Source organism: Phyllostomus discolor, chromosome 14 (assembly GCF_004126475.2).
Source record: "Phyllostomus discolor isolate MPI-MPIP mPhyDis1 chromosome 14, mPhyDis1.pri.v3, whole genome shotgun sequence".
NCBI lineage: Eukaryota > Metazoa > Chordata > Mammalia > Chiroptera > Phyllostomidae > Phyllostomus > Phyllostomus discolor.
The window spans coordinates 47,054,242-47,172,310 of NC_040916.2; the positions used below are offsets into that span (position 1 = coordinate 47,054,242).

Genomic DNA, 118,069 nt, shown 5'->3' on the forward strand with positions numbered 1-118,069 from the left:
CCGGCCCGAGCGCTGGGAAGGAACAACAAAAACCGTGTGGGGGTGGGGCTCCGAAGACCAAGTGTCCCTCTGAGACGGCTCTTATCTCCTGCCGGGGGGGGGGGGGGGGGGGGGGGGGGGGGAGAGTGTTTTTCTGAAATATGAGATTGTTGAATTGACACAGATACTGGAAACGTGGAAACGCCCAATCTCTCCTGGGTAACAGCTTAATAATTAGGATATTGAGCGTAGTTGTGGTAAATAAAAAGTGAGGATGGTAAAGGAGACACCCCACCCCAGCACTCTGAACAGGGACTGCAAGGAAAAAAGCCCTGGAGCCCTCTGAGTCACCACCAAGTCATCCGTTCCTCAGGCGAGTACTCAGTCTCAGTAGGGCGCCACCAGGCACCGGGGGTGAAGGCACACCAAGGTCTTTTTCCGGAGTTTGTGATGCTCTTCCTAAGAAACGTTACAACTGGGCAAAAATGGCCAGTTTATAAATACAGCAAAGGTAGAAAATTAGAGGAACTACAATATTCAGAGAGAAGAAAAAGATAGCATTGATATTCAAGAGGGTAGCTTTACTTTTGTGAAATAGTGTAAGGAAAAACATTTTAGGTAAATTGGAGGTTTCATCGAAGTGAATTTGGAGCCCAATTCCTGTTTTACATCTCCTCACTTCTGTCCTGAGTTCTCCAAGATTATCCCCAGGACCACTAACAACCCTATTCAAATTGTTATTTCAAAAATCACCTGTTAATCTGTGGCCAGTTCCTAAATGGAGCATCAGGGAAGGCTACAAGAAAATTAGTTAAAGATAAATAATGGAAAAGAGGTGATGTCATTGGCTAAGATTCAAAGGGCCGGAGACAGAAGGTTTTTTGGAAGGATATAAAAAGTGAAGAATGTAATAAATTAACTTTGGAGCTTGCCATTTTGGAAAAGGAGGCAGGGTACACGCGCAAGTCTAGGAAACAACTGGAAATGAAGTTTAAAAGAGACTTTAGGGATAGAGACAGATCTGAGAATCATCCTCATAAATGTGGAAGTTTTATATATATATATATATTTTTTTTAAATTTTAATCATTGTTCAAGTACAGTTTTCTGTCTGACCTGGAAGTTTTCAAAGAGGACCAAAAAACAAACCTTGAGAAATAGGAACAGATGGAAAAAAAAAAGTGATGAAGTATTCTGAGAGATAGGTGGAAAACTCCATGAAAGAGAAGTAGTCCAGTAGAGAAAGATCCTGAAATTTGGTGTTTGGAAGTTAGGGCTGATCTTGCAGGTGTCAGTTTCAGCAGAGTGGTAGCTCCTCTGCTCAGGCTGCAACAACAGGAGAATATCAAGAAAAGAAGAAAAGAAAGCATCCTTTGACTTAAGACAAGGGAAGTTTTATATTTGTTTTGTTTTTAGAAAGGAGAGTCTTGGTTATATTTTGAGAATAAGCCAGAAGAGTGAGCAAGAGTCAAAAAATAAAAGGGAGAGAGAGAACAGTAAAGTCTGGACCAACAGGAAAAGGTAAATCTGTGTTCTAGAACTTAAATTGGAAGACCAGGCTGGAAGGAATGATGACTTGAGGAAGTTGAATCAGATAAGATTGCTGGACCTGCGAGGATAAAAGCGACTCCTAGGGCAGGAGACTTTGTAAACAAGTTTTGGAACTGGGGAATCACCTCCAAGAGGGATGTAAGTGCCCAATGAAAGGCAAAAATGTCCTGGCTGGTGTAGCTCAGTGGATTGAGCACAGGCTGTGAACCAAAGTGTCGCAGGTTCGATTCCCAGTCAGGGTACATGCCTGGGTTGCAGGCCATGACCCCCAGCAACCACACATTGATGTTTCTCTCTCTATCTCCCTCCCTTCCCTCTCTAAAATTAATAAATATTTAAAAAAAAAAAAAAAAGAAAGGCAAAAATGAAAATGCTGCTGGAAAGTCTCCCTTTCAGCTGGAATAGGGTGATATCTAATCTGGGCCTTGAAAAAAACATGTAGTTGAAAGCAAAAGAAGAATGAAGTCAAGAAAACATGCAGAGGTTCTTGGGACGAGGTCTGTTGTGGGAACTAGAAGGAGCGCTTACAAGCTGAGCAAAAGGACAGAGGAGTAATGGAAAGTAAGTCTGGAAAGGTAGACTCTGGGATAGATTACATAAGGCCTTGAATGTCAGGATAAGAAATGTGGGCTTCATTGGGAGGTAATGGAGAGCCATTGAAGGTTTTTGAGCAAGAAGGTGGCAGTACTTCAAAAGGTTAATCTAGGTTAATATGATAAATACAATGACGAGGTGTTGGCAAAGGGAGGGAAACGAAAGGGACCATCCACCCTGATGTCCTTAGCATATCACTCATCATTGCTTTCTCAAGCTTTGTTTATAGATACCTTACTCTTCAACAGCAATAATATGTAATTATACTATCAATTGAGGCTTTTCTTTGTTGACTAAAATTTCTACTATGGGTGTTGTTAGGGAAGATAATAAGAAATACTCACTTTATATTCTCATTTGACATACTTTGTATACGCACTTGATTCTGGGTTCAGAATCTCCAAGAGTCCCCAAAAGATATTTTATTTTTTTTGACCGTCATCCTCCACTCTTTCCTCAGTCTGACTAGGGAGGTAGAGTCACAGAGATTCCTTGAGTGCAAGCCACTGATGTGGAACACTGAGTTGGGGGTAAGAGACATTCTAATTTTATTTTTGGGAAAGCTGCAATTCTAACCAAGTTTCCTAAAATCTCTGGGATTCAGTTTTTTTCTTGAGAAATTAAGAAGTTGGTCCCAGATTTCATAATTATATTGTTTCCTTTGGACTTCTGGGGCGGAGGGGAGACAGTCATGTTCTGTCTTCCTTTTTAGCATTAGCTGGGAACATGAATAAGTATAACCAAATGTGATACACAACTGGTGGCTGGGACAAAGAATTCCAGGCAACCTTTTTAGCCTAATGAGTCACTTTCTGATAAGGAAAGGACTCATCCCCAAGCTCCTCAAGTCTCCACACAGCCTCTAACTCCTTTACCATCTCAGCTGCCCCACCTCTAATGCTGTGAGGAACTAAATTCCAGTATGTTCAGAGTCTGCAGTATACATTGCAAAATGGGAGTATCCTTTAAAAGAAAACGGGGAAAAAAAAAAGAGCAAGAAGGCTACATATTTCCAATTCCAATGGAAACCAAAAGGAACAGATTCTTTCCACGTACTTTTTCCCTGTGAGTTGTTAAAATGCCGCACTGAGGAGAGAGCCAGCCTTCCTCTATACACCCAAACAACAGCTGATTCCACCTCGCCTCTTACTTTCCTTTCCTCATCAGTGAAGGAGACAGAAGCTTGGCAGCTTAAGCTTAAACACACATTCCCAAAGCCCCACATTCTCCCACAGGCCACTGTGACAAAGTGTTTCAGCAGACTCCCACTAATTGCCTGATTTCCTCAGCTTCTTTATCTGAATTTTTTTCAAAGTAATGTCTCAAATACAGAAGCAAAATGATATATGGACATAGTACTGGACTTGAAGACAAAATACCTGATACGGCAGCCACGGAGATGTGCAGCTCAGATCTCCTTTAAGAAAGAATCTGCCATTCAACTGCCAAAGTGCAGTTAGCGATCAGTCTCCAGCTATATCACTCTGGGATCCATTACAGTGTCAGAGTTAAGACCTCACCCTACCTGAGTGGCCCTTAGCCTGTGATTAGGCACAGGATGGGTTTTAGGGCTGGGCCATTTCTGCCCTCTGTTGGACTCCTTTACAGAATACTCTGCTCTGGAGCTTTCTATTAGGTTGACCGCAACTTGGAAGGATGGGCTTCATGGCTTGAGGTTTTCCTTGTCCAATTCAGCTACTTACATCCTTTCCTTTCACAGGTATCAAATCTGCATCACTATCTGAAGGCTTTCTCTACCCAGTCCTCCTCCTTTCCCCTTTATCTTTCACAGGCACTACCACCCCATGAACTGCTTGCACTCCTAATTTCTTGTCAGCACCTGCTTCCCAGACCACCTGAATGGACTCAGGAGTGGTCTGAAAAAGCAGGCAGTAAGTTGAGGTTTGGAATATGCATTACTCCCTACCTGGCTTGTAATAAGAACCTCTCCTGTGTAAGAATGTGGGCCACAGATAGTCTCTGGGACAAAATGGGGACCCACTTGCTAAAACTTTCACTGATGGTGAAGTGGGACAATGTTCCTATGGTGCAGTACTTCAAGCATATTAGGTAGGCAGAGAGGGAGCAGTGAATATAGGGACAACAGAATTGGTTGGCTGTTATTAAGTTGTCTTGAACACTGCCAAGAGATAATGAAAAAGCGAGAGCAGTTACCAAACATTAAGAATTAACTGTGAAGGCCAGAGAGCCTTTTATGGATTACAAAGAGGCATTTATCTATAGCAGTGGGAGAACAAAAATGTCTGGAGGTCAAATTTAGGATTTAAGAGAGTTCCAGGAGGCAGATCTGTAACCAAGATCAAGGCTTCAGGTTTGGAAAACTCAAGACCCTGCTATATGGAATGGAGATCTAGGTGGAACCCCCAAAGATTTTGGCTCCCTACATTCCTCTGTACCCTCAGACCTTAAGAGGAGGCCCATCCCTCCCTATTAAGAGCTAGCACTCCCTCCATGTGGAAAGACACTGCAGGAGTCTCTTCCCCTCAGAGTTTGCCTCTGCCTCCTGTCCTGACTGCCAGGATCTTAATTCGGATCAAGTTACAACATAGTCCAGAGAAAATATGCTGGTCCTGATGAGGGGCCCAAAGTACCTGCAAGAACTAACCAACATGTACCGGTAAGGGCTGGGGAATGCCTGTGGATTGGATTTTGATGGTGCTTAATCAAGGGGCTGAAATACAAGACTGAATAAGGGAGAGTTTATTGACTGGGGCTCACTCTCTTGGAATAGGATTTAACTTCCTGGTAAGGACCTGCCCCAATGGCTCCTAGAAATATGGAGGAAATGATAACCTTTACTGAGTGAAGTTCAACAGCCTGAATTGCCACAGCAATTGGGGGAAGGATTAAATGGCTCAGTGACATGGGCAAACTAAAGTAATTATAAGAGGCCAGAGGCCCTACCAAAGGCTGTGCTACAGGTGCAGGAACCACACTTACCAAGGTCATCAGGAATGGGCTAGTTAGAGGAGTGCCAACCTCACTGAGCAGCTTTTTCCTGCAAGCCAGAGATAACAAGAGGAGATGCTGCCATAGTTTGGTTCTTTTACAGCAACAGGGAAAATGGGGGCCCAAAGCAATAAAGGCCGAGTGTCAGCACTTAACTGCCAGAAGCCTGGGGGTGACAATTATAATAACTGGCAAGGTCAGAGGGGCAGCTCTGAGAGCTTGCCGCAAAGAATTATATAGATGGTTAATGCAACATGGAATCCCTTAGGGCAAAATAGATGTGTAGTCAAAACAAGTGTATTGCTAAAACAATAGAAATTAATAAACCAAACAACAACAAAGAACAGGGTATTGCTGAATATATGTGATTGAAAGAAAGCATAGATATATGGGTGGGAACCTAGTAAAAAATGATCCCTTGTCATGAGTCAGTCCCTCAACCTAAGTCAGTTTTTATACCCAAACTTCATTGGTTAAAGAGGTGGCCAGGCCTTGTCTGGTGTGGCTCAGTTGATTGGGCAGCGTCCTGCAAAGCAAAAGGTCCCCAATTTGATTCTTGGTCAGTGTACATGGCTAGGTTACCTACAAGAGGCAACCAATAGATATGTCTCTCTCATTGCTGCTTCTCTCCCACACTGATGTTTCTCTCCCTCTCTCTTTACCTCTTTTCCCCTCTCTAAAAATAGATTTTAAAAAAGAGGTGACCTGATGTCCAAAACTGGCAATACCATGGTAAGTATACACTGTAATGATCCCCCAGTTCTTCCAGAAAGGGACTTATATTTACTCAGGTAAACATCAATAGATGAGGAGAACACACGGGCATTGATTTAGTGTAGTGTTTGTTTGTTTGTTTGTTTGTTTGTTTTGGTAATCACATGACTTTTTTTCTTAAAGATTTTATTTATTTTTAATAAATAAATAAGGAGGGAGGGAAAAGGAGGGAGAAAGAGAGGGAAAGAAACATCAATGTGTGGTTGCCTCTAGTGCGCCCCCAACTAAGGACCTGGCCTGCAATCTAGGCATGTACCCTGACTGGGAAATGAAGTGGGGACCCTTTGGTTCGCAGGCTGGTACTCAATCCACTGAGCTACACCAGCCAGGGCCAAATGACCTTTCATTGAAATATTTTCCTTTGTAATTCTCAACTAGCTGAGCATTCTACTATACCACTGTTTATTTTTATTTATTTATTTATTTATTTAATTTTATTTTATTTATTTATTTTTTTTACCCTCACCTAAGGACATGTTCATTCATTTTAGAGAGGGGGGAAGAGTGGGAGGGAGGGAGAGAGAGAGAGAGAAACACTAATGTGAGAGAGAAACATTAATTTATTTTATTTTATTTTATTATTATTTTTTTTACCCTCACCTAAGGACATGTTCATTCATTTTAGAGAGGGGGAAAGAGTGGGAGGGAGGGAGAGAGAGAGAGAGAAACACTAATGTGAGAGAGAAACATTAATTTATTTTATTTTATTTTATTATTATTTTTTTTACCCTCACCTAAGGACATGTTCATTCATTTTAGAGAGGGGGGAAGGGTGGGAGGGAGGGAGAGAGAGAGAGAGAAACACTGATGTGAGAGAGAAAGGCAACATCAGTTGCCTTTCACAGTACCCCAACTGCAGACCAAACCTGCAACCCAGGCATGTGCCCTGACCAGGAATTAAAACTGTGTCCTTTCAGTTTAAGGGACAATGCCCCAACCAGCTGAGCCACATCGGCCAGGGCTGCATCACTGCTGATGTCATCTATGATGTCATGAGAGTGGTGGTCATCATCATTGCAGCCCACAGACTGAGCAGTCCCCAGGATCTCTTTGATGGTTCCAGAGAGTTCTCTAGCTAAAGACTGGTGCCACATCTGTTGGGCAATTTTGGCAATCTAATCAAAAGTGATAATTCCACTGTGCTTAATGGTTTTTGTTTCTTTTTGCTTCTTTCTGTCTTGTGGCTGTTCTTTGAGGGCTTTGACGATCAGGCCGGAGGCAGAAAGCACTACCTTAGTCGGGGCCTGTCTATTCTGAATCGTCAGCATCACTGGCCCTTCCAATGACCATTTTATTTGGCCATGTCATCACCAAGCTTTTTTGGAGAGAGGCCCAAAGAGCCCATCTTGGGCATCAGGGCAGATGTGGCACCAACTGCAACTCAGATATATGATGTTGATCTTATTGGGGTCGAAGTTTGGCCTCATGGTGGAGGCAGCTGGTGTCTAATAAACTAGGATCAGGATGACCAAAGGAAGTTGCACCTATGCCACCTTTGAACCAAAAGCCAAAAGAACACCTAGGCATTTTGAGGGCTGCTAAACACAGGATCAGAGTTGACACTGATACCTACAGACTCAAAGCATCATCATCATACCCTTGTTGGAGTGGGACCTAATGTGGGCAAGTAATAAATAGAGTGTTAGTCAAAGTCCAGTTTACAGTGGGTCCACTTCATCTAGTCAAAAGCAGTCTGGTCTGTTTGGACATCCTGCAGAACATCCCTTTGATCCATTACATTGATGACATCATGCTGATCAGTCAGGATGAGCAAGAGTAGTTAGCATGTAAGAAGCCTTGGTAAGACACATGTGCTCCAGAGTGTGGAAGATAAATCCCTACAAATAAAGTTTCAGGGGGCTACCACATCAGTAAAGTGTTTAGGAGTCCAGTGTTTAAGACACATGCCAAAACGTCCCTTCCAAAGCAAAAGACAAGTTGCAGCATCTTCTGTCCTTACCACAGAGAAGGAATCACAGTACCAGGGAGACCTCTCCTGGGTGTGAGGGCAATACTTCCCTCACTAGGAGCACTGCTCTGGCCAATACCCTAAGTGACACAACAGACTGCCAGCTCTGAATGTGGCCTGGAGTGGGAAAGGAGTAGCACCACTGTTTTAGCTCATGCTGCTGTAATTAAACACCACTGACTGTGTAGATTTTAAACAACAAACATTTATTTCTCACCGTGCGAGAGTCTGGGAAGGTCAGGATCATGGTGCCTGCAAAGCTGGTCTTTGGTAAGGGCTTCCTGGTTCGTAGATGGCTGTCTTTTCTCTGTGTCCTCAGGTGGCAGAGGGGAGGGAGGGATCTCTCGAGATTCTTTTACAAGGACACTAATCCCATTCATGAGGACTCCACCCTCATGACCTAATCACCTCAAGGCCCCGCCTCTTACATCATCACCTTGGGCGTTAGGATTTCAACATATGAATTCTGGAGGGACACACTCAGACCATGGCGCCAACATACCAGCATTCTCAACAACCTTCTGGGGGACTCTGTGCTTCCTGTTCCAGCAGCTCTGAGCTCAGTAGGGTTAGAACTTCAAATGCCCAAAGGAGCATACTCTTTCTGCAGGGTCACATTAAATGACATGCCATGACTGCCAACTGGGCACTTTGGACTCCTTCTATATGGGGAACAGCAGGCCCCCCCCAAAAAATGACCATGTCGTCAGGGGTAGTTTACCTTGATCAGAGAAGAAATAGGATTGTTGTTACAGTATTACACGGCTGGGATAGGGAGGAATTTGTGATTCGCCTGGGCACCCCTTGGTACTCCCTTGCCTGGTTGTGACCAAGAATGGACAAGTGCAGCACTCTGTCCTGAGAAAGGGCCTCAGACCCATGAGGACTTAGGGTTTGGGCTGCACCGCCAGGTAAGCCTCAGAGAAGTAGAAGTGATGGCCTGATGGTGAGGTGGATTTAGAGTGGAGGAAGGAAAAATGAGTACCAGTGGCCGTCCTGGGACCAACTGCAGCAATGGGTGCTCTGCTTTTTTCCAATAACCTCCTTCATCCAAGTTTCTCCTCAGAAACAGAGTTCCATGGAACCCTTACCAAGTAGGTAAGAAGTGAATCCACATAACACAAGGGGAAGATTGTAACAGCCATGGAGTTTCCTCATTTGGATTTCCTCAAGAAAGTACCTTCTGTTCAGCTGCCAAGAGTGCAGTGATCTTCCAGCTTCCAGCTACAGCACCTTCAGGATTCACTATTTATTCAAGTTGAGACCACACTCTTCTCAGGCAGCCCGCAGCCAATGACTGAGCATGATTTGGGCACTAGAACTGGCCATTTCTGCCCAACATGATTACCCCTAATTGGCAATCTTTGGATGAGACTTTGTTAGCGCTGATTGTGACTTGAGGCTCTCCTTGTCCAATCCTGCTCTCTCTCTCTCTCTCACAGGCATTAACCCCAATACACTTCTTAATTTTGTCTCAGCACCTGCCTTCCGAAGGACCCAAGCTGATACACCCAGGCAATAACATAATGTTAAACAGAAAAATAAAAGCTACATATAATTATACACACAAATATACACACACTACAATTACAAAGATATTTTAAATGTGAACGTATATAGATGAGACCTGAAAGAAGACATAAGATAATAAAAGTTGTTTATCCATTAGAGTAAAAGGATTGCGAACCAAATTTTTTTCCAGCATGAATACTTTTACATAATCGGGGAAATAAATCATAAATTTTGAAGGTGAATCCGCTGAGAATAGTAAATTTAAAAAAATTTCTATAATCATGTGACTATAGCATTTATATTAAGACACTTATAACTGAAGTTTTTTAAAAAATTTATGCACAAAGAGCTAGCACTGTTTCTGCGGTAAGTCAGATTCTTGAATGACACGTTCATGGAAGTTCACTTAGTCCAACTTAATGAAACTTGTATCCTTTGTGTACTGACGGAAAACTTAGTGGCACAGATTGAGGTCATATTTCCAGATCAGACCATGCGGGTTTGAGCAGATGTGACAAGAATGAGAATATTGGCTGCATTTTCTTGCATGGCTTCAGTAGAGCTGCTGGTGACCCATGTTACTCTCTTGGATGCAAGGAGGCAAAAAGTGAATTAATTTTTTATTTTTTTATTTATTTATATTTATTTATTAAGATTTTATTTATTTATTTTTAGGAAGGGAAGGGGGAGAGAGAGAGAGAGAAGAGAAACATCAATGTGCGGTTGCTGGGGGTTATGGCCTGCAACCTAGGAATGTACCCTGGCTGGGAATCGAACCTGGGACACTTTGGTTCACAGCCCAAGTTCAATCCACTGAGCTATGCCAGCAAGGGGTGAATTAATTTTTTTAAAGATTTTATTTATTTATTTTTAGAGAGGGGGAAGGGAGGAAGAGAGGGAAAGAACCATGCACGTGCAAGAGAAACATCTTGCACATGGGGAGGTTGTCTCTCGCACACCCCCAACTAGGAAAAGTGGCCCACAATCCAGGCACATGCCTGGAAATTCTATTCCCAGACCAACTGGGAATAGAATTGATGACATTTAGGTTCATGAATGATGCCCAACCCACTGAGCCAAACCAGTCAGGGCCAATGTTTTTTAACCCATCCTTTATAGTTGACGTAGCGTTGTTTATATATTACACAAAAGTAAGGAGAAAATAATATTGGTTCTAAAACTAGTTTCTGCCCCTAAAAAGCTGAGGGACTTTGGGCAACTGAGTTTTAGTTTCCTTGTCTACAAAATTTTAATAATTGTGAAAATAAAATGATATTAGGAATATGAGCACATTTCGTTATTGCATAACACTATAAAGTTGTAAAATATTATTGTTATTATCAACTTGGATCCTACATGTAAGAAAGTTGGTCAAGCAACAAATGTCTATTGAGTATCTGTTATGTGCCATGTACCATTTGTATTACTGGGTTGGCAAAAAAACCTGTTTAGTTTTTTCTGTAAAATAAAAGACACATTTTTCATTTTTGCCAATAACTTTGTTGATTTGGATATGTTGAGTATGTCGGCTATCTCCCGCTATTGCCTTTTCATGGGTAGAGGCCAGGGGTGCTGCTAAACATCTTCCAGTGCATAAGACAGCCCCACAGCAAAGAATTATTTGGCCAAAATGTCAAAAGTACCAAGAAACTTTGCAAAGCACTTTTGACACATTTGATCAGTCACAACACCTTCCTCATAAACTGCACAAACAATTTTTTGCATTTCAGTTGGATTTTTACCTTTCTTGAAATACAGTGGTGAACACAGAAGGTAAGATCCTGCACCCGAGGAGAGTCTATTTTGATGCAGGAGGGACAGAAAATAAACAGGTAAATTAATTGATAGGATGTTGATAAGTGTCATTATAAGTGTTTATAATAAAGCATAATATGCTGAAAATGTTGCGTATCTTCTTCCATCTTAAATATTTAAATGGCTGCACAAAAATTTACCAATTTTGAAAAAGTTTTTAAATATGCATGCTGATATGACAGCTGTCATAATACAGTCCAACAAAATTGTTTCAAATGAAGTTAAAGACATCTAAGCACTACTAGAGCCATCATATGGAAAAAAGTAAACGAGCTTTTTGGCCAACCCAATAGTTTTCTATGGCTACTGTAACAAATTACCATATATTTGGTGGCTTAAAACAACACAAATTTATCATCTTACAGTTCTGGAGGTCAGAAATCCTAAAATTAATTTGTCAGTAGGACTATGTTTCTTCTAAAGGTTCTAGGACAAAATCTGCTTCTTGGCCTTTTCCAGCTTCTAGAAGCTGTCTGTATTCCTTGGCTCATGACCCCTCTTCCATCTTTAAAGCCAGCAGCATAGCATTTTCAAACTTCTCTCCCACTTTTTAAAAAATATTTTATTTATTTTTTAGAGAGAGGGGAAGGGAGGGAAAAAGAGAGGGAAAGAAACGTCAATATGTGGTTGCCTATCATGTGCCCCTCACTGGAAAGCTGGCCTACAACCCAGGCATGTGTCCTGACTGGGAATTGAACTGGGGACCCTTTGGTTTGCAGGCTGGCACTCAATCCACTGAGCTACATCAGCCATGGTTCTCTCCCACTTTCTGCCCACTGCTTCTGTTGTCACGTCTCCTTCTCCACTCTGATCCTACTACCTCTCTCTTATGAGGACCCTTGTGATCACCCGTATAATCTAGTATACTCTCCCCATCTTACAATCCTTAATCACATCTGCTAAAAACCTCATGAGGTAACATATTCAGGAGTCCTAAGATTAGGAGGTGGCCATCTTTGGGAAACCATTAATCTGCATTACTGTGGTGATACAGTGGTGAACACAGAAGGTAAGATCCTGCACCCGAGGAGAGTCTATTTTGATGCAGGAGGGACAGAAAATAAACAGGTAAATTAATTGATAGGATGTTGATAAGTGTCATGAAGATAATTTTAAAAAGGCATCACAATGGTGACTAGGTATGAAGAGTGGTCAGCGAAGTCACTCTTAGGAGGCTTTTGAGCCAAGCCTGAAGGCAATTACTGGCACCCTTGGCTCTGTTTCCCTAGAGTCTTTCGGAGATTTTTGGAAAATCTAGGGCCTGTTAGTTCTGGAAGTAGCTGACTGTTACCCTCCCCACTTATGAATGAGCTCTATTAAGCAGACCAGTTCCAACCCACACAGTAAATATTAATTTGTTACCACCATCCTCGGGATTTTAGTCTCTTGTGTTTCTAAATTTTAAGTCAAGGTCAAGAACCAACCTTGTGCATAGTAAGTATCTCATGCTCTTTGTTTCCAACTTGGGTCTGGTGTAACGGATCCCACATAGAAGGGTGGCAAGAAGAAGAAAGACTGTTCTGCCATCAGCAAGGTGACCAGAGAGTACACCATCCACATTCACAAGTGAATTCATGGAGTGGGTTTCAAGAAGTATACCCTCAGGCACTCAGAAAGATCCAGAAATTTGCCACAAAGGAGATGGGAACTCCAGATGTGCGCACTGACAGCAGGCTCAACAAAGCTGTTTGGGCCAAAGCAATAAGCAGTGTCCCATACCATGCCCAAGTGTGGTTGCCCAGAAAATAAAATGAGGATAAAGATTCACCAAACAAGCTCTATATAGTGGTCACCTACATACCTGTCACCACTTTCAAAAATCTATAGACAGCTAATGTGGATGAGAACTAACTGCTGATTGTAAAATTAAGTTGTAAAACTGCCAAAATAAAAAAGAAAGAAAGAACTGACCTTGTTGCTTTAGGATTAAAAACAGCCCCGGCACTGTTTTATGCATATTGTCTAGCATAAGAGCCCTAAAGCTGCAATGCAGTGGCAGAGACCGAACTGGGTATGATTTAAATCCTTTGGAAATAATTTCCAAAACCTTTTTGGAAAAGTTCAAAGTGGACTGGCCTCAGCGAGGGTCTGGTTCATTGCTGAATCCTGGGGCAGAGAAACCAGGCCCTGGATCCACCCATTTGGTGAGCTGGACTGGGTCTCTCAAGTTTTGCAGCACACGAAGACAAAGAACTGGACCTTAGGATCAGCACAGCAACCGGCTTCCCTGGCAGAAAGCCATCTTTTCCTGCAGGCTGTGAAAGGGAGGGGACAGGGAGAGAGTCAGCCAACTAAATAAGGAATTACAAAAAGTTTACAAAAAGAACAAAACACTCTCACCCCAACTAACCAAAGACTAACTCCTCTTCATTCTCCCAGGAGAGGGTGTGGCTAATTTATCCTGGTGTGTGCCTGGGAATACTACAATGATGCTCTCGTATTTTGTCTCCTGAGTTGTCCTTTGTTTTCCCAAAATCATTATTTTATTTCAAAACAACCTTCTCTTTGATTGTAAAGATAAATTAGGCCAATTTATATATGCAAAAGTAAATGTATATAAATTAAATATCCAAAGTATGTGATCATAAATATTTTACATATAAGATCCTTCTTTTCCTTTTTCTTAACAGCTTTACTGAGGTACGTGACATACAGCAAAGTGCACAAATGTAAATGTACAATTTGACAGTTGTGACATACATATATATGTCAGTCAAGATAGTGAACACAGCCATCCACCAGAAATTGGGGTAAGGGTGGGGTTGGATGTGTTCTCCCTGGGTTTTAACCTCTTGTTATCAGCTCACAAATTTGTACTCTGAGTAATGAGACGAGATGAATCATTCATAAAAATTTTTTGCGCAAAAGTGGGAAGAAAGAAAAACAACTTCCCACACACTTGGCAGGTAATCAGTAGTTCATTAACCTAAATCATGTCACTGCACACCCTTTCTTCATTGTGCACAGGACTCAGCTGGAATGTACAGGGCTGGGAAAGGCGCCCAGCTGGAGTCCCAGGCCGCCTCCTGGCTGCCCTGTGTGGGGTAGGGGGGATTCTGGCCCTCAGTTCTCTAATAGGCCTGCCTTCCTACAGTTCGTTCTCACTGGGTACTCAGCGAGAATGGGTACTTCACATGGGTACTTCAGCCCAGGGCCTCAGGCATGAGTCCAGTTTCTTCCCCATCTATAACTTCTCAATCTTCCCTGTGGTCTAAGAGGAGAAGGTGCTTATGTATCCTTCGTTCCAAAGCCAGCCTCTCCTCCTAGTGTCTAGACTTAATACTTCCTACTCTTCTCCACTATTCAGCAATATTTTTTTTATATACCTACCAGGTGACAGGCACTGTTCTAGTTTCCTGGAATATAGCAGAAGTTAAAACAGTAATCCCTGCCTTTGTGAGCTTACATGCTAGCTAAGCAGGGAAACTAAAACCTATACCCTAACTTCCACCAGTCTTTCTTCTCTATAGTTTTCAATAAGTTGCTCTCTGAGTTACTTTCCTTCTGCTCTCAAAGATGCATAGGAGAATATTATCCTCATCTTCTTCCAACTTGTAGCTGCTCTCCTATTCCTTTCCTTTCTATTCACCATTGATTGAATGAAACAGTTTATACCCCATGGTTCAAGTCCTCTTGTCCCTCCTCTGCAGCTGAACTCAGAAACTGAAGACCTTCTCCAGTCCTCCCTCTGCTGAATGTCCCTTGTTCCTCTGCACCCTGGTTTTCCACACTCTTTCTTCCTTGGGTTTCTACACTACTGCTTTGTCTCTGATCTTCTACAGCTCCAGCTCCTCCCTGTCTCCTCCATGGGTACTTCTTCCCCAGTCCTTGACTATGGACAAGGTTCCTTCTGCTGCCCTCTCCTCTTCTTCCTCACTCTCCTGCTTTCTATTGCCACCTCCAAGGCTAGACAACTCTCAGATCTCTATTTAAGCACTGACTTCCCATTGGTGTCCAAGAGCTGGATATCTAACTTTCTTCAGGACTTCTGCACCTGTGCATCTCACCCTTACTTAGGACACATAAAAACCAAGTGTGTTAACTTCCTCAGTCCACCAGCATTCCATCCCAGCTTCCTTGTCTCGACAACAATAGTCCTTAATCCTTCCAATACCAGAATGAACAATTCCTTGCTTAGAATTGTGCTGAGACACTAATTATCAGGAAAACCAGCCAGCTCCCTGAGTAAGGGAAAATTTAGTTAATCGGTCAATTAAGTGTAGGGGATAATCATAACCTTGGGTAAAGAAGGCTAGAGAGCAGCCTTTGGCTTCAAAGGAAGACTCACCATTGCTAGGTTGAATTCCGCACAGCACTAGAGTGGACTAGGGGAAGAGAAGGGTGCCTGGAGCCTCAGAGAAAGCGGATTGGAGGCAGGAGGGAGAGGAAGGGTAAGGGGCTAGAGTCAGCTGTTCGCCTATTCTGTACCCTGGGCACGGCTACTTCAACAGAGTTTTGCTCCCCATTAGTCAGCGAATTGATGTGGGGTGACAATGATAAAAAGCAGGAAACTCTTATTACTAATACATATTAAATGGTACCCTGGAAGGGATCCTGAAACAGAAAAAGGATATGAGACTAAAAACTAAGGAAATCTGAATAACATATGAACTTTAGTTCATAATATTGTATCAATATTGGCTCAACAATTGTGATAATGTACCAATCTAAAGTAAGATGTTAATAACAGGGAAAACTAGGTGTAGGGTATATGAGAGAACCCCTCTGTAGTTACTATCTTTGCAATTTTTCTGTAAATAGGAAACTATTCCTACATCATTCATTAAAAAAATAAAAGGTAAATTCTAATGAATTCTTGATTTTGAAACTTTGGCTCCCTAAGCTCAAGGGGAAGGACCTATCACTGGGAGAAGCCATGCTGAAGGGACTGTCAAGGGCACTATTGTTATTCCCCAAACCTAGAAACACTGGTGTTAGCTTTGATGTCATCCTCTCCCAGGCCCTCTACATCTAAACTGTCAGCAAGTACTGTTGATCGAAATGTAAAATAATGTATCTCTCATCTGTCAATTTCAGTGTACGGCATTAAAAGCTTTGTTTCTGTATAGGGAAAAAATGCTGCAAATAAAATCAAAAGACTTATGAGTCAGGAACAATATTTATAATTCAAATAATAAGCAAAAGGCTGATTAATTTATATGAAGAAATATGAAAGACAAGCAGACTAAAGGGAAAATAAAAAATGAATGGCAATAGGCAATGCACAAAAAGAGAAAAAGAAGAATGACTAACAAACACAAAGAAAAAATGTTCAACTTTACATGTGATCAAATGAATGCAAATTAAAACAACTACATGGGGGGGACCCAAGAAAACCCAGAATTTATTTATTAAAAATTGTGTATTTATTCTCACATGTTTAAACTTCAGTCAGCTTCAAAGTACTTTCCATTTGATGAAATACACCTATGGAGACATTTTTTCCACTGCTCAAAACAGTTTTTGAATTTGTCGATTTTGATGCTTTTTAGTGCTTCTAGCATTTTTTGGTTTCACCTCTTCCATGTCAGCAAAAGTTTTCCCTTTGAGGGCTCTTTTCATCTGGGGAAACCAAAAAAAAAAAAATGCACTCAGGGGCTGAGACTGGGTGAATAGGAAGAGTGGGGCATGGGGGTCTTGCCACTTTTCGGTCAAGGACTGCTGAACACGCAGCACAGTATAGGTGGGTGTGCTCGGAAGTCATCCATCATGAAATGGGCAAAAGAGTTGAGAGTCTTCAAAAAAATTCACGGAAGCCAAATGCAGTCTCTCACAACGCCAGCTGGTACAATGATATCGAGGGGTTCCTAGAACACTCACCTAGAGGGGGGGGCCTGTACTACAAGGGGCCCACACTCCAGAAGTTAATTCCAGGTTTTTTTGGTAACCTCTCATACAAGATGCCATTTTTCTGCTAATCAGATTGGCAAAATTTTTAATGTTTGGAAATTTATGGAGTTGGCAAGCTGTAAAAAAAATAGGCTTTCTCAAATATTCTTGGTAAAAATAAAAATCAATACAAACTTTTTGGAGAGCAACAGGCAATAACAATCATTACTTGAAATACAAATGTCCTTTGACTTAGCAGCAATTCTGCTAGTGCAGTGTATGAATATAATTTCAAGATATGCCAAAGTGTGTGTATGTGTGTGTGTGTATACCTGTATCTACATTACAAGGATGGTCTATTCAGCATAATTTCTAAAAGTAAAATCCAAAGTAATGTCCATAAAAAGACACCCAAGAAATAAATTATAATACATCTATACTATAGATGTTAAAAGGAAGTAGGTTTGAGGCGCTGGCTGGCGTAGCTCAGTGGATTGAGCGCGGGCTGCTAACCAAAGTGTCGCAGGTTTGATTCCCAGTCAGGACACATGCCTGGGTTGCAGGCCATGACCCCCAGCAACCGCACATTGATGTTTCTCTCTCTCTATCTCCCTCCCTTCCCTCTCTAAAAATAAATAAATAAAATCTAAAAAAAAAGGAAGTAGGTTTGTATATGTCAATATGAAAATATCTCTCAAGATAGAATATTGAGTTTTTAAAAAGGAAAATATGAGGAAGGAAGAAAGGAAGGAAGGAAGTTAGGAAGGGCAGAACAATATTTATAATATGACCTCATTTACAAAATTAAAAATACATACACACAAACATAGAGGGCCAGTTACACAATTAGTAACCCAGTAGCACAAGATGAAAATGATGTGGGGGCTCTCGTTCAAAAGTGAAGACTTTCAAGTCACAGCAACAGAGCTTTAAACCAGCCCTTCTGAATGCAGGGCTCCATGCACAGGCCATAGGCCGTGAAGTTGGTCCTCTCCCTCTCCACACAATTCATCCTCGTTATTTACAGGTTTTGTATTTGCCAGTTCTCCTACTTGCTAAGATTTATTTGTAACCCCCAGATCAGTACTGCTCACAACACTTTCATGGTCATCCACAGACATGCAGAGAGCAGCAAACGATTCGAATAACAGGGACAGGCACGTTGGCAGCTGAAGTCAAGCCAAGCGATGCCCTGCCTTTTTGTTCCCGTTTTCATACAGTAAATGAGTATTCTGTTTGTGGTCTAGTTTTTTTGCATTTTTTTGCCAAGATTTTTGCATTTTGTGTGCTTTTTGTTGGTGCTTTTGCTATTTAAAATAGCCCCCAAATGTAGGGCTGCAGTGCTGTTTAGTGTTCCTAAGAAGGCTGTGATGTGCCTTACAGAGAAAATGCATGTTAGATGGGCTTCCTCCAGGAACAAGTCATAGTGCTGTTGATCACGAGTTCCACGATAATGAATCAACAATGTATTAAATAAGGTGTCTTTAGGAAGAAACACACAAAAAACAAGGTTATATGTTGATCCATTGAAAATGTTAGGATCAGAGGCTTACAGGAACCTAACCCTCTATTTCCTCCAGGAGCAATGGTTGAGTATGTGCTAATTCAGTGTTCAAGGCCAGCTTATAGAACAGAACTATCAAGAAAAACAACCAACCATGTGTATGACTTGTCATATATATTATATTTACATATATGTTGTACTTAAAAGTTTACTTGAAAAGCACAAGAAACTTTAAGAGTGGTTACTTTTGTGGAGCCAGACTGGGGCTAGGGAAGAGAAGGGGAGACTCTTGTTTTTCGTTTTTTTTACCTTTATATACTATTCAGTTTTTTAAAACTCTAAGCATATCTTAATTATATTTTTCAGAAAATAAGTTTAAAACCATGTATCTCTCAAATTCCCCTCATCTCGTCCATGTCTAATGCAACGTTAAATTAGGTCCTCACTACCTCAAGCCTAAATTATTGTAATGACCTCCTGCCCTTTCTTCTTCTAATCTTTTCTCTTCTCCAGTCTTTCCAGAAAACCACTGACAGATGGATCTTCCTAAGACACCGCTTTCAATACCACTTATCATTTCCCTCTGAAAAGTCTCAACAATTCTCCACTGCCTATTATAGCAAATCACTTTCAGAGTCTTATGTAGTCAGGTCTCAACTTGACCTCTCCCTGCTCCCCAATTCCAACTCTACTCTGTAGCCATCTCTTCTCACTCTGCACCTCATCTGCCCCCGTGCCATGCCAGTTTCTCCTCCCTACTTTTGCCTGTGATCTCCGGATCTGGGCCACACCTCTATCGAAATCTTGCCTACTATGTAGTTTCACTACCAGTGAAACCTTTCTTCATTTCTTTTTTCTTGTAATTGTTTCCACTTATGATTTTTGGGGGGGCTAAAACACACAATGAGTGCTTCATTTATATGTTATTTATGATGCTCTAATTGTATATTTATTTAAAAACCACTTAAGCACTTACTACATGCCAAACACTATTCCAATTACTTTACAAATATTACCTCATTTAATTTTCATGGCGGCCTTATGAGGTAGGTAGTATTACTACCCCTATTTTAAGTGTGGAAACTGAAGCACAGACTAAATTAATAAGTTGCCCAAGGTCACTCAGCAGAGCTGGAGCGCACACCCCAGTCTGACACTAGAGTCAGGCTCTTAACTATAAAAATTCTGCCAGCTGATTGTTCAAATGAATGAATTATATGACAAGCTTCTTGAAAGAGGGGACTATATCTCTCATTTCTTGTCTTGAGAGCCCAATATCATGCTTAAGAAAGTCTTATCATCTGCTTTCCTGGGCCTCATTTTTATGGGAGGCTCACACTCCTAGCCCTGGGAATGGACTTGAGACTGGGAAAGTAGGCATTAACCTAAGCATGGTCCTCTTGAATTTGTGAGCTGCCTCCCACCTCCTCGAATACCCCATCTTTCTCCCATAGAGGGGTGAGCCAAGCCTTTACTTAGCCACCCACTTCTGGCTTCCTCATCCTACTTCTTCTCCTCGCCAAGAGCTCAGTGAGTCCTGTGGCCACAAGGAGGCCAGATGGTATGATTGTCTAACCACTACACTGTACATCTAAAACTAATACAAAATAATATTGAATATAAACTGTAATTGAAAAAAATAAAAATTTTAAAAAAGAAGGTGAGATGGATGTCAACTCCAATGGGAAGATTCACTGAGTTTCTGGAGAGCTAAGGGTGTGATTTTCCTCATCCAGCCAGCTTCTGGCCTTTCTACCCTGTAGTCTACCCACATTGGGTCCTTCCAGGGTGCAGGGGGAAAAGTCACTGTTTTAGGATTCACGTGAGGCTGGGTCTGAGTCTTGGCTCTACCACTTACTGTTCAACTGCTTTCTGAGCTGCAGTCAGGCCTCTAAATTTAATTATGCTGTTGCTAACACAGTAAAAAAAAGAAGTGAGCACCTGCTATATGCCAAGCACAGTCCTAAGTACTTTACATATATGAACTTGTCCAATCATTAAACTCTATGAGGATGTGCTATTATTGTCTTCATTTTATTTTTTAAAATATGTATGTATGTATGTATGTATGTATATATTTATTTATTTTTTAGGGAGAGGGAGGGAGAAACAGAGGGAAAGAAATATCATTGTGAAAGAGAAACATCAACTAGCTGCCTCTTGTACATGCAGGGACTGAACCCTCAACCTAGGCACATGCCCCAACTGGGAATCAAACCCTGTACCTTTTGGTTTCTGGGACGATGCCCAACCAACTGAGCCACCCCGGCCAAGGCTATTGTCTTCATTTTACAGAGGAGGGAACTCAGGCACACAGAGGTGAAGTTACTTTCCCAATGACACATAGCTAGCAAGGAGCAATCTGGCAACCTTTAGAGCATTACCATGAAGATTTTTTTTAAAAAGGTACTATATATAAAATAGCTGACATATGAAGGCTACATAAAACAGAAAATCTACATAAGACTAATTTAAAGAAATTAAGATTTATTTCTCTCTTATATGGAAGAAGTTCAAAATAGGCAAAACAGGACTGGTAGGGCAGCTCCATCCCATGAGGGACTTGGGCTCCTTCTACATCTCTTCTTTGCTACCCTTAGCTCATGTTTCCATCCTCAAGCTTGCCTCCTGGCAACAGGATTGGTAGCTGCAAATACCACGCCCATATTCTAGGGAGCAGGACTAGAATGAGGCAAAGGTAAAAGGTGATACCTCTCAGCTAAGTGAGCTCCTTTTAAAGAGCTTTCCAAGACTTCTGGCCAAGATGGAGGCATAAGTAGATACACTGTGCCTCCTTGCACAACCAAAAGAAGGACAACAACAATTTAAAAACATGAAACAACCAGAACTGACAGAAAATCAAACTGTATGGAAGTCCAACAACCAAGGAGTTAAAGAAGGCACATCCATCCAGACTGGTAGGAGGGGTGAAGATAGACAGCTGGGCAGAGAGGACTCGAGGCAAGGCAGTGGCTGGAGGACCTGGGTGGGCAAGGTGGTGGCTGGCAGACCCAGGGAGGTGGGCAATTGTGGAGCAGGGAGCGCAAGGCTGCAGCTGGCCAGCAAGGCAGCAGCAGGTGGACTGGCAAGGCGCAGATTGCGGACTGGGTGGTCCCACATTCACATGCAAATAAGCCAGGAGAAACAACTGGGAAGCAGGATAGACTGTGCAACCCAGAGCCCTAGCTCCGGGAAATAAAGCCTCAAACCACTGACTGAAAACACCCATGGGATTTGAGGAGGCAGGAGAAACTCCCAGCTCCATGGGAGAGTTCACTGGAGAGATCCACAGGGTCCTAGAATGTACACAAATCCACCCACATGGGAATCAGCACCAGAAGGGCCCACTTTGCTTGTGGGTAGTGGGGGAAGTGACTGAAATCTGGCAGAGAGCAGAGCAAGTGCCATTGTTCCTACTTGGACCCCCCACACAACATCACAAAGCAGCCAGGTGGGTTACCCTGCCCTGGTGAACACCTGAGGCTCTGCCCCTCGTTATGTAACAGGCGCGTCAAGACAAAAAAAAATGGCCTAAACAAAAGAACAGATCAAAGCTTCAGAAAAAATACAACTAAGTGATGAAGAGATAGCCAACCTATCAGATGCACAGTTCAAAACACTGGTAATCAGGATGCTCACAGAATTGCTTGAATTTGGTCACAAATTAGATGAAAAATGAAGGCTATGCTAAGTGAAATAAAGGAAAATGTACAGGAAACCATTAGTGATGGGAAGGAAACTGGGACTCAAATCAACGGTGTGGACTAGAAGGAAGAAAGAAACATCCAACCAGAAAAGAATGAAGAAATAAGAATTCAGAAAAAATGAGGAGAGGCTTAGGAACATCCAGGGCATCTTTAAACATTCCAACATCCAAATTATAGGGGTACCAGAAGGAGAAGAGGAAGAGCAACAAGTGGAAAAGTTATTTGAACAAATAATAAAGGAGAACTTCCTCAATCTGGCAAAGGAAATAGACTTCCAGGAAGTCCAGGAAGCTCAGAGAGCCCCAAAGAAGTTGGACCCAAGGAGGAACACACCAAGGCACATCATCATTACATTAGCCAAGGTAAAAATGAAGGAGAGAACCCTAGAAGCAGCAAGAGAAAAGGAGGCAGTTACCTACAAAGGAGTTCCCATCAGACTGTCAGCTGATTTCTCAAGAGACCTTACAGGCAAGAAGGGGCTGGAAAGAAATATTCCAAGTCATGAAAGACAAGGACCTACATCCAAGATTGCTCTATCCAGCAAAGCTATCATTTTAGAATGAAAGGGCAGATAAAGTACTTCTCAGATAAGGTCAAGTTAAAGGAGTTCATCATCACCAAGCCCTTATTATATGAAAATGTTAAAGGGACTTATCTAAGAAAAAGAAGATAAAAAATATGAACAGTAAAATGACAGCAAACTCACAATCATTGACAACCACACTGAAAACAAAAACAAAAGCAAACTAAGCAAACAACTAGAACAAGAACAGAAACACAGAAATGGAGATCACAAGGAGGGTTATCGGGGGGAGTGGGAGGAGGAGAGAGGGGGGAAAAGGTACAGAGAATAAGTAGCATAGATGGTAGGTAGAAAATAGATAGGGGGAGGGTAAGAATAGTATAGGAAATGTAGAAGCCAAAGAACTTATATGTATGACCCATGGACATGAACTAAAAGGGGGGAATGTGCAGGTGGGAGGGGAGTGAAAGGGGAAAAATGGGACAACTGTAATAGCATAATCAATAAAATATATAAAAAAAAACAAAAATAAATGAAGAGCTTCCCAAGAAGCCCTGTCTGAATGTTCCCACCCATAGCTCACTGCTTCTTCTACCTGAGGGAGCACATCACTACTATCAAAAACTTAAGGGCTCTGTTAGTAAGGAAGCACAGAGTATTGGATATTGAATAGGCAACTGGAAGTCTCCCTCCCCAGGCCTGGAGATGGCATCTCCAACCCTAGATACCTACGTTTCAGTGTCTTCTCATTTGACAGTCTTTCTGAAGTCTAACTTTAGTTTCTTCTTTTGTTGTCTCAGCTTCTTGTTCTGTTTTTGCTTAAACCCTTTATTTTTAAAAAAATATTTTTAAGGTTTTATTTATTTATTTTTAGAGAGAGATGGAGTGAGGGAGATAGAGAAAAACATCAATGTGTGGTTGCCTCTCATGTGGCTCCCACTGGGGACCTAGCCCACAGCCCAGGCATGTGCCCTGACAGAGAATCGAACTGACGACCCTTAGGTTTGCAGCCCATGCTCAATTCACTGAGCTACACCAGCCTGGGCTAAAACCCTTTATTTTTATACAGGGGACAGACAAGAAGCAGAGTCTTCATCCTCTGGATGGTTCAAACATTGAAAACCATTCATTCATTCACTTGACAGATATTCACCAAATACCAATTATTAACCAGGAATCACACAAGGCTCTTGAGACACATACATTGAAAAAAAAAAGTGTTCAGAGGCCTCATTTGACTTATAGTTAAAGGGGGAAAATATGTGTTTTTTTTAAGAAAGGTAACTGTTCTTTAACCAACAGTTATGATTCTCACAGAGGAAGGGTGCTTCACCAAGCTGAAGAGACGCGGGAGTAGGCCCAGTGAGGACACGCAAATCCAAGGCAAGGTGGCAGAATAGTGCATGCAGTGCCCCGGGAATGGCAAGGAGGTTTGTAATACCAGAGCACAGTCTTACAAAGTGCCCCAGTGTAAGAGAGTGCCCAGTGCTCAGGGGCAGGGGATGAGGCTGAAGAGGTAGGAAAGAATGGAAGGTAAGACCTCATAGAATTTTTATGACAAATGTTTAACTCAAGCCTGTAAGTGATGGGGAACTATTGGAGAGTAACGTGGTGAGATTCACATGTTAGGTGGGGAAGGAGGGGTGTGAGGCTAGAGGTAGGGACCTCTTGTGGGAGGCTATTTTGATAGTTTAAGAAATGATAAATTAGGGCATGGTGGGCAGAATGGAAAGAAAACTTAGAGAGTGAGAGAAATGAGCACTGTAAATAAAGACAACATTTCTCCTTCTCACCTGAGCAGCCAAAACCTTCTGGTTGTAACTAATGCCAGTGGCTGGCAATGGTCTCCAGAATGGATGAGAACAGGAAGATTATATGGCTGGAACATAGCTCAACCTCACCCTGGGGACTTAGTCCTTTCTCTCCCATTTCAAACTTCAGGCTGTGTTTCTGGGTGTGTGAGCTAAGGGTGCCAGAGGCTTCTAGTGCTCAGCAATATCTACATTCTCCCTGTTTTCCTTTTGCATAAGCCAGACCCCACCTCCAGCCTCCACTATAGTTAGACTTGACCATGAGACAAAGTTCTAGCCGAAGGAATATGAAGGGAAGTAATGTGTACCAGTGCTTCTCAAACTATACGTGGCAAAAAGACAAGGTTTTTTCCTTTCTAATCCATTGTAGACCAAAACTTTTGTAAAATACAGTACAAATTAGTTATTAGAAAATTAAATTTAAAAAGATATACCTTAAGTCCTAATTTTTTATTAAATTCAGCAGACAAGTAAAATTACTCTATCAAAATTGCTGTAAGACTGGCCTGGCTGATGTGGCTCAGTGGATTGAGTGTCAGCTTGCAAACCCAAATGTTGCTGGTTTGAGTCCCAGTCAGGCACATGGCTGGGTTGTGGGCCAGGTTCCCAGTTGGGGGGGTGTGAGAGAGAAACATCAGCTTCTCTCTCGCATCTATGTTTCTCTCCCTCTCTATCTCCCTCCCTTCCCCTCTCTCTAAAGATAAATAAAATCTTTTTTAAAAAATTGCAATAAGACTTTCTAAAGACTTTCCATTTCTGTACTTATCATGTCATGCACCATTAACAAATAGTTTGCAAACTGACAAAAGCCTGTGCAGCCCATCTGGGGGGAGGCACCTACTTCTAGGCCCATGAACCCACCGCCCCCCCACGTGTGGTCCTCCGTGCTTTCTGCAGGCAGGCCTCCCTTCATTAACCTGGTTCCTGATGGCCGCATGGAAGAGGGCTGCCCTGCCATCCAAGGAACAAGAAATAAGCTTCTATTGTAGTCGAGCCATTTTCCTAATTTATTATAACCATTAGTCTGTCCTAATACGACATGCTTCTACTATTTCTTTCACAAGAGTAATTCTGTTCAGAAAAAATGCTCGGTAAATGTTGGTAGTGAGAGGTTAAGAACCAGTGTTAGGATGGAATGTGGTCCATGCTCTCTGGATGTTCGTGGAGCAATGGTCAACAGTAGGAAAAATGTTCTAGGTTGTGGAGGTATTTCTGTATTTCTGTAGTTGGTCTCACTCTGCAGGATCACGTTTTAGGATAAAATTCCACTTGGGAGAAAAATCAAAGTTTTTTCTTAGGCTTAAATATGAAAATGGTTTAGTAGAAAGATGTCCATAAGCTGCCTTGGATGTAGCATCTATTGCCGGTTTTCATTTTCAATGCCCAAGCCTTTCTACATAAAAATAATTTTTCTAGGATGAGACTCTCCCTCACCTGTTTTGTGTTGGTGTCTACTCTGCCTTGACAGCAGGAATTATCCTTCTTGAATTATAACTTCCTTTCTACCTTCTATAGTTTCAAGGTCTCTCCTTGCTCACAGCAGGGGAGAAAGAGTGTTGGCCAGAAAGAGAGGTCAGTACAGTACACAGATAGTCATAATCCACTTTCTCAAAAGTAAAAGGGAACAGCCCACATGCCTAGGTGGGCTGTTTCTTCAAGCAAGAAAATGGATCCCCCAAAGAAAGTGTGCAAAGCTAAAGAAACTGCCAGCTCTCGGCACTCCTAAGGTGTATTTCATTAGGAAATTCATTCACTTATTGAACTGCACAGACATTTAATAATTAATTTGTTTCACTGCCCTACTATGAGGAGGTAGTAGCACTCTACCCAAGAGACAGGCTGTGGGCAGACACCTGGGTTCTTCCAACTTGTTTCAAATCACTAGATAATCCTGAGTAAGTAACTGCACCATTTTCTCCTGTTCAAAATGTGGAAGAGGATTATTTGCCTCCCAGAAGAAGATGGCATATAATTTTCTATAGAAGCTCTCTAATCTACAAGAAAAGTTAACCGAAGACTGTTCTGAAACAAAAAGCATCTTAATTTAATCCTGATACAAGGTCAAGTTCTTCCGATTTTTAAATGAAGAATTTGAGCCATTTACTTACCATGGAAGTAAATAACTATAGCACAAAAATTTACACCTATTTAAACTCTCTATTATAATAAATTAGAGCAGGAAGGAGAGAAAGTAAAGAAAAAATAAAAGAAAATGGAAAGAAAGTGGAAGTCATAAGAAGAAATTCAGATGATAAAGACTGATAGAAGATAAGAGGAAGGAGAGGGTGAGAGGCACAGAGGCAGAAACAAGAGAGTGAAAGAGAGAAATGGGAAGAATTAAACTTAGTGAGAAGAGCTCTGTGCCAGGTGCTTTACGTCCATCACTGCACATTTGTTCAATGCACATCCATCATATAAAGTTTCAAGCCGGGGAGTGACATGACTGATGTCCACATTTAAAAGATCATTCTATCCCTTACTGGTGTGGCTCTGTGGATTGAGTGTCAGCCTGCGAACTGAAAGGTCGCTGGTTCGATTCCCGGGAGGGGCACATGCCTGGGTTGTGGGCCAGGTCCCCAGTTGGAAGACCTGCAAGGGACAACTGGTCGATGTCTCTCTTACACATTGATGTTTCTCTTTCTCCCTTCCTTCTTTCTAAAAATAAATAAAATCTACAAAAAAAATTTAAAAAAGATCACTCTAAATGTGGGTAGAGAATTTCAGAGGCTGTTGTGGAAGTCTGGGAAAATGATGCTGGCTTGGATTAGAATGGTGGCAGATATGCAGAGAAGATAAATAGTTACGGAATTTTTTTTAGGAGGAAGAACTATAGGAACTAAGCCCTTTTAATGTGTTTGCATTGTACCTTATACTTCTCTCATCATAGCTTTATTATATTTTATTGAAATTGCCTGTTCACTCGTCTGCCTTTTCTTCTGACCTGGGCTGGTCAGTACGGTAACCACCAACCACATGTGGCTTTGAGTTCCTGAAACAATGGCTAGTGCATTGTGAGATGTGCTCTAAGTGTACAATAAACACCACATTAGAAAAACTTAACTTGAAACAAAGAATGTAAAGTATTTTATTAATAATTTATATTGATTACATATTAAGTGATAATATTTTAGATATATTTGGTGAAAAATTATTAAAATTAATTTTCTTGGTTTCTTTTAAATGTCTTAGTGTATCTACTAGAAAAGTCAAAATTACAGGTGACTCAAATTATATTCCTATTTAACAGCACTATGACAGACTATGAGAACTGAGGTATCTCCAAGGCCTAGCACTTAATAAACATGCTTTGAATGAATAACTCAATTATACTCAGCTGGGCGCAGTCGATCTCTAACCACAGGTGTGTATCAACAACGATAGCTTTTAGCTTTAACGTTGGCTGACAGTGTCAACAATGCTGATATCACCGTTGGCTGGAAAAAGTTGTACTTTCTAAGCCCGCTAGACCCAAACATTGCCCAGAATTTCGCCAAAAATTTTAGAATACTTCTGCAATTCATTACTTGTCTCAAAAATCCCAGGGATATGTAATATGGACACGTGTTATGTTATGGATATAGTTCGCTCCAGAAACTGAGTGGCACAGATATGACTCTGTAATGGAAAACCATCTAAAGGCGTGAGCTCTTAGCAACAACTAAAGCATGAAACGTAACACCTACACATCAAAATTTGTGAAGCTCTCCTAAGGTCGTGACTTAGTTTTAACCAAACAGTTCAGCACCTTGCCAAAGTCTGTGCTTCTACTGAACTCAGGTGCTTGAGGAAAAGGAAATTTGACTTGTCGCAGCCAGTTCCAGTGGAATACTTGCATGTCTTTGAACGCATCAGCATTGCTCTTGTTTTATTCCCCTGCAGCCTTACATGCACTGTGCTCAGCTGTCACATCACATCCATCAGAAAGAACAATTTTATGAGCCAGTAGGGGTCTGGCATGTTGTATCTAAAAATCCTTTTAATTAATTCACTTCAGTCTTTAATCTAAGGAAACAGTTCAGTAAATCCCTTCAACAAGTTTCCACCATTCTGCAGACTGACAGTATTAAAATAAACTAGATCTTCATGTTCTGCTTTAGTCTTTTCCAAACATACTAAAAAGCAAATATGGCTAAGGGCAGAAACACAAAGAAAATTCAGTCTTCATTCCTCAATCAAATCACATGACTTGGAGCTCCCCGCCCACACTCTCCTAACAATGATGTAATGGGAGCTGGGCCCACTAATCGCTTTGGACAAGAATAACTTAAATAATGTGTAGAAACGTTTTTTTCCCCTGATCAGTGCCAAGAGAGCTTAGCTTCTCCATATTTAAACAAACTTTTCAAGTTCCATAGTGACAAGAGGTTAGGCCTTACCAGTTAAATTGAGCACACTTCTTTTTCCCCTGAAACTTTAAGTGTCCACACTCCAAGGTCAAGAGAGCCTGAATCTGGTACAAGGGCTGTAGGAGACACCTCCACACTAAGCTTTTTTGATGAAATGAAGTCATTGTGCCACAGGGTCCCCATCCTGGTATTTTCCCTGTATATAATATGAGATATGGCATGTTCATTCATTCAACCAATATTTACTGAGTGTTTGCCATGTGGAAAGCACTTTGGAGGATATCGAGATAAATGGTACTAATAGCTATCATTTAATGAGTCCCTGTTATATTCTAGAGCCATTAAAATGCACAACACTGCAAGGAGATTAAATCTGTTTCACTGAAGAGTAAAACAGGCCCCTATAGGAATTTACATTTCACAGATTTCTGGTATATAGCATGGTATAGAATGCATGTATATGAAATCCTAAATGCTATTTCCTTTTAAAAAAAATTTATTGATTGATTTATAGAGAGAGACAGAGATGGAGAGAAGCATCTATTTGTGGTTCCACTCATTTATGCATTCACTGGTTGATTCTTGTATGTGCCCTGACCGGGGCTCAAACACGCAACTTTGGTGTATCAGGATGACTTTCTTACCAACTGAACTAACAGGCCAAGCAGGGCCTAAGTGCTGTTTCTAATGAAGTTAACAGGTGTGTCAGATTGTTTAATGTGTAGTACCCAGCGGTATCCTGAACTAAGCTCTTCCCAAATGTTTGTTGACAGTGCCAACCAGGAGAGAGAGAAATAGGCTGCTTTCTCTCTACACTAAGAACAACATGGCAAAAGATACTTACCACGCATGTAGCAATACAGCAAAAATCTCTAAATTTGAATAGGGATAAACTAGGTAGATTACCTACCACTGAGATTTAAAAACATAATCTGAATTAAACCTGGACTGAATTTGGTACATAGAGCCTTACCCCACTCTAAGTAGAAACATGTAGCCCTGGCTGGTGTGGCTCAGTGGATAAAGGGCTGGCTTGCAAGCCAGGGGGTCACTGGTTCGATTCCAGGGTCAGGGGGCATATCTGGGTTGCTGGCCAGGTCGGGTCCCCAGTGGGTGGTGCTGTGTGGGGCAACCACACGTTGATGTTTCTCTTCCTCTTTCTCCCTCCCTTCCCCCCTAAAATATATGAATAAAATCTTTAAAAAGAAAAGTAAAAACATGTATTAGAATAAAGTGACACAGTAACTCAAAGACATCACCGTGGAAATGTTCATTACTTACCAGGGTGATGTTTTGGGGAGTTGACCTCCACTTGGGCAAATTACCATCACACCAAAAGCTTATTCTAAGTGCCAGGTGAGAGCAGAAGACAGAGCCTTGGAGCTTGCTCTTCGGGCCTCTCAAGACGTAATTTACATCTAAATTAATTTCAGAGAGAAAAAGTAGGTAAAATTGTACTTTTTAAAATTGCATTTTAATTTTTTTCTCCAGGCCATCTCATTTTCTGCACTCTTAATATGGCTCCCTTAACAGTCTGAGCCCAAGAGATCATGGTAACAAAAAGAAGTTATCAATGAGACAAGATCACACAAGCCCACTACAGGGTTCACAAGACCTCGGCCCCATCCTACACTCCCCGGCCGCCAGCGCCCCCTCCTGGGTGGCGGGCGCATCACACAGGAGCTCGGGCCGACACTGCTCTCCCTGGACTTCGGCGCTTTTTTCCTGTCCACCCCCTGTCCCGCCCCCGCCGCCCCGCGCCCCTGCACCCACGCGCTGTCCCGCCCAGGGCTACCGTGGTTACCACAGTCCCGGCCAGGACTGCCCACCCACCCGTACGTAAAACGCTCTCTTTTCCCCTGAAAAGTTTCTAGACGGTAGGGACTATTTTCTTCTAATGTAACCTTCCACCAAACTGGAGGGAAAAGTTACCCGAGGCCGGAGGAGGGCCGGGCTCTGGAGGAACCCGGGGGAGCCTGGCTTTTTAAAAGATGTCTTTCTTCTATGAAAATGAGTAATTGGGCTCCCCCCGACCCCAAACAAGAGTTTTTGTTGTTGGGGTAATTGTAAAAGGCTCATGGTGATGCTAAATATTTAAGATGAGCATTTAAAAAAATTAATATATATAAGAGATTCCACTAGACAAATGGCCCTTGTGTTCAGAAATGATTCGTTCTATCGATTCTCGCGTTATCTGACCCTTCCTCCTCGAGCTCCCCAATCCTGTCTCTGCTATCGGAGAACAAGGCCCCCTGGGAATGACTCCTCAAATCCTGGAGACAAAAGTCAAACAGAGAAACCACCTTTTTGGGCAGAATAGGTAAACTAGCCTGCAGAAATATTTAATAATTAGGAAACCCCACTAGACCTGTATTTTTTTCAATTTGCAACTGGAAAAAAATCAGTTTGACAAAGCATTCTAGGGAGAGGGGGAGGAACTCAGGAAAGGGAGTCGGAATAAAAGGCTAGAAAAATATTACATAGTAAAACATTCTTTCGTGAATATTCTCTCTGTGTCATGAGAGAATAACGTGTCTTTGCAAATACCGAGTTAAGATGTGTATTTCTTACTGTAGGTTGCTGTAAAAAAATGTGTAAAAACCACTGCTCTAGACAGTGGGCTTATTTTAGGATGCTTCATTGGAAAGGTTTGAAAGTTATCTAATTTATTCCTCCATACTTACTTAGTATTTCATTTAAAGAATAGTGTAGACTTTAATTGTCTTCCTTGCTTATCATCTTCCCATCTCAACATCGGCAAATAATGATTTGTGAATAATTTATCTCTCTAAAGCTGTTATTTCTATAAAGAAAGCTGTAATAAAGTATGAAGGCAAATCTGCCAAACTCCCCTTTTCTCAATGGCTCCTCTTTTACCCTCTGTCCCTAGAGCCATGGACATATTCCAAATGTGTCCGAAAGAGCGCTGTCTAGTGCATTGGCAGGAAGCCTTGGTTGCTGATATATGTAATCAAGTATTCCTGTGGATCTATTTTATTTATATTTATTATAGTTGACCCTTAATGCCAACTCTAGGCGAGGAACACTGACCCTGTGCAGTGGAAAAGTCATGCATATCTTTTGACTTTCCAGTTGTCCTTCAGTATCCTGAGGGATTGGTTCCAGGACCCCTGTGGATACCCAAATCTGCAGATGCTCAAGTCCCTTTTATAAAATGGCCTAGACGAATGCATCCAGTCATATTCCCAACTAGGAAGATACTGTTTTGGATCCACAGTCAGTTGAATCCACAGATGAGAAACCCTCAAATACTGAGGACCAACTGTACATTTTCTGGAAAAAAAAATCTACTTATAAGTAGAGCTGCGCGGTTCTAACTCATTGTGTTCAAGAGTTAACTATAGCCCTGGCTGGTGTGGCTCAGTGGATTGAGTGCTGACCTGTGAACCACAGGGTTGCTGGTTCAGTTCCCAGTCAGGGGCACATGCCTGGGTTGTGGGCCAGGTCCCCAGTTGGGGGTGCACCAGTGACAACACACATTGATGTTTTCCTCCTTGTTTTCCCTCCCTTCTCCTTTCTCTAAAAATAAATAAATAAAATATTTTTAAAAAGAATCAACTGTAAACTTTTTCTCTTTTTACTTACTGCTTATTTTAAAAATTTTATCTTTCTGAATAGGTAATATGAAAGCCTGAAGTGCTTGGATTTGACTTCATCGCTTCTCAGTCAGGGAAGCTCTCTTTCACGCTAACCAGGGCTGCAGTCTGTGACTGAATTTTCTGTTTTTATTTCTCCCATATCCCCATTGCCTACACTCACTTCATTCTTGTGGTTTTCATTAGTTCAACATCTATATCAGAAGGCCCAAGTGTATGTGTCGGTGAGGGTGCTGATAGTGGAGGAAATATTCTTCATTGTCAGTAGTGGGCCACAGACCCAACAACAATAATATAATTATTATTATTCACAGTTATATTAGTAGATAACATTTACTCAATACTTTTTTTGTACTAGGCATCAAGTCTAATAACTCCATTACATAATTGGAGAAACTGCACTTAGACAAGGTTCAGTAATGTGCCAGTGAAGGCTTGGCGTGACTCCATCAGCTGCCAGGCTCTCCTTTGCTTTTTTTCACTCACTCCCTGAATATTGGGCCTGAGCATGTCCCTCCACAGACCTCCTGCCTAAATGGCAGTTGTGATATCAATGAGATATTTTATGTTGCTTGAAGTCATGCCTTATTAACTGGCATCTGCGGTGTACCAGGCACACTCTACAGATCTCCGCACCAGGCAGGAGGGGTCACTGCAAACGTGGACTGAGGACGGTAAAATGTTCACAAAAGCTGTACACACACCAACCCTGGGAGAGGGCAAAAGCAAACACTGAGAACTTACTTAACTGGTTTTATTTCTTTGGCGTATTCATCATGGGTCAGGGCTGCTATTCAGCTAGTTGTTCCACATATTGAATATCAACCTGGCAATAGATCTTGGAGTTTGACCTATAGGGATCATGGGCAGTTGTTGGAGATCTATGAAGGAGAGGAACGGGGAGAATTTTAATGCAATTAGAAAAGTAATATTTTTGCCGTGGCTGGTGTGGCTCAGTGTACTGAGTGCCAGCCTGCAAACCAGAAAAGTAATATTGTGAAAAATGGCATTCCTTTTTTCCTTTCTGACTTTAACCTTAGTTGGCCTTTGGCTTCCACCTGCCTGAGGGAGATGAGGATTTGATACAGAAGGAGGGTGGTGGTGTTGGGGGATGTGAATCCTGAGACATTTAGCTTCTGCCATTCATAATAGGATTTTACAGCAAGACAAGAACTTTCTAAGCCAGGTTAGTGGCTTGAAAGAATATTTCTTAAATTCCTTTTCAGATTTTAAAAAAATTCTGTAACTCCCTCAAGAGTCCAGCTTGGAGGACTTAACTCAGGGAGTTCTTATTTGGTAAGGCTGCCAGGCCTCAATGCCTGCTGCCACGTGAGAGAAGGACATGGAGTGGAGGAAGGTGGAGAAACCTGTGTTTTCTGGTCCTGGAGGGAATGGGAAGGAAAAGGGGGAGAGAAAAAGGGGGGGAAGGGAGAACAGTCAGACGTGTGTCCTCATTTCTCCTCTCCAGGCTTCTGTGTAGAGATGACGGACGTCAGATAAATGGAGGGAATATCAGGACCTACTCCTGTTAGGGCCCTGTAAGGAGGCACAGGATGCTCTGTATCCACCTCTGGAGTAGCACATCAGGTAAAAACATGAGCAAACTGTAGTCAGGCAGGACACCCTGACATCTGACTTTCTCGGGGTGCTGTCAGAGAGGGCCACAGTGCCTGAATGTCTGGCTGAGGAGCTTGTGGGAGGGGTGACCTTAGTGGAGTGAGGCATCACAGTAGTGAGGACTACAGAGTGAACCATGCCCACCACCTTCCCAGGGTCAATGACAAATAGGTCTCATAGACACACCGTAATGGGATCTGTAGAGCTAGAGAGCTGAGGGGAGTTTGAAGGAGAGCTATGAGGCCTGAGCAACCTAAGGGAGGCCAGCTCATAAGTTATACCCACAAGTTCTCAAACCACAAACTGTAGCTGCAAATACCAGCAGGGCAAGCTATGGCCAGGTAGGTGGAGAAGTACATTGCCCCCAAAGCTAGAGGAATCAAAGAACCATGAACTTGGAGGGCTCTGGACTCTCTCCCTCATCATACAGTTGCATAAGCCATGCTTGTCTCCTGATATACTTGGAGAAAAGCTGGGGGAAAGGAGAAAAGTCTAAGAATGCTGAGAAAACTGGGCATTATTTTCCTAAAAAGAATCAGTGTTACTTGAAGAGATTGTTTACTTTTTTAAAAGATTTTTAAATTTATTTTTAGGGAGAGGGGAGGGGAGGGAAAAAGAGAGGGAGAGAAACATAGATATGAAAGAGAAATATCAGTTTGTTGGCTCTCACACACCCCTAACCAGGGACCTGGCCCACAAGGCATGTGCCTTGACTGGGTATCAAACTGGCGACCTTTCAGTTCACAGGCCAGCACCCAAGCCACTGAGCCACACCAGCCAAGGCAGAGATTGTTTAAATTACTTGATGAGACTTAACTTTTTCTTTTTGCTTTTCTTTACATTATTTTTAAAAATGATTATGAAATATTTAAGAACCACCGAAATAAGAAGCAATATAAGGAACCTATATACCTACCACTCAGTGTAAAAAATAAAACCCTACCAACACAGTTGAAACTTCCAGGGTATCAACCCACAAATGCCACTTTTAGTAGATTGAACAATGTGAAATTGCCAATATTAGAATTTTTTTTACCTACAATCCCTGCCCAGCAATTTTATATGATTTTGAATGTAATATTTCATTTTGATCAGTACCTGGGTCATTCTGTTGCCCACTTGGAGTGCCTTCCTTCCTCTCCCTCATTTATCTACATTCTTCAAGACAAGATCTGGACCATACTCCTTTCAAGAACTTTTCACTGAAGACTTGAGCCTCCATAGAGCTGAGCTTTCTGTTTCCAGAATGTACTGTCTGTCTCACCCGGTTAGCATTGTTTTACATGTCATATTCTTTAATTGTCTGAACCACTTAAATTAGCACTGGGCAATATTATGTTATCTTTTATTTTGTTAATTAATAATTAATATTTCTTCTAATGTGTAGAAGAAATAACATGCTTTTACTAAATATTTGCCTGATTAAAGGTAATAATTTACCTATTTCTGGGAAGTTATTACTTCTAGCACTTTTATAAAAGATGCTTGAACCCAAGACCCACACCGTTTAGAAGAGATATGCTAAGGTGAGCTATCTGGGGAAGAATCAGAATAGGGAGCCTGTCACCCATGAGTACAGTCAAATGTTATCATGTCCCATAAAATACTTCCATTATGGGATGGGATATCTTAAGAACTAATAGTATAAGCCACCATTTATGGCGTGATTAATATGAGCAAGCCACCATTATAGGCACTCAATGTACTCCATCCCTGATACGATAGCCCTGCACTGGAGGCACTATCAAGCTTTATCCAGTTAAGCGTACTGACTCCCATTCTTAGCCATAACAGTGTTCTGTGGTAATTCCTTGTTTTAATCCAATCTTTATACCAATGTATTAGCATAGTTAGGCTGTGCTAAATTAACAAATTAATCCTGGAATTTCAGTGGCCTGGCATAATGAAGTTTTGCTGTTGTTATTCTGGTAAAGTCCATTGTATACTGGGCAGCTCACTAACTAGTTCAGCTCTGCTCTCTGGGGTGACTCGGCCATCTTTGCTGTTCCCATCTTGTGGTTCTACCATCTCCCTAAATGGGAAGTGTGGACGGGAAGTAACCCACTATTGCCACTTGTGTTCCCATTTTCTAGGACTCAGTCTTGAGGCCCTACCTAACACAGCTTCAGGGAAGGCTGGGAAGTGTAGAGTCATGAATATTCAATGAGCCACAGCCAATGAATCAGGTGAAGTAGGACCAGGAATCCCAGGAGGGTCTCTATATTTTCAGGACTCGAATCAGAGATCATCATAAATCCTATGCTATCAATTCAACTAGCTGAGGTAGCCAGGCCATCTGATTGTCCTTCTGGTCTTAGAGGTTTTTGGACTTTCCTAGATATTGAAGAACATCCTGGGCAAAGATAAAGACATAAAATAATAATAGTAGCCCTGGTTGGTGTGGGTCAGTGGATTGAACGCTGGCCTGCAGACCAGAGGGTCACTGGTTTGATTCCCAGTCAGGGTACATGCCTGGGTTGTGGGCCGGGTCCCCCATTGGGGGTGCATGAGAGGCAACCACACATTGATGTTTCTCTCCCTCACTTTCTCCCTCCCTTCTACCTTTTCCAATAATAAATTTTAAAAAATGTTTAAAAACACTTTAAAAATAATAATAGTAATAACAATAGGTACTTTAGTAACAATAATAAGAATAAACAATAGCAATAACAATTACTACTTTAATAATGATGATGATGACGATAATAAGTAACTTGTTAAATTGAGAGGAATCTCTAGGTTTTTTTTAGTATACATGTTTATATGATTACTGTGAGCTGTATCATTTCTCTGGGAAGACAGGGAGTACAGCATCTTATCCAAAGAGCCCGGGGTCCTGAGGCACTTTCTCTCAGGTTCATGCACAGGCACTCGAATGAACTTCAAGCCTGAGTGTGCTGGCAAATTTACTATATGTGTACAAATATTCGTTTTTCTAGGGGAGATAATCCATGGCTTTCATAGAGATTTTCAAGGTGTTCACATGGCAGGAAAGTTTAACATTTACTTTTCTAGGATATGATGAAGGTCTATGCACAGGAGAAGCAGAACTCAGAGGCCGCCAGGAAGCAGGGAACTCAGGAAAAGGAACCCAGTCTCACCTGACTCACGGTGCTCACACACCAATGCGTTTACAGGCAAACCCAGCAGTGCAGATTATTTCCTGGATGAATGAAGGTTAAATTATTTTCCTTGGTGAACCTTGGCACCTTTCATATTTTTGGATTTTATTACCTTTATGTTTCAGGCAACAGTAAAGGCATTAAAAACGAATCTGATTGTCATAGGAGATGGCCTCCTTGCTACCTCTCCCTCCTGCTGTAACAATAAAAACAGACCCAAAGGGATCTTACTACTTACCTACAGCAGAAACCTTTAAACCTTAATTCTGGAGAATACTTCAGTCTCCTCATTGTCAAATGATGATGTTAATCCTCATGTCCTCCAAAAGAATGAACCAGTAACTTAATGTCCACAGTTGTGTTCTGGAGATTATCCATGACTATATTAAAATGGAAACACTGCTAAATTAGAAAAGAATGTATCCTAGAGAGAGAAAAAAAGGAAGTTTTCATCAAATTTTACTTTGCAATCTATTATAATGAACAAGCCACATAAAAAGTATGTCTATAAAGTAATCCAATTCATTTTTCCATGAAGCTTTATGGAATCAATTAAATTATTTTATAATTATACCTGCTCAACTCTGTAGCAACAACACAGATGAGACAAGTATAGCTTTGCTAATGGTGCTTCTTAAATAACATTAATTTAATTCAAAGTTTAACTAAATTATTATCTTCCATGTAATCACACAGCAACTCACAGAGAAGTCCTAATGATTGATGAAGTTGTTGCTCTCGCTTTTCTTGCAAAATATATTTGAAAAACAGAAACTCTCAATTGCTTCTTACTAAAAGCTAATGAGAAACCCTTTTAGATACCAGCCTAAAACTTCCTGTAGATATCTCTTACCTCTTGAGAATTTTCTGAGCCCCTAGAAGAGTCCTCAGCTCCTCTAAACATAAGATGGAAACAAATAATATTCTTTTTTTTTTTTTAAAGATTTTATTTATTTATTTCTAGAGAGACAAGGGAGGGAGGGGGAGAGAGAGAGAGAGAGAAACATCAATGTGCGGTTGCTGGGGGTTATGGCCTGCAACCCAGGAATGTACCCTAGCTGGAAATCGAACCTGGGACACTTTGGTTCCCAGCCCGCGCTCAATCCACTGAGCTACGCCAGCCAGGGCTACAAATAATATTCTTAAATAAAATCTAGCAGCAGCTCCCAGAGTTCCCCATTTTTTTAAATTGAAGATATTGGGGCGTCATTGGGTCACAAAACCATATAGGTTTCAAGTGTACAACTCAACAAAACATCATCTGCATGCGGCATCATGCACCCATCACCCAAAACAAAGTCTTTTTCTGTCCCTATCCATCCCCGCTTTGCCCACCTCCACCCAGCCCCACCTCTCTTCCCCTCTATCACCACACTGTTTCTGTGTTTTATACATACATATATATGATTGCGTTTTATATATATATACACACATAAAATATATTTCTGTGTTATGTATATAATATTTCTGTGTTATATGTTTCATATATGTAATGTTTCTGTGGTATACATAATATATAATTTTTTGCTTAATCCCTTTACCTTCTTTCATTCAGCCCCCAGCCCCCCTCCTCTGACAGCTGTCAGTCAGTCCCATGCCTGCTTCTATTTTGTTCATCAGTTTGTTTTGTTCATTAGATTCCACAAATAAGTGAGATCATATGTTTTTTGTCTTTCTCTGACTGGCTTATTTCCCTTAGCATAATAATCTCCAGATCTGTCCATGCTGTCACAAAAGGTAAAATTACCTTTGTTTTTTTACAGCCAAGTAGTATTCCATTGTGTAAAAGTACCACAGCTTTTCAATCCACTCATCTACTGATGGGCATTTGGGCTGTTTCCAGATTTTGGCTACTGTAAATAAAGCTGCAGTGAACACAGGTGTGTAAATGTTCTCTCGAACCAAGTTCTTCATATTTTATTTGGCATTGGCCAAACAGAGATGTTCGCTTGCCCTTTATTTCACGATGATTTCCCTGCAAGTGAGGCATTTCGGTGTCCTCCTTTCCACTCATTCATGTTGACTGCTACTGACTGCCAGGCTTAGGGCAATCTGCTTTCAATCCTTATAGCTGGGAGGTGCTCAGATGGTGAAGATTTCTCCACTGTTTTTCTAGCTCTTAAATTTTCCCAAATGAGTAGCTCCCTTCGAGCTCCTGGTTTTGACCACCCTGAGTGTGTGCTGTAGGGAGCAGGATGCTGGTTTTTGAGAAAACCTGGCATTGTCTCTCACGAAGCTGCTTTCTGTCTGTCTGACCTCTGCCTCAGCTCTCCACCCCAACTGGACCTACCTGTCAGCCCCACACTGAACCTGAGCAGTCAATGATTGATTGGGTTTGTATATTAGCTAAAGGACAGCAGGGGGCCCTCGTGGCTCACCGCCTTTGAAGACATGTTGAAATCATTTGTCTTTCTGCCTTGACACTCTCCAAGCTACAGGTGGTTCCAATTTTCAACTCGTGGCAGAAACCATAAGCCAAGGAAGCAAATAAGTGTTTCCATGAAATGTAGAAAAGAAACACTCTCCTGCTATCTAACTGCGAAATGCCCAACTTGGTACTTCCATTAACTTTTGACCTTCTTTCTAAGAAACCCATAAGGAGCGGATTCAATTTTTCTAAGTTGGCTGCTGAAGATGGGTATATTTTTAGCAACAGTATGGGATCCAATATCTTCAATATACCAGACTGGATTGGCTTTCAGACCCCTCCCATATGTTATAAAGGCACATATGAATTGATTTCTGAGGACCCCATCCAGGTTATTTATTCTGCTGCTTTGGTTCCCCATCATTATCAAGATGACTCAAATAGAAGAGAGATCACAGCTATCAGTTCTATAACTTCACTCTAGAAACTTGTGTTAGCTGAAGACAGCAAAATGTTCCAACATTATATCCAAATTAGTATTGACATTCCCTCTGTAGCTTGGGGAATACATTTCTGGAAATGGGCACCTTAACTGTATTGTCCTTTATGAGATGCTATTCCAGTTTTGCGAGGTGGTAAAGTTTTCTTCAAATCCTGTGTTATAGAATCTCTCTACCCCTAATTTCTTCTAGCTACCAGTCATTCAACTGTCGATCAATTTTCCCATACTATGGCATAGATAGGACACCTTTCATAATGTCAAAGAGCTTACTCCATTCTGATTGTTTGTTCATCCCTACCCTTGTTTCCTGAACTTTCTTCTAAGATGCCTCCAGTCCCCGTAAAACTCCCATTTTAACATTCATCCCAATATTCTTCCTTTATTTCTTTGGGGGTAAGCATAACACCATTACTCACACACATTTTGCCAGGCGTTGTGGGTGAAAACTGTTTCCCAGGGCACAAACTAAATTGCAGAAAAATAGGTCACAGCAAAGTAAACAACACAAGGCAGAAGGAACTCATTTAACTGAAGTAGCAGCTTCCCAGCTCCTGCCCTGGTCCAGGCCACCATCATCTCTCACTTGGTTTATTGCAATAGTTTCCCAACTCCTCTTCCTGCATCTGTCCTTTCCCCTACCAGTTATTCTCTTCAGGCAGCCAGAGTGTCCCTTCAAAAGTGTCAGCCAGGTCATGTCACTCTGCTCAAAACCCTCCAATGACTTCCTTTTCACTAAGAGCAAAACCTGAATTTGGCCTCACTTCCTTCAGATCTGTGCTCATATGTCACCTTAATGATGAAGCCTCCTCCAACCACCCCACATAAAATAACTTCCTCACCCCACTCTGCACCAAACTCTCAATTCTCCTGTCCTGCTCTTTTCCCCATCCATATCACCAAACACCAAAACACACATATTCTTTATTTAAGGTGCGGCAGTTCATAATTTCCAAGATGGCTGTAAGATTTCCCATTCCACGTACTTTTCTTACAAAGTGGTCTTTCTAGTACTCCCTTTGAGAGATGTTCTTCTGCTCCCTGAATTGAGGTGGGTCTGTAATTGTGGTGGAAGTGATGTTATGTGACCTCTGAAACTAGGTCATAAAGGGCCATTTAACCTTTACCTGGTCCTCTTGGAGCAGGCAATCTTGGAACTGGGCCAGTATGATATGAGGAAGCCCAGGCCACAATGACAAGTCAGTAGCCAGCTGTTCTGGACAACAGCCCCAGCCGCTGTCCAAGCCAACAGTCATCATCAACTTTTAGACTGTTAAGGAAGCTTTTGAGATGACTTAGCCTCTGCCAACCCATGATATTCAAAGTGAGAGTGGTTTAGTCTAGCCTGCCTAATCACCGTCCAGAACCATGAGATATAATAAAATTGTTGTTCTAAGTCGCTAAATTTTGGAGCCAATTGTTACTTAAAAATAGATATAAGAGCCCTGGCTGGTGTGGCTCAGTGGTTGTGCTGGCCTGCAAATCAAAGGGTCGGTGCTTCAATTCCCAATCTAGGGCACATGCCTGGGTTGTGGGCCAGGTTCCCTGTAGGGGGCACGTGAGAAGCAACCACACATTGATATTTCTCTCCCTCTCTTTCTCTCACCCTTCTCTTCTCTAAAAAATAAATAAAATCTTTAAAAAATAGATATTAGAAAAATTTATGTATGTATTGTGTATGTTTCTCCCCGCTAGTGGATGTTACATGATTTTAGGGATTGTTTTCTTTGTTGTATTCCCAGCATCTAGAACAGTGCTTGATATATAGCAAGTACTCAATAGATATTTTTTGAATGAAAGGATGCAGGATGCATTTTCAGTATGGTATGCTAATGGTTATTGGTCAACAGTATGTAGTACAGTCTGTTGGTATAGACCTCATTGGCAGAGAGCATAAGTTGGCACTTCAGCATGGCAAAATATATGTTCAATAAGAATATTTCAGAAGCAAATGACATTATAAAAATTACAATAATTATTGCAGGAAAGCATAAGACAGGATTAGAGCTTCATGTAGAATTTGTCTTTTGCTGATTGATTCCATTATTTCACCATAGGATTTTCCAGTTCAATCTGGAAAGACTTCAGAAGTATTTTCGAAGGGATTAGTGATTTTTCTCAATTCAAATAATGAAGTTCTTTTAAGAATGAGTACTTGAAATCACTCATGTTTTTGGTATAAAATGGGATGAAGTGGAATGAAAATGGGTGGCCTTGTGTCACCCATGTATAAGAAAGAGTAAACAATTTGGATTGCATACTTCCACTGCCTATTTTCATAGTCTACTCTTTGAAGGGAATGTGTATATAAAGAGAAGAAATGTGATTCTGGATCTCACCAATTTTGAACCAAGTACTTTGATTTACCATTTGGAATGGAGCAAATATATTTTTTAAAGAAAATAACTTTGTTTATTAATGTCACATGTAAAAGTTAAGTTGTTGTTTTTAGAGAAACACCACCCAAAGGGGATTAGCTCAGGCCATCCCTTCCTCAGTCATCTGCTTGCCACCACCCTCCAAATACTATCTCTAAACATTTTGGAGTCAGGACTAGTGGGGAGGCAATTAATTAAAGTCGGAGGGTATGATGATCTCCTCCGGATTACATTGTGTAGCCACACTCATCTTGTAAGTACCAGGCTGGGAGGGTTGTAACTGGGGAGTTAGGGCTTGAGATGGGTAACAGAGGGAGCTGGTCACCAGGCTATGGCTGAGAGTCCACCCTTGTTGGGGAATCAGCAACTAGCTCCGTGGAAGCCAAGGAGGAAGGTGGGTTGGGCAGGGTACACAATATCTTCTTTCCAGTCTTCCCATGTGCTGCCCTTTGCCCCTTACACGTAGCTCAGAAATGGCCTCTTGAGACGAGTCTCACCGTGCATATGAGAAACTCCCTTGGCTCCAGAGCAAATATTATTTGTGTATTGCTTAAAGAGCAACAACATCATTAAATATCTAAGGAAAATATTAACATTTTAAGGTAATAAAGGACAAAATATCTTAGCTTCCTGGAAAAGAAGTTGTTAGTTTTTGTTTGGGGAAAATAACGTGGAAGGTTTTGAATGGACTAATCGTTAGTTTTGAGCAATCCCTCTCAGCCATGATTGAAGCAAAAAACACAGATGTGGAGTCTACAGTTTCTTAGAATTGAGTATTCTACTCACAATGATTTCAAAAGTTTTCATACACTAACCACCCTAATAAGCAATTATGTGTGCACACATAAGCAATTATGTGTGATTCTTGAATCCAGAAAGGTTTCAGGGTAAAATGGCTTTTAAAAGTTCTTCACTTAAAACTGCCATAAAGCTACTTGGCTGAATGTCTCTTGAGAAAGAGTGTCATTTTGCTGCCTTTGTCCCAATGACAGTTGTTGGTGCCATTGGGCCTCACCATCTGGCCTGTGGCATGATGTTCCCCTCTTGATGAGGTACAAGCTTTGAGTGGAAAGTGGGGAGAGTCCCAAAATCTCCCTCAAAAGTCCAGGCAAGTGAATTGGAGAATATTTTCTTTGGAAATCCCATTTTCCTCACCCATCAAAGTTTAGATATTGTTTCTGAATATAATTATTCTTAATTTTTAAAAAATGTTTTTATTTATTTATTTATTTGCAAGCCCAGACAAACTTGACTAGAAAAGCAGCCCGGGCAAGTATTAGGCTGAGCTTCTGACGTACCACGCACCCCAACCAATTGAAAGGCCAAGAAAGGGGGAGGGCGGAAGTGACGAGCTGTATCCCTCCGCGGAGGGAGAGGGTCGGTGGGGGGAGTCGGTGCCTCTCTCCCCCGCGCCAGCTCCCGTACACGGAGCCGCATTCCTTGGCCCTCCCACCCCCCCTCCCTCGGGGCCCCCCCGCCCCCCTCGAGAAAAAAAAAAATCCATCCCAAATCACTCGAACCCGAGGGAGGTTTCCTTGCACCCTCAGGGAGACGAGCTTTCAACAGTTCCCATTTCTCCGTCTCCCCCCAGCCCCCGTCCCCTCCCCTGCTCCCACCCCCTACTCCCAGCGCCGAGTGCAGGTCCCTTTAAGGCGACGGCGCCTTCCTCGGGTCAGACTAACGGCGGCGACGACCACGGGAGGTGAGTGAGCGAGCGAACCTTCTCTCTCCCCACCCCCTTCTCCCAGGGTTTCCGTTATCTTTTCGCTCCGCGAGGCGTTCGGAGGCTAGACAATGAGAGGGGGATGGGGCGGGTACCCGAGGGGTGGGGGCGGGGGCCCGGTGGTAGGGCGCGCCCCCGCCCCCCGCGAGTGGCGGCGCGGCCCGCGGCGGCGGCTGGCGTGGGGTGCGGTGCGCGAGCGCGCATGTGAGTGCGTGCGAGCCGCGGGAGTTGCGCGGCGGGCCGGGCCGGGAGGCCCCTGCCTACCCGCCTGCCGGCGCCCCCGCCCCCCGGCAGCAGCCGCTGCGCGCGCGCGCACTCGCGCCCTACGGACCCGCACACACCCGACGGCCACACGCACGCCCGGCGCCAGGCGTCTCAGAGGAGTGGGCGGGTGCAGGCGCGGGCGGCGGCCCACTGGGGAAGGGGCGGGGGCGCGGGCGGCTGCTAGACGGCGGGGCGCGGCGGGAGGGGCGGGCGAGGGGGCAAGGCTGCGCTGGGAGGTGGACTGGAGGAGCGGCGGGGTGACGTCCCACTGGGTGGGGGGAGTCCTCGGCCCTCCTGTCTTCCCTCACCCCACGGAAAGAGTGGGGCACTCGTATTTGAGCGCGAGGAGGAAAATGAGTGATAGCTTAGTCTCTCCCCTGTGTTATGTAATTCCCACTTGGTGCAACAGTACATCCCAAGTCTTAGTGCTCTGCATTTAGTTTACCAAGTCTCCTCCCTTAGCCCTAAATTTTCTTTGGGTTGGCGCTGTGATTTATAAAATGGGATGAAGCCAAAAATCTTTATTTTCTGGTGATTATATCCCGCCGCGGTGGTTGCCATGTTTATCCCAGGGACTATTTTTTTCTGTCTTACTACTTACTCTGAAAAGAAGTGATGTCGTTGATCCACCTGCTTTCCCTCCTTTCTGCGAGTTGTCCTGATTTCCTACCCCCTTTAGATACAGGATTCCCTCATACTGTTAATAATGTTGAACGTTTCTCTGCTCACTAGTTCTGGACATTTTTGGATCAAAAAATAAAGTTGAGCCGTGGCTGGGTAGCTCAGATGATTAGAGCATCATCCCAATAGCTCCCTGGTTAGGGCACATTTAAGAAACAACCAATGGCCCTGGCTGGTGTGGCTCTGGAATGAGTGGGAACCTGGGAACCGAAGGATCGCCAGTTCAATTTCCAGTCAGGCAAGGGCCCATGCCTGTGCTGTAGGCCAGGTCCCTAGTAGGGGCTGTAGTGTTTTTCCCCCTTTTTCTCCTCTTTCTATCTCTCTAAAAATAAGTAAATAAAAATTTAAAAAAAATAATCAACGGATGCATAAATAAGTTCAATAACAAATTGATTATTTATCTCAAAAGTAAAATTCTTTAACATTTTAAGAATGGTGGAGTTGAACCTTGAAAATCATTGAGCTCAATCTCATTTTTGAGTTGGAAATTGAGGTACAGTTGTACTATCTCAGAACAGCCTCTGCACTCTTATTTAGACGCTTCCCACCACAGCTCAAGCCCCACATAGGCTATTTTGGAGATATGTCTCAAACTAACAATGAGAAAGGAAGGGCTGCTTCCTTGGTAAAGAACATTGAATTTGAGACCCCCATTACTCTTGGAACTGGGGGTTGGACTCTAAAGTCAGCCACTTAGCACAATCGTGTTTAACTTTGGAGTGCATAAAAAGTACCTTGGAGGTTGCTGAAAGTGCACTTGGGCGGGGCGGGGGGGGGGCCCAATCCCTAAGTCTGTTCGGTGGAATGGCAAGGGAGGTGTCATTTCTACATTTTTAACCTGCTGTCCTTTAGTTGAGACTGATTGAAGTAACTACCACATTGACAATTACTGATTGTGGCATGAAGGTGCTCAATATAGAATCTTAAACAGTTATTAAAATTGCAACCTAATGTCCTTGGTTGCCTGGTCCTTTCCTATGTAGGTGGTATGTCCCAAACTAAATGAACTAACAAATGACGACTCTTGAGAAGAACAGGGTATTGTTAGTGTTTCCACCCCCACCTTGAACCAGTGGTATAATCTAGGGAAGTAGATCTCAAAGTGTGACCCACTGACACCTGGGGATCTCCTCAGACAGTTGAGGAGAGCCAGGAAGTTATAATTGTTTCTAGAATGACACTAAGATGCTATTTATCTTCTCCACTGACATTTGTACTAATGCTCCAAAAGCAAGAACGGGTAAAACTACTGGTAGTTTCTTAGCACAAAGCAAAAGCAAAGATACTGAGTGAAACTGTACTTACTTGAGGATGTCCTTGATGAAGCAGAAAATGATTACTTTTATTAAATCTCAAATCTTGACTACATGTCTTTTTAATTTTTAAGTATCTATGACCAAATGGGAAGTGTTATAAACCACCCTTATGATTGCTGTCATAATGAAAAGTACTTGTGAGATTGAGTTGTGGAATAGCATTGTTTGTTTCATGAAACAGCATTTTTACTTGAAAGAATGATGGACAGACTATAGTTTTTTACACTTAAGTGTTTGGTGGGTATGTCCCTAACTGAAGTGAGCTTGTCACTTCCAGGAAAACATGACAGTATCTGTTACCAATGATAAGAAACTGTGAATGAAATTAGAATTGTTAAAAAGTTGACATCTTAGGTTTGACTTTTCTAGAATTTAAAAGACTTTTCTTATATCAGTGTTAATGACTAATTTTTTAATATTGTATAAAGAACTGTGTCAGTGTTTGGAAGATGGGCATAAGTAAGTATGTGTGTATTTTCCAAATGACCAATGCATGATGTTTCAAAATCAGCATGGGTAAAAATTCTCTCAAAATGCAAGATATACCACTGAATTATAATATAGCCAAATACAGTAAGTTCACTAATTGGATTTCAGATTCCATGATACAATTATCCTTTAAGAAACTACCATTTTTGAGTTTTAGTATTGTAACAGTATACACAACTGTCTGTAAAGGTTTTTGGAATATTTCTTTTTCCTACCAACTTTGTGAGGCCACATCTTCATTATATATTTAACCAAAACAACATATAGCAGCAGACTGAATGGAGAAGCAGGCATGAGAATCTATCTGCTTTCTATTAAACTAGATATAAAAGGTTTGCAAAAATGCTAAACAGTGTTATTCTCCTCACCATTTTGGGAAAAAATAACAATTTTAGTAGAAAATATTATGTTAACATATAATGGTTTCTTTTTTAAATGCACTGACAGGTTTTTAATTTTTTGTTTAATTTCTGATATGGTAAATATCAAAAGATACAATCCACGTTAATAAGAACTCTTTAGGGTTCTCGATAATTTGAAGAGTATGAAGGGGTCCTGAGACCAAAAATATGAGAATCACTGTCTGTCCTGTGCTTCTGCTCCTGAGATCATCCAAATCTGCCTCTATTTAGGAATATCTGGAGATACTACAAATGTTAGTTGCAGTTAATAATAGAAGAGGCAGTGACTTGGGGAAGAATTCTAGAGCCAACCTTGGTTTGAATCCCGGTTGGGATATTTACTAACTGTAACTTTGGGCAAGTTACTTAATCTCTCTGAACCTCGGATTTGACCTCATCTGTAAAATGTAGTACTTAGGACAAAAAATTGGGAAAATTCATTGAAATAATGAATGCAAAGTGCATAATAATGCCTGGCTCTATCACAATAAAGTAAAATATATTTCCAGATAATGTTTGAGCCTTTTTCCTCCATGTATGTTGTTTTGTTGATGGTGCAGATCTCTGATTTAAACTACAAACCTTAGAGCTGGTTGGTGCCTTTATAATATTAATATGGTAAAACTTTGATAGATTCTTTGGCATTCTGGTTTGTGATATTATGCCATAGCCACAAAAACATTTTCATATGTAACTGGGGAGGAGAAGAGAAGGAAAATACAGAGTAATATATTGCTAGTATTTAGCAGAGTTAAATGCAGCCGAGGGAGTAGAAATGGAATTTAGACCACATACAACTGTCAATGAAGAATTTAAATTATGGGAGAGTGACTCCTGATGAATATTAAACCATTTATTTATTTATTTATTTATTTTAAGCTCCTTAAAAACAGGGAACTCATTTACTTACTTTAGTTGTTTCAGTAAATAGCACATAACTAATACTTGGGTGCTGCTTGATAGAAAATTTGTTGCCACAAAACTGGAAAGCATTTTGTGTTTGGAAATATTGGACAGATTATTAAGACTATTTAAGAACTCATTGTGGATACTATATATAACATCCTGTGAAGGACAATATTGGGTAGACAACAGATTGTATAAATAATGCTTGTTACAGGTTTAACAATAATTTGTTTTATACCCATATTAAGGATTTAATCCCATAGGTTTTCTAGAATTAATTCTTATTGAAGCGAAAAATTGAAGTAACGTGAAAACAAATGCCAATTCTTTTGAGCATTATTGTTTATTTCTCACTGCAAGAGAGGAATATATATTTTTTAAAGATTTTTATTTATTTATTTTTAGACAGAGGGGAAATGAGGGAGAAAGAGGAGGAGGGAAACATCAATGTGTGGTTGCCTCTCACATGCCCCCAACTGGGGGACCTGGCTTGCAACCCAGGCATGTGCCCTGACTGGGAATTGAACCAGCTACCATTTGGTTCTCAGGCCCGCACTCAATTCACTGAGCTACACCAGCCAGGGCGACGGGTATTCTTACAATTTTTTAAAAAAGATTTTAGTCCTGGCTGGTGTGGCTCGATGGACTGAGTGCTGGCCTGTGAACCAAAGGATCCCCGGGCCATTTCCCAGTCAGGGCACATATCTGAGTTGCAGGCCAGGTCCCCAGTAGGGGGTACGTGAGAAGCAACCACACATGGATCAGAGGCAACTGATCAATGTTTCTCTCCCTCTCTTTCTCCCTTCCTTCCCCCCTCTCTAAAAATAAATAAAATCCTTTAAAAAAAGATCAAGAAAAAAGATATTATTTATTTTTTAGAGAGAGGAGAAGGGAGGGAGAGAGGCAGAGAAACATTGATCAGTTGCCTCTTGCGTGCCCCTAATAGGAGACCTGGCCTGCAACCCAGGCATGTTCCCTGACCAAGAGTCAAACTGTCTACCTTTTGGTTTGTGGGATGTTGCCCAATCCACTGATCTACAGTAATGTGGGCAAAATTTTTGTCTTTAAAACATTTTCCCGGTCTTCCAGAAAAGATGGCAGCATAAGTAAACACAGCTCACCTCCTCATACAACCATATCAAAATTACAACTATATTATATAACAGCCATCACTCAAAGCAAGTTGAATGGAAGTCTGACAACTACGGAATTAAAGAAACCACATCCATTCAGACTGATAGGAGGAACAGAGACTTGGAAAGGGCTGGTACCACATCCACGTGTAGTGGATAAAAACTTGGGAGGGATTTCTTGGGAGTGAGGAGCCTCAGCCTCAGATCAGGTCCCTCAACCCAGGGTTTGAGTGCCAGGAAGATATGTCCCCATAACTTCTGGCTGTAAAAACCAGCAGGGACTGAGTTGGTGGAAGAAACTGTTGTAGTCCCAAGCAGTTCCACTTAAAGAACTCACACACAGACTTACTCAGACTTATTCCCTTTATATTCCAGCACCAGGGTAGGAGCTTGAAATGCAACAGTGGCATACAGGGAGGAACTAAAGTGTCTGGCATCAAAATGAGAGCTGGGGGATAGCTTTCTTCTAGACAGAAGGTGGGCAGAGGCCATTGTCTCTTTTCTGAGCCTTCCCTCTATAAGCCACAGAGCTGGCAGGCTGATTCCATATCTGAGACTCCATTAACCTCGTTAGCACTGTTTGCCCCACCTTCAAGGATCCCCTGAGACACTGTCCCACCCAATTTATGGGCCCACCAAAGCTGTTAACATGAATGACTGGTCTTGGCTCATGCTTCACAACTTTTTTTTAAAAATATATTTTATTGATTATGCTATTACAGTTGTCCCATTTCCCCCTTTACTCCCCTCCACCCTGTACACCCTCTCCCACCCACATCCCCCCCTTCAGTCATATCCATGTGTCATACTTATAAGTTCTTTAGCTTGTACATTTCTCATACTATTCTTACCCTCCCCCTATCTATTTTCAACCTACAATCTATGCTACTTGTTCTCTGTACCTTTTCCCCCTCTCTCCTCCTCCCACTCCCCTGTTGCTAACCCTTCATGTGATCTCCCTTTCTGTGGTTCTGTTCCTGTTCTAGTTGTTTGCTTAGTTTCTTTTGGTTTTGCTTTAGGTGTGGTTGTTAATAATTGTGAGTTTGCTGTCATTTTACTAAACATAGTTTTTTTTATCTTCTTTTCTCAGATAAGTCCCTTTAACATTTCATAAAATAAGGGCTTGGTGATGATGAACTCCTTTAACTTGATCTTATCTGAGAAGTACTTCATCTGCTCTTCCATTCTAAAGGAAAGCTTTGCTGGATAGAGTAATCTGGGATATAGGTCCTTGTCTTTCATGGTTTGGAATAATGCTTTCCAGTCCCTTCTTGCCTGTAAGGTCTCTTTTGAGAAATCAGCTGACAGTCTGATGAGAACTTTTTTGTAGGTTACTGTCCTCTTACCTTTGCTGCTTCTAGGATTCTCTCCTTCATTTTTACATTGGCTAATGTAATTATGATGTGCCTTGGTGTGTTTCTTCTTGGGTCCAACTTCTTTGGGACTTTCTGAGCTTCCTGGATTTCTTGGAAGTCTATTTCCTTTACCAGAATGGGGAAGTTCTCCTTTATTATTTGTTCAAATTTGTGTTCAATCTGTTGCTTTTCCTCTTGCCCTTCTGGTACCCCAATAATTCGGATGTTGGAACGTTTAAAGATGTCCTGGAGGTTCCTAAGCTTCTCCTCATTTTTTTGAATTCTTATTTCTCCATTCTTTCCTGTTTGGTGGTTTTTTTCTTCCTTCTGGTCCACTCTATTGTTTTGAGTCCCAGTTTCCTTCCCATCACTATTGGTTCTCTATGCATTTTCCTTCATCTCTTTTATGGTAACCTGCATTTTTTCATCTAATTTGCACCCCAAATCAACCAATTCTGTGAGCTTCCTGATCGCCAGTGTTTTGAATTGTGCATCTGATAGATTGGCTATCTCTCGGTCGCTTAAAATGATGAGTCCTGGGGCATTGATCTGTTCTTCTGTTTGAGATATGTCTTTCTCTCTCTCTCTCTCTTTTTTTTTTTTTTTTTGGTCTAGTTGCTCCTGTTATGGTGGGGGGCGGAGCCTTAGGTGTTCACCATGGCTGGGCACCGTAGTCGCTAGATTTTGACGTTGTATGTGGGGGCGGGGGTGGGCGGGAACAATGGTGGTAGTTCTGTTCTCCGTGGGACCTCAGTCCCTTCTCTGGGATCCTGGGTTGCGTGCCCTGCCCTGCTCCACAATTGCCGCCTCACTGGGTCTGCCAGCTGCCACTTGCGTACTCAGGGTCCACCCGCTGCGATCTTGTACGTGTCCCGGATGGCTTACATGCTCCCGGTTGCCTTATGCGCCCAATTCTCCCTGTTCTCCACGAGCTTCGACCTGCACCCGGCTGCTCCTCTCCGCCCCTCCTACCGGTCTGGATAAATGGGTCTACTTCAACTTCTTGGCTGTCCTACTTCCATTCAGATAAATTCTCTGTCAGTTCTGGGTGTTATTCTGCCTCTAAATTGTTGTTCTAATCTCGGTTGTGTGTGGAGGTACAGTGTGTCCACCTATGCCTCCATCTTGGCCGGATCTTCACAACTTTCTAAATCCTCTCAAACAAGCAGTAGCCAGCATCAGTGAGACTGCAGCCCCGTGTCTCTAGCCAGGTGGCCCCAGTCCTGGCACTAGCAGCAGCCAGCCTAGATTCACAGCATGGCTTTGCCTGGGAATCTCCAAGCCCAGCATAAGTAACAGCCATTTTAGATTGCTTTATTGCCCAGGCAGGGTGGCCCTGTGAACAGTAACTATGAACAGTAAAATAGCATAAATACATGTCTATCAACAGTTGAATCTAAAAAACAAACTAAGCAAACAAGAAGAACAGAGGTAGCCCTGGCTGGTATAGCTCAGTGGATTGAGCACCTGTGAACCAAAGGGTTGTGGGTTGGATTTCCAGTTAGGACACATGCCTGGGTTGCAGACCAGGTCTCTAGTAGGGGGCACTCGAGAGGCAACCACACATTGATGTTCCTCTCTCTCTCCTTGCTCCTCTGTAGTGTGTGTGTGTGTGTGTGTATTTGTATTTATATTTATATGGATATGTATATATTTTTAAAGAAGAAGAACAGACAGAATCATGATATGGAGAGTGTTTTGATGGTTGCCAAATGGAAAGGGCATGTGGGGGAATGGATGAAGAGGTGAGGGGATTAAGAATTACAAATAGGTAGTTACAGAATAGCCATGGGCATGTAAAGTACAGTATAGGGAATGGAGTAGCCAAAGAACTGCTACATAATGACCCATGAACAATGGTGTATGGATTACTTCAAGGAGTGGGGGTGCTGGGTGGAGTGGGGTAAGAGGGGAACATTGGAACAACTGTAATAGCATAATCAATAAAATATAGTGAAATTTGTTTTTCTGTTCCAAATGTCGTTTTTTAATTGATTTATGAGCTGGAATGTACTAGCAGTAAATTGAAGTGTTAAATTCTGAAGTTTTTATTCCTGGAATTGACTTTATAGTTATGAAAGAACTGGGCATTTAAAGGAATTCAAAAATTCAAGAGCTAAGTCTGTCTGGGGAACTTTGGTAGAAAACGGATGTTTTCCTGATATTATTTGATATGAAGATAGGTAAACATTTGCTGCCCATTCATACCTCAACAGTAGACTGCCTGGTGTATCTGCAGGATTCTTTTTGCCACTTTTAAGTAACAGATTGTTTATAAAGAGGCTCTTTGTATCTTGCCTTTTTCAAAAATAGGCTTTTACTGGTTAGCTGATTATATAGGACTTGAGTATAAAATAGACTATCATATGCCAGCCTTTACGATATAATCTACTCCTACCTGGAAAGGTACATATCTGGTACACCCATATTATGGATGGGAAGGTTAATGACAAATACTTAAGAGGCTGTGGGAATTGCTAATAGTTCTTTGTGAGGTACAGTGTTGAGTAAAGCCTACTGAGTGCACAAAAATAATGTTACTAGTATAATTATTGCTATAAAATACAAAAATCGTATAGGTTACTGGTTATCAAGATGTCGAACGATGGATTGAATTAATGGAAGATGGCAATATTCATCTCATTTTACAGCACCTCTAACCCCCACTTAGATTAGTTTCTTTTTTCTAATTATTGTGCTACATCTTAAGAAATATGTATTTACAAGCAATATGAAAATTACTCCTAGAACTAAGAACAAGTGAACAGAAAATTCAACCAACAAGGCTACCAGTTTGATTAAGTAGCAAAAAAAAAAAAAAAAAAAAATATTGTAGTATAAAATACCAACCAAAATATGGGTAAGTAATCTTTACCCAAGCTTTTCCCCCCTCAATTTCAGAGGTACAGTTAACATATAAAATATTAAGATATTTGAAATATACATCATGGTGGTTTTATATATGTATACATTGTGAAAAGTTTCCCCCCATCTAGTTAATTAACATATCCATCACCTTACATATTTATCTTTGTGTGTATGTGAACATTTAAATTCTCCCTTAGCAAATTTCAGTTATATAATAGTGTTACCAACTATAGTCACCTTGTTACACATGAGATTCATAGACCTTTTTCATCTGATCCCTCAGCTTTTTATTAATAAAATTTCATGCATGTAAAAGTGAGAAAACACTACCAGGAGTACGTACACCACCTAGATATCAGTTTTTAATATGTTGGCATATTTGATGTCTATAAGAAAATGCCACACCCTGGCTGGTGTGGCTCAGTGGATTGAGCACTGGACTACAAAGCAAAGGGTTGCTGGTTCAATTCCCAGTCAAGGCACATGCCTGTGTTGTGGGCCATGTTCCAAGTAGGGGGCATGTGAGAGGCAACCACATATTGATGTTTCTCTCCCTCTCTTTCTCCCTTTCCCTCTCTCTAAAAATAAATGAATGATATCTTAAAAAAAAGAAAAAGAAAATGCCAAAATATCTGTATATTTGCTGAACCAGTTGAAAGTCAAAACTCATAACACCTCAACTAAATATTTCATGCTATTGAAATAAATACTAAGAATAAATACATTCTGCTACATAATTCTAATACCATTACTTTTCTAAGAAAAGTAATTTGCACATGTCATCTAGCAACTACAGCATGCATACCTTGGAGATACTGCATGTGGGTTTGGTTCCAGCCTATTGTAATAAAGTGAGTCATATGAGATTTTTGGTTTTCTAGTGCATATAAATCTTGGGAACCACCCTGCCTGGTATCAGAAGCTGTAACCCCCTCCAAGGCTAAGGCTGAGGGAACAACCTTGGACCTGTAAGCCAGCAAGGAGACAAAAGCTTATCTCCCTGGCAGGAGTGCCGCTTCTGTTCCTTTTACTTCCCCTTGCCTGGCTCCCAATGCTTTGTCAGTTAGCCAGTGATGGGTAAGATTCCCCAAGGGGGGAACGACTTAAGACAGGCACGATCACATGGGAGGCCCCCAAGGAAGGACTTTGGGGGCTACAGCAAAAGGGGGTGATGGACCCTCGCCCCTTGGCTTTGACATAGCCTGAGTCTTCATTGTCTGTGAGAAAATCTCCTAATCTCTTGGCTGCCTTACTTCCCTTGTTCCACCTAAGCCTGAAACAATGACAGAGGGTGGTGCAGCCCTGTGCTAGGAAGGGCGGGTTCCCCAGGCCATCAGGCCTAAGAAAGAATATGTAAAATCTTGTGAAACCTGCTTTGTTTAGAATGTTCTCAATTAAATGATAAGAGTCCAAGGAAGAAGTAAGTTTGTTCCTTAAAGTTTTTTACAGCTCTTTAGCTATCTGACCCTGATTCAAAATAGGCCCTCAGTGTTCCTTGTTATTTGATCCTTACTTCCTGGCACTAAGTAACAAGCTTTACCTAAATTCCTGTGTAAACAACCCAGTAAAAGCCATTGAGGAAAAGGCTCTTGGTCCTTCTCCTGTGAGAGATCAGCCACCTTTCCTCCCCAAGCAGATCATGTCTTGGTAGACTTATTCTCATCCGTGGCAGATGGGGGCCTCTGCGGGTGGAGCCCCCCCCCACATATAAAAGTTTATGCTATATTGCAGTCTGTTATAAAGTGTACAGTAGCGTTAAGTCTAAAAATACGTGTACCTTAAAAAAACTTTATTGCACTTCCAGCCAAGATGGAGGTGAAGGTAGACACACTGTGCCTCCTTGCACAACCAAAAGAAGGACAACAACAAATTTAAAACCAAAAATCAACCACAACTGACAGAAAATTGAACTGTGTGGAAGTCTGACAACCAAGGAGTTAAAGAAGAAATATTCATCCAAATTGATAGGAGGGACAGAGACAGGCAGCCAGGTAGAGAGAACTCGGGGCAAGGCAGTGGCTGGAGGACCAGATGAGAAGGTGGCTTGCAGGCTGCACTTTTGTGTGCAGATAAACCTGGAGGAACAACTGGGGCGTGAGATAGAATGCACAACCCAGGGTTCCAGTGCAGGGAAATGAAGCCTCAGGGCCTCTGACTGAAAAAACTTGAGGGTTGGGGTGGCTGGAGAAACTCCCAGCCTCACAGGCAAGTTTGTTGGAGAGATCCCAGGGTCCTAGAATGTATACAAACCCACTCACCCAGGAATCAGCACCAGAAGGGCCCAATTTGCTTGTGGGTGGCAGGGGAAGTGACTGGGAACTGGCAAGAGAGTGGAACAAATGGCACTGTTCCCTCCAGGACCCCTCTCACACACACAGCGTCACAAGGCAGCAATGTGAGTTGCTCTGCCCTGGTAAACACCTAAGTCTCCGCCCCTTACTACCTAACAGATGCATGGAGATGAAGAAAAAAATGGTCCAGTTGAAAAAACAGATCAAATCTCTAGAAAAAATACAACTAAGCAACGAAGAGATGGCCAGCCTATCAGATGCACAGTACAAAACACTGGTTATCAGGATGCTCCAGGAACTCACTGGATACTTCAACAGCATAAAAAAGACCCTGGCAACAATGATGGTTGCATCATGTGAAATAAAGAAAAATTTATAGGGAACCAATAGAGATGGAAAGGAAACCAGGACTGAAATCAATGGTTTGGAGCAGAAGGAAGAAAGGAACATTCAACCAGAACAGAATGAAAAACCAAGAATTCAAAAAAATGAGGAGAGGCTTAGGAACCTCCAGGACATCTTTAAACATTCCAATATCCAAATCACAGGGGTGCCAGAAGGAGAAGAGGAAGACCAAGAAATTGAAAACTTGTTTGAACAAATAATGCAGGAGAACTTCCCCAATTTGGCAAAGGAAATAGACTTCCAAGAAGTCCAGGAAGCTCAGAGTCCCAAAGAAGTTGGATCCAAGGAGGAACACACTAAGGCATATCATAATTACATTACTCAAGATTGGAGAGTATCTTAAAAGCAGCAAGAGAAAAGGAGAGCGTTACCTACAAAGGAGTTCCCATTATACTATGGGAACTCCTGATTTCTCAAAAGAGACCTTGCAGGCAAGAAAGGGCTGGCAAGAAGTATTCAAAGTCATGAAAGCCAAGGACCTACATCCAAGATTACTCTGTCCAGCAAAGCTATCACTTAGAATGGAAGGGCAGATAAAGTGCTTCCCAGATAAGGTCAAGTTAAAGGAGTTCATCATCACGAAGCCCTTGTTATATGAAATGTTAAAGGGACTTATCTAAGAAAAAGAAGATAAAAAATATGAACAGTAAAATGACAACAAGCTCACAGCTATTAACAACCGAACCTAAAAAAATAAACTAAGCAAACAACTAGAACAGGAACAGAATCACAGAAATGGAGATCACCTGGAGGGTGATCAGTGAGGGAGTAGGAGGGGGAGAGGGGGAAAAGGTACAGAAAAAAAGTGGCATAAATGGTAGGTAGAAAATAGACAAGGGGAGGTTAACAATAGTGTAGGAAATGTACAAGCCAAAGAACTTAATGTATGACCCATGGACATGAATTAAAGGAGGGGATTTTGGGTGGGAGGGGTTGTGCAAGGCAGAGGGGAGTAAATTTTTCCCCCGAGAAGGGGGAAAATGAGACAACTGTAATAGCACAATCAATAAAATATATTAAAAAATACATTATTGCTGAAAAATGCTAACCATCACCTCAGACCATTGGAAAAATGGCACCAATAGACTTGTTCAACACAGGATTGCCATAAGCCTTCTTTTTGTAGAAAACACAGTATCTGTGAAGCACCATAAAATGAGGCATGCTCATACTCTGTATTGAGGTGTTCCAGTTGTCCTAAAATGTTATTGCTTTTTTATGAACCAGAATCCAATAAAGGTTCACATGTTACATTTTGTTATGTCTCTAGGTGTTTTTCAAACTACTTTGGTCTTGCAACTCTGTGTGACATTGACATTTTTAAGAAGATCATGTTTTATATATAACCTTTCATATTCATTTGATTATTTCCTTATAGAAGGTCTCACCTTTTGGATTTATCTCTTTATTTCCTTGTGGTGCTAGTTATTCCTCTATTACTGTATTTCCTATATACTGGAAGTTAAATTTAAGTGCTTGCTTTGATTTAGGGTAAATATTATTGTCTGTGGCTTTTTTTTTTTAAACGAAAGAGCAAGTCACAGACCAAACAGCTAATGAAAGGTAGAGTTTGGATTGTTGGTTAATATTTTTCTATTTAAATTTATTACTGAAATACCTGTTGGCTTTTGAGATATAGAGCTACTTCTGTAACTTTAAGTTTAAGCATAACAATAAAAGACTTAGAGAAAGAACACAGAAATAGAATTGCAGCACGATTTTGGTTCACTGCCCTCTGAGAAAATGATTCCGAAGCTGAAGAGGCAAGAAGAGTTGATATATTTAACTGAAAACAACCAGTAATTTTGGAAATGGTGATTAGATAAGAGGCCTTTGGGAAATTATTTTCACAAAAATTTTTCACTAGTCAATACTGGTAATAACAAATACAGATAGTAAAAAACTGATAGTAACCGTGATTTTGGAGGGTTAACATAATTGCTTGAGTTTTATGAGAAATTAACTACTTGGGCCACAAGTATAAAGATAAAATCAGGTTTTATAGGTAGATAATTATAGGATCAAATAAGCTAAGTGTATATGAGTTTTATAAGTGTTCTTACTATTTAAGATGTAACCATTTGAATAACTTACAGGAACTTATGATTATCTTTTTTCTGTTGCAGAGAGGATAAATGTAGGATAGTTTTTTTTTAAAAAATTTTCCCTTTTTCTCAGAACATGGATTCAGTTTCATTAGGGTTTCTCAATCTTGGCACTATTGACATTTTGGGCCACATGAGTCCTCAGCTGGCCTTTCTTTGTAGGTGTTGAATAGTGCCCTGGCCACATAAATGCCACTAGCACCCCTCCCCACCTTCACCCCTAGTTATGATTATGTAAAGTGTGTCAGACATTGCCGAATGTCTCCTGGGGGCAAATTATCTGTTTCAGTATCACTGAGTTGGATAAAATCCACTGGCATGCATGAGGCTCCTTCATGACGTCCCTCTGTGCACTTGGTTTCCTGTTATATAACCTGTGTACAGCTGTTAAACCCAGTCCCTTCAGCAGATGTGCTGCACGGCTTGGGCTGTGACTGGTGGAGAACACAGGGAATCTGGTGAAAGTTTTTAGCTCCAGTGGAAATTTTATTAAGGTTAGAAATGAGCTTTTCATTTGTAAGTCAAGGTCTAGGCCTTCTGTTTTTTTATATTTCCCAGCCCCCAGTTTGCTTGGAAAAGAACTCCATTAGCTGTATGTTATGTATAGAGTTTTTATGAGGAGTAGTTGAGAAATTTGTATGGTATTTTTGAGAATATCTGCCTATATGACGAGTCTTTTGGCTTTCAGGAAAAGATAGTTACTTGCTAAAGGACTTCATTAAACTAATTGAGTCCTCTTTAACTAACCTTTGTCCTTAAAAATTGTAAACTATATGTAAATTCTGCCAATCATGAAAATGACCACATCATCCTGTTACAGAAATGGAAAGAGAATACAAACAGTTGGAATAGGGTAAAAGCAGAAGTAATAAGAATGTTTAAATCTAAGTTACAGGACTGAAACATCTCAAGAATTTCAGGAGAAAATATAATTTTGTTTAAAGTTTCTAAGATAAATATTACTTGTGGACATGGAAATTTTTTTTCCCCAAATGACGGGAATGAAATTGAAGATAGCTAACTAATAGTTGGGGGTTGATATGGACATAATTTCATATTTAAAATGAATAGAAAGGCACCTAGAATCTAGATTGTGGCCTTGGAATATCATTCCTCTCCAAAAGGAATTAGGGTTCCCTGGAAAAGTGGCTCACTCTAGGTCTGGGGAATGGATGAAGTGAGCCTGGAGCATCTTTTCTCTCAGCAGGGATTTTTTGGAACACTACAAAGGGTTGTGTCAGGACTTGGGAGCCAACTGATGAAGCTCTCACAGGCCAAAATGGGACACTTTGGGTTATCAGTAAAGATAACTGTAAACCTGTGATGTCATAACAGTAGTTTAAGACCAAGTTTATTGGTCACTTTGGGGAAATGCTAGTGCATTTTGAAAACTGGTAAATAAAGGGAAAGAATCAGGAAAGATTGAAGAATTAAGACTTACTATATGAATTGTATCATTGGGTGACAAAATAGTAGATATACATATATTTTTAATAGAAGCATTCCAGTTAAGAAATGAAGAAGGAATGAGATTTAGAATGACTGCATCCAGACATTGAACATAGCTCCTGATGTAAGAAAACACCACACTTAAGAGTAGACTTGGTGGGGGCTTTGGGGTGTGGTTGAACCTGTATCTATTCATACCATGTGTATGTAATCAACAATATCTAGACTGTTGCCCTGGCTGGTGTGGCTCAGTGGATTGGGTGCAGGAAGGGGGAGTTGCCAGGGCTGATTTCTGGTTGGGGCACATGCCTGGGCTGTGGGTGGTCCTGGTGGAGGACATGCAGGTGGGGGGCTACACATTGATGTATTTCTCCCTCCCTTCCCTTTCTGAAAGTGAATAAAATCTTTAAAAAAACAAACAAAAAAACCAAACCAACCCCCCCCCCCCACACACAACATCCAAACTGTTGAAACTACAGGAGGTGACCTAGTTCTTCAAGAAACAAATTGGGGGGGGGGGGAGGGGGGATGAAGGAATGTCTGTCAATTAATAGACTTAAGAAACTCATCAAATAAAAATAATATATGGACCTTATTTGGTTCCTAATTCAAGTAAACTTTTAAAAGTTGGTATTTGAGAGAATTTGAAATTTGCTGACTAGATATTTGATATTAAGACAATATCAGTTTTTTAGGCATGTAATAGTCCTATGATTTTTTTGGTGCATGATCTGTTCAAATCCTTATTTTTCAGAGCTACATACCAAAATATTTATGAACATGATATTAGGGATTAGCTTCAAAGTAATATGAAGGAGAGGTGGTATTGATGAAACAACAGTGTTGAGTTGATAATTTTTTAAGGATTTTTAAAGTTTTATTTAATCTTCATTGTATTTTTTTACATTACCTTTTAGTCCCCTTATACTCCTTCCCCCCAGCAAACACCACACTGTTGTCCATGAGTTGATAATTTTTAAAGTTGGATGATGGATTCATGTTTGACTATTTTTGTATTTAATTAAAATTTATATTTCCTTTTTAAAATAGAAAAAAGGAATCATTACCATCTTGATTTAGAGACTCATAGCTGTAATATGATGAAAGTTTTCTGTTGGTTAAATTGTGACTCTTAAATTTACTGCTCATCCAAATTTTCCTCTTGGTTCAGCACTGTGTTCCTCATGTACTGGCCTTTAAATTCTGAAATTCACATTTTTACCTAGCAATTTCTTAGAAGAAATGAAAATATCCCTAAATTGAGCAAGGATTGAATTTCAATATAATGTTTTTCAGTACGTGAAGTATTCAAGTCTATGAGTACATTGATTATCCTTTATAGCAAACTAATAAGAAAAAAATGCCAGGGGTGTATGTGTGTGAGAGAGAAAGACAGAGTGTGAGTGAGAGAAAGAGAAGAGAAGGGAGGGAGGGGGAGAGAGAAATTAAGTTAAAAGTTTGGTGTAGAAAGAGATTAAACATGAGTAGAATGGTAGTTTGGGAAGATCTGTACATTTTAGTGCTGCCTGTATATATAGTAATTCCTGTCTTTGGTCAGAAATAGTTGAAAGTGACTACATGCCATGAAACACTCGAAAGACCACAGAGAATGATGGTGTTTCTTGAGCATGTTGGTGGAGATATTAAACATAGCATTTTAATCACATTAATGAGGATTTTTTTGATAATGAAAACTACAAGAAGGATGCTAAATTTGCATTTTTCTTTTTTAAAGTTTGCGATGTATTTAGGTTATTTATTGTGGCATGGTCCATCTTTTCAATGGAGTTAAGTTTTTGGTCTTTGAGATAAAGATGCTGAAATGAGGTGACTTCCGGCAAGATGGAGGAATAGGTGAAGGCACCATACCTCCTCCCACAACCAAGAATAGAATAACAATAATTTACAGGCATAATTTCACTCAGAACTGACAGAGGATTTATCTGAATGGAAGTTGGACGGCCAAGAAGTTGAAGTAGACCCGTACATCCAGACTGGTAGGGGACGACGAGCCAGGCGGGCGCGGGGCTGGCGCGGGTCGGCGGCACGTGGAGGTCAGGGAAAATTTGGCGCAAAATTGGTGCGACAGCCATCCAGGGCGCAAGAACGCAGTGGTGATCCCTGAGTACGCGAGCTGCGGCTGGGGGAACCAGTGGGGCAGCGATTGTGGACTAGAGCAGAGCTCGTGACCCGGGATCCCAAGCAAGGAAGGGTCTGAGCCCAGGAGAACGGAACTGCCGCCATTGTTCCCTCTCGTCCCCACTTCCGCCCCTGCCCCCGCCCCCACGTATAACGTCACAATCTAGCGACCGGGGAGGCTGGGCACCCCACCGTAACAAGAGCGACCAGACCGGAAAAGAAAAAAATAAGTAAATAAATAAAAATAATAATAATAGGAGAGATAGGGAAAGACATAAGACATGTTTCCAGCAGAACAGATCAGTCCCCCAGGACTCATCCTTTTGAGCGACCAAGAAATAGCCAATGTATCAGATGCGCAGTTCAAAACACTGGTGATCAGAAAGCTCATGGAACTGGTTGATTTTGGGCGCAATTTAGATGAAAGGATGCAGGTTACCACAAAAGAGATGCAGGAAGATACGCAGAGGAGAGCCAATAGTGAAAGGAAGGAATCTGAGTCTCAAAACAATACAGTGGACCAGAAGGAAGATAGAATCAACCAAGCAGGAAAGCATGATGAAATAAGAATTCAAAAAATCCAGGAAAAGCTTAAGACCATCGAGGACACCTTTAAACGTTCCAACATCCGAATTATAGGGGTACCAGAAGGGGAGGACCAACAAGTGGAAAAGTTATTTGAACAAATAATAAAGGAGAGCTTCCCCAATCTGGCCAAGGGAACAGTCTTCCAAGAAATCCAAGAAGCTCAGAGAGCCCCAAAGAAGTTGGACCCAAGAAGAAACACACCAAGGCACATCATCATTACATTAGCCAAGGTAAAAACGAAGGAGAGAATCCTAGAAGCAGCAAGAGATAAGGGGACAGTAACCTACAAAGGAGTTCCCATCAGACTGTCAGCTGATTTCTCTAAAGAGACCTTACAGGCAAGAAGGGGCTGGAAAGAAATATTCCAAGTCATGAAAGACAAGGACCTACATCCCAGATTGCTCTATCCAGCAAAGCTCTCACTTAGAATAGAAGGGAAGATAAAGTGCTTTTCAGATAAGGTCAAATTAAAGGAGTTCATCATCACCAAGCCCTTATTCTATGAAATGCTAAAGGGACTTATCTAAGAAAAGAAGATAAAGAAAAGACATGTATAGCAAAAGGACAGCAAACTCACAATTATTAACAACCACACCTAAAGCAAAACCAAAAGAAACTAAGTAAACAACTAGAATAGGAACAGAACCACAGAAATGGAGGGCACGTAGAGGGCTAGCAGTAGGGGGGTGGGAGGAGGAGAGAGGGGAAAAAGGTACAGAGAATAAGTAGCATAGAATGTAGGTTGAAAATAGATAGGGGGAGGGCAAGAATAGTACGGGAAAAGTAGAAGCTAAAGAACTCACAAGTGTGACACATGGACATGAACTAAAGAGGGGGGAACGTGGGTGGGAGAGGGGTACAGGGTGGAGGGGAGTGAAGGGGGAAATGGGACAACTGTAATAGCATAATCAATAAAATATATTTTTAAAAAAAAGATGCTGAAATGAAAGGAATGATCACATTCTGAGGCAAATGTCTAGGTCAGAATTGAGGACCAACTGAGAAACTTGTCTTTCAGAGATGTTTTGGTTGTAAGTCTATAAAATATGCTCAGTCAGCAGAGATATTAGACTTGTTGGTTAATTCCCTCTTATTTGCTGTAAAAAACTTGAAAAATATTGTCTTAGTTGAAGTTTTTTTTTCCATTTTGAACTTTTTAATTTACATTGGTTGCCCTTTCAAAGTCTACCTTTCTACTCTGTTATGGGAGGAATAACATAATTTGACTTTGGTCAGATGGAAGAAAATTTCAATATTTTTATTAAAAATCATTGTTTCATGGAATTAAACATGGACTGAGTCTCTTAAGATATTATAAATACTTGAGAGAAAAGACTAGCCTTTGGATATGCTAAGTTTTTATTGTCCACAGACAGGATGTTGAAAACCACAACTTGTATTCAGATAGCTCTGTTTGATTTTGAAGGAACATTTCTGACAGATTGCTCAGCATATGTATGGAGACTTTGCTTGTAGCTGGTCAGAGCTGTCAGAAGATCCTTGAAAACTGCCTGTAGAGGTCATCACAGTCTGTTCTGCTGGGTAGTTGATATTTATGCGTTAATCATCTGTTGGCTCTCAGGAAGTTACACAGCAAAGAACAATGCCTAAAATTAAGTAGGTAGGGGGAAAAGTCTAAATTGTTATCTTTCTCACTGGACTTAGACTGGAAAATACAAGAGGTCTGTGTTGTGTAGCCCTGGCTAAAAGAATGACTGATATGGATTTGGTTTCTTTTTAATTCAATTTATGACTAGCATTGTCTTTAACATATATAAATTAAATAGGAAACTAAGAAAATTTAGTTTATCCCTTAGATCTTTTTCTTTTCTTGCAATTCCTTCTCCCCTTTGTGGTTTTGGGAAGACAGAAATAATTTAAAAATAATATTAGAGACCACTTAGAATCAGGTTAAGCACTTTACCCATTAAAACCAGGCACTTGGCTGTAGCTAGTTAAATCACTGGGGCATTGCCTGGATTTTTTGTTTTCAAGGGAACAATGCCACCTCTTAGGCGTCTCACAAACTAATGCTATTAAATTGTATAGATGTAATTACTTTGGTTGTTTTGCTTTGTTTTCTTTTTGGCTTGGGGTGTGGTGAAAATTTTATTGAGATACTAAGGGGACCAAGAACCTTTGTACTAAAAGGTTCTTGAACATTGAGCAATAATGCTACTCTCACTCTAAGACAAAGAAATTGACCTTTAGTCAACTAATATTGGAGGGCAGAATAGCAGTAGCTCTTTGTTTACACTGTGAAGATGTGGACTCTGTTTTTAAAAGAAGCATATAGGTGACTCCAAAACCATGGTGGAATGAATACAAGATGGCAGTGCTAAGACTAGAGTTTGACAATTGAGGTTCTCACTTGGGTGCAAAATTTAAGAGGTTGCCAAAAGGCTCAGTAATAAAAAAGATAATATTTTAATGTATCATAATTTTGGACCCTTGGAAATAAGGGGAGGAGAGGTTAAGGGAAATGGTAGAGGGTAGCACAAGGGGGTAGGTTACCAGTGGATTCAACAATCAGATCTGTGTTTTATGTAATACATTTTTTTCCATTCTGGGGTCAATATCTTTTTTTTTTTTTTTTTTTCTCTTGTAGCATGGCGGACACCGACCTATTTATGGAATGTGAGGAGGAGGAGCTGGAGCCATGGCAGAAAATCAGTGATGTCATTGAGGATTCTGTAGTTGAAGATTATAATTCAGTGGATAAAACTACTACAGGTAAAAAAAACTTTTTGATCTTATATTGTTTAAGTTGACTCAGTTGAAGGACATTTTTGTTAAGGAAGTGTGGGGTGAAGAAGGACTTTAAGAATCCAGGGATGCCTCATTGTGGCACTGGTACTACCTTTATTTTCGAGTGTTTTAATTTGTAAGTGCCTCATTTTCCTCATACATAAAGCTAGACACACTATATTTAACATTAAAAACATTGAGAGTTGTATTAACCATACATCTAGCAGTCCTCTTATTAAATGGTGTATGAACGGGAATGCTAAGTGGTGGTGTATGTCAGTGTCCATTTATTCACCCAGCAAAAAACAGCTTCCTATAGTCTTGGGTTTTGTTTTATTTTTTTTGTTTGTTTGTTTATTTTACTTGAACTTGGTTTCATTTGTGAGGTTAGTAGAATTCGCTTTGTGTCTGCCTTCAAGGACAGTTTACAAACTTTAGTGTTGTTAGCTTCTCTTTCAGAAAGGTAGTGTTGTAGGGTCAAGTTTTAGCCCTGAATTCATAAAGTGGGTGGTAGTTCTCCCCCTCCAAATTGTACCTGTTGCTTTCTTTTTATCTTCCTTGCCTTGGGACCTGAAGATAGCATTTATTTGGGTTGAAATAGGATATAGTGTAGAGTCTTGTGGACAGCTTACTCTGTGTGGTTCTGAATACCAGTTGTGGTGATAATAAACCCTTGAGTCCTAGAGGTTTGCTTGAGCTGTATAAGCAATACATTAAAATCTTGGTTCAGTGAACTTGTGATTTAACTTCATTAATGAGGAAATGTGAGACGGAGAAGGTGGCATTGCGTCCAATCGGTGGAGTGAGGGACAAGTAGGAGGAGAAATTGATCAGCAGTTGGATTTACAAATAAAGCAGGAAACTTTTTGGCTATAGAGACTGACAATAAGATGAAAAGGGAAGATTAGAACAGTATCCTTTTAGTGTCATCTGTCCCTGCCTCCAAGTGACTGTGCCTCCCCTTCCCCACAGTTTCTGTGAGCCAGCAGCCAGTCTCGGCTCCAGTGCCCATCGCTGCCCATGCTTCTGTTGCTGGGCACCTCTCTACATCCACCACCGTTAGTAGCAGCGGGGTACAGAACAGCGACAGTACAAAGAAGACTCTTGTCACACTAATTGCCAACAACAATGGTAAGTGGGATTATTGGGAAATTCTTCCTGGGTTAGAGGGGTGAGAGAATAAAAAAGGTCTTAGAAATAGCTGTACCTGTTTAGCTTTAGGTATTGATGTGGTTCTATTAGTTGGAGAGTCAATTTAGTAATCCTTTTCTTATAGGGAAGTGATTCAGTAGGTGGTGCTGGTCCTTCTGAGTTAGTGCTGAGTTGATGCTGGTTTTTCAAGCCAGAGTGTAGCCAGCCCATTCTTGCAGGTGATAATTTCTAGGAGGGAAAATGTAAGTCCCAAATTTGTAATTATTAAAGAGAATTGGGTTGAGTTTTTTGTTTGTTTGATTGTTTTTGCTTTGTTGTTTTAATTAGAAGAGCTCCATTAGTTAAGAATCTTCCCACGGCAGATTTATTTTGTATTTTCTCTGGCAGATTCATTTGGTTATTGGTTCTTGGGTATGGGAAATGGGATACGGTTGTTGTCTACCTGAAGAAAATGGTGAAAGAGTAGTGTTCTTAGTGTATTTATGGACTAGAGAGACTGTTTAGTATTGGTTTTTATTTCATTTCTGATGACTGTTTATACATGCTGAAGATGAGTTATTGGCAAGTTATGGCTCAAGATTCAAATTAGCACCTTCATAGAGTCATTGCCTTGCTGCGAAGGACTTTATTTTTAATTATTTTATTTTCTTTAAAAATAAAATTGCTTTGTTAATGTAAGAAAAATATATGCATTATAGAAAAGTAGGCAGAAAATAAAAAATTTTAAACTTTAATCCTACTTTCTGGATATAACAATTTGTAACTCTTTCTGTACATACATGTACTTCTGTATACTTTTATATGCTATATGTAGTGATTTACTTTTTACAAAAATGGACCTTACAGACTCTGTATTACTCTTCGTCTGCTTTTTTTCCTTCAAAATGTAGTGAGTATCTTCTCATTTTACTAAATATCTGTAACGTTTTTTATGACTATTTTCCCTTTGCTCGTCGGTTAACTAACACTAGGTTGTAAGAGGGTCATATTAGCTCTTTTAAAGAGCTGTTGTGAACATCTCTATCTTTTCTAACATCTTTAGTTACCTCTGAGAAAACATAAACTAAATATCAAATTGTTGGATCAAAAGGCATCACAATTTTAAGGATTTTGGTCAATATTTTTTCTTGGATTGACCATCAGGAAATGTTGGGTCAGTTTATATTTCCATTAGAAGTGCATATTATGTTCTTATGTTTGGATATAGGAGTTGATAGGAGCACATTGATAGTATTTATAGAGGTCTAGTCCTAAACTGGGTGGTGTTTGTTTTATCACTGTACTTTATAGCTTAATTCCCTATTAGTGAATGTTTATTACAGTTCCAATTTTTTGTGATTGCAGACTACTGTAGTGAACATTCTCAGGCATTATACTGCTCACTGTATAAGCATACCTGCATTATAAAATGCTGGGTCAAGCATTTAAAATTTGATAGTGTCAAATTGCCCTAATTGGTTGCCCTAAATAAGTGCCCACCAGTAGCTCTTTCCCCATATTGTTGCCAACTTTCAGTGTTATCAAACTGAAATCTTTGTCATTTCCATAGGTATTTTTTCAGTCTTTGGGTATTGAAAATGTGATTTTAGAGAAAAGATTTTATTTATTTATCTTTAGAGAGAGTAGAAGGGAGGGAGAAAGAGAGGGAGAGAAACATCAATGTGTGGTTGTCTCTTGGTGCCCCCACCAGGGACCTGGCCCACAACCCAGCCATGTGCCCTGACTGGGAATCAAACCATTGACCCTTCAGTTCACAGACGGGTGCTCAATCCATTGAGCCACCAGCCAGGGTGAAAATATGATTTTTTTTATCATGTGGAAAATCCTTAGAATTTTTTTCATTGGGAACCCTCATATATATATGATAACGGCTATCCCGAGAATTCTCTCATTTTTACAGATGTGGAAACTGAAACCTAGAGAGTTTAAATAATTTGCTTAAGGTCAAATAGTTTGTAAGTGACTAAACTAGATTTGAATTGTTTAGACTTCAAAGCTTATGGCCTTTCCACTGTATTTACTGCTTTCCTTGGTTTCTCTTAACATAATCTGTCCAAGTTCTGTTAGCAGTCAGTTTAGCTAAACTTTTCTTTTATCTGAGGGTTCCAAGCCTTGTGATAAGCATCGTATAACCTAGTCTCGACTCCTTGAATGGAGTCGATTCCTGAGCCCACCTAAGGCCTGTGTGCAAAATTTTAAATATACAGTGTATGTAAGTTTATTGTATTTATTTCAGAAACCTCTAGTATTCAAAATAAAATGTTAATCTAGGTTCATAGTTAAAAGAAAGTGGGTATTGACTAGTAACCACAGTTACATACATCTGCGTATTCCTCCAAAAACTGTTCATGCGCAGATAAGTGCACATTAATAGGTCCAGTTTGTCTAGCCTTTTCTCTCTCTTTTTTTTTTTTTGGTATGTACATAAAATTCTGTAACTTTTAAAAAAATGAGATACTCTTGATATGTTAGCATAAGTGTAACATCATGATAGAGTAGATAAAAAACGTTCTTTCTAGGCCCTGGCTGGCGTAGCTCAGTGGATTGAGCGCAGGCTGCGAACCAAAGTGTCGCAGGTTCGATTCCCAGTCAGGGTACATGCCTGGGTTGCCGGCCATGACCCACAGCAACCGCACATTGATGTATCTCTCTCTCTGTCTTTCTCCCTCCCTTCCCTCTCTGAAAATAAATAAATAAAATCTTAAAAAAAAAAAGTTCTTTCTTAACAACCCAGTTCCTCCGTTAACCTTCAGTTTAATTGTACTGGTATATTGTCCACTTATTACATTAATAGTGTAGCAAAAGAGAATAACTTTTAAGCAATTTAATATTGTTTCACTTAGTGTAGCGGGTTCTTTAGAAAGCTAAAAAGTTGTTTGTTTGTCTTCCTGCTCCCACCCTCCTTTTAAACCAGTTTTAAAATCATTCTGGCTCCTGGTTACCAACAGCTACTTTCTTCAGTAATTATATTTTAAAAGACTGTCCCTGTTTTGGTTGACTTTTGGTTGGCTTGGATTGACTTTTATAATTTACCTGTTCCTTTTTTTTATTTATAAATCCTCACCCGAGGATATGTTTTTTATTGATTTTCTTTTTTTTAGAGAAAGAGAAACATGAATTGGTTGCCTCCAGTATGCACCCCAGCGGGGAATTAAACCGGCAGCTTTTTGGTGCATAGATCGGTGCTCCAACCAGTTGAGCCACCTGGCTAGGGCTGTTTCCCTTATTTTTCTTGCTCTCTTGAAAAGCATTTACTTGACTCTTGATTTTAAGAAACATTTGTATATATATGTGAGAGGGAAGCCAGGGGTTGGGGAAGAGTAGGAGCACATTGATAGTATTTATAGTTGTCTAGCCCTAAATTGGGTGGTGTTTATTTTATCATTATACTTGATAACTTAAATTTATGTAACATTTTATATGGATTAAATGTTAAAATATAATTAAGATAAAGATTATTTCAAAAGAATGAATGGGACAGGGCAGGGGCAATGGGACACGATTTTGTCCTCTACTCCAAAATACCCGTTATTCCATGGAGTGTGTAGTTGGTTTAAAAAAAAAAATTGAATTCTTTCCTATATGGTAGGGAAAGAATAGTCTTTCTTTCCTTTTCAATAAAAGATACTGGGACAACTAACTGGATAATTTTCCACACTGAAAAAAAATGAAGTGCCACTCTTACCTTATGTCATATACAAATATTAACTGTAAATGGTAAAAGACCTAAATGTAAGAGCTAAAACTGTAAAACTCTTAGAAGCAAACATAGGGATAAATCTTTATGACCTTGATTTAGGCATTGGTTTCTTAGATGGTGCACCAAAAGCATTAGTACAGAAAAATTAGGTGAATTGGACTTTAGAAAAAATTAAAACCTTTTATTCTTCAAAGAGCACAATCAAGAAAGTGAAAACATACAATCCATAGAATGGGAGAAAAATTTAGTAAATAATGTATCTGATAAGGGACTTGTATCTAGAACATTTAAAGAACTAGTAATAAAAAGAAAAATAATCCAGTTTTTTAAATGGGCAAAGGATCTGAATAGATGTTTCTCCAAAGAAGACATGTAAATTCAAATAAGTACCTGAAAAGATGCTCAACATCATTAGTCATTAAGGGAAGTGCACATCAAAACCACAATGGGGTACCACTTTACACCCACTGGGATGCCTATAATAAAAAAGATGGACATTACAAGTGTTGGTGAGAGTATGGAGAAATTGGAACTTTCATATATAATATATTGCTGGTAACAATGTAAACTGATATGGCCTTTTTGGAAAATAGTTTTCCAGTTTCTCAAAAAGTTAAACATAGAGTTATAATGTAACTCAGCAGTTACATTCCAAGCTACATAGCCAGGAGAATTGACAACATGTTCAACACAAATTCTTGTGCACAAATGTTCATAGCAGTATTATATTTTTATAGCCAAAAAAATGGAAATAATCTAAACTGTTGAGTAGATAAACAGAAGGTGGTATAGATCCATAAAATGGAACATTATTAGGCCATAAAAAGAAATGAAGTCATGATATATGCTACAACATGAATGAACCTTGAAAAACATCATCTAAGTGAAAGAAATTAGACACAAAGGCTCCATATTGTATGAGTTTTTTAAATGGAATGTTCAGATTAGGCACATCTACGGAGACCAAAAGTAGATTAGTGCTTGCCAGGGCTGGGGGAGAGGAGAATGAGTAATAACTACTGGTGGGTGGAGGTTTCTTTTTGGAGTGATGAAATGTTCTAGAATTAGTGAGTGATGATGGTTGCACAAACTTTGTGGATATACTAAAGATCTCTAAATTTTATGTACGGCATGTTAGTTATATTTCAATAAAGCTTTTTTGTTTTTCAAAGACAGTCTCATGAATAAAATTTTGGAACATTTTTACTATTCTTTTTGCTGTTCCACTCAGCATTTGGAAATTATTCCTGTAGATCTCACTGATTGTATATTTGAATTGGAAGTGAAATAAATCACTGCTTAATTTTGACCTGTGACACTTGTAAATTCAATGCTATAAATTTCTTTCTGCATAACTCATGATTTTCAATACCTCTTTAGCTTACTTCAACTCCATTTTAGCCTTTCTTTCCTTTCCTGTCTTTCCTTTCCTTCCTTTCTTTTCTTCCTTTCTATTCTTTCCTTCCTTCTTTTTCTTTCATCTATGGAGGGAGAAAGAGAGGGAGACAAAAGCATCAATGTGTGGTTGCCTCTTGTGTGCCCCCTACTGGGGACCTGGCCCACAACCCAGGCATGTGCCCTAGACTGGAAATTGAACCCGCGACCCTTTGATTTGCAGGCTGGCACTCAGCCACTGAACCACACCAGTCAGGGCTAGCTCTCTTATTTCTGGGTTTTAAGGCTATGTAAGTAAACTTTACAAGAATGAAGGAAAAAAATTAAGACCTTCAGATTTGTAAAACAAACAACATATTTTGAGAAAAGTTGCTGTGAATCTCCTTCCCTTATTTAATCAGTTTATGGCTGTGATACCTAGTTTATATGTTGAGAGCAAACTTAGAGACAGGAGATTGGTTGAATAATTCTTTTCAAGGCTTTGTTTTAAGCCTCAGCATTCTGATTGCCTCCTTCATTCTCTAGAAATTGAACTTTGTATGACTTTTGAATTGTCAGAATTTCTTTGAAAAAAGGACTAATACAAATACAGAAATCATCATTTAAAAATTCATTAGAGTTAGAATTTATTAGAATTCATTAGAATTACTAAAATCTATTCAAATAATTCATGAAAAGTTATTAAAAATAATAAGTATACTTTGTGATTTGCCATATATGGACTTGCTTTCAGTTGAATTGTGAACTTAGTCTGGGCTTAGAAATCCACTTTTTAAGTTTTATTTTTAGAGATGGGGCGGCAGGGAGAAGGAAAGGGAGAGAAACATCCATGTGTGAGAGGAACATCCATCAGTTGCCTCTTGTACACCCCCCAGCTGGGGACCTGGCCAGCAACCCAGGCATGTGCCCTGACTGGGAATTAAACTGGTGACCTTTTGGTTTGCAGGATGACGCCTTACCGATGCCTTACCCTCTGAACCACCAGTCAGGGTGAAATCCGCTTTTGTTTGCACTATATTTTTGGAAAAGTCCTGACAGTCTATCAGATTCAAACATGACCCTAAAATGCTTATGCTGACATTCTGTATAATAGTAGAGTTCGTGCAGATTTTATGGGAACCCTGCCTATCTTTTGAAACTTGCAAATGCTGGTTTATTTCACATAAATGCAAAACATTTCCATCATTTTCTTCCTGTATTTAGTTGGAATGTACAGTTCAGTGATTATCTTAAGAATTTTTGGACTTAAATAACAGATAATTTATTTTATTTTACCCTAGCATTGAAATTAATACATAGAAAATACATGTTTTTGTTTAGCCACTGTTTTACAACCATAAATTGTAAAGGGGTAAAAGAGATAGATGAGGAACCTATAGATTAAAAGAGATATGAATTATTATATATTTAACTTTATTGAGTATAATTGACAAATATAATTGCAACATATAAAATGTACTTGTGGTGATTTGATATACATTGTAAAAGGATTCACACTATCTAGTTAGTACATCTGTCACCTCATATATTTATCTTTTGGTGGAGGGGAGTGAAAACATTTAAGTTTTTGCAAATTTCAGTTATATGAGACAGTGTTATCAACTATAGTCAGAATTATTATTTTTTGGAGTGGTAATGATGTTGATATTTGCTCTTCTTAAGTTGTCTTTTACAGATATATACTGAAATATTTATAGGTGAAATGACATGATTTAGAACTTGTTTCAAAATAGTATGGGCCAGTGCCCATAGGTATATGAACCAAGATTGGCTGGTGGTTGAAACTTGGTGATGGTACATGGGATTCATTATAGCATTTTATATATGTATATATGTGTATACACATATATACATATATAATGTTTACATATGTTTATCTGTGTATACACATATATGTTTAGATGTGTATATATGTATGAATGCATGTGTGTATATATGTATGTATACATACACATTAACTTCTTAATCAAACATTTAAATTTAAAATATACAGTCAGTAAATTGCCAGTACAGTTAGCAGAGACAGAACTTGTTGGAATGATTTGTTTACCTGTCACTCTCCATAATCACTAGTCTGCTGGCCTACTAACTGTCAGGGTCTAGTCCACTGATAGGCTCTCAATTTCTGGGAGAATATGGGACAAGCCACTATTGGCCCATTAATAGCCACCTGTATACCCAGTCTGCTGGTCTTGCTTTGTAACTATAGTGACTGCATTTGTCTAGTAGAATGTAGAGTTCAGAGAAGTCCATCTCATTCTGGTGATTTGAGGTAAAATGTTAAGGCAGAATTTTGCTTTAATCTTTGATGTAGGTGTATTGGCTCCCTGAAATTTTCTATGTGGTTTTGGAATATTTGTAAATTAGGAAATGTAGTATTGAGGACTTTTTAGCCAAACAGTACATAGAGGAAAAACATTTTTTTCTCACAAATGAAAACGAATTTAAAACATTTCAACAACAGTCCACTTTATTGGTATTTATTTACTAATATTTATTCACAAATGAACAATTATCTTCTCAAGTCCTATCATTTTTACCTTATGTTGTTTAGTTTTTGACCATATCTTTTATCAGTCTTGATGACATAAAGAGAAAGAAGATAGCTGTCCATCTCTGTGTTCCCATACCTAAAAGACCGTAGTTGTTGAGAGTGTTTTGCATTTCTGAGATTTGACTTCAGTTTTTATTTATCTATTTATGGAGAGGGCAAGGGAGGGAGAGAAACATCAATGTGTGGTTGCCTCTCACAAACCCCCTACTGGGCACCTGGCCCATAACCAAGGCATGTGCCTTAGACTGGGAATTGAACTGGCAACCCTTTGATTTGCAGGCTGGCACTCAATCCACTGAGCCACGCCAGCCAGGGCTAAGATTTGACTCACTAAGAGAGATGCCATTCTTTAAATTCTGTGTACTTGCTGAATTAATGTTTGTTTATGAATATTCCTTGTATAAAAAAATTAAGGGGGGTTAGCAGCAAATTACGTTCTGACAAAACAGATTTTACCTAGTTAAAATATGTTGTTCTTGTTTGTTAGTTTTAGAAAAACATGTTACTTAGTAAGAAAAAGAAACTTACATGTTACTTTGTTTTGCTGATTTGGTCTGGGAAAATAATGTGTGGTCACTTAAACAATGAGTCAAAGTGAGACGTGTAGAAGTCTTCATGTGTTAAGACATCCCTAGTGAAGATGTGTAGGGGAGATGTTAGTGGACCTTCCCTACCTACCTGTTTTTCTGTTAGTTGTAGATTTGGGTGAAGCTTAAATTTTTGGTGAGTTTGGTGACATTAAACCTGAGGTGAGTGATAGTCTTGGATATTTTGATATCTGGGACATCATTTCTTATCTAAGATCATGTTTCTTATAAAGTGTGCGTTTGTTTTCTATTGCATTCACTTTTCCCCCTCCCTTTTACTCTTCAGCTGGCAATTCTTTGGTCCAACAAGGTGGACAGCCGCTCATCCTAACCCAGAATCCAGCCCCAGGTCTGGGCACAATGGTTAGTCAACCAGTATTGAGGCCTGTCCAGGTCATGCAGAATGCCAATCATGTGACTAGTTCCCCTGTGGCCTCACAACCAATATTCATCACTACACAGGTGAGTAGGACTCTGAATTCTGGGACTAGTGAAGAGGAGATAAAAACTGTGAATCTTTGGGGGCTCTGACTTAGTCTTTAGTATCACTAGATGATTCTAAGTCCCGTCTTTTGACCTCGCTTTCTTATTTGCTATTTTGTAATTTGATGCTGACTCTTGTAGAAAGCTTAACATAGCTTACAGCTGGGTAATTTCCTCTTTATACCCCTTAGAGGGCTGTTAAGTGATTTGAGGTCTGGGCAGAAATTAGTGGGAAAGCTTGGATCCAGAAGCCTTATTAACACTTGGCCCTCAAGGCTTCTTGCTGTTTGCTGTTTTTCTTAAAACTGGGTATGTTGACTTTTGGACATCTGTGTGTGAAATTGGTGAAATATGGGTACATATTTGGAAGGGAAGAAAAGATGACTAACTTGGTCTATAATGTGAATTGGAGTTGAAAGCCTAAATGCTGAATGTGGGATATAAAGGCAAATGCTTTGCCTGTGACTTCCTGAGTTACAAACCCTTTGCTTAGAAGTATGCCAGAGATTTATGGCCTTTGGGAATAATTTCTTACAATTGTTTGTATGTTGAATCACTCTAGTGAATACTGTAATGTCATTTTTCCCCTTATATGCCTTCAGTAGGTTAACGGCCAGTTTTTGGCTGAGTTTTTTAAAGCTGAGATTTTTCTTAAGACAGAAAATAGGTTTCATTTTTGCTTATATGTACCAAAGCTTATTCTTCAGTTTTCATATTTTATCACTCAAAAGTTAGCCAAAATTCCTAAATTTCTCCATGTCAGTCATTTAAAAACTCTTAAGTCTAGAGAGAGGAACCATTAGGTAAGAGTGTGGGAATTTTTTGGATGTAGGCCTTACTGCGGTCTCTACTAGTGTTGGCTGATCTCCATGTTAAAGATCATTTTGCTTTTTAATGCAGGGATTTCCTGTAAGAAATGTCCGGCCTGTACAAAATGCAATGAATCAGGTTGGGATTGTGCTGAACGTACAGCAGGGCCAAACGGTTAGACCAATTACACTAGTCCCAGGTAAGGAAAAATGTCTCTCCATGTGGAATAAACTTGCATCCTGAATATTTGTTTTTATTGTCTCAATAGGTCGTTTAAAAAGAGTATTTAAGGAAAATCTAAAATATAAAAATCATACTGATTTAAGCCCTTTTTTAAAAAAAAACTGTTTCTAACCTTTGGCCGGGTTGGTGGTTTTATTTTCCTTTTTTCCTTTTTACCACCCTTCATCAAGTAGTAAAGTAGGATTTAAATAGTCAGTTTTATGTTTCTCATGTTTTAGTCAGTTATGAAGTTTGTTCTCCTGAAGGATTATTATGAACACAAACTCCCAAATTTTGTATTGCTTATAATTCTACTCATATACATGGTGAAATTATAAACTTAATTTTGATCTAATTTTATAGTATGGGTTTTTGGATATAAATTAAATAAATTACATACCCTTTGAGGATAAATATTGCTGATGACTAGTTAGTTTCTTTTTTTGTTTTTTGTTTTTTTTTTAAGAAACTGAAGTGCAGGATAATTTTAAAAAATCTTGTAGTCCCCCACCCCTGCCCAGTTCTTTATTTAGTGGCTAACTTAACTATAATTCAGGCCAAAAAGGAATATCTTAGTTGAGTTGTTGTTAAGGGTATCTCTGCAGCCTGTTTAAGTTGTTGTTGTCATTCTTGGAGCCCACAGAATGTTTTTGGCCTTTAGTCTGTTGAGCTTATCCTATCTTGTTCTCATATTTCTTGTGGAAATATATGTCAGTGGAATTGTCTATCACTGAGCCAGGAAACTCATCTTTAGGACACCCTGGTAGAGTGGCACAGTCAGTCTTCTATTTGAGTTTATTTGAGAGAATGGAAGACTCCTTTAGTATTCTGAGAAAGATTGCTTTTTTCCAGGACCATGTCTGCCCTCTGGGCCTATATTTACCCATACTGCTTTCCACCCTGTACCCATTCTTTCTCTTCCACGTTTGACCTTTTTCTTTCAAGGTCAAACTCCTCCTTATCATATTTTTAGAATGGAAAAGCAGTGAGTGGGTAAGGTGTTTTAGGAGGAATTGATGGGAATCTTTTTTCTTCAGTTTAATGTTTTATGGGCTAGTTATTTAGGCTAGGTTTTTTTATTAGCTTGCATGCCTATTACTTTCTTAGTTATATGCTATTCTTGGTAACCTGTGATGGTCACCAATCAGTTTGGGGAAATGATCTATCCCTCTTTCAGTATTTTCAGTAAAGATAGGGGTGGTGTATTTATTATAGGTGAGCTTATTGACTAAGATTTGGTACTTTCCTTTATCTTTCTTTTGAAGCCCCAGGTACCCAGTTTGTTAAGCCAACAGTTGGAGTCCCACAGGTGTTCTCTCAGATGACCCCAGTGAGGCCAGGCTCCACAATGCCTGTGCGGCCCACCACCAACACCTTCACCACCGTCATCCCAGCCACTCTCACCATCCGAAGCACCGTCCCACAATCCCAGTCCCAGCAGACCAAGTCCACTCCCAGCACTTCCACTACTCCCACTGCCACACAGCCGACCTCCTTGGGACAACTAGCTGTTCAGCCTCCAGGCCAAGCCAACCAGACCTCAAATCCCAAGCTAGGTGAGACTTGGGAAGAGGAGCTGGCAGAGTTGGGACGGGGTGGTGGGTGGAGAACAGATGATTATCACTTGGCCAACATAGCTCCCTCCTTCCCCTCTCCACCTGCAGTGAGCATTACCAGCTTTGTCACTGTGAAGCGACCTGGGGTTACAGGTGAAAATAGCAATGAAGTGGCCAAACTGGTGAATACCCTTAACACCATCCCTTCCCTGGGCCAGAGTCCCGGGCCAGTGGTGGTATCCAACAACAGCTCTTCCCATGGCTCTCAGAGAACCAGCGGACCTGAGTCTTCAATGAAAGGTACAATAACCTGAAGGACTCTGAGCAGCCAATCATTCAAAAACATTAATAAATATATGTTGTATCAGAATTCTATACTATGAAATAGAGAAATAAAATAGAATACAGTTGCTACAATCTGTTCTCGCAGAAGCTTCAGTATAGCAAAGGGGATAGCCACTTGTGAAAAGTGTAACTGAATCATCAACAAAGAATTTTGTAATGGTACTTTGCAGATTAGTGAGATGGATTAATCAGGTATAGGCGGTATAATCAAAAGATGGCTTCATGGAGGAGATGGATTTCTGAACAAGGTTTTAAAGTGAGGATTTGGTACAGAGGTTTTCACGTAAAGAAGGATATGATCGTGAGGGTTTTCAAGGGTCTAGATCAGAGGTCAGCAATCTTTTTCTGCGAGAGACCAGATAGTAAATATATCAGGCCTAATGCACAATATGGTCTATATTACAACTACTGAACTCTCCCATGGTAGTGCAAAAGCAGCCGCAGACAGTATGTAAATGAATGAGCGTAACTGTGCTCCACCAGAACTATTTATGGACTCTCATTTTTGAATTTCATGTAATTTTCATGTGCCCAAAGATCTTACTCATTTTTTGCTTTTGTTTCAACCATGTAAAAATGTAAAAACCTGCAACAAATGGTGTTGGGAAAAACGAATATCTACGAGCAAAAAAAGAACTTGGACCCTTACCATATATAAAAATTAACTCAATAAATCAAAGACTTAAGCATAGAGCTAAAACTGTAAAACTCTTAGAAGAAAACACAGGGGGAAATCTTCATAATGTTGAATTTGGCAATGATTTCTTGCATATGTGACACCAAAAACACAAGCAACAAAAGAAAAAGTAGATAAGTAAGACTACATCAAAACTAAAGTGTTTAGGGCAACAAAGGATGCTATCAGCACCAAAAAGGCAACCTACTGAATAGGAGAAAATATCTGCAAGTCAAGTATCTGATAAGGGGTTAATATTCAGAATATATAAAGAACTTCTACAACTCAACAACAAAGGAACAAACAACCCAATTTAAAAAATGGACAAAGGTGTTGATTAGACCTTTCTTCAAAGAAGATATACTATGCAGATGGCCATTGAACCCTGAAGCAACACTAAACATCACTAATAATTAGAGAAATATAAATGAAAACCATAATGAGGTACTACTTCATACCCATTAGGATGGCTGTTACTCAAAAAACAAAATTAACAAGTGTTGGTGAAGATGTGGAAAAATTGGAAATCATTGTGCATTGCTGGTGGGAATATAAAATAGCATGGTTTTTACTGTTGATATATTTACTACAAAAAAATAAAACAAAATTACCATATGATCTAGCAGTTCCACTTCTGGGTATATACCTAAAGGAATTGAAAGCATGGACCCAACATTTGTACCTGAATCTTATTATTCATAATAGCCAAGAGGTGGAAGCATCTCAAATGTCCATCAGCCTATGAATGAGTACACAAAGTGTGGTATATACATATAATGGTATATTGTTCAGTTTTTCAAAGGAAGGAAGTTCTGACACATACTACAACATTCATGAACCTTGAGGCCATGATGTTAAGTGAGCCAGTAACAAAAGGAAAAATGCTGTATGATTCTACTCAATGTGAGGTACCTAGAATAGTCAGAGTCACAGAGACAGTAGAGAATGATGTTTGCTAGGGATGAGGACAAATGGGGAATGGAGAGTTGTTCAATGGTATAGAGTTTCATTATTGCAAGATGGAAAGACTTCTGGAGATTGCTTGCACAACATTGTGAATGTACTTGTACACTTAAAATTGGTTAAGAAATAAATTGTATGTTATATATATTTTACCATAACCGAAGACAAAAAATAAAAGCCATTCTTAGCTCATGGGCCAAACAGAAACTGCAGCTGGCTGGGTTTGGTCTATGAGTCATAATTTGCTAACCCTTGGCCTAGAGTAAGAAGAAGAATGGTAAAAGGAATGTCCTTCATAATGATCTCTCATGCCTGCCTACCAGCCTTGATATATCCCTCAGGGAGTGTAACCTTTTTCCAAAAGGCCAGTAGTAATATCCAATATCATCTTATTAATCTTACCAATGCTGTTCACTTCTTTCAGTGACCTCTTCCATTCCCGTGTTTGATCTCCAAGACGGTGGCCGGAAAATATGTCCACGGTGTAACGCTCAATTCCGTGTAACTGAAGCTTTGAGAGGTCATATGTGTGTAAGTGATAACACGTTCTGATGGGGATCCAGTTTAAATAGCTACCACTACATAACTCCTATCATTGGGAGCTTGTGAAGCAGGGATTCTAAAAGGACTTGGAAGCTTTTTTTTTTTAATATATATATTTTTAATATATTTTATTGATTATGCTATTACAGTTGTCCCATTTCCCCCTTCACTCCCCTCCACCCTGTACCCCCTCTCCCACCCATGTTCCCCCCCTTTAGTGCATGTCCATGTGTCATACTTATGAGTTCTTTAGCTTCTACATTTCCCGTACTATTCTTGCCCTCCCCCTATCTATTTTCAACCTACATTCTATGCTACTTATTCTCTATACCTTTTCCCCCTCTCTCCTCCTCCCCCCCCTACTGCCCCCCATGTGCCCTCCATTTCTGTGGTTCTGTTCCTATTCTAGTTGTTTACTTAGTTTCTTTTGGTTTTGCTTTAGGTGTGGTTGTTAATGATTGTGAGTTTGCTGTCCTTTTGCTATACATGTCTTTTCTTTATCTTCTTTTCTTAGATAAGTCCCTTTAGCATTTCATAAAGTAAGGGCTTGGTGATGATGAACTCCTTTAATTTGACCTTATCTGAAAAGCACTTTATCTTCCCTTCCATTCTAAATGAGAGCTTTGCTGGATAGAGCAATCTGGGATGTAGGTCCTTGTCTTTCATGACTTGGAATATTTCTTTCCAGGCCCTTCTTGCCTGTAAGGTCTCTTTGGAGAAATCAGCTGACAGTCTGATGGGAACTCCTTTGTAGGTTACTGTCCCCTCATCTCTTGCTGCTTCTAGGATTCTCTCCTTCGTTTTTACCTTGGCTGATGTAATGATGATGTGCCTTGGTGTGTTTCTTCTTGGGTCCAACTTCTTTGGGGCTCTCTGAGCTGCTTGGATTTCTTGGAAGACTGTTCCTTTGCCAGATTGGGGAAGTTCTCCTTTATTATTTGTTCAAATAATTTTTCCACTTGTTGCTTCTCCCCTTCTGGTACCCCTATAATTCGGATGTTGGAATGTTTAAAGGTGTCCTCGATGGTCTTAAGCTTTTCTTCGATTTTTTGAATTCTTATTTCATCATGCTTTCCTGCTTGGTTGATTCTATCTTCCTTCTGGTCCACTGTATTGTTTTGAGACTCATATTCCTTCCTTTCACTTTTGGCTCTCCTCCGTGAATCTTCCTGCATCTCTTTTGTGGTAACTTGCATTTTTTCATGTAATTTGCACCCAAAATCAACCAGTTCCATGAGCTTCCTGATCACCAGTGTTTTGAACTGTGCATCTGATAGATTGTCTATTTCTTGGTCACTCAAAAGGATGAGTCCTGGGGGACCGATCTGTTCTGCTGGAAACATGTCTTATGTCTTTCCCTGTCTCTCCTATTTAATTTATTTATTTATTTATTTATTTTCTCCGGTCTGGTCGCTCTTGTTACGGTGGGGGGCGGAGCCTTAGGTGTTCACCGGGGCTGGGCGCCCTAGTTGCTAGATTGTGACGTTATATGTGGAGGCGGGGGCGGGAGCGGGGATAGGAGGGATCAGTGGCGACAGTTCCGTTCTCCTGGAGTCAGACACTTCCCTGGGCTTCTGGGCCGTGAGCTCTGACCTGGTCCACAATCGCTGCCCCACTGATTCCCCCAGCCACTGCTTGCTTACTCAGGGATCACCGCTGCACTGCTGCGCTCTTGCGCCCCGGATGGCTGTCGCGCCGATTTTGCGCCAAATTTCCCCGACCTACATGCGCTACGGACCCGCACCAGGCCCGCGCCTGCTCGGCTCGTCATCCCCTACCAGTCTGGATGTACGGGTCTACTTCAACTTCTTGGCTGTCCGACTTCCATTTAGATAAATCCTCTGACAGTTCTGATATTATGACTGCAAATCATTGTTGTAAATTATTGTTGTTCTGTTCTTGGTTGTGCGAGGAGGTACGGTGCGTCCACCTATTCCTCCATCTTGCCGGGGAAGCTTTTTAAAGTGTTGCTTTGTCGTTTGAACTGCTTTAGACTAGTTATATACTGTGGAAGGTCATAGGATATATTTAAAGACTCTCAAATAGATCAGAACCTATGAAACCTTAATTCCTTAGTTGTGGTAAATTTTGAAACTGCATGGGACAGTTTAGACAACCAGAACTCAAACCAAGTTGGCTTCAGCTCATTTTCTGCTTATGTGTCATTAATGAATCAGGAGTTATTAACCAGTTCCCATTTCTAACCTTATTGGTTTTTCTGGTATTAGTTCAGATGCAAAGATTGGAACTTCTTCCTGCCAGGGAGCTCAGAACCAAGTTATGCTAGTGAGTGGTTAAGGTAGCTGTAAAGCAGGAAGGAGAAGTACAAGATATGTTGCTTGGAGTGACATGTGGCTGTAAATATATATACACTAGAAAAAGATAGACACTTGGAAATACTGTACAAAACTGGAGGGTGAAAACTAGATGAAACCACCTAGACACAGAGAGGTTGAGGGGTTATCATACCCTAGCCCCCAGGATAACCAGAATGACCAGATGTCTTCTTTCTTTATAGTACTGTTGTCCAGAAATGGTCGAATACCAGAAGAAAGGAAAGTCTCTGGATTCAGAACCCAGTGTCCCTTCAGCAGCAAAGTCCTCATCGCCTGAGAAAACAGTTCCTGTTGCTTCCACACCCTCTTCAACACCAATTCCTGCTTTATCACCACCTACCAAAGTAACAGAGCCAAATGAAAATGTGGGTGATGCTGTCCAGACCAAGCTCATTATGCTAGTAGATGACTTTTACTATGGACGGGATGGTGGCAAAGTAGCCCAACTCACAAACTTCCCTAAGGTTGCCACGTCTTTCCGATGCCCACATTGTACAAAAAGGCTAAAAAACAACATTCGGTAAGTGGGTTTTTTAAAGATTTTATTTATTTATTTTTAGAGAGAGAAAGGGAGAGAAACTTCAGGGTGTGGTTGCCTTTCACGTGACCCCTACTGGGGACCTGGCCCACAATTCAGGCATGTGCCCTAGACTGAGAATCAAACCTGCGACCATTTGGTTCGCAGGCTGGCACTCATTCCACTGAGCCACAGCAGCCAGGGCATTTGGTACGTGTTAAAGACCCTTGGAGGTTACCTTAGACAAGACAAGACTGAAATTTTCTTATGTTTAAGACTTTTGCTTTGGAGAATGGCCCTATTATCCAGTCTTGCTAAAGATTATCATTAAATCAATAGATAGTACTACAGAAGGTGAAATTGTGGTAATAAATAAAATATAACTGGATAGAGTAAGGGAGACCAGTGTATCTCCTGCCATAGAAGTCTTAGTTTTAAGAACCTTTTTCTGCACCCAGAGGAAGTGGAGGGAGGGGAGCAGGTAATGTATGTTTTCTGTACTTTCCCTTTGTGCTGTACCACAGATTCATGAACCATATGAAACACCACGTGGAACTCGATCAGCAGAATGGTGAAGTGGATGGTCATACTATCTGCCAACACTGTTATCGCCAGTTTTCCACTCCCTTCCAGCTCCAGTGCCACTTGGAAAATGTTCATAGTCCCTATGAATCGACTAGTAAGTTTGGAAACTCTTAAACTCTAAGGATGTACTTAGCTCTTTATTGTTGAATGGCACTAGGGGGTGCTGGTTGTATTTATTTATATGTGGGTAACAGTGTAGAGGAAGTGCTTCGTGTATTTGTAAGTCAGTTCCTTACCTCACTTGCCCTATTTTCTTTTAAGCCTGACTTATGTTCTGTTCAGCATGAATTGAGTTCAGTGCTAGATCCTGAATTATGAGGGGCTTTGGTTCAGGACCACTGGAGAGAGATACATGTAGTGGATTTATCACCTAGATCCTTTTATAGAAGGAGCACCTGTATTTGAACTTCCATTTTAAATAGTCCCCTGGTAGGCTTTATGTAGGATAGAGGATAATATTTATTATAAAGTACCTTACAATTGAGACAGTGTTTTTAAAAAATTAAGTCATTTACTTAAGACCATACAGCTCAGTAAGATGACATTGTGAGACTTTGAGCCCAGTCCTCTAGAATATATCCTGTGTCCTTCAAGGAATTTCTAGTTGAAGGCACAAAAGTTATATAAATATAGGAAAATGTAAGAACAACACAGTACATTTATTATAAACATAAGTGTTGTATGTTTCACCAAGAGTAAGTGAAATAGTTTAGAGAAGGAGTAAGGCCCTTGTGGCGAGATTTCACAGAAAGTCATGTTTAAGTTTTTAGGGTCTTTAAATACAAGAAGGATTTAGATTGATGGTAAGTAATAAGAAAAGTTTTAGGTGATGGAAAAAAAACATGAGCAGAGGTGTAAAGACCAGAAATCTGCATATGATTTTGATGCTTTTGCTACAAATTAAAAATGTCGACTAAAATAAATAATAAGGGCATCTATTCTGTCATTTAACTGAAAGGGCTTCAAGCCCAGAGCTTGAGTGTACTGCTTCTCAGCATTTCTCTGGTCTCTGGCTGTGTTAGTCTCAGGCATGACGCTCAGACACAAAGTCATACAGATGAAGAGTACGGATGAAGAAAAGACCATACCTTCCTGTGTCTTTTCTGAATCTGTTTCTTATAAGGCAGAATTGCTTTTCCTTTATATCTCCTTGACCTTGGTCATATTTGCATGGGGAATGGGATTGCCATGAGTGGCTTAGACTAGTACTGTTCAAAGAAGTAGAAAGTGAGCTACACATGTAATTTAAAATTTTTAGTAGTTATTTAAAATAAGGTTTTAAAGAGCTGAAATTAATTTTACTAGTATATTTAACTCATGCAAAATGTAGTTACTGGAACATGTATTCACAATTTTAAAATTAATGAGATATTTAATTTTTTTCCTGTTAAAAAAGATCTTTAATGTTGCGATAACTGCATGGTGACAGATGATTGCTAGACTTAGTGTGGTGATGACATTATAAGGTTAACAAATGTTGAATCACTATATTGTACACCCGAAACTAATATTATATACCAAGCCTACTTAAAATTTTAAAAGTGAAAAAAATTCTGCTATGTATATTACACTCACAGCAAGTCTCAGTTTGGGCTTACCATATTTTAGGTGTCTGCAAGCCACATGTCCCTGGGGGGGTCACCATATTGGACAATGAAACTTTAGACTAATCGTTTAAGAATAGAGTGGATATTAAAGTCAACCATCATACCACTATGTTGTAGTGGCAGAGTAGCCAATTTGGTCCATAGGAAAGATAAGTGGAAGTTTTTCCTTTATGGAAAGAGGAAACAATACAGAACTTCATCAGTCTTTTTCTGTTGGCTTACTATTCTGTTATCCCTGACTTTTAGGAAAAAAATATTTTACTTTTACTTTCTGGTGTTTTAAAATTAAATTATAGATATAATTATATTTTGTTCCTAAATACTTCAGTGTGTGTCTCTAAAAATGACATTTTTCTCTAAATAGCCTTTGTCAAGACCTAATAGATTTAATCATAAATTAATCTCTAATATCTAGTCCTTTTTAAAATTTCCAAAATTGTCCCCAAAACATCAATGGATTAAATATATTTAATTAGAGTGACAATGTAATCTTAATAGCATTGTGTTTTTCTTCATACTGTTCAAGGGCAATAAACTGAGGAGGAGGTAGGGTTGAGGAGGGAGTGCTTCAGGGGTCTTAATAACCAAGTTCAGGTGTTGGGAGGATACTGTATGGAAAAAAAGACTTAATTGCTTGGTGAAATCTTGCAGTACATGGAGTGTTGAGGCTGGATGAACCTTAGAAAGGCATAAGGACTCTCCTTCCATAATTTGGAAAATAGAAAGGAGACACTGTTAGTAGTTAATACCTGTTCTCTCAAACTAAGAGACCAGTTAGGTGTTAAGATGGTGAGGTTAATGGTGCTGGGGAGGGACAGTGTTAGGATAGTCACTTTGGAAAATCAATTCTCCCTCTTGAATATTTTCCATACCAGCTTCTTCCCCTGTTGAACAGATGTGAAAGGTTACTAGAGATCTCTTAAATTCCACTGATGTCTTAGGTTTCCTACCTCACTGATTTTCTTGATAGACGATAATACATATAAATCTTAGCTTGGTATTTGTGATTAGAAATTGCTTGATGTTATTATTATGGATGTTGTGTGACAGCTGTAACAATGGAGCTGATATATAGGTTGTAGGAAAAGCCTTTGAGGTTGAGTGAAATTGCCCCGGGAAAGCATATAGAGTAAGAAAGGGTTGGACAAGAGGTTGTAAAACACCAATGCTTCAAGCTTTTCTAGAAAGAAAAAACTAAAGAAGTTGAGCAAATGGAATTAAGGGGTAAGGTGGACAAAACAGGAGAAAATATTGTCATGCCGCTAGCAAATGTTTCCCAGACCTGTCATGCACTTCTCTACCTCCATGTCTTTGCTCCTGTTCTTCTCTTGGCTCCTCTGCCTGCAAACTCTCATTCTTCTTTCAAGGTTCAGCTTATATGACTACAGCTTTTCCTCCTTCCTCTAAGTGCAGAGTACTTTATTTTTGTATGTATGTGTCCCTGTAGCACCTAATGTACTTTCAGGCAGTGGTTCTATATGGGGTGCAGACCCATTTGAGAATAAACACAAAACTTGTGAATCCTCTTTCTAGAAAAATAGACAATTTTCCTTTTTTGCAAATAATTTCAGAGGATACTTGGATTTCCTGAGACCTCTTTCCTGGATCTCAGATGAAAAACCCCTGGGCTTTTCTGCGTGTTTGTTTTACTTTAAAGAATTAACTTCACTCATCTTTTTGGGGGTGGGGACCGGAGTTGGACATTGTCCAGTAAATGCTTCAGTCTTCAAATTCATAGTTTCTGTACTTGCAAAAACTTGAAAGTAATTTCAGTGACAATAAGAAAAATATAAATAACCACCTATATTTTGCTTCTATAATTGAAAATATGAAACAATTAAAATTTTTACCAAAAATTCAGAATTGTAACCTTATAGGCTACAATTGACAAAATGTGCAGTTCCAAAATTGTTGTCTCAAATTTGTTAGCACTGTCATAACACAATAACTCCTAACAAGGCAAGAACTTATATTCATGATTCTCAGTTTTTTAAAGGACAAATTCTTATTAGAATTCATTTAAGATGTTCAATAATGCTTACTGAATTATTAATATGAGTTAATCATTGTCTATCCTTGAACAAAAGAATGAACTAACGTAGTATTTTGAAAATCAATTTGGTAATGACATGGAAAAATAAATACTGTATTTATTGGTAAAATAGGAGGAGTTGGAATTCACCTAATTAGAAGAAGGAAATTGTGCAGGCTTGTGACAAGATTTTGCCTGTGAGATTGGAGAGGTGACACTTCCTAGATTTTGAAATAATGGTGACAGAACACAGGGGTATGGATTCAGAGATAGTACCCAAGTTTTGAGTTTAAGAAGAGGTGGGGTAGTGAGAATGAAAACTGGGAACCGGGATGCTGCGGCTTTAAGTTATAATTGATGGTAGACTGTCCAATTAAAATGGCCTTGTAGATAATTCAAAATCTAGAATGGGGCTTTGGTAAGAAGTCTGAGCTAGCAACAAGGTTAGTTCTTATTAGGAACAGAGACATAAAGACAGAACCATTTTAAAGAAAGAGACTAAATGATTTTTTAACTATGGAAAATGAAGATATGGAACTCAGAAAATACAATGGGTCAGCGGGACCTCAGTCTTATTGTTAGGTGGGTTTACTGATCACTGTTCTTCTTACAGCCAAGTGCAAGATCTGTGAGTGGGCATTTGAGAGTGAGCCACTGTTTCTCCAGCACATGAAGGATACTCATAAGCCTGGAGAGATGCCTTATGTTTGCCAGGTATTGCCTTTTTCTCTAGAGAGCTTTAGCTGTTTTACTCTCAGGCTGAACACAAAGAATCCACTCGTGACCATTGCTGAACACCTACTGCACACATGCAGTTTCAGGAGCACTGAGGAGATACAAAAGAAATAGTAAACACAGGTCCTGTTTTTAGGATTCTCCATGTAGGAGAAGAACATGAAGTCACAGACACATGTACTGAGTGAGTGTCTGTGTCCTGAAGTTGCCTTTTGGAGATGGACAGAGAAAACTTGGTTCCTCTCATCCTCTTATCCAAAAAACATGAATTGTTCTCAGACTTTGCTGTCCTTTCCCACTTTCATCTTAATTCACAGTGGAATTTATCACAAATGTAGCCCTGTATTACAAAGTCAGAAAAATGATTTTTTAAATATATATATATTTTTTTTTTTAAGAAATTTTGTTTTCATATTTTAATATTTTTGTTGATATGTCCTTTTTGAGGCCTCAGTTGTTTGCTCACTCTAGCTTACTTTCCCTGTTATGTGACTCAGGTGTGTCAGTACCGCTCCTCACTCTACTCGGAGGTAGATGTCCATTTTCGGATGATCCACGAGGATACGCGGCATCTGCTGTGCCCATACTGCCTAAAGGTCTTCAAAAATGGCAACGCATTCCAACAGCATTACATGAGGCACCAGGTACCAGGCACTAAGCAATTACCATTTTCTTATTTTTAAAATTTATGAATGCTGGGACCAGGGCCAAGCTAGGGAAATAATTTTGATAGAGAAGAGTATACAGGGTCTGGCACAAAATAGTGCCCCTTTGTATTACAAAATCTTTTATTACAAAATTATAAGCATGTAGTTCTGTAACTTCACACTGCACACTCAAACACACCATATGACATTTTCAGTGAAATGTTGAAATTAAAACTATAAATTTTTACACTCATAGTATTACCCTACCTACCACACTCAAGCAGGCATTACTTCTGTTGGACCCCGTACATGTGTTTGCAAAAGTTTACTGCATTTTGATTATATACATTGCACTAGGCTTAGGTGCTGAGAGATTTACTGGCAGACAAGACAATTACACAGTACGATAAAGCATGAAGAATGTTGTGTTAGGGGGAATACAGAACATAGAAAAGCATGCATCTATTTGGGGAGCCTACTAAGGCTTCCAGGAAGAGGAGTGTTCAAGACCTGAAAGGATGCGTAGGGATGAGCCAAGTGAAGTGGAGTGAAACACTGTGCTTGAAGGCACAGAGTGAGAGTGTGGAAGTTCAGGGAACTGAAAGAAGTCCATTGTGAAGTGTAGGGTCCAGGGGGAGGTTCGCAGGTAGAGGACAGATTATAGCGAATCTTGTAAGCCATGAAAAGGTGATTGAACACTGTAATAAGTCATTGGGAAGCCATTAAAGGGGTTTTTAAGTCCTGGAGTGATGTGTTCAGATTTGTTTTTAGTTATGATTACACGGGCTGCATGAAGGAGAGTAGATTGAAGAAGATTAAGACTAGATGTAGGGAGACTAGCCAAAGGCTTTTTCAGTTTAGGTGAGAGACGATAGTGGCTTTTGGCTTTTGAAAAAATGAAGAAAAAGAAGATAGAGTTGAAAAATATTGACAAGGTAAGTGACGTTTATGATTTTAGGGATTTATGATATAGGGATGGCAGTGAGGGAGTAGCAAGTTGAGACTAGTGCTTAAGAATCTGTCTTGGGCAATTGAACGAACAGTGGGTCTATTCACTAGGGAAAGTATAATTGGGGGAAGGATGTAAATTTGAGTATTCTGAGTTAGTGGTATCCGTGACATCATGTAGTTGTCTGTTAAACTGGTAGTTGGATGTGCAGACTTGGGAGAAAAGCCTGGGTTGTGGAAAAGGTACCTAGTAGACATCATTCTGTAAATTCAGTGGATTTTAGACCTTTAAGTGTCATCCCAGCTACCACCCCCATCACTGAGAATAAGATGAAGGTTTAGGGCCCTTAAAGTCCTGATCCCCAAGCCTGGGCCATTGTCCTAGTAGGAAAACCAGAAGATTCTTGGTGTCAAGGAACGTGGGAGAAGGGGAAAGTATATTTCGAACAAAAGGTTGTGATCAAATGTTGCAGGAAGCTATCAAGCAAAAGAAACTTTGAAGCTGACCTTAACGGGAGCTGTTTTGTTGGTTAGTAAGGTGGAAGTCAAATTTCAGCAGGACAAATGAATGAGAGCTAAGGAAATGGAGACAACTTCTTTAAAGAAGTTTTCTGAGGAAGGCAAAGACTGAGGCAGGTGGATCCAGGGGAAGAGGTAGTGAGGGAGAATTTGTTACTATGTGTGTTTTTAAGATGTAATACATGCGACTTTGTTAAAAAATGCTACAAGAAAGGAGGCACCAGAGGAGAGTGAAGGTACGTAGAGGGCATAAAATGGAGAACAAGATGGATACACCTATGCTTAATGTTCACATGTGTGCAAAATGCCCACCCTGTCACTTGTAAACACCCTCTTGGATTCACACACTCATTGCACAGTAGTGACTGCTGAATATCCACCACAGATTTGTTTTCAAATAGCAGAATGGAGATTGGTCACTTGCAACTCAGCTGAGACTATAGCTGAGACTAGCTTCCTATCCTAGGGAAGAAAATCATGGGCATGCATCCTTTTGTTGAAGGACTTTAATACACAGCAGTCTGAATCCTCAAAATGGTCTGTCTGACAGGGAGGCATATCTGTATAGGTTGATGTTTTAAGAGGAAAAAGAGCAAGGTGTGAAAAGTGCTGCTATTTCTGTTGTCGAAGAAGGGAGAAGCAGGGAGGTGATGATGGAGAGGTGTATGTCCATAACATGGTTATATGCATAGACTAGACTGTCCATGAGAGGAACCCAAGAACTGGTAACAAGTTGTTTTTATGGAAGGGAACTAGAGATCAGAGTTGAAGACAAACTTAAAATATGAAGGTGTACAGGATAAAAAGTATGATTTATTTTTACCATGTACATTTTATTGCACTTAAAAAATACAGAAGAACAATTTCCAGAAGTAGATAGCACTGTCTGCCTTGTAAAGATCAAGTACGAGTGAGTAAAGCTTGAGTCTGTCAATCCAAATTACTAAAGCAAGTCAGGAAGAGGTGATTTGAGGACCTAGTCATTCTGGCTTTGAGTCCACCTTTCTTTGAGACTGGGAGGTGATGAATCTCAGTGGGAGATTTTTGCTGTTGTGTATTTTCTTACTCTGAAATTATCAACAGAAAGATGGGAAGAATGGTATGGTTGGCACTGATCTACCTTCTCCTCAGGGAAGAAAAAGATTCTCTTTTTTTCCCCCCCTTCAGAAGAGGAACGTTTATCATTGCAACAAATGTCGGCTGCAGTTTCTCTTTGCCAAGGACAAAATTGAACACAAGCTTCAGCACCATAAAACCTTTCGTAAACCCAAGCAGCTGGAAGGTTTGAAACCAGGCACCAAGGTAAAGGGTTTGTCAGCATTTCCTTTACAGACCCAGGAGAGGAGTAGAGGTTTTCAGTATCTGATCTCTAATTGTTTCTTCCCTTGACCCACAGGTGACAATCCGGGCTTCCCGAGGGCAGCCACGAACTGTTCCGATCGCCTCCAGTGAAGCATCTCCCAGCACCTTGCAGGAGGCAGGACCGCTGACCTCATCAACAGACCCTCTGCCAGTCTTCCTTTATCCCCCTGTTCAGCGTAACATCCAGAAGAGAGCTGTTAGGAAAATGTCAGTGCCTTCTTCTAGAGGCCAGGGGCTTGGTGGGCATGACTATTCCTCCTACCAGTGTAATCTGGTCACTCCCTTTTTTTGGTCTTCACTTGAGGACATGCTTTTAGAGAGAAGGAAAGGGAGGGGGAGGTTGAGAGGGAAGAAACATTGATGTGAGAGGGAAACATCAATCAGTTGCCTTTTGTTTGTGTCCCAACTGGGGACTGAACCTGCAACCTAGGCATGTGCCTTCATTAGGAATTGAACCCACAACCTTTTGGTTTATAGGGCGATGCTCCAACCAAGTGAACCACACTGACCATTGCTAAGCTGGTAGCCTTTTAGGAGGATCTGTTGTCTAAGCTCCCTACAGTTTGGGGAACCCAGGGGCAGTTAATTAAATCTTTCTTGTTTCTTGACAGGAGTGTCATGGGCCGGCAGACATGCCTGGAGTGCAGCTTTGAGATCCCAGATTTCCCCAATCATTTTCCTACTTACGTTCACTGCTCTCTGTGTCGCTATAGCACCTGCTGTTCTAGAGCCTATGCCAACCACATGATCAAGTAAGTCATGATTGAACCACTGTTTCTGTCTGGGAGTTGAGATTCTCCAGAACTCTTTTTATTCTCTCTCCTGTTTATGGTATGTTTTCTCTTTCAACTCTTAGAACTGTTTTGTTCATCTCTCTGAGCAGAGTAAGAGGCCAGCCTATGTTCATTTGGCTTTGATGGGCTGTGTTCTGATTTTGTGGAATATTTTACTCAAAGTGTTGTTCAAGGATGAACAGCACTACATGGAAGCTTCTTAGAACTTCAGCCTCTGCCCCTCCCCCCCAGGCCTTCTCATTTGCAGTGTCCATTTTCATAGATCCCTCTCCCTCACTGTGATTCACATGCATATTAATAAAAAGTTACATGGCAGGAAAACTGGCATGAGTTAAGGTTTGGATGGATTGACTAGGCATCTCTTTTATTGGGTCATAGTGGGTGGTGATCTCTAGTTTAGCCAACAGAACCCTGTAACTCACACCACTTATTCTTCGTCTTTCTCAGCAATCATGTTCCACGGAAGAGCCCCAAGTATTTGGCTTTGTTTAAAAATTCTGTGAGGTAAGGGAAAACTAATTGGTGGTCTCTGAATTTTTCATGTTGTTACCTTAGATCCTTTTAACTGTTTGGGGGAGGGTGGGTGTGTGCATTAATTTGGGAAAGATAAGAAAGGACACTCCTTTATGAAGGTCTTAAAGCTTAATTCTCTGTAGTTCACTGCTGTATTTGACTTCTGTACTCTCGGCTCTTTCTTAGTGGAATCAAGCTGGCCTGCACTTCTTGTACATTTATTACCTCTGTGGGAGATGCCATGGCCAAGCATTTGGTATTCAACCCCTCTCACAGATCCAGCAGCATTCTGCCACGAGGTAAGTAGGAGAGATGTGGGGTTGGCAGGACAAGAAAAACATAAGGATATAAGTGATGTCACATGAGTCAGAAGCATCCATACCAGGAGTAACTCCTCACTGTTGTGACATGCTTCACAACGTTGGAAGCATGCTAACCTGAAATTATGTAAGACTTTAGTTGGTAGTAGGTTTCCTTTTTTGGTTGAAATCTCAAGACACTGTCTTCAGAAGCTTGTTTCTTCACTGAGTTAACTTTTTTTTTGTCTCATTTTCCATAGCACTCACTTGGACGTCTCACTCAAGGTAACAGAAACTCACTTTATGGTTTATTTTCTTATTTTGCAGTGCATTTGGTCTATTATTATTATTACTGTTACTGTTTTTCTGGTTTAACTGAGGTTTTTCTTCTCTTTGCTAACCCTTTAGGCACGGCCAGCCTCGTGACAGAGTGCATGACCGGAACTTGAAGAATATGTACTCTCCTCCGTCCTTCCCCTCTAATAAAGCTGCCACTGTGAAATCTGTGGGGGCCACCCCAGCTGAGCCTGAAGAGCTACCAACGCCCATGGTCCAGGCACTCCCGTCACCAGCTTCAACTGCAACCCCACCACCCACCCCCACTCACCCCGAGCCATTAGCCCTCCCACCCTTGGCTACAGAGGACGCTGAATGTCTGAATGTTGATGACCAGGATGAAGAGAGCCCAGTTACCCAGGAACCTGAGCCAGCCTCGGGGGGTGGGAGTAGCAGTGCAATTGGCAAGAAGGAGCAACTGTCTGTGAAGAAGCTTCGAGTGGTACTGTTTGCCCTCTGCTGTAATACAGAACAGGCAGCTGAACACTTCCGAAACCCCCCACGACGCATTCGCCGTTGGCTTCGTCGCTTCCAGGCCTCCCAGGGGGAGAATCTGGAAGGCAAATATCTGAGCTTCGAGGCAGAAGAGAAACTGGCTGAGTGGGTGCTTACCCAACGAGAACAGCAGCTACCTGTAAATGAAGAGACCTTGTTCCAGAAGGCCACCAAAATAGGACGTTCTCTGGAGGGAGGGTTTAAGATCTCTTATGAGTGGGCTGTGCGTTTCATGCTGCGGCACCACCTGACTCCCCACGCTCGGCGCGCCGTGGCTCACACCCTACCTAAGGATGTGGCAGAGAATGCAAGACTCTTCATTGAATTTGTACAACGGCAGATTCACAACCAGGACTTACCGTTGTCTATGATTGTGGCCATTGATGAGGTCTCCTTGTTTCTGGACACAGAGGTGTTAAGCAGTGATGACCGAAAGGAAAATGCCCTGCAGACAGTGGGCACAGGGGAACCTTGGTGTGATGTGGTCCTGGCCATTCTGGCAGATGGCACTGTCCTCCCCACTCTGGTTTGCTACCGAGGACAAATGGATCAGCCTGCTAATATGCCAGACTCTATATTGCTAGAGGCAAAGGAAACTGGCTACAGTGATGATGAGATCATGGAGCTGTGGTCAACCCGAGTGTGGCAGAAGCACACCGCGTGCCAGCGCAGCAAAGGCATGCTTGTGATGGACTGTCATCGCACCCACTTGTCAGAAGAGGTGCTGGCTATGCTTAGTGCCTCTAGCACTTTGCCTGCAGTGGTCCCAGCAGGCTGTAGCTCCAAAATTCAGCCGTTAGATGTATGCATCAAACGAACAGTCAAGAACTTCCTGCACAAAAAGTGGAAGGAGCAGGCTCGGGAAATGGCAGATAGTGCATGTGATTCTGATGTCTTGCTGCAACTGGTGGTGGTCTGGCTGGCTGAGGTGTTGGCTGTCATTGGGGACAGTCCAGAGCTGGTTCAGAGGTCCTTCCTTGTGGCTAGTGTTCTGCCTGGTCCTGATGGCAACATAAACTCACCTACAAGAAATGCTGACATGCAGGAGGAGCTAATTGCCTCCCTAGAGGAGCAATTGAAGCTGAGTGGTGAACAGTCTGAGGAGCACTCGGCTTCTACACCACGACCCAGGTCATCTCCTGAAGAGACAACTGAGCCTGAAAGCCTTCACCAGCTCTTTGAGGGTGAAAGTGAGACCGAGTCATTCTATGGCTTTGAAGAAGCTGACCTAGATCTGATGGAGATTTGAGTGTTGAGGTCATGAGGGGTGGGGCGGGGAGTGTGAGGGAGGGTAGAGGGGTTAGGGAAAAGGGGGTATACCAGGTGGAGTATTTGGTTTATATTTTTTAATTTTATGCTACCACTGGCCCCTGATGTTGACTTATACTTCCCTGTGGATTTGTGGATTATTAGGAAAACCAATAGTGATCATGTCTGAGCCGAGGAGCTGTCATTCACTTATGCTAAAAACAGGTTTTTGTGACTTTTTTTTAAAATTTAAATCACTGTGTTTGGTATTTTTCTGACAAAATCAAGAAAAGAAAAAAAATCTATCGTGGACAAATGTTAAATATTTTTGTTTCCCCTTTTACCTCAATTGTGTCATAGTACATCCGGGTTTGTTTCACTGTGTGGCCACTGTCTTTGGGCATGATGCTATCCGACCATTGTCAATGTGAGGACATTTCTGAAGATGGGAGAGAAAAATATGTAGCTCACAAACTGGTTTATTATATATATGGATAAAAAACTTTTTTCATTGTGGTCTTAACACTTTTATATAAAAATGAAAATGGAAAAAACATCCCACTGAACTCTCTCTTCCTTCTCCTTTCTTACCTTCCCTCTCCAGAGAAGTTGGTTTCTACAGCAACCCGATATAAAATTGTGGCTTTAAAAATGCATGAAACCACCTTTTATCATCCAGAATGATGAATAGATTTTTCTCCTCACCACCCTCCCTTCAACAAAAATATGAGAAAATATTCTTTGCACTTGTGATCCTTGGCCCATTTCCCTTTCCCACACCATCACTCTGGACAAAGGATCACACATGTCATTAACAAGCAAAAGGTATTGAGGTGATCACAATCTTAGGGTGGAAGCCATTCCCAGTGTGGGGGTCTTAATCCTGCAGAGACCCAGGGTCCGTCCCTGCTTTGTTGAACTTCATTTTGTTAAGTGGACAGCCTGCCTGTTCAAGAGACCACACGTCCTACAGCCAGGAGCTAATTTTGCAAGAAGTTAAATGTTGAATTTTAAGAAGAAAATACCACTTGTTGAAACACTGCTTACCCTGTGGCTTTCTCCTATTTCTCTTAATGCTTAGAGAAGAATCTGACTTGAAGAAGAAATACATGGGGGTGTGCACAAAGAAAAAGACACGAATCTTTATTTTTCACTGCCAGCTTCAAGAAAAATTTTTTCTACAGTTTGCATGAGGGGTTTTTAAAAAATTGTATGTACTCATGGTTATAAACTGAATTGTACTGTAACAGAGAAAAGGAGCAAAAATCTTAAGTCCATCTCCCACGGCAACACCATTTCTTCTCTCCATCCTGAGTCTTTGAGCAACGTTTCCTTCCTATGAGCCAAGGAGGCAACCTGCACAGGCTTATAAATGGTTCATCTTTAAAATGTACATAAGTGGAACATTTAATAAAGTGAAGGGAAATCAGTTTATAAACAATGTTTCCCCCTCCCCTAGGTGACCCTATTTTAATAGGCTTTCATGGACTGGCACATGCGTAAGATGTGATGGGCCTTGTGGTACAAGTGTGACGTTTGTTACCACCCGTTTCTCCTCACCCCAATCTTTCCTGTTTTTATTTTTTTAACCCCCAGAACACTAGAACATAGTGACCTGGAGGGATCCCTCCCATAAACAGCTTGGCCATCTTTGGAACCTGTGGCATCTGAAAAATGAACTGAGGATCCACTTGGGCTTCTCTCCCCCAAGCTTTTTGCCTGATGCCATTTTTGATAGAATATGAACTTTCAAGTCAATCCTTTGCCTTTCAGAAAGATCAAGAACTGGTCAACTCTTATCTACAACCTAATTCTTCTCTTTGGTAGTCTCCGCAGCAGCCCAGCCTTAGCAAAGCTGGGTTCCTGGCCTCTGCACACTGTGTGACTCTTTCCTGATGGGTTATTTTTGTGAGACCATAATACCAACTGTGGGTCAGCTGGGTTTTGGCCAGGAAGTTATCTTTGTGGATTCCAACCGCATGGCTTAGTAGTAGAAGGACTTTTTTTTTAAATCAGTTTAATCAATAAAAGTATTTATTGACTATTTTCTGTGTTGAGACTGAATGTGTGTACTCAAATTGAAAGCTCATGGTTTTCTTTAATGTACTAGTTTGTTGCAATCATGATGCTACAAATGAAGACATGTTTTGATTTCTCCCTCTTCTCTCATCTACATGTTTTGGGGTTTCCTGTCCATATTTCTTTCTCAAAAACATATGCACCAGAATTACCTAGGGCATTCATTTTAAAATTCAGGTTTAACACTGTTCTGAAGATGGAATTTGGCTAATCCCCCAACCGACTGGACTCCCAGCTATGCTTAAGGACATTTTAATGAACACATAAAACTTGTAGGTTTTCTGACACTGCTAGAAATTAGTAATAAGTCTGAACAATAAACATTTAGGTTACAGGTTGAAATTACTTAGGATTTCCCATACAGAGGCTGAATGGGGAGGATTGAGGCTGTCAGTTCCAGGTTGAGAGTAGCCTTACATAGAATAGCTCTACTAAGTGCCACATTTTATTTTTGAAATGGTTTTTTAACTAAAACTAATTTGTAGCCAATATTAACCAGGAACTGTTTCATAATCTAGTGCATGGGTGGAAGTGTTGAAAAATATTAAACAAAAAACCAGTTAGGTTATTCCACAAGGATTAAGCCTGGCTTCCACACAAAGCTGCATTCACAATCGACAGCAGTGGGCCTTCAGTACTGTCATGCAGAGGACTCCATGTGCTACAGAACCAAGAGCCAGAGGTTCTCTGATCAGGGAAGGAGATGGCACATGGCAGTACTCAATGGTTTTACTCTTGGTGTAATCTAGTCAGACAGAATGCAACTACTCAGCAAGTGTTTCAAAAGATTTATTTTACAAAAGAAAAGTCTACCTTTGAACCAGCCAAGTTCAAAGTTGGAAGAAGGGTACAACTTCAGTTCTGGATAATGCGTCTGCATTTCATTCAAAGCCACTAAAAAGGAAGATAGCAAAATAAAATTGTGAAGCTACAGGGAGAGGAATTTCCTAAAAGCAGTTCTGACCAACCAAAACGCATTACACCCAGATATTTTGGGGGTTGAGATTTCAAAGCGGGGGGTTGGGGGGGAACTAGCTTAGTGTAAGCCAAGGTGTTGCCCAACTCTTCCACCACCTATTTTCCTACTGTAATTTTAATTTCAGTCACCTGATCATGTGGGCAATATCCCAGTTGGTCTCTGCAGACAGTGGTCCCTCTATTTCAACACCTTTCTCGGTCACAGTGGCAACTTGAAACTGAAAGAAAGCAGAGCTCTCAATGAAAATGCCCACCCCACATGAAAGAAGTCTCTGGAGCTTGTCAAAGGTCAAGCAGAAGGTCTCCTCCTAACATGAAAATAGGAGAGAAATGGGGCAGACTGTTCTTCAAAGCACAGAAACCCCAGGCAAGTATTCAAAACCTGCCAATTAAATCCCCATCACCTTTATCATTCCCTCCCCTCCTCACCCGGTTATAAGAACGGGCATCTCGATAGTACAGGACTCGCATGCAACGTTCCACTAGCTCTCGGGCCTCAGTTTGGCTCAGCACTGGCTGCTTCTCCAGAACTTCTCGAAGCAGAGGCTAGGGAGATTAGAGAAAAAACATGGGAGTTATCGGGCTGAATACCAGGGTATTTGTCTCAGATCCATGGTGTAATATACACAAATGAGTGAAAAGGAAACATTCCACCTACTACCTCATCAGAATACACTCTGCTTATTTGTGCTAAGACCCACCTGAAGGGGAACTTCTAAGGTGTCCTCTCTTTGCACGTGTCTATTGACTCTGGGACATGCCTTGTCATTGGAATGTAAGTGGCACACTCATAGCGTCTGGACTACAAAAACAATCATCTGCCCGGCAATAGGGATCCTAGCCTATTCCTCGTGTCAGAATTATAAAGGAAAAACAAGCACACAACCACTAACTCTATTGCCCTCTGTCTTCCCCTCTCCCTGACCTTTTAATTCACTACTTACCTGAGCCAAGTATGCACCATAACCAGTGGCCAGCGAAGGGGCTTCATAGGCTACACCAAGCATGTCCACGTAACCAAGGAAGCTAACAAGACACAATAGGGCAAAGAACTCATTTCACCTTAGGTTTCTGTACCTTAGCTGAAGGATGGGACCATGGAGTCTAAGAACTGGGATTTACTCAGAGGGAAAGATATACTACACTACACAGGCAGTTAGTGTTAGGTTGTCAAGGAAATGTTACTTGTATTTAAATCAACCTCTCTCCATCAGAATAGCCTCCAATGACCACGGTGTTCCACAGGGGGTTCATCTTGGAGCGGCGGCTGTACATGGCCCTGGTCAGCCATGAATGAATAGCTCTAGGACTATAGCTGTGTCCATCTCCCAACAACTCCTCATCAATCCTTAAGAAGAAATTGTGAGAATATAAAAGTCATTATCTACATTCACCGCCCCCCCAACAATGGAAGGGCGTTACCACAATCCTTCCCATTTTACACCCCCTAATGCCAAAAACTTTATTGCAAACACTCCCACGTGTTCCACCCCCAACAATTCTCCCTGTCCTCCTTATTTTACAACTTCTTGACGAGCTAAAAGCCAGCGGAATCCCTTCCCTACTTGGGAACTGTGCCCTGTTCTCTAGATGACTTACACCATCTGGCTGAGAACTTGCTTCAGGTATTGGAAATCAGCGTAGTCTCCGGAAGCACCCAGCATGGTGCTGTCGTTGACTCGCATAATGCGAGAGATGTTGCGGAAACGGGCCAAGGAACCGTAGGAACCCAGCATGTCTGCTGCAATCACCACTCCGCCTTCAAATTTCACGCCCAGGACCGAGGTCCCGGTCACCATGGGGTTCCTGGAGAGAGAGGCAGGGAGGTCTGCAGAAGCGGCGCGGGGAAGAGCCTAAGTCTTCCTGCGCAGCGAGTTCCACTTCGGATTTTCCACGACTCCTTTCATCATCCCCTGGGGCTCTGCGCCCCTCACTGCCCCTCGCCTTCCCCAGCTCTCTCGGAAACTGCCGGGCGAACCGAGCCCCACAGGCCCTCCCCCTCCGCAGGCTGAGGCGCCCAGAGCTTACTGGGTGCGCGTAATCGGACCTCCGTGGAGCGCCGACGCCGGGTCCAGGAAGGAACCGGGAGTGGGCGGAATGCGATAAAACTGACCGGGGGCCGGACCCCCGGCCCAGAGTCCGGACCGAGACTCCCAAAGAGCTTCCATCTTAGTCACGGTAGCAGAAGAACTGAAAGTGCTTGCGTCAGCGGAAGCGGAAGTGATCTTTCAGTGCCACACTTGGCTTCTTCCTGCAAGCCATTTCCAGCGTCCATGCTGGTGAGGTCCGTATGGATCCTACCGGCGTTCTGGGTGGCGACCCAAGCCCCTAGAGTGGGAATTGCACGACATCGCCTCGCGTCGCCGTAGAGTTGAATTAGATGAGCGTGCCCTGGTGCACAAATTTAAGGAAGAAGTGGAGGGGGGGTGTGGAAGGTAGGTGGAGGTGGGGGGCACTTCAAGATTCTTACCCTCAGCGAGGAGGCAGAATTTCTCCTGTCCATTTTGGGTCCTTATCAAAATCCCCACATGAAACTACCAGTGAGTCTTACACTGTATTTCTCATAGCAGCACCACATGGCAGGCATTATTGACCAATATGATAGATAAGAAACCGAGGCTTGGGTTGTAGTGATTTACCCGATGCCACAGCTGGTCATGGTAGATCTGAGTCTTCAAACCCAGAATTTAAAAAGGAATCATACAGTTGCATATGCCCTGGGGTGTATGGAATCTCCGGTGGATTACTCACTCAGTAGAACCTTGGACAACTCTCTGAAAGTTTTATTAACAAATGCTCTTGCCCACCATGTAAGCAGCAGAAAAATTCCATTGACAGTGGGACTGAAACTAAATTCCAGGGACTGGCTTTTCAGCAGGATTGTGTTAGAGGCTGAAAGCAGTGTGTGGAATCAAACTGGTTACCCTAAAACCACTGTTATGGTAGTCCTTCCTACACAAAAGTATGTGCCCTGATCAAGAATCGAACCCATGACCTTTCGGTTTGTAGGGTGACACCCAACTGCCTGAGCCACACCGGTTTGGGGAGCACCCAGCTCTTTAAATCAACTTTTGGTCTTGAAAAATAGGTATTCATTTTTTTTCTCTAATTAATAGCCACCCACACCCCAAGCCTCTATTCCTGGTGACCTTTGAGCCAGTTAGCAATTTACTTGGACAAAAAAAAGGTTTTCAGTTGTGATGACAGCAGGCTTACCAGAGTCCTCCCAAACCCATAGGATACCTTGCTCATGGCCACCAAAACCCCCGTTGTGTATGAACTGGCTATATCCTTGTTTGGAAGTGTGGCCTGAGCTGGCTTGCTGGTTTCTGGTCTCACTCCTTTTTAAGTCTCTAGATTAAGGCTCTGGTAGGGCCAGTTTTGGTTCCAGAAATCTGGCGGGTAGTCTAATTCCATAGGGTCTTAAAGCAGAAAAGTGAAAGGATCTGGAATCATCTAACCTGAGAGGATGACAGAGAAAGCAAACCACTAACATTTGATGATGCGATATGCAAAGAGTGACCAGCCTGTGTTCTGTTGTAAGGTGAATACACAAAGAAGTGAAACTGAAACGAGAAATTTAGAAATTTCCTTTCTTTTTAAAGCAGGTCTGTTTTGGGGCGGGGGGGGGTTGGGAAAGATTTTATTCATTCATTTTTGGAGAGAGGAGAAGGGAGGGAGAAAGAGAGGGAGAGAAACATGGATTGATTGCCTCTCCTACACCCCTTGACAAGGGATTGAACCTGCAACCCGGCAGGCATGTGCCCTGACTGGGAGTCAAACCAGCAACCCTTTGCTTTGTGGGATGATGACCAGCCAAATGAACCGCACTGGTCAGGGCTAAAGCAGGTCTGGTATTATCTAGAAAATTTTTATGTGTACCCACTTTTTTGTGGTTGTCTGTGACTTTGATTTTAATTAGTATCTACCTCCCACCAAAGTTCAAGCTTTTAACTCAGTAACCCTTGGACTGGTTTTATAATGTACAGAATGTCCTTGGTTATAGGGGTGTCCTGAAATTCTAAGAAAAGAAATAAAACTAGACAAAACCACTATAACCACCAGCTCACAAACATTTTCATTATTTCATTTTTCTTAAGGAGAAATGGAATTTGAAACTTCAACTGCAAAAGAGTTACATAAGAATCATTTCTGTAACTGCTCAAGCATGTCCCCAAGGACTATAACAAAAAGATGAGAGAGAAAACATGTCTAGCTTGTCCATGGCTGCACTACTTTGTAGGTCTTCCTGAGGATTTTGGTGGTTTTATATCCTCTGTAATTCAGTTCTACAATGTCCCTGTCAAAGTATGCATGACATCTGTTTGAAGACTACCTGCCTTGCTAAACTGAAAGGCCTACTATGGCAAGAACTGAGGTTGTCTTTCAACAGTGTCTTTTCATACACAGAAGATTTTAATTTTGATTTGACCTATTTATGTATTTTTTCTTTTGTTCCCATATTTTTGATATCATATTCTAGAAACCATTGCCAAATATAAGGCATGAGGGTTCTCTGATGTGTTTTTTCAAAAGTTTTATAGTTTTAGGTCTTATGTTTAGATCTCATCCATTTTGAGTTAACTTTTATATATGGTATAAAAAAGAATCCAACTTCTTTGACATGTGGATATTCAGCTTTTCCAGCACTATTTGTTGAAAAGACTGTGTTTTCCTCATTGAATGGTCTTGACACCCTTGTCAAAATCATTGATCATATATGTGAGCATTTATTTCTGGGTTCTCTTTTTTCCCTTAGTCTAAATGTCTGTGTTTATTATGGTCCCACAGTATTTTGATTACTGTAGATATGTAGTAAGTTTGGAAATCAGGAAGCATAAAACCTCCAAATTTATTCTTCTTTTTCAAGATTGTTTTGGTAAAAGCGACTTAAAAAAACTTTTGCGGCATTTTTTCCCTTCGGTATCAAAATCCAGGTTAACTGATTTTTCTACTGGAACTTTAAAGATGTCATTTCATTGTCTTCTTGCTTCTATTGTTTTTTTGTTAGGAAATCACCTGTTTGTCATACTGTCTTTGAAGATAATGTGGCTTTTTATTTACTTCTGACTTCTTTTAAGATGTTCAACAGTGTCTTTTATGTTTAACAGTATTACTATGATGTAACTGGCATGATTTTGTTTGTATCTATGCTGCTTGGGTTTGCTGAGCTTTTTGAATCTGTATGAACTGACATCTTTCATCAGTTTTAGGACATTTCCAGCCATTATATCTTATTGCTTTTGCCTACTATTCTCTCTTCTCCTCCTAAGATTCCTATTATACATATGGTAGGTATTTGAACATATCTCCCATGAGTCTTACTTCCTCTTTGTTTTTTTTATTTTAATTTTAATTTTTTTAAAGTATATTTTATTGATTACGTTGTACAGTTGTCCCAATTTTTTCCCCTTTCCTCTTCTCCACCTGGTATGCCCCTTCCCTCCAGCAATCCCCCCACCTTAGTTCATGTCCATGGGTCGTGCATATAAGTTCTTTGGCTTCTCTATTTCCTATACTATTCTTAACATCTCCCTGTCTATTGTCTACCTACAAATTTTGCTTTTTAATTGCTGCACCTTTTCCCCCATTCTCCCCTATCCCCCTCCCAGGTGATAACCCTCCAAATGATCTCCATACCTATGAATCTGTTCCTGTTTTAGTTGTTTGCTTAGTTTGTTTTCTTTTTGTTTTTTAGACTCAATTGTTGATAGTTGTGAATTTGTTTCCTTTTTTATGTTCATAGTTTTGATCTTTTTCTTTTTCTTAAGTAAGTCCCTTTAACATTTCATGTAATAATGGCTTGGTGATGATGAATGCCTTTAGCTTTACCTTGTCTAGGAAGTACTTTATCTGCCCTTCATTCTAAATGATAGCTTTGCTGGATAGAGTAATCTTGGATGTAGATCCTTGCCTTTCATGACTTTGAATACTTCTCACCAGCCCCTTCTTGCCTGCAAGGTTTCTTTTGAGAAATCAGCTGATAGTATAATGGGAACTCCTTTGTAGGTAACTGTCTCATTTTCTCTTGCTACTTTTAAAATTCTCTCTTTATCTTTAACCTTTGGCATTTTAATTATGATGTGTTTTGGTGTGGTCCTCTTTGGGTTCAACTTGTTTGGGACTTTCTGAGCTTCCTGGACTTGTATGTCTATTTTCTTCACCAAATTGGGGAAGTTTTCTTTCATTATTTTTTCAAATAAGTTTTTAATTTCTTGCTGTTCCTCTTCTGCTATCCCTATAATTTGGATGTTGGCACATTTGGAGATGTCCCAGAGTCTTCTTTATTCTATCCTCATTTTTTGAGTTCATGTTTCTTCATTCTGTTGTGGTTGAATGTTTATTTCTTGTGTTCCAAATTGTTGATTTGAATCCTGGCTTCCTTCCCTTCACTGTTGGTTCTCTGTAGATTTTTCTTTATTTTACTTAGTGTAACCTTCATTTCTTCCTTTATGTTGTTACCATACTCAGTAAGTTCTTTGAGCATCCTGATCACCAGTGTTTTGAACTCTGCATCTGATAGGCTGGCTATCTCTCTTTCATTTAGTTCTTTTTTCTGGAGTTTTGTTCTCTTCTTTCATTTGGGCCATGTTTCTTTGTCTCCTCATTTTGGCAGCCTCCCTGTGTTTGTTTCTATGTGTTAGGTAGAGCTGCTTTGACTCCTGTATTAGTAGTGTGGCCTCTTGTTAAAAAGGCACCTGTACACTGTGTGGAGCAGAGCCTTAGGTAATTGCCAGGGTAGTGCAACCCACTTTTCTGTGCCCGTTTTGTGGCTCTGTGTTGGGGGAGGGCTTGGAGAGGGGACTATGCCACTGCCTGACTTCTGGAGGTTTGCCCAGCATTTGTCCTGTTTCTAGTTGCTTCACCCACTCCTTGTATGCGACTGGCGCATTCCAGCTGTTGCCCTGGTGTTGAATCCCAGAGTGAGTGGGTGTGCATATGTTTTAAGATTGTGTGAGCCTTTAAGCAGTTTCCTGAAAATCTAGCAGTTTCTTCTGCTGCCCCAACCACCACTGGTGTTTACAGCCAGAACTTATGGGGATTTTTCTTCCCAGTGCTGAAACCCTGGGCTGTGTGGCCTGCCTGGGGCTGGGATCACTCACTTCCAAGGTATCCTTCTCAATTTTTATCCATAACACATGAATGGCCCTTGCTCATTCCACTACCACTGCTGCCTCTCCTGGCCACACCGTGCCTCTCCACCCTTTCCTATGTCTCTGCTTCTCCTATCCATCTAGATGAATGTGGATTCTTTAAGTCCTTGGTTGTCGGACTTCCATAGTTTGATTTCCTGACAGTTCTGAGTATTATTTGTTTTGAGATTTAGTTATAATTCTTTTCATGGTTGTGTGAGAAGGCGAAGCATGTCTACTTATGCCTCCTTCTTGACTGGAATTCACTTTCTTTGATTTCATTCCTTTTTATTTCTGGGCTTCTGATTGGATGTTTTTTTATTGACCTGTTTTCCTATTCACTGATCCTATGTTGTGCCATTCCCAATCTGTGGTAAACACTTACACTGAGCTCATGTCAAATTTTGTATTTTTCCATTCTTAAATGTCTATTTGAATTTTCTATAGATTCTAATTCTCTTTAAATTTTATAAATTTTCACCTATATATCCATAATTTTCACCATTTTTAGCATGGCAATCATAATTATTTTTACATTCTTTTTTTTTTAAGATTTTTTTTTTTTAAGAAAGAGAAGGGAAGGAGAAAGTGAGGGAGAGAAACATCAGTGTGTGGTTACTTCTCATGCGCTCTCAACTGGGGACCTGGCCCACAACCCAGGCATGTGCTCTGACTGGTAATCAAATCGGTGAGCCTTTGGTTCACAGACCTGTGCTCAATCCACTGAGCTACACCAGCCAGGGCTATTTTTACATTCTTTTATTTGCAAATCTAATAATTTTTATTGTTTTCCAGCAATTATGAATAACTCTACAGGCTCCATCTCATGTTCTTTTCTGCCAGAGGAGGTTCTCCCTTTTTTACAATTTGTCAGATATAGTAAAAGGTTGATCACCTCAGGCTAATCAGATTTTAGGCTATGTCAGGGTTCAGTTACTGTTTCAGTCTGGTTCACCTATATTCTTCAGGAATGTTCCTCACAATCTTTGGACTGGCCGCTTGACAGGTATTCATTTTCTTAGCCCAGAAATATGAAGATTGAGCTAGCATTTCAGGATCCTGCTGCATATAGCCTCAAAATCTGACAAATATCTTGAGGAACAAGTAAGTTGAGTAGTTGAGGTTCTCCTTTTCTTTCCTAGCAGGTCATCATTTCCTAATCAATAATGCCAGATTTGGGAGATTCAGTCTGCCTTTAGGAGCAAATATCTCACAACTCATAAGTCTCCTGAACATCCAAGAGCTCCACAGATACTCCATAGAGAGAACTGGCCATTGTTTGATACCCCTTAAGTTTTCCACTTGTCACTCTAGCTTTGTATGACCACCAACACCTTGGGTGACGTTCTCTTCCCCTAGCAGAGGCATTCTGCCTGTGTTAAACCTCAGCTTTGGCCTGTGCTCAGTTCACCTCAGAAAGGTTTTCCTGTCTCTGGAATTTTCATTCATTTAGTCCACATTCTTTTCATATTCTTTTGGTGCCTTTTTAAAATATGTGGTTTTTATAATTTTTTAAAAGATTTTATTTATTTATTTTAGAGAGAAGGGAAAGAGAAAGATAGGGAGAGAAACATCAATGTGTGGTTGCCTCTTATGTGGGCCCCACTGGGGACCTGGCCTATAACCCAGGCATGTGCCCTGACTGGGAATCAAACCAGCAACCCTTTGGTTCACAGCCCGTGCTCAATCCACTAAGCTACACCAGCCAGGGCTGGTTTTTATAATTTATCTCACTTGTTCTTATTGCAGTTTTCATTGCAGTAACCTGCCATGATGTGTAGCTTACTGGGTATGTTAGTTTTCTGTGTATGATGTGACAAATAACCACAAAGTTAGTGACATTACAGAACAGAAATTTGTTCCCTCATAGTTTTAGAGGCCAGAAATCTGAAATCAAGGCATCAGGGGGCCACCCTCTGGAGGATTTATGTGAAAGAGAATTCATTATTTGACTATTCTAGCTCCTGGTGGCTGCTGGTATTACTTGGTGTTCTTTGGCTAGTGGGTACATCACTCCAATCTCTGCCTCCGTAGTCACCTATTCACTCTGCCTTTCTCTCTCTCTTTTGGCAGTTTTATAACTTTGGCAATCAGCAGTTAGTTCTCATCCACATTAACTGTTTGTAGATTTTTGAAAGTGGTGACAGGTACGTAAGTGACTTATGTATAGAGCTTGTTTGGTGAATCTTCATCCTCATTACATCTTCTGGATGACCAAGCCCGGACATGCCTTATTCTTTTGGCCCAAAGAGCTTGTTGAACCCTGTGTCAATGCATATATCTGGAGTTCCCATCTCCTTCATGGCAAATTTCTGGATCCCTCTGAGTGCCCAGGGGCATGCTTCTTGAAACCCACTCTATGGATGCACTGTGAATATTGATGGGATAGTTTCTGGTCACTACCTTGTTAGCAGAACAGCCCTTCTTGCTACTCCTCTGCAGGAGCCATTATGCCAGGCCGTAGTTGGTTCCTCCCCCTTTCTTTTATACACATGTGATTGCATTTAGGGCCTATCAAGATAATTCGTTATAATCTCTTCTTCTAAAGATACTAATGTATTCATATCCAAAAGGGAGGGAAAACCCCTTTCCAAATGAGATAATATTGACAGGTTCAAGGGATCAAGGGTTAGAAAAATCTTCGGAACCACATCGGGATTCAGAACCATGATTTGTTCTCTCACTTTTATAATTGAAAAAGAAAACTTACATTCAGAAAAATCACACAAAACAAATACATGACCTAATGAATTATTATAAAGCAAACACCCTTGAAACTACCATCCAGATCAAGAAACGAAACTTCTCCAGCTACCACAGTCCAAATCACAATTATCTCCCACCTCTAAAAAGTAGCCACTGTTCTGACTTTTATGATAAATGCTCCTTGCATTTTTTATAGTTTTATAATTCAGGTGTGCTTCCCTGGATATTATACTTCAGTCATCCCCATTTCTTTGATTGTTGAAGTTCTTTTTTTTTAATGGGAAACAGGGTTTTTTTTTTAAAGATTTAATTTATTTATTTTTAGAGAGAGGGGAAAAGAATCAGTGTGTGGTTGTCTCTTGCGCCCCCTACTGGGGACCTGGCCCCACAACCCAGGCATGCACCGTGACTGGGAATCCAACCAATGACCCTTTGGTTCACAGGCCTGTGCTCAGTCCACTGAGTTACACCAGTCAGGGTGTATGTTGAGGTTCTTAATTACAGATTTCCTCTTCCATCCCTTTCTTTTCATGACAGTTTATCTGTTGAAGACCCCAGAATGTTTGACCTGTGTTCCCTACCTTCTGCCTAAAGCCTAGATTTTGCTGGTTGGATATGATAGTGTAGTTCAACATGTTCCTTTGTCCTCTGCATTTTTCTATACATAGCAGTCAGTCAGGGGTCTGATCAGACCCAGGTTTGATGCCTTTGACAAGACTGTAGCTTGTGTCAATTCCCTAAAGTATGACCAACCATCAGTCACTGCCACCATCCGCATCCCTGCACCAGAGGCCTTCTCATCCTGCCCAGGCTCAGTTCTACTCTGTTCCATTGCTGTACAGCACCCCCTGCACCAACACCCTTGTTATTATTCTCAGCCTCCAACAGCCTGTGCTGGACAGCCCCTCATGAAGATATTCTCTGTAACCACACTCAGGCTCCCACCCTCCGCAATGGGCCATCTCTCCAAGAACACACCCTGTGTACTCTTCTGTGGCTCCAGCAGCTCACTCTGGGTCACTGCCACTGCTGTCTTCCTTCCTAGATGTGCTCTTCAAATCCCATGCTGGACCGTGGCGACTCTGTACCCATCCCCACCTCACAAGGATGCCTGTCTTGCTTGGCCCAAGTTATTCACAAAAGGAAGGGATAAGAGAAGAGGAAAATACATGTATGTGTATACATGTATAAAAACCTTATGAATTCACACTGATAATGCCCCATCAAATAAAATACTACAGTCCCCTTACTTAACTTTGACTATATTATATGTGTATCTCTTTTTTTCACATTCTCTTGAGAAGAGAATGTGTTTTCTCAAGAACATAGAGGGTTATAGAATTAAAATGTCTCGTGATTATTCATTTATTTTTATCCTACATTAGACATATACCTATCTCAGGATAACAATATTCATAGTACCACCAAGAATATAATTTCTAAAAACAGCGAAAACATTTTTTGTATTTTTTCACATTCTCTCCTCATTCTAATAGATGAAGTATGTATTCACATTGTCAGATCAATAGTCATTATACCACTATACCATACAGTCATTATACCATAATTTTTCTTTCAACCTCCTATTTTTCTTAGTTCTACAAGTAATACATGAGTATTATATATATGTATATATAATATCTAAAGAAATGTGTATATATGTATGTACACATACATATATGTATATTATATATGTGTATATATAATATCTAAAGAGATGTGTGTATATATATATATATATATATATGCACTCATGTATTACTTTTTCATGTGTTGATACTGTTCTAGTTGGAAATGCTGGTGAGAATTGTCTGTGCCCTTCAAACTTCCAAGTTAATTTTGTTGGATATGAAATCCTTGGCCCACATTTTTCCTTGAATATACCTTAGTTATATTACTCTATATTCTTTTTTTTTTTAAAGATTTTGTTTATTAATTTTTAGGGAGGGAAGAGAGGGGGGAGAGAGAGAGAGAGAAAGAGAGAGAGACACACACACACACACATCAATGTGCGGTTGCTGGGGGTTATGGCCTGCAACCCAGGCATGTACCCTGGCTGGGAATCGAACCTGGGACACTTTGGTTCCCAGCCCGCGCTCAATCCACTGAGCTACGCCAGCCAGGGCTATATTACTCTATATTCTTCTGATGTAATCATTTCTGTCAAACAGTCTAATGACAGTATAATTTTCTCCTTTTGTACATCACTCACTTTTTTTGCCTAGATGGTGAAATAATTTTTTCCTTAAGGATCAATAATGTTACCAGAACGTGACTATTTTAGTCATTCTGGGTCAGCACTCACATGTGTGGTGTTGTTTCAGCATGTTGTTTTTTAAAAAGATTCATTTCCTGATTTATAGTTTTTAGTATACATTCTCTCCCCCTGCTTTAGTTTTTTTTTCTTTGGGACTACTAATAACTGTATATTTGAGCTTCTGATGTTAATTATCTATGTTTAGCATTTGTCACTATCTCTTGAATCCTTAATAGCTCTTCATTTATTTTTAACTTAACATTTTTTACCTCCTATTTTTCTTAAGGTATTATTCAATCTTACATTTCTTCTAATTTAGATTTTATTTCTGAAAATATTTTTCTTTCATGTCCAAATGTTTCCTGAATTAGTCACCTCATAACTACATTTTTCAAATTCTGACTTATGTTGATTTTTTTCTTAATTAAATAATGTTTTAAGTTACAGTTGACATTCCATATTTATATTAGCTTCAGGAATACAGTATTGCACTTAGACATTTATATAATTTGTAAAGTGATCCCTCTGATAAGTCTAGTACTCACCTGGCACCATACATTGTTATTACAGTATTATTGACTATATTCTCTGTGCTACATTTTACTTCCCTATGACTCTTTTGTAACTGCCAATATGTACTTTTTAATCCTTTCAGCTTTTTCATCCAGCCCCTCAACCCTCCCCCCATTTGGCAACCATCAATTTGTTCTCTGTATCTATGAGTTTGTTTGTTTTGTTTGTTTACTTTGTTTTTTTAGATTCCATGTATAAGTGAAATCATATGGTATTTGTCATTCTCTTTCTGACTTATTGTGCTTAGCATAACACCCTCTAGGTACATCAATGTCGCACATGGAAAGATTTCATTCAATTTTATGGCTGAGTAATATTCTGTTGTATGTATGTACACCTTTATCCAAACGTCTATGGTGGACATTTAAGTTACCTCGATATCTTGACTATTGAAAATAATGCTGTCAATATTTGCTTGCTATGTTTAGGTGCCTCCTAGGTTGGGTGCGTAAATATTTAAAAGGGTTACATGCTCTCCCTGGATTGATCCCTTTATCATTATGAAATGTCTTTCTTTATCTCTTGGTATAGTCCTTGCTTTAAAGTCTATTTTGTTTGATATGAGTGTTGCTACCCCAACTTTTTTTTTCATTTCCATTTGCATGAAATATATAATGTATATATTTTTTACTGTCACTTTGTCTCTCTCCTTTGATCTGAGGTAGACTCATGTATGCAGCATATGTATGGGTATTGTTTTGTCGTCCATTCAGCTATCCCCAATCTTTTAATTGGAGCAATTATCCATTTACATTTATAGTGATTATTGATAGGTATGTAGTTACTGCCATTTTATTATTCTTTTTTTGTTCTATTTTTCCCCCCTTGTTCTTCTTTAGCATTTCTTATAATACTGCTTTGGTGGTGATGATCTCCTTTAGCTTTTTCTTGTCTGGGATAGTTCGTCTTTCATTTCTTGTATAATTTCCTCACTATCTTTTAGCTCATTTTAAAATAGTGGGATTACAGTTCTACTTGTGGGCACGACTGCCTGGCAGGCTTTCATTCTCAGCAGGAATGTTATTCTGCTCATTCTTCTTTTTTTTTTTTTTTATGAAAACTTTGTGTCAGATTTGCCCTGGGGCCTTTTCCGTTACTCTCTTGCAACAAATGTTCTCTTGCAAACATTTGTTTTGCTGAACATTAGGAAGCTTAGTTTAGGATAACTTTTCTAATTTTACAGAGTTCCCTCTGCTGTTATTTTTATGTCATGTTTCGAAAAACATGGCTGCTTGCTCTCTAGGGTTAATTAATGTTAAAGGAGGTCATAAGAATGGGCCCTCATTCTTTAGAACTAGTGTCCCTTATAAAAAGAGGAAGAGACACCATATATTCTGTCTCTCCACAGACACAGAGGAAAGGCCATGTAAGGACACAGCCAGAAGGCAGTCATCCATAAGCCAGTTACAGAGGCATCACCAGAAACCAACTTTACTGACACCTTGACCTTGGATGTCCAGCCTCAAAAAATATGAGAAAAGACATTTTTATTGTTCAAACCACCCAATCTGTGGTATTTTGTTATGGCAGCCCAAGCTAGTAACACAAATTGTGTCAAACTTTTATTCTCATAAATGGTGTATGATGTATAATTAGAACATGTCCAATTTCCCTACACCCTCAAAACCATTGGTTATTATTGGTTCTTTAATTTTTGTCTATGTGGTAGTGAAAAATAGACCTTAGGGTTTTTTTTTTAAGATTTTTATTTATTTATTTTTAGAGAGGAAGGAAGGGAGGGAGAAAGAGAAGGAGAGAAACACCTATGTGAGAGAGAAACATTAATCAGTTGCTTCTTGACCTGGGACAAAACCTCTCACGTCCCCTGACCGGGAATCAAACTGGTGACCTTTCGCTTTAGAGAATGAAGTCCAGCCAACTGAGCCATACCAGCCAGGGCAGATAAGATCTTTGTTTTATTAATTGTCTGTGAAGAGTTTTATAACCTCTTCTATGAATTGCTTCTTTGTAGTCCTCACACTTTATGTTGTTTGCTTCACTTTTAAAATTTGGATCTTTATTTTCACTGGGTATTGTTTTCATAGATGATATAAGATAGCGGATGCAACTTAATTTTGTTTAGATCAGTACACAGTTATTCCAACACTATGCACAACTAAATATCCTTTTTCTTTGAGTACCTTGGTCAAATAAGTCATAACATATTTGTAAATTTCTTTGTAGGCTCTGTTCCAGTAATGCAGTTACTTGTAATAACTTTTAACAGTAAGGCAATAACCCCTAAAAAAGTTTTTAAAACTTTTTAGGCATTTTCTATCCATTTATTCTTCCACATAAGCTTTAAAATAATTTCCTTCAGTCTTTCAAATTCTTGGTAATTCCTAATGGAAAATGATTACTTATTAATTTAAGGAGGATTAATATTTTTAAAAGATTTTTTAAATTTATTTTTTTAGAGAGAGGGGTAGGGAGGGAGAAGAGGGAAAGAAACATCAACATGAGAGAAAAACATCAATCAGTTGCCTCTTGTACATATACTGACTGGGATTGAACCTGAAACCCAGGTATGTGCCCTGACTGGGAATCAAAGCAGCAACATTTGGCTTTGTAGAATGACACCCAACCCACTGAGCCACACTGGTCAGGGCAGAAGGATAGATATTTTTATGTTTAATTTTCCCATCTAGAAATGTGGTTCACCTTCCATAGAATCATTTCTTTACTTTAAAGAGTTCATCTTTTCCTCCATATAGATTATGGACATTATATTTATTATTTTTTAATAATTTAGTGAACATAATTCACTATATCTGTAAAGTAATGGAGAGAACCCATAGACTTATATCAATAGGTGTCCCCCAAAAAGTACCTTAGGAAAATCAGCAGCAATTCTTAATAATACTCTGTAAAATAGGGATATAAATAGAAGACATCAACATAATAATGCCTATTTGCCAAAAACCAATAATACACATATTAATTGCTGAAATATTCGTCAGGAACTTTAGACAAGAAAGTCCACTATTACAAGGATACTTTTTTCTCCACATCCTCACCAACACTTGTTATTTCTTGTCTTTTTCTCTGCCCATTTTTGAATTGGCTTCTTTGTTTTTTTTTCTGCTGAGTTGTATGATATCCTTATTTTGGGGGTATTAACCCCTTAACAGATATATGATTTAGAAATATTTTCTCCAATTCAGCGGATTGCCTTTACATTTTCTGATAGTTTCCTTTGCTGCACAATAGTGGTTTTTTGTTTATTTGCTTTTGTTCTTTAGTGCTGGGTAGTCACCACGGTGTGGATGTACCATAGTTTGTTCCATCATGCACACACAAGGACATCTCAATTGCTTCTTTCTAGTTTTCATCTGTTTTGAATAAAACTTGTATAAACATCCCTGGCCAGTGTGGCTCAGTTGGTTGGAGAGTCATCCCGTAAACTGAAAGGTTGTGGGTTGTTAGGGTACATGCCTAGGTTGCAGGTTCAGTCCCTGGCTGGGGGATGTGCAAGAGCAACCAATCAATGTTTCTCACATTGATGTTTCTCTCTCTCCATTTCCCTCTCTCTAAAAAATCAATAAGGATGTCTTCAGATGAGGATTTTAAAAAATGGTACAAATATTCTCATACAGGTTTTTGTGTGCACGGTTCTCATTTTGGCATCTGATCCTGAGACTGGCTAGTATTTATGACTAGCTAGTTTCCTTTCCTTTGCTTTAATAATACCTAACATTTATAAAGTGTTTGCTACATGCCACACCCTGTCCTAAGTGCTTTATAAGTATCACTCACTTAATTCTCATATAGCCACTTGAAGCATGAACTATTATTATCCACATTTTACAGGTGTGGATACTAAAGTAGAGAGAGGTACACATCGCACGTGCGCATGTGTTAGCTCCCAGATTTGAGCCCAGGTCTGGTTCCAGAACTCAGCCTCTAAACCATTCAGTTATACAGCCAGGACTTAAGTTGGTTCTTTTCTTATAGAGCAACATAAACCTTCGTTCCTGGAGGACAGGAACTCTTGGTTATCTTGCTTCTGCAGCTTTAGTCTCCTGTTAACTGAACCACTGGACATGCAGGAACAAGGTGTCCCTGGGGTATCCCCCTCCCTGACCCTGTCATGTAACAGAAACATTGTTGTCTCTAAATCATGAGGATCAATCATCTCAGCTGGCATCTTCTTCCCCTTTGCTGCCTGTTCACTCTACAGCAAAAAAAGCCAAAAACAGCCAGGTAGCTGTCTCAGGTTCTGGTTCAATGGAACTATTGGTGTCTCCTCTTTGTGCAGGCTTCCAGTCCTTGAAACCAACAGAGCCCAGAGGCAGGGACTGCAAGTGAAAATGTTGTGAACAGGTTATTAGGGGAAATGGTGAGAGGCCCCACTCCCACCCCTCTGTGGTCCTGGGCCCATCATGGATTCTGGCTCAGAGACAAATGGTGCTATAGAATGGTTGCTGGTTCAGGGTACAAACTGCAGCCTGAGGTCAGCACTCTAGACTTGGAAGGTGTTGTCTTCCTGTGATATATGCTAGAATGTTCTTTCTTCTCAATACCTTTCCTGCATAACTTCTCCTGAAGCCATTGGAGTGGACTGAGGCACTTGTTATTTGGCAAGACAAGGCAACCCAGACGCACACCAGGGCATCTATGACGTCCTCCTTCCTCCAGGATGTTCTCAGGCTCTACCCAGCTCTACTTGAGGATGGGGAACCCTGGGGCTTGTAAGATTCTGGACTAGCCAGGTGGTCATTGGTCTCAAAGTCACCTGGTATCTCATAGTCCCATATTTGGTTTCTGTTGGGACCAGAAGCTCCCAAAAGACTATTTATCAAGAGAACTGTTACTTGCTCAAGTGGCCTGGGCTTCAACATCCTTTTTGGGCCACCAGAGGACTCTCCTGGGTTTGCTTGCCACAGCCACCTGGATCCCCCCAGTTTGTCAAGCTCAGGCCCGGGATTTGGTACCATTGGATCCCCTGAGTCATAAGGCCCCTGTGGCAGGTGTGCTTGAACTGCTGCTAGGAGCAGCCAGAGAGCCTGTTCTTAGTGTAGACCCCACTCTTGGAGCACTGCCTCTGCCTCTCAGATACCAAGTGCAGCGCTGGCTGCACCAGTGGCCCTGGAGCCTGGAGCTGCTGTGGCTGGATGCTGTCCCCACACTTGCCTGCCCCTCACCAGGCAAAGCCCACTCCCCACTGTCCCTATGTCTCTGTGTTAGAGTCTTCCTTGCACACCTGGCTGTGCAAGTGAGTCACTTGTTTGCTCCTAGCTGCAAGGGGACCTGGCAAAGTAAGTATCTGGCCTCTTTGGTTCCTATAGTGGTGGGTGGGTTCTGTCCTCCAGCAAACATAAGAAGGGCTGTATGTGCTAGCCAGACTCAACAATACAGCACAAACACCAATCTCAAGGAGCTGTTGTGAAGTTTGTGTGACTTGCTACATTCCAATGTAGTGGTCACAGGCACGGAGTCTGAAACCAACTGCCGGGATTCAAATCCTGTACTTTGCTACTCACTAGCTGCATGACTTTGAGTGTGTTCCATCTTGTTTGTGCACTATAACTTCCTTATCTGTAAAATGGGCATACCAAGGGTGCTCACTTCACAGGTTCTTGTACGGATTCCATAAGGCAGAGAAGCACCTGGCACAGATTTAGCTTTTATGTGAAGGCATGTGGTTCATTTCTTTCTGATATGTACATAGCACCAAGGACACATGAAACATTTCCTGAGTGATAGCTGTTGTGTTTGTTGTTATCATTATTACCTGTTTCTTGCTTCCTTGTCCAGGTATTTCTATCAACCGCTTCCTAGAAGTGGAATTCCTACATAAAGTGGTATGCACAGTTTAACTTGTGATAGGTACCGACAAATGGCATTCGTTAATGCGGCCCCAGTCGACATTCACCCATCCCAGATAAGAGCGCCCTTGTCCTCATGTTCTCACCAGGACCGGATTTTCACGTGTTAGGTGTTTACTCATCTAAAAGGCAACAGTGTCATTGTTTTAGTTCCTATTGCAGTCTTTCAATTATGCATGTATTTCAAGTTTATTGTAAAATTTCAAAAATGCACAAGTGATACATGACATGAAAAGTAAAAGTTGCTGTCTGTAATCCAAGAGGTGCGCTCTGTATTCCATTTGGTGTATTTGATGTAATTGAAAAAGCATTATTTTCAGAAATCCTCTTTTAGGAACATATAACCCCACATATAATTTAACCAAATTAATGAACATATATACCAATTATATATTATATGTTAAGTAATATATAAAATAATATAATTAATTAAGACCGTATGGTTTAATTAATTTTATACATAGCTTTAATAAAGTGGAATCATACTGGGTTTTTTTTCTCCTTTTTTTCCCCTCAGCATATTTCTTAGATGTCTTTCCATGTCAGTACATATAAAGCTGTAACATTATGGATGTTTCATAACATATATAACTATTCTTCTACTGGTATTGTCCAACTTTTCACTATTTTAAACAAGTTGGAATGAACATGCTATTCATATATTTGATTACTTGTCCATTTCCACAGAGTAGGTCAGTAGAAGTGGGTTTCCATTTAAAATGATGCTCTGTATTGCTAAACTGTTTTCTGAAAATGTTCCCATTCAATACTCTTGCCATAAAGCACAAGAATGCCCTTTCTTCACACTCCCTCCAACCTTGAATATTATGAAACTCTTGTTTATTTTTGAAACTTATATTATTTTTCACAAGCATTTCTCTTATTGCTAATAAGATTGAGTAGCTTTTCTTATATTTATTAGTGATTTATCTTTCATTTGTATATTCTTGGAATATTTTTGTATTGTGTTGTTGTCTTTTCCTAATTGATTAGTTAGAAATCTTTATGTATTGGGAGCAATCATTATTTTTTCTGTTTAAACTTCTTTAAACTCTGGTTGTTGAGAAGACTTTTGGTAAACTGGAAGAGGAAATCCCACAATACTCCCTTCCCTGCTAGCACTTTTCCACATGTCTATACATGGCCGGGACCCTGGAGAGATCCTAGTGGAAAACACAGGTTACACATGGTGGATGGAAGGCAGAATCCAG

General features: G+C 40.5%; 2 protein-coding genes, 1 long non-coding RNA gene and 2 pseudogenes across 9 annotated transcripts; 3 read left to right on the forward strand and 2 right to left on the reverse strand.

The window, feature by feature from the left end:
• Positions 1 to 9,754: 9,754 nt before the first annotated feature.
• LOC114489244 lies at positions 9,755 to 9,925 on the reverse strand (annotated as a pseudogene).
• Positions 9,926 to 10,870: 945 nt separating this feature from the next.
• On the forward strand, positions 10,871 to 13,720 carry LOC114489105 (annotated as a pseudogene).
• Positions 13,721 to 43,890: 30,170 nt separating this feature from the next.
• POGZ (pogo transposable element derived with ZNF domain) lies at positions 43,891 to 97,310 on the forward strand. 7 transcript variants are annotated; one of them, XM_028503012.2, is made up of 19 exons: positions 43,891 to 44,186; positions 65,206 to 65,330; positions 66,318 to 66,476; positions 75,020 to 75,195; positions 76,117 to 76,225; positions 77,514 to 77,804; positions 77,886 to 78,104; positions 80,213 to 80,319; positions 82,850 to 83,187; positions 83,709 to 83,863; positions 88,022 to 88,122; positions 88,641 to 88,787; positions 91,425 to 91,559; positions 91,654 to 91,826; positions 92,231 to 92,371; positions 92,861 to 92,917; positions 93,113 to 93,225; positions 93,486 to 93,510; positions 93,634 to 97,310. In XM_028503012.2, the coding sequence occupies exons 2-19, from the start codon at positions 65,207 to 65,209 to the stop codon at positions 95,303 to 95,305; spliced, it is 4,242 nt and encodes a 1,413-aa protein (XP_028358813.1). In that variant the 5' UTR covers positions 43,891 to 44,186; position 65,206; the 3' UTR covers positions 95,306 to 97,310. The 7 variants fall into 7 exon arrangements, with proteins under 7 accessions (XP_028358813.1, XP_028358814.1, XP_028358815.1 ...); XM_028503013.2 differs by having other exon boundaries at positions 77,913 to 78,104; XM_028503014.2 differs by lacking the exon at positions 66,318 to 66,476.
• An 844-nt stretch (positions 97,311 to 98,154) lies between these two features.
• PSMB4 (proteasome 20S subunit beta 4) lies at positions 98,155 to 100,566 on the reverse strand. The gene is made up of 7 exons (XM_028503080.2): positions 100,390 to 100,566; positions 99,961 to 100,167; positions 99,563 to 99,709; positions 99,306 to 99,387; positions 98,791 to 98,907; positions 98,491 to 98,579; positions 98,155 to 98,277 (listed from the first exon to the last, which is right to left on the reverse strand). Exons 1-7 carry the CDS (start codon positions 100,527 to 100,529, stop codon positions 98,265 to 98,267), a joined length of 795 nt encoding a protein of 264 aa, XP_028358881.1. The 5' UTR covers positions 100,530 to 100,566; the 3' UTR covers positions 98,155 to 98,264.
• An 8-nt stretch (positions 100,567 to 100,574) lies between these two features.
• LOC118498095 lies at positions 100,575 to 112,532 on the forward strand. Its single transcript, XR_004900627.1, has 2 exons — positions 100,575 to 100,796; positions 112,379 to 112,532. It is a non-coding gene; the product is annotated as an uncharacterized LOC118498095 (long non-coding RNA).
• The last annotated feature ends 5,537 nt before the right edge of the window (positions 112,533 to 118,069 follow it).

What these genes read in the sequence shown, in the direction of transcription:
- POGZ (XM_028503012.2), top strand. Translation starts at nt 65,207, where the DNA reads ATGGCGGACACCGACCTATTTATGGAATGTGAGGAGGAGGAGCTGGAG. An exon ending in AGTGGATAAAACTACTACAG is followed by an intron (nt 65,331 to 66,317) that starts GTAAAAAAAACT and finishes CCTTCCCCACAG; the next exon opens with TTTCTGTGAGCCAGCAGCCA. An exon ending in ACTAATTGCCAACAACAATG is followed by an intron (nt 66,477 to 75,019) that starts GTAAGTGGGATT and finishes TTTACTCTTCAG; the next exon opens with CTGGCAATTCTTTGGTCCAA.
- PSMB4 (XM_028503080.2), bottom strand. Translation starts at nt 100,529, where the DNA reads ATGGAAGCTCTTTGGGAGTCTCGGTCCGGACTCTGGGCCGGGGGTCCG. An exon ending in CAAGTTCTCAGCCAGATGGT is followed by an intron (nt 99,710 to 99,960) that starts GTAAGTCATCTA and finishes TTTCTTCTTAAG; the next exon opens with GATTGATGAGGAGTTGTTGG. An exon ending in ATGCCCGTTCTTATAACCGG is followed by an intron (nt 98,580 to 98,790) that starts GTGAGGAGGGGA and finishes GCTTTCTTTCAG; the next exon opens with TTTCAAGTTGCCACTGTGAC.